At 40.4% G+C, this 144,179-nt stretch overlaps 1 long non-coding RNA gene across 1 annotated transcript; it reads right to left on the bottom strand.

The window, feature by feature from the left end:
* Window positions 1-35,075: 35,075 nt before the first annotated feature.
* On the bottom strand, window positions 35,076-143,663 carry LOC131482974 (uncharacterized). The gene is made up of 3 exons (XR_009247451.1): window positions 143,577-143,663; window positions 35,936-36,040; window positions 35,076-35,094 (listed from the first exon to the last, which is right to left on the bottom strand). It is a non-coding gene; the product is annotated as an uncharacterized LOC131482974 (long non-coding RNA).
* Window positions 143,664-144,179: the final 516 nt, after the last annotated feature.

Below are 144,179 nucleotides of genomic sequence, written 5' to 3'. Positions count from 1 at the left end.
ATTCCTTCATTGTGCCCCATTTGTTAACTAGCCCTCTGTCCTTCAGTCATCCTACTATTTTGTACATTATAGTTAACTGCATTTTCTTGCCTGATTTCCCTTACAATGACATATTTTTTTGTGATGATGGGGAACATTTTTCAATCTCTGTAACCCCCACGAAGCCCCATTCCTTGCACAAGATGCTCAGTAAGTATCCATGACAACCTGTAAATCACTCATTCCAAAAATCGATGCTTCCTGGATCCTTTTCATAGCCATTGTGGCCAAACTAATTTAAGAGAGCAGTTGCATTTCTTAGGCAGCCCTGTCTTCCACATTGTAGGTCATAAATTATCCAAACCAAATCACACAGAAAACCCTACAACAGAGTATTTCATGTGTCACTTTGTCATAAATACGTAAGTATGCTTGCCAAATTTATTTGAGCACTTTAAAGAAATTAAACATCAACTTAATTTTGCGTAGCATAATTAGATTCTACATTCTTACACATTTAAGTCTTGCCGCATTGAACAGTTAAAGCTCATTTACAAAAATGGCTTGGTTGCAGTACTTTGATGTTTCTTGTTTCTGTTGCAGGGACAGATCAGCGTGGGATTGTAGCGCTTGCCAATATCCGATGTTGCTGACTCGTAATCTCCAACACCATTCTCAGTGAGTTCGTCAATGGCTCCATGAAGATAAACATTGTGTCCAGTGTTCCCAGAAGCAGCATCCCAAAAAGCAAAACCCGTATTTTCCCAGTGTCCCTGTTCTCAATCTCCACTATTTGGAAAGACTTCATACATCATCCAGTAAGTGTAGCTTCTATAAACCTCCTAAGCCAAAGTGGGGAAGTGGCACAATCTGTCATAGCTTTAGGCTTTTCTGACACCCTCCCCTTAGGCATTTCATTTGGTTCTTACCTGGAACAGGAACTACAAAGAGTTTCCTTCCTACAGACTTGCAGGGTTTGTCTGTGGGCTGCTGATTAAATAAAAACAAGATGCTGTTCTTTGAATAAATGACAAGAACATGATAATTCCAAAGCCTTCATGAGACATAATTTACTTTCCTGAAAGTAAATAAATGTTGGTTCATTTATTTAGTAATTTTGTATGTAATGCTCCCAGGAGACCAACCCTGAGCAGTTTTGGAAGTTGTGAAATGTGACTTCAATTATCTGTTCCTACTCTATATTACCTTGATTCTTTTAAAACATTTTCTCATTCAGTCTACTGTGTCAGTTAACTAGTGCCACATAATAAACTATCCCAAAAGTTAATGTCTTAAAACAACCATTTATTTCTTGTTATTCTATAAGTTCATGGGGTTTTTTTGCTTATCTAAATTGACGGCACATCTGTTGTGAACCATGTTGCCAAAGAGACTGTTGATTTTGGCTACAATTTTTCTGTGCATCTGCAGTGTCAGGACAATTGGCTGACAGATCTGCTCCCCATGTCTTATGCTTTAGCAGATTACCCTGGCATGTCTTCATGACCAAGACAGAAAAGCAAGAGAAAGAAATACGCAAGGACCGTTATGGTCCCGATTCAGCACGTGTTTCCCAGTGCTTTCCACATTCTGTCTGCCGGAATCACAGTAAGTCAAATTCCAAGAATGGGAACAGAGATCCCTGCCACTGATGGGAAGAAATGTAGTTGCAATGTGAAAAGGGTGGACCCAGGAAAGGGTGAAGCGTGGAGAAATGTTTGAAAGCAATCTTCTCCAGCTTTTCAGGAGTGCCGTTAGTTTAAAATATCCTGTCTTTGTAATGTTCAATGGGGAAATTATCTGAGATACCTATTCAGAGAGGTATGATTTTTGAGACTGTATATGAAAACTAATGCTGAAGAAGTAACTGCAGTTCTTAAGTCCCCTGGGACAGAAACTTTAAAGAACACAGCGCATCAGCAAGTACTTGGAAGAAAAGTGTGATAGGATGATATTCTCATTAAGAATTCTTTACATAATACCACTAGTAATAGCATCATGCAGCAATAATATCCATGTAAATATGTATTAGGCTATGAGTCAAAAGCTTGAATTCTTCAGCTTATTTATTTGAGTTATCATACCCACTTTATAGATGACACTAAAGAGGCTAAGGAGGTTTACGCATTGTATATCTGAGTGCCCAGTTATTGGATGATGGACCCGAGACTTGATCCTTTCTATGCCTACCACAGGGTGAAGCTGTTCACTGTTGCAGGCTCCCACAGGTGGCTTTCTCAACAGATGAAGGATGATATTGATTTTATATCACTCACATGATTCTCCACTGGTGGTTCTCTGCCTTTATTGGACACTGAAATCAGCTGTTTTTGGATACTGATGTCTTGGTTCTAGCTGCAGTGATTCTAATCTTGTCCTGAGCATGCGGATTTTAAGATTTCTCAGGCAAATTACAGTGTGTGGCTGTTGGAGTGCTATGTGAAGGGTTGCCCATGGATCAGCAAGATCAGCATCACCTGGGCTGGTAGGAATGCAGATTCCTAGGATATTCCCCAGACCAGTTAGGTCAGAATAGCTGGAGTAGAGCTTCTCCCCTATGGATTTTGAATGTGGAAGTTAAGAAAACTGACATCCAAATTTGAGGTGCCTGGGTTAGAGTCAAGGTTACAGTTCCAGTTTCTGCTTCCTGATAATGTGCACCCTTGGAGGGATCAAACATATGAGGGACCCAAGTTGAATTCCCAGCTCTTGCCTTCAGCCTGTTTGAGCTCCGGTTGTTGTATGTGCTTGGGAATTTAACTAGTGAATGGAGGAGCTCTTGGTCTCTGTCTCTGTACACTTCAATAGGTAAACGTATTTTTTAAGTCTTTCTAGGTGATTCTGCTGCACACTGAAGTTGGAGAATCACCGATGGTGGTCAGTCTTGTACTCCAAAATTTCCTGACTAGTTTCGTAAAAATTCGTAGGCCCCTTCCTAGACTGATAGACACTATTTGCACCTGGGTATTCAAGGCAACTCTTATGTGCCATGATTTAGAACCATTGTTACAATGAAGGGACTGTAGTGCTTTGTGTAGTCCAAGTGCACTGACTTTGGGATTTAGCAAGCTGAGCTGTTTTTTCCCTTAAATAGAAACTTGATGAACACATTTGTTTCTCCCCCAAGGAAAGATCTGAAGGAAAAGCCAAAGATATTTCTCTCTCTCTCCTCCAACACCCCTCCTCTCTTACAGCAAAGACCGATGCTGCAGGTTTCCAGAACAGCAGACTGATTGCTATCTCATCCATAATTAATAGGATATAATGGCAGAGGGACAGCTGTGCTGTGTGCACTGGGATGAAGCCACCCGCAGCCCTATGGCCTGGATTGCATATCCCAGCAGAAATCTCACTGCAGCTATTAGCCTTTCTATTGGGATAAATCAAATGGCCAAGCATGGCTGGCTTTGAGATTAAACTTGGAAGCTAAAGTCCAGTGTGGACATTGGCTCTTCCATGCCAAAGAAGAAATCAAATTTTAATTCTTCACAAAATTGCCTGTTTCAACTTCTGATGGCATGTCTGAGAAATCCTGGCCTATTACTAATTGTTCCCTTAGCTATTGGTCCTAGAATAGAAGAAATTATGTTCAGAAAATATTTCTGTTACAGGTGATCTGGGAACTTAAATAAAAAGTCTTCTTCAGTAATATTTAGTAGGAGCCATCCCTGAAGGTGGAATTTATATTTTGGAAACATTTATTTTAAATAATCACTTTTTAAAAAATGTTTTCAATTCCTACATTTTGCAATTGGTCCATGATTAACTCACAATTGTTTCCTGAGCACTGACTGGGTAGAAAGCATGATACTGATAGCTGTGGGTGATATGAAGTAAATAATACATGCAAGAATGCGCCACTCAAGGTGTGGGCCACAGAACAACCTTGGCACTGCTTGAGATATCTGCTTAGAAAAACCAATCTTAGGTGTTAGCCCAAACCTACTGAGTCATTCTGATACCATCTTCAGGTGATGGGCTTTAATGAGTGCAAAATACTGGAATGGAAGATGTGATCTTATCTTCTAAGAGCAATTGAAAAGCACTAGATACATATAAGAAAGCTTACATCATGCTAACAACTAGGAATACCAAAATTTTGTCCCTATTTTCTAGGATCTTGCTGTTTTCAGACATGAAAGAATGTGACAAGCTGAAAAATTATCTCAAGTCTGGTTACTAAGACCTAGAGTCAGATGTAGACATTTGAATATATGTCATCAAAAGTTGAAGAAAGCAGAATGGGGCAGGGGTAGGAGCCAAATGAGGTTAAGCTCCCAGCTGGAGTGCACCTCCGGTCTGATCCAGCAGGGAGCCTGAAACTATGATGTGTGTCTAGAGGTGAGACTGCCCTCAGTCAAGAAAATCAGTCTTTAGTATTCTACATACAAGAGTCTTCCCATGACCACCCTGAGATGGGAATCCAAGATATAAACTCCTGGTCAAACTGGGTTACATTTAGCTGAGCTCTGTTCTCTGAGCAGGAGAAGAGTTAGTACTAAATGTTAACATCGTCTAAAGGATGCATTAGCCAAGAAAGGAATTCTGAATGCTGTACCAGCAGCATTGTGATCTGAATGCTTTGGTGTTGTGAACGTAGCTGCCTCTCCTTTGATAATAACTGTATTTGATTTTCTCTGGGGGGTACTCTCACCTCCTCTGCCATTAGCAAAACTGGTTCATGTGGGACACTAAAACCCACCCATCATCAGTGATCATAACACTCATGTTAATCTAGGCAAAGCATCACATCTCTCCACACAACTTACCTGAAAATGGACCATAAGAGGACCAACAGACTGGCTTAGGTTTCAGGAAAGAGCACTCTTCCAGGCTAGGTTGCACTCCGCAAGACAGTCACTTGTCAAGACAGCAAGAGTGAATGAGAAACTCAGGCCTGTGTGTATGAAGCATGAAGGCTGAGGGGTATGTGAGCAATAAGCTAACAAACTACAATGCTGACATACGACATTCTGAGCCTAGTTTTCTGTATATTGCAGTTAAAAAATGCTTTAAGATTTAGACATGAGTATAGTCCTTCCTGTTTCTCATAGCCATTTGATCTTAACAAGATCAATTTCTGGTCTCCTTTCTCTGCCTTATGAATCTTATTTTCTTTCACTTATTCCACTACAGAAACAAATGTTTTTGGCTGTTCTCATGTTCTGTGTTTAGACTGCTCCCTCATTCCTCAAATCAAATTGAAAATGTTTTCACACCAGTTAGTTAAAATCAGACACCCTTTTTCTCCCATAAACAGTATAAATAACAAAGTTAACTTTATACGGAAAGATTGTATCTTTTAATCCTTAATTTCTAAATGTATTGATTTTTACAAACTAACACTTGTAACAACATTTTCACCATAAATTTCTATTAAGCTAAATCTTAATTTCAAGGAGTGATGGGAATATTCTCACAAGTAAGCTTAAAATGCACAAACATAGACAGGGCTAATGACTACAAGTATTTGTTACTTCAGCAGAGCATAGACAGGATTTATTTCCAAAGTCAAAAAGCCTGAAGTATTCAGAAAAACCTCAGAGTTCAAAATAGAAAATAAAATCTCAATATGCAAAGAGAATTTTAAGAACTAATTTAGGTTACACAGTCTGAAGTTAATGTGGCTTAGGGGGTTACTTATGTCAAGTCTAAGAATTGGTAGACTGGGCTGCAGCTACGGAGCTAGGGCAAAACTGATCAGGCAGCTGCATCCACTGATACGCACATTGGCTGGTGCAGGTAACAGACCAGACCTGACCCTGCCTTGGTGGTACACACAAGAGTCAAGTCTGAGGTCACCCCAAATGAGGTTTCTTGGGTAGCTCCCCAACCGAACCCCTGGACTCAACACTGACAACAGATAAAAATCATAGGAGGTAGTCCAGCCTTGAAGTGCATGTACTGGGACTGAGTCTCATCGTTTGCTGATGCCTGTGCCGTGGACACTATACCCAGATGCACACAGGGGACATGACAGCCAGCTCATCCAGGCCAACAGGGGATGTCAACTGCTTTGTCAGGTTGGGCACTTCTTCTGGCCAAGCTTTACGGCATGGTCCTGGGTCTAGGGATGCAATAAGGTGGATTTTGTCAGCAAATAGACCCTTGGAAAGAATTTCTTAATCTTGGAGAGATGAACTGACAGGTTCTCACAGGTATCAAAACCACTCAAGTAACCCCCATCCCCAGGTGCTAAGGCAGTGTGACAGCAAGGAGCTCCCCTGTAGGCACAGGAGGAAGAAAAGACTGAAACATTTGTCTCCTCAATAAGGACCATACCTGACCCTGCCCACCCTAGACAAGGGCCCACATGGGCAAACATCTTCTCAGTCATGTAAACAATATTAAAAAAAAAAGTTGAAGACAATAGGTATAAAACTGACAACTGTTGATCAACTGAACCTTAATTTTTTAAAAGATTTATTTTTTATTTCAAAATCAGATATACAGAGAGGAGGAGAGACAGAGAGGAAGATCTTCCATCCGATAATTCACTTCCCAAGTGACCACAATGGTCAGAGCTGAGCCAATCTGAAGCCAGGAATTTCCTCCAGTTCTCCGACATGGGTGCAGGGTCCCAAGGCATTGGGCCATCCTTGACAGCTTTCCGAGACCACAAGCAGGGAGCTGAATGGGAAGTGGAACTGCCGGGATTAGAGCTAACACCCATTTGGAATCCCGGCACGTTCAAGGCGAGGACTTTAGCCACTAGGCCACCACGCTGGGCCCCTGAATCTTAATTTGTTATACTATATTCAAGTTTATGTTACTAGTAATAGCTACTGTCAACTGAGTTCCCCAAGTAGACTTTTCAAATACTTTCTCAATCATCAAAACTACACCTAAGCCTTCATTAAGGAATGAAAATTCTCATTTTACATTTTTTAACTGTCCCAACAGTACTTGGGGAATGTAGTTCAGGATTAGGTCCCAACTCTGAGTGCCTCTGACTTTAGAATCTGAACTCATGACTGTGAAAAGGCTGTTTGCCTACACTCACTTACCTTTCCAAGTTGGCTACTGAGAATATCAACATTCACACACACACACACACACACACACACACACACACACACACACGTGTGACACCAGTTCTGTATTATCCTGGTCTGCCAGAGGTAATGCATTGGCTCTGTTAGGACTGGCTGTGTGCAGGGAGAGGGGTGGGTAGAGGAACATTCTGAACTCATGCTTTTGAAAGGCAAGATTTCCTTGACAGAGCTAATCCACAGTAGGTTTCTAGCTGATGGGAATGCAGTCAAATGTGGCATTTGGTGTTTCAAACCCTAATGTCCCAATTCTTCTGTCTCAAAGATCAGCTGTACAGCGTTACTATTGAAGCTATCGTGTTCCCTACATGTGATGTTGCACACTTTTCTTGCATATTTGCCTTTCTATATTTGCATCTCCACATTTGCATTTCCACATCTAACATTTATACTTGGCAAGAAGATTAGATAACTCTTCATTACACCTAGAACATTCCCTGTACCTCAAAACTGGACCTGCTGTACTGTGGTCTTGTTGGAATGAATGTGAATCTTCCAAATAGGAGAAGGAACAAAGGCAGTCCTTCATACACAAGTCTGTATGTTGAAAATGTGCAATGTGGGGCCCGGCGCTAAGGCCTAGCAGATAAAGTCCTTGCTTTGAACGCGCACTTATGGGTGCTGGTTCTAATCCTGGCAGCCCCCGCCTCCCATCCAGCTCCCTGCCTGTGGCCTGGGAAGGCAGTCGAGGACGGCCCAAAGCCTTGGGACCCTGCACCTGCATGAGAGACCCGGAAGAAGTTTCTGGCTCCTGGCTTCCAATAGGCACAACACCGGTCATTGCAGTCACTTGGGGAGTGAATCATTGGGTGGAAGATCTTCCTCTCTATCTCTCCTCCTCTCTATATCTGACTTTGCTATAAAAAAAATAAATCTTTAAAAAATATGCAATGTGGAAAGCCATGGGTACACTGTCATGGATCAATCTTTTTAGCCAGTGACTTACCAGATTTCTTTTGGAAGCTAAGTTCTTCACAGACCGTTTACTTCTAGAATGTTTATGTCATTGTTACTTTCATATTTCTTAATCTTCCAAAATATTCTTCCCCTAACAGTAAAAATCCGTAGAGATTGCAGACCTTTTCTCCAAACACCCAACATATTACCATATGGATATGAATTATTCATTAGGGTAACAGCAAAAGGATACTTGATAGTGGCCAATTTTGGATTTAATGATCTTTATTTCTCCCTAAATGTGTATTCAGATTAGACAGTGAGGACTCCTACCATGTTTATAGATGACAAGGTCAAAAAAACAATTATCCTGAAACACTGAGCACTGCATATTTTCTTAGTGAATTTCCTAGAAATTATGTCTTTGGGGCTTCCTTGAGCATTCCTTTTGAATAACAGAGCCGTTACTTTCCACTCAGGCAAGCCCTTCCCCTCCCATTTAGTTGGCACTGCCTCTAATTCAGACAAGTCCAACACAGCCTTAACACTGATACCTGGTTAGGAGTAAAGTGTATGGGCCAAGGCAAGCTATAGAGAGCCCTCATCAGAACTTGAGAAGGAACTATGAGAAAATCAGGCCTTTCCCTGTGTTCATGAAGCATAAGATAGAGGTCACTTTTGCATTATATTTTTTGAAAGATTTTATTATTATTATTGGAAAGCCAGATATACAGAGAGGAGGAGAGACAGAGAGGAAGATCTTCCATCTGATGATTCACTCCCCAAGTGAGCCGCAACGGGCCGGCATGCGCACCAATCCGATGCCAAGAACCTGGAACCTCTTCCGGGTCTCCCACACGGGTGCAGAGTCCCAAAGCTTTGGGCCATCCTCGACTGCTTTCCCAGGCCACAAGCAGGGAGCTGGATGGGAAGTGGAGCTGCCAGGATGAGAACCGGCGCCCATATGGGATCCCCGGGCTTTCAAGGCGAGGACTTTAGCCGCTAGGCCACGCCACTGGGCCCTTGCATTATATTTTATGTATTTATGAAATAAATATATAGAAACTGAGTAAAAGAGAGATTAACAGATTCTCTCTTGTGTCATAGTTTTCACAGTAGCTGAACTTGGGGCATTTTGGACTTCACACATCTTTTTTTCTTTTCACTAGAAGTAATTTTTTTTGTAACGCATTGAGCATCTCTAATCAAAAAATCAAAGGTGGTTCAAAGGCCACAAGTTTTTGAACACTAGTGAAAGTGATACCATCAAAGGAAAACTTCACCACCAATATTGCATAAGATTCACTTCAACAAATGTTGTTGGGATAATTGGATCTTTGCATGCAGAATTAGGCAACAAGACACCTCCATTAATTAAAACCTCAGACCTGAAACCACCAAATTCTTAGAGGAAAAATACAGGCAAAACACAGCAATGCACTGGTTTAGGCAAGAACATCTTGGGTAAAACCCCATAAACATAGGCAATAGAAGCAAAAGTAGACAAATTGGATCTTACCAAGCTAAGAGGTTTCCGCAAGGCAAAGGAAACAAAACGAAGCAACCGTCAGAATGGGAGAAAATATTTGCAAACTATGCATGTGATGAAGGCTAAACGTCTAGACTAGGAGATGAAGAGTCTCAGCAAACAATCCCATTAGGAAACGAGATGAGGAAATAAACATGTATCTTTTCAAAGGATGAAACTGAAATGTTTAATAGACATAAATAGCTGTCAGACCCACAAGCCATCGGGAAATGCAAACAAACCTAGGTTGGGATGGTTATGTACAAATCAAAAGACTATTAATGCTTTTGAGAATGTGGAAATTAGACATCCTAATGCTTTGTTAGTGTGAGTGCAAGCTAGTTCAACCATTGTGGAAGAGAATATGGCGATTCTTTGGAAATATGACAATAGATCAACTAATAGATATGATTCAGCCATCCCACTCATGGAAATTCACCCAAAGGAAAGGAAATCGGCACATTAAAAGAGCTATCTGTACCCTCATGTTTACAGCAGCTTGGTTGACAATATCCAATATTTGGAATCAATCCAGATTTCTATCAACTCATGATTGGATAAAGAATATTTTAGTATTACATACTCAGTGGAATACTACTCAATCATAAAAAAGAATGCAATTCCTCTGCAATAAAGTGGATGCAGTTGGAGAACGTGTTGCTTAGGGAAATAAGCTAGTCTCTCTCCACAAGGCAAATAAGTTTTCTCTAATTTTTGGTAATGTGTAGCTTAACAAAAATATATGAGCAAAACTCTTTAGATTTGTTCTTCATAATTCTTATCTATATTCCTAAGGAACAGTGGTTTTTGTATTACAACTTGCTGAATTCTGAATTGAGCAGTCATTAACTTCTGACTTTGAAGTAAATTAAAAGCATGTCATTAAAAACATTAAAGATAGGATGGACGGTGGAAATGATGGAGGGAGAAAGTAAGGTAGAAGGTATTATGATGTTTTTAAACTTGTGTATGTGAATATATAAAATCTCATTTTAGAAGCTCTGCTTTTTAAGTTTTTCTTTTCCATTATATTGTTTCTTAGGATGAGGGAGTCCCCCTTCCACCCTCTCCATTCTCTCTCCATCCCCACTGTTTTCTCCTATATTATAACAAAGTATAATCGTTCAACGACAGTCACAAGTCCATTGCTCTTCTGTTTAAGTACATCAGGATATTGTAGGTATGCACAATGATAGAAAGCCCAGCATCCTATTGTGGATATATATTTATAAGTTTCATTGAGAGTCCACCTTTTAATTCAGAAAGAGATGTATTCTGCAATGCATCTTCACAGTACATTAGCCCCCACGACACAGTTCCTTTAGATAAATATTTGTCTTTACATGTTGACTTACATGCTTTTTGATCTTGTATTTTGCATGAAGGTTGCCTTAGTGAGAAATATGATATTTGTCCTTTGGGGATCGGCTTATTTCACTGGGCATAATGGTGTCTAGTTGGGATACCATTTTGTTAGAATTCCATTCTTTTTAATGACGGTAGTAATCCAGAATAAATGCATTATAGTTTATTTACTTTCTTTTCTATGGACATCTGTGTTGTTTCCATCTCTTAGCTATTGCAGATTGTGCTGCTGCAAATACAGGATTCCAGATCACTTTCTCATATGCAGATTTCATTTCCTTTGGATATGTTCCCAAAAGTGGGATAGCTGGGTCGTACAGTAGATCAATTTTTAGTTCTCCTAGTACTCTACTCTCCAAACTGATTCCATAATGGTTGTACTAGACTATACTCCAACAGTGAAGTAGGGCATCTTTGTCCCTACGAGCTATGTATGTGGGTCATTTATTTGAAGAAACTTAATTTTATGTTTAGAATTATAATCACTCATAAAAATGTATCATGCATTTAAAAAAACTCCAAAACTCAAATTATTATAAATTCAAGCTATTTGTAGCCCTAATTTTGAACATCCAAAATCATAAGGAACACAGTATGTCTAACTGCATCTAGCCATGTCCATTACCTTGCTGGAGATTTTTCAGGAGTTGACATTTCAATGACTATTTTTTGTTAGCGGCTTCTTCAAGGGGTCAGTTCTTCTGGGTCTCTCTTGTACAAAACAAGGCAAGGTAAATTCACGGGATTGCTGGCATAGTCCCCATGTAGAGAGGCTCCTGTTTCCTGCAGGACTCACATTGAAGCCAGCCAAGATGACTTGCACTACTGGTTATGACAACTCTTGAGGGTCAGAAGCACAACAGAAGTTGAGGAGAAGGAACCTGATACTTATCTGATGCATCCGGAGTTCAGCTTCCTGGGTTCTAGGCCACTGTCTGAGCACAGGATTCTTTTTCATAGGAATGTCCTAATTTGCAAGAATATTTTCTGTATGTTTGTACCTAAATAAAAAGTTCATAGACAAATCCCAATAAATCATTTATTTTAGTAGTTCTCAAACTATAGTGTGAAGAAAAATCTTGAGGAAGGCTGTAAAACCCTCTCTGAATCATTAGATCTGAAGTGAGCCTGAGAACTGGAAATCCAGCAATTTCCAGTGGATGCTAACTCTAGGGTTCTGGTAACTTGAAGAACAATGCGTAGTGTAAGAAGACAGCCTAGAGAGGATGCCAAATGCTGAGGGGGTACAGTGTGCATTTGATAATGATTCCTTAGTAGAAGTCTTGTGTGATGAATCCATAAAAATCCATTTTCTCTGATATATTTGCTCATTTAGTCTCCATTTGGATTGAAAAAGATGCAATTGTGTGCCTCTGAATTCAGTAATCTTCTTTTTTAGCTGAGCCAAGTTTGCTAAGTAGCAGCCATCAGGGATATGAAGCCATTCTGTTGTGTGCTAGTTTAAATAGAGTTTTCAGTGGCCTGAAAAGTCATCAGTCAGGGCACAGGAGTTTCTCTAAACACTAGGCCAGACAGGATGGATTAGGAAATCTCCAAACTGGATAATTAGTCAAGAAAAATAAATACTCTTTGGCAAACACCATTATAACCACATTGGACCTTCCAGCTAATCAATTTACTGGGCCATCTGTCTAAGAAAGTGAACAGGAGCCAGTGCCCAATCTGCAAACCTGCAGGATGGCAATAGGGGACTCTTGTCAACCTGCGGTAAGCAGAAGGAGCAAATCTTCACACTGTCTTTCCTGCCCAGAACGTGTAGGTAGCCTCAGCTTGCAGAGAACATCTCACTGTCAGGCCAGAAGCACTGTCAGATCATCGTGCTGTTTACATCTGAGATGTATTGGATGGGTTAACCTAAGGATGTTCTTGATTGACTTGAAGGGCATCAGAACACAAACCATGGCGGTGACAGCAGAAATTAGATGCCTCCTACTCAAGAGTTCCTCTACATAAAAATTGCCTTGTCAGCTATATGTAGTGCACTGGGCTAGAGGCTTCTAAATGAATAGCAAAAGCTTATTTGTTTGCTCAGCATCTGTTACAGTGATTGACATATGGTTGATATCCCATTAGGGTCTCATGAGTGGATGAGAATATAATAAATTACAGGCATCAAATAATACCTTCATCAGCACAAATTTTAAGTATCATGACAATTAAGGGGACAGGACATTTCATTCAGATTTCTCAGGGGAGGCTACTGCAACCGTGAACTCTACGTAAGTTTAACACAAGGGAGAAGACATGCGTCATGGAGGGTCCAGGATTAACACTCAGAGGAAGGGAGTGTATACTCACAGTGCCAGGACAATGAAGAGACTTGTGACCTGCAGTGAAGCCTTCTGTTAAGATAATAGTGAGGGGCATGTTATGTCATTTAATGTGGATATTTTCCTGAAACCCAATAGTGATACCAAAGGACAATAATTATTTGGTTTTACTGTGTAGGAGAGACTCTAAGCAGAGAATAGTAAGCATTTTCTCTGCATCATGCCATGAGACATAGTAGGACCAGGTTTAGAAATGTTGTCATCTGAGCCCCGCATCTACTCTGCTAACCAGTTGTGATGTGCTACCATCCTGAAGTTCAAGCAAAGGCCACCCAGAAATGAACCAAGTCATTTATCTGGAATTCCCCCCCACGCATACCACACTTAATTTTCATGCTACTGAACTGTGCATTAGGAGGTGAGGTTGAAGGTCAGGTGGAGGCCTCCTGGTGTTAGAATCTGAAGGATGGTGGCTGGTGGATTAAGCCATCCAGTAGAGGAGGGAAATGTTGGTATGTAGGAGAAGAAATTGGCTACATGATTCAGAATCAGGGTTTGCACCGTAAACCCAGAGATTAGGTCTGTTACCAAGACCTTCTTGGGAAAACCATGAAATGGTGGTGCTGTGGGTCAGTGGAACCATCGCTGATTCGGGGAAGTGAACTTTAGTTCTGGGAACATCTTGTCAGTGGTGAGGATTACAGTCATCTCAGTGGACATTGCTTCGTGTGTTCTGATTCTGCTGCTAGCAAAAGAACAGGATTGTTCGGAACTTCCTGTCACTGGACCAGCTAGGCTTTATTTCAGTCATATCTGCCTTGTCCCAGGTTTATGTGTGTTACTTCCAGTGTGTTGCTTCAACCAAACAGGTCTTTGATTCAATACAAGCCAAAGCAAGTAGCCTAAAATTTCTCCATCAAAAGATGTGTAAGTATGATTGCTTGTCTTTTACCCCAGCTTTTTTAAGAGGATCTACCTACCAATTTGTGCTGCCAGATGAGTTTGTGCCACCAGTTTGCTGCCACTATCCATCTTTCTTAATATTCTATTTCCCTGTTATATGAAAGGCAGAAGCAGAAAATGAAAGATCTTCCATCTCTTGGTTCACTTCCCAATATGCCAGCAGCTGCCAGGATTGATGCAGGTTGAATTCAGGTATTCAGAACTCGATCCAGATCTGCTTGGGGCAGGGGACAGGGGTGGTAGGGACCCAAGTACAAGGCATGCATTAGCAGGGAGCTGAATCAGAAGTGGAAATACAGGGTCCAACAAGGAACTACGAGATAGGATACAGACATTCCAGTTGAACCTCTAACTTCTTCACCACATATTCCTCTTCCAACGAGTGTCATTCATATATACATACATATATATATATATAAATTATTCGAAAGTCAGACATGAATGGCATACAACAATTAGAGTAGGAGAAGAGGCAGCTGAGGTCAACCCACTTGTAAAACCTTAGCCTTGGAATAATTATTCATTTCGATGCTGAAATATTTAAGCATATTCTGTAATGGGGAATGATACCTTCAGCACAGAATGATGATATTCACTTACTCAACGTCAAATATTATTTCAAAACCCTAGATATTGTTGCAGATTGTAGGAATATGGTGAAAAGGCAGGGAAAATGGCTTTCAAGATGTTCATGATCTTAGGAAACTTTTTCTGCCAAGGGCCATTTAGACATTTGTAGCATCAAATGTAGGCTGTGCAAAATTATCAACTTAAAAATTAGCCTGCTGAGGGCCAGTGCTATGGCATAGTGCATGAAATCACCTCCTGCCGTGTTGGCATCCTAAATGGATACCGGTTTGAATTCCGGCTGTCTGACTTCCAGTCCAGCTCCCTGATAATGTGCCTGGGTAAGCAGCATAGGTTGACCCAAGTCATTGGCGCCTGAACCCACATGCAAGACCCAGAAGAAACTGCTGGATTTAGCCTTGCCCAGCCATTGATGTTGCTGCCATTTGGAGAGTGAACCACTGGATGGAAGATCACGTCCTCTGTCTTCTCTGTTACTCTTATTTACAATTAAATAAGGAAAATCTTTAAAAATACCCTACTTCTGAAGTATGGAATTGTAAGTCCCACTTGTGAGTGCTTTGGCAGAATCAGAACAGATTATTTCATGGGCTTTAGTGATGGTGGGCCAGTTTTCCTTAGCCCTGAAGGAAAGAACAAGACTCGCATTTCTGAATAACAAAAGTACAGAGGAGTTAGAGCAAAATGTAACATCTAGCATTCACAGATGAAGGTTGTAGATTGATAAATAGGACAGTCTTGACAGCAAGTCCAAGCTCAGAACAGTAAAGCAATAGTTGGGAATTGACCAAAGAATTAACTATGAGGTGTGGGCCAAGGCAAGCCTTGGAAATCAAGAGTTTCCTGTGGGAGGATCGTGGGTAACAGGACTCAAGGACACATTAGCCTGTATTTAGCAAAGGGGAAGCTTGTCAGAAAGAGAAGACCTTCTGAAATCCATCGAGTCTTAACCAGGAAGACTAGAAGCCATCTTATCTAGAATGTACATTATAAAGGAGATCTGATATGGTGAGGGTAGGTAAGTCACAGAAAGGGGAAAGGATCAGTATGGAGCAGGGAGTGTACCTAACTAGGTTGCACTTAAGAACAGTTGTAGATTCACAGAAAAATTGGAGAACCAGCATAAACATGCCCATATGCACTATAGTAATATTGTCCCTGTAGCTACCCTTTCTTTAGCATAGTACTTTCTCATGGTTCTTGCATGGATAATGATACATTATCATAAGCAAAAGCCCATTTTTTTTCTAATTTTCTTTTCCAGTGTTCCATCCAGGATGTCACAAAGCTTTAGTTCCTGTACCATCCAGATTACCATATACCTTTAGTTGCTACAGTTCCTTGAACTCATTTTATCGGTTATTCCAAGTTACTAAGAACTTTGGTGGTTTTGTGGAATATGGAATAAGAATTTTCAGATTATTCTTTATTTGGAATTAATTTTTCTCACTATAGGTCAGGTTTGTGGTTGTGAGATGCCAGACCACAAAGGTCAGTGTCTATTTCATCACACGTCAGTGTGATCTATGACTGTAAATGTTGACAGAGGCCATATCTGGCTGAAGAAGTGGTTTCCAGGTATTTTCTCTGTAAGTTATCTTTTCCCACCACCGTTTCCATGTGGTACCCAGCAGAGAAAAGTCACTATGGACACACCCTGCCCAGCAGGGGAAATTGAAGTTCCAACCCAGAAGGGTAGAGAATGTCCATATTTAATATCACACACTAGAGATTCGCCTATTTCCTCTTGCTAATGTACCAACAGGAATCCATGCAGCATATTTAGTTGATATTTTTGGATTGTAATCCATTATTGACTTTGTTTTGATTATTTGAACGTTTCTGGGATTGATCACTGAGAACTCTTTGACTTTGTCCCTTAGATCAACCTCCATCATAGGACATAGTTACCAATCCTTTCCCCTTTCTGTAACTGACAATAAAATGTTTCCCTTATAACGTATATTTCTGGCCAGAGTCCTCTTCTGGGATTTACTATTGCTACAGGAGCAATGCACTAACATTGATGAATGATATCAGAAGGCGAGATCTAGGAAGTAGGCGTGCTTGTGGTTAATGTGGTGCGTCACTTCTAGGCAATTAGATGCATGTTTGTAAGATTTATATATATGGTCAGATGCATTGAGACTAAGAAAGCTAAGTTCTGATATCTTGTACTCTAATCCGTGATCCTGAAATTTTACCCCTCTTTCCTTATTTACAAATAACTCCCCTCCAAACAGACATCTGATTGTTACCACTTCTTATGTGTTTAATTGTCCAGTGCTAGTGTGAGTGTGTGTGTACACACAATCCTGGTCAGTGAGGAGACTGCATACATTTGTAACAAAGTTTTTTTGGACTATGTTCCCTGAGCTCATCCAAACTCCTACTTCTTCAAAATTTGCACACATTAATATTTATTCTTAGTGCTGTAAAATTCTCTGAGTTTAATTTATGTATAGTGTCATGCATCCATCATTATGTTATCAGATAGGAAAATTCCACTCCCTGGAATAGTCCCTATGCATCACTTATTCGGCTTTTGCTCACTCTCTTGAAATCCCTGACAACCCCTGATGTTTTGATTATCACCGCAGTGTTGCCTTTTCCCCCAAATCGTACAGTATGGTGTGTTTTCACTCTTTACTGTCACTTTACTCTACGCATTTAAGATTCATCAATGTCTTTTCATGGCTTGATAGCACATTCCTCCATCACTGAATAGTATTCCCTGGTTGAGATCCCACAGTTAATGATCCTTTCGCCTACTGAGACACTGGTATCCCTAGATGTTGGTGATTTAAACTCCTAAAGCTGCTATAAACATTCACGTGAAGGTTTTTATATGAACATAACTTTTTAAATCATTTGGGCAAACACCTAGGAACATGATGACTGATCACGTGGCGAGATTATGCTTAATTATATAGGCGCCTGCTTCTAAAATATCTGGATCATTCTTATTCTTACCAGCAAGGAGTTAGAATTTCTGCTTTTCTTTATCCTGACTGGCATAGTAGCAAATCAGATTTCTGTATAATTGTCATTTTAAAGTAAGGTGCATTGGATATCTATTGGTGCATCATATGTTTTAAGCTGAAATTCCCCAACTATAAAGGATGCTAAAATGTCTTCATCTGCTTACTTCCCATTCACATATCTCTTTGGTGAGGTATCTTCTAAAACATTTTTATTAATACAGAGATTTCAGTTTTTCTTTCCCTCCCTCACTCATTCCCCCGTTCCTCCCTTTTGTTTTCCTGTAATTTTTACAATAACATAATTTTAATTGATAATCATGGACTTAGAGCAGCACTGCCCACAATGTTCAGCAAGTAAAATGTAGGAAGACCAGTCTTGCACAGTAACATACACAGACTGTAAACAATGCATGAGGTCAGTTTCAATCTGACATTTTGTGTGTCTATTTTATATGTATTTAACCTCATTATTCTCTTAGACTTGATTTTGGAAGGTTCAGTGTTCATTTTAGATATGAATATTTCAGTGTTGTGGTTTTCTTTTTGAAAGTATTCCTTCAAATACATGGCTTGTCGTTCGTCTTGCCTGTTCTGGAGAACGGATGTTTTAATTTTAATAAGTCAAATGTACTGCTATTTCTTCAAGGCAGTGGTATTTCATCTAGAAATGCATCACAAAGCTCAGTAGTTCTGTAAGTTTTCTTATGTTTTATTCTAAATGAGCCATAGTGTTATGTTAGATTTAGGGCTTTCACGTGTAAGAAATTTTGGCAGGTCTCTTCTTGTTCTTATGGATTCTCTAATAATCCAGAATATTTTGAAAGATTTTTTTTTGTATTTTATTGCCTTTAGTTCTTTGTCCAAGATCCCAATCTCTCCTTTACTCCTATTCCCTGCACCCCTCTCATTTATATATATGTAAACTTATATATAAAGTTATATATAAATCTATCTTTATAGCCATATATAATATATATTTATTTTACATATTCATATAGTTACATATAAATATATATTTGTATAAACTGATATTTGTTTCCGAATTCTATTCTGTTCTATCATTCTTTGTATGTTAACTTCCCTAAGAAGTAAGTCTTGACATGCAGTAATATAAGTCCTCTTTCTTAAGTTTTGTCTTTCCATATACATTCAATAGTTCTCAAATATTTTAAAAAGAGATCTATGAAAAACAGATGTCTTAATCTTGAGTCTTTTATTCTATGAACATGGGATATCTTCATTTACTTAGATGGTCTCTGTTATGTATGAGTTTAGTTTTACCTACATAGAACATTTACATCTTGCTAGGTTTTCTTATAAGTGAATAGTTTTCTGGTATTATTAGTCTTATTAGGATTTAAATTTCAGAACCAAGTGTTCACTACTGGTTTATGGTAACTCAAAGTAACCTTTTTCTTTTCTGTGAGCTTTAGTTCATATTCATTTCCAAGGAGGTAGGTAGGTAGGTAGGGGTGTGTGTGTGTATTAATTTGGGGGGATTTCATATGCAAGCTGTTGCCATGTTCAGTTTTTTTTTTTTCATTCCAGTTTGGGCAACCTGCACTTTGTCTTACTGTATTATCTAAGACTTCCAGCAGAATAGCCAATAGGAGTTACAAGACAGACATCTGTAGCTTTCTTTCAGTCTAAGAAAATTTGCTTTTGTCTCCATTAGGTATGAATTTAGCTGAAGACTGGGTGTAGACAGTTTGTAGATCAGGGTGAGGAAGTTCTACCCTATCTGTTGCTTAACAGTGTTATTATGAGTGGGTGACGAACTTGGCTGTGATTATTTTTCCTTTAGTCTGCCAATTGGTTTATTTTATTTTTAAATACCAAATCAGCTTAAATATCATTTGATGGTATCTAGTTTTTTTAGACAGATGGATTCAACTTACTAATATTTCACTAATCTATGTTCATAGGACAGTTTTTAACTTCACATCCCTTTATCCAGCTTCTAGGGCCACACTGGATGCTGTGTTTTCTGCTTCTGTGAGAGAATGGATGGCTTTCATCTTACATGCTACAATTCAGTAGTGAAACTATCGACCTATGATTTATTTTTAGGATATTTGATTGAATTAATATTAATTAATAGAGGCCTATTCAGAGTCTGTTTCTGAGTTTTTGTAGAGTGTTTTTGAAAGTCATTTTCTTCTACCTAGCCTGCCTAATTATCTATTAATAGAATCAAAACATATGAACCTTGTATTTCTGATATTGCTAATTTGTACCACATTTATTAGTCTTTGTTATAGTTCTGTGTTTTCTGTCTTCTTGTCCAATTTTATTTGTGTCTACCCTAATTATTGCTTTTAGGAAAATTAGGGTTAATTTGACCTCCTTTCTCTAGTTTCCCAAATTTTAGCCTCTTGCTTCCCAGTAAAAGTAGCTCTGACAAAAATTCCCCACTTATGTCACTGCATCCTCCTTCCAAATATATATTTTTTAGTTCATTTTTATATCACTTGATCTTCTTTGCATGTTAGTTGGAAATTAAAGCACTTCTAACTATTTAGGACTTTGCCAGCCACATTTCCATATTTTCTTAATGAATGTGTTTGTGGACAGCAAATATAATCCTGAACATGGTTCCTACTTGTTAAAATTTATAAAGTATGTTTTATGATCCAGAGTGTAGTTGGCCCTAATACTCATTTTTCTCAAGCTCCTGTGAAATATTTGTTTTACCTTTATTATTGGAACTTGATAATGTTGGTAAGGTGTGCTTTATTTGGTATTTGAAGCTTACTGTTTGTCTTCTTTCCTGCTCGATCAGTTATCAAGAGGTTAGGCTGAAGCATCAAACAATAGTGTTTATTTCTTCTTCAGTTGTTATATGTATTTTAAAAAGCAGTTTCAAAAACAGGCTAAGATTTACTAGGACATTTTTGGACATCTAACAATCTCAATATTCTCTACATTATGATTAACACGATATACATTATCCATCTCTTCATGTTTTTTAAAGATTTATTTATATTTTGTTGAGAGGAGGAGAGACAGAGAGGAAGATTTTCCGTCTGCTGATTCACTCCCCAGTGGCCACAATAATCAGAGCTGAGCCGATCCGAAGCCAAGAGTTTTTTCCAGGTCTCCCATGCAGGTGCAGCGACCCAAGGCTTTGGACCATCTTCGACTTCTTTTCCAGGCCACAAGCAGGGAGCTGGATGGGAAGCTGTGGCTCCGGGACACAGACCGGTGCCCATATGGGATCCTGGCGTGAGCAAGGAAATGGCTTTAGCTGCTATGCTACTGCATTGGGCCCCATCCCTTCATTTTTAAGTTTCTATTTTTTCTAGATTCAATCAAGCCCTAAGAATATGTTCCCTTCCCTATTTCCTTTATTTTTGAGATAACATTTTAAATTTACAACATTTCACATTTAAACATTTCATTTTTTGGCATAAACTATCCATTTAAATGGGGCGGAAAGCACATTCAGATACATGCATGTTCATCATTAGCAATTTTTCATCTTAAATGGAAACTGTATGTCCCTTATCTGTCACTCTGCAATCTCATTACTCCCACTCCTCAGCAACCACTTACCTGGTTTTGCTTTTAGTGTCAGATTTTGTTGGATTGGCCAAACAGGATACACCTTCATGCAGTCAGAATGTTGGCTTGCTCTAGCTAGACTCTAGTTAGCTGGCTTTGACATTTAATGCTTTCCAAAGCCACAGGTGCCAGATTTTCTAGACCTCCTGTGTCATTACTATTGGTTTTGACGTTTTGAATTTGGAGTATCATAAGTACTACTCTGTCTTGTAATCATTCCGGCTTTACAGCACTGGTAATATAAAATACCACCCAGGGAAGTGTGTGTGTGTGTCTGTAGGTGGATTTTATGGGAGAGTCATTCTAAAATATTCCAATTCCATCGGGGGCTCTTAGGGTGCATGTGGTGCTGCATGCCAACCTTCGAATGGTTGCTCCATTTGCTTGGCTGCACCCCCATCCCATCTCCCTCCACTGCTTAAGTACGCTGGAGTCTGCTTTGTTCCTGCAATGCGGGCAGTGTTCAGTCTTCTTCCCTCTTAGACAAGGTAGAAGCACTAAAGGAGGCCTGGGTGGAATACATGCCCTTTCTAATCGGGGTAAGACTCAGAAAAAGTCCGAGTTCTGGAGAGGAAGGAATGCTTAGAATGAATTTCACCATGACGGATCATCCTCTATCTTGCCGGGGACACTTGGGATCTTTCTAAGATCTGAGAAGCAGTTCATGACTCCCTGCCAAGATACAAATTATAAAAATGTGAGATAGTGTAAAAGTGTGCGACTCCTCGAAGTTCTTGTTTTCACATTACTATTGCTAGGTGGATTTCTTCTAATTTAAGGAACCAAGTGGCCTCCTTTCCAAGTAAGCCGGTCTTGGATGTGGATTTTTCTGCCTTTTCAGATTTCAAGTTGTTCTTTTGCCCTGAAATGTCACCCTCTTATAAGTCCCAGATGCTACTTTCATTTGTCCTCGACTGTGTTGGTGTTTGTAAATATTAGAAGAAAATCCACCATCTTGGACCTGTGAAGCCTAAAATTGCAAGTCTTTATTTTTAAATTTAATTGTGGAAAACATAATAAAGCTTACTATGTTAGTCATTGTTAAATATACAATCCAGTCACATTAAGTTTTCTCATATTACTATGCAAACATCTTCCACATTTTACCTCTTCAATGTCAATTCCCTAGTCCCCTGTCTCCACTGCCCTTGGTAACACTTACTTCCTGTCTCATATAAACAGAATCATGCTTTATTTGCCTCCTGTGGCTAACTTGTTTCACTTAGAATTTAACAATATCCCTAAGGTTCATTCATTGCTGCAGGAATCAGCATTTCATTCTTGAGACTGAATTTTTTCCTTGTGTGCAAGGCCACACTTGTGGGTCCAGTGACAGACATTTAAGTTTCTTCCACCTGTGAGTATAATTTATATGCTGCTGTGAATCTGAATATACAAATAGTTCTTCACGAGCTTGCTTTCAATTCTCCTGAACTTAAGGTAAAATTAACTTGATCAGCAATTCTACTTCCCATTTTAAGTCTTTGGGGAACTCTTCCAGATGTTCATAGGTAATAGACTATTTTAAGTTACCAGGGCTTGTATTTCTTTACCTCCTTACCAACTCTCATGGCTTAGTGCTTTGACAGTACCCCCTCCTCCTCCTTAATCGGTATGGGGTGGATTCATGTGTACGAACTAACGGTTAGATATACCAGGCTTCTTCCTGTGTGTTAAATGTCCATTTGCAGGAGGTGTATCTTCAAGTTCCCTGCTAATTTCAAAAGATAGTGCATAGTCTTGTAGCATTTTATTACACTTTGAGTTAAAAATGAGTATGATCAGAAAGTGCCATGTATCCTATTAGTTCTTCCTACATCTAGTGTCAACATGATCTGTTTCCTACAATTAGTGAGTCAACGCTGATGCATTGTTATTAATCTGATCCCATAGTTTGCGATAAGGTTCATTCTTTGTGTTTTACACTTTGAGTTTTGACAAATGTGTAAAACACATCCAGCATTACAGAACCAGGCAGGGTAGTTCCACTGAACTAAGGGACTTGAAGAGACTCTAATTTCTTTCTTCCTCAAACCCTTAACGAGTGGTGATCTTTTTTTTTTCTAAAGATACAAATACCTTTTTTTTTTTACTCCAAAGGCAGAGTTTTTACAGAAAGAGATCTCCTATCCACAGGTCCACTCCCCAAGTGTCCACTTCAGTCAGACTGGGCTGATCTGAAGCCAGTAAGCAGGTCCTTCCTCTGGGTCTCCCACGTGGGTATAGGGCCCAATCACTTGGGCCACCTGCTGCTTTGCCAGGCACATTAGCAGCCACTAGATCTGACATCGAGTAGTGAGGACTGCAGTGGGTGCCTACATGGAATAGAGGCATTACAAATTGTGGCTTTCCCTAAAGCAGCACAAGCCCAGTGGTGATTTTTACTTTCTGCTACGTTTGCCTCTTCCTGAATGTCACAGAGTTGCTAACATAACAATGTAGCTTTTTCAGATTAGCTCTTTCCCTTAACAATCTGTACTAAGATTTTCTCATCTTGCCTTTCAATGGCTTATTTCTATTGATAAGAATCCAATGTATTAATAACCTCAATGTGTTCATTCCTGCAAATAGTTAAGGACAGCTTGGTGGCTGCAAAATTCACAATAACTGATATAAACATTAATAGGTAAGTTCTTTGTATGAGTGAATCTTTTCTACTCATTTGAGCAAACAGCCAGAAGTAGAATAGATTCCAAGAACCTGCCACACTGCCTTTGCTAGTGCTTAGACTGTTTCTCATTCCCATCAGCAGTGCGTGAGAGTTCCTGATGTTGCACATCCTTGTAAGCATTTGGTTTCAGTATTTTGGATTTTAATCAAATGAGGAGATGTTCAGTGGTATCTCATTGTTTTAATTTAAAATTCCATAGTGGCATATGGTGCTGTCTTCTCACATAGATATCTGGCATTTTTAGGTCAGATTAGTGTTCATAATTCTCCCATTTTTAATTGGGTTGTTTTTATCTACGTTTTACATATCAGTGCTCAAATATGTGCATTGCAAAGACTTTATCCCAGTTAATGGGTTCTTTCATTTGCAAGCATTGTTTTTCAGTGATCACAAGTGTTTCAGTTTGATGAAGTTCAACTTGTCATTTTTTTCTTTTGTATATCATTTTCATTATGATACAACAAGATACTGTATTCGTCACTGTCAGATCAACCTCTCCTAGATTTATTTTCTCAACTTACAGGTTTGTATTTTATACTTAACCATATCACCCCTAATGACACATCTCTAAATTACTGTTCATTTATCTTCATTTTCATGTAAAAGTCATGGAAAGGGCCAACAGTGCCAGGCTAATTCCCTTCCTGCTGCAACAGCATCCCAAGTGGATGCCGTCTCAAGTCTCCATTGCTTCTCCTTGGATCCAGCCCCCTGATAATGTGCCTGGGAATGCCAGCCCCTGCCTTCAGGCCCTTGCTTACTGCCCATCCTGAGGTGAGTTCACTGTTGTCATTGAGTTCAACCTTCTGAAGTTAGTCCACCAAGCAGCATCCCACAAGGCTTACCTTCTTCTCTTCCTGCGTTAGGATTGCACAGCTCCTCTGTGTAGATCTGTAAAGATGCTGGCCTTGAAAGTTTTCTCCTTTCACTCACAAAGGCAGATTTTACACATGCATGCATGTGTTCTCCTAGCTTCTGTCGTGGGGGAGATAAATAAATAGATTGCCTCCAAAATGAATCATCTTCTCTCTGTGGAGTAGGGCCAATAAAAAGAGAAGTTTAATCCGTACTAGAGCATTTCCCCTGCTGTATATATTTTTATTTGCTAGTAATCCTCACATAATCCATGCTACATATTAAAAGGGCTCATCTCTTTGATTTTCTCTGTCTCGTGAGCATCTACTCCTAGCTGAAGGTGTCATTGGTCTTATTGGCTTTTTCATTCAAAGCCAAACCCCTCGTCAAAACTCATACACAAGAAGTAGGCAGGTGCTGAAATGCACACAGATGGATTATGCCCCTTGCTATAGTAACTGCCTTCAGACAGCACTGTCTGTTGGTACGTTCCTTTAGGGCACAAAATTCACAAGCAGCGGCCGGTATTGTGTTCAGCTTGGGAAGAAAGCACAGTGGTTGTCTCTCTGTATGAGTGACATTTAATATGGTCAATGACTCAGTCATCAGACTTGAAAAACGACACTATTTTCTCTTTTAATTTTGATAATACCACTGACATCTGGATTCTGTTAAGCTTAGTTTTATAGCACACAGACATGTAGTTCTTCCTCTAGAAGAGAACTATGGTTTCCAAATCAGTGCTCAGTTTTCAGTACGTAACTCTAAATTACATGCTGTAGAAAACACTTTTCTCTTGTCATAGAATAGAAACTTGCCAGTGCTTCTCATTTTTTCTTAGAAAATAGGATTGCAAGGTGATACAGTTTGTTTCCTCGTAACTTCTCCATGGCGGTCTAGGCATGGACTAGGTATGTGTCCCCAGTTTGAAGTGCTGATAATTGTCTAGCTTTCCAGCCATCACTGGAGCATAGGACAAACAGCAGGAAAAGGGGAGTACTTACAGTTCATACTTGGCCAAGAACGATTGGGCTTCCTGGAGAATCCTCCCCCTTCTCTCGAGCCTCTTACGTCTCCACAGTGTGGCCATTTCATTTCTCATCGTGTCAGAGTGACACAGAGAAGCAATAGAATTCAGAGTAATCTGTTTGTTCACTTATTCATTTGCGTTGTAGGAGGCTGGAATAGATTAAATGTTAAAGTCAGCGGCTACAAATGAAGCCTTTGGAAAATGTAGTTTAATTTCTCTGGGTTCAGGTTCTTTCCTTCCCAATTCTCAGCATTAATGACAAGGTTCTTTCATACCTAAGCAGTCAGCAGAAAGTCAGTTAGAATGGGTTAATATACAAGGATTGCACTCCAGCCCCTTTTCTTGCCATGCCTCTCAACACATTCTCCCTCTCTCACAGGGTATAGTGAGCTTCAAATTTTTGTGTTCATCAGAGGCCCCTGGAAGACATACGATGATACGCACTATTACTTGGGCTAAGACCCAAACCTTTTCTTCTTCTGCACTGGGCTCAAGAATCTGAGATTTTTTTTTTCACAACTGGTACCCACACTTAATGTCCAAAGGATTATGCTCTATAAACCAAAGCTCTAATTTGTCTGTTTTGCCCCATCAGTGGCTCCTTTCCTGAAGGCTTTCTTTAGCTAACAACCAGTTTCCCCCAGTGCAGCCCCTGAGTCGCTGTCAGATTTTTACCCACAGATATACTAGGCGCTTCGGTTAGAGACTAAATTGACCAAAGTTCCTTCTCTGGGAATTTACCTGCTTTTTTGTCTTGGAGTCTCCTTCTGGAACTGCATGAGCCATTACACACAGGCCAGAGTACAGAGGAACTGAGTTCAGGAGGGGTGGGTTGTGGGAAGTAAGCCTGGGACCAGTCCTGAAAGGTGCTCTGTAGGCTTCTCAGAACCTACTCTCCCACACCTGCTTCCAGGTCACCCTTCGACAAACTGCCTGCCCCCTCCTCTTTGTCCTGTGTAACAGAGAAATCTAAATAGAAATACCTTCACTGGATCTTAGTAGCTGTGTTCTACTGTCATGTTTCTCATTCTCACCATCAGCAGCTGGCTTGGTGACCATAATGTGCCACTTACCTATTATTTCCTCTCTGATTCTGGAAGCAGGAGGGCTTCCCATTGACGCGCTGTCCAAAACCTCACGTCTACTTCCTCAGTCCAGGGTCCATGTGCTTCCGCAGGTCCCCTCTTGCTGCGCTCTGCAGTATGTCGCAATGTGAACTCCTTCAATTATGCCTCCTCCTTGGATGTGGACAGAACGGTCAGCCTACTTGTCATCCCTGAAAGCTCTTACAAGAAAGAAGCCCTATGTTAAGGTTAGGGGAGACTTGCATCACTAAGCTACCACAAGTTCTGAGATGGCCTCTGTGTTTTTTACCTGAAAGAAAACTGAACCTTTATGTCACTGAAGAGAGGACACTCTCGTTTGGGCTCATCTATACCTAAATTCATGTCCATAATCCCATGCTTCAGCCCCATATTCATAACTGCCTTGTGTAAATTTCTACCATAGGCATAATCATTTCAAATTTAATAAAATGTAGGCTAATGCTCAGTCACTATCCAAAGTAGCTTTAATCTCAACTCTTACTTCTGTCAATGGAGTCAGCATTTTATTTGGCATTAAAGTTTTGAGCCGTTTTCTTGCCAATTTGCCTAGAATCCCTCCACATTGATTTAAAAGATAATCTGTTCAAATTGTTTTTACTTCTGTAATATTTGAGGCACAGAAAGAAGTCCCATCTGCTGGTTCATTCCCTATTGCCTGAAACAGCATTAGTCGGGCCAACATCAGGAGCTCATCCAGGGGGCAGGGACCCTGATGCTTGGGCTGCCACCTGCTGCTTCCTGGAGTGTACAGCAACTCGAGGCTGGATCAAAGCCAAGATGTGAGCCTTGACCCAGGTACTCAATATGATTGTCCCATGTGATGATTTTTTAAAAAAATCTGGTCGGGCCCGGCGGCGTGGCCTAGCGGCTAAAGTCCTCGCCTTGAAAGCCCCGGGATCCCATATGGGCGCCGGTTCTAATCCCAGCAGCTCCACTTCCCATCCAGCTCCCTGCTTGTGGCCTGGGAAAGCAGTTGAGGACGGCCCAATGCATTGGGACACTGCACCCGCATGGGAGACCTGGAAGAGGTTCCAGGTTCCCGGCTTCGGATCGGCACGCATCGGCCCGTTGCGGTTCACTTGGGGAGTGAATCATTGGGTGGAAGATCTTCCTCTCTGTCTCTCCTCCTCTGTATATATCTGGCTGTAATAAAATGAATAAATCTTTAAAAAAAAAAATCTGGTCACCCTGTCTTAATATCCACTCACTCACTCCTCAACTGGCCAAAATGGCCATGTCTGTGCCAGGCTGATCACAGGAGCCCTAAGCTGCTTCTGCCATCATCTGTAGCCACTGCTTCCCACATCCACCACACAGATAGCTTTTCATCAGCTATAACAACTTAGATCATTGTGATAGGCACCACTGGTTGTAGAACAGCAACACCCATAAACTTTTACAGCTAAGAACTTTGAGTTAAAGCAGAGGAGACAATACAAAAAATAAACAAATTCATGTATAAAATGTCAGGTTTGCATGAGTATTATAAATGAAAATAAAGCATTATGTTAGCTTAATTGAGCTGTCTTAACCAAATATTAGTCTAGCTGGCTTAATAATTTTCTTACAATTCAGGAAAATAGAAGTTCAAGACCAATGAGCTGTCAAAGTTTGCTTCTCCTAGGACCTTTCTCCTTGGTTTATACCCACTGTCTCTCTCTTCATGTTAGCCTCCCACTGTGTCGTACAAGGACAGCCATCTTATGGTAATGGCCGTACCTACTGACTTACTGAGCTGTAACAGCTTCTTTGAAGGCTCCATGCCCAAACATCGTCACATTTTGAGGTAACAGAGATGAAGACTTGAACAGATGAATCTGGAATGGGGAGCGGAGACAGTTCAACCTCTCCCACAAGAAATGTTAAAGGGAGAGAGCTCAAGGGAAAGTACTGTGTGTGTGTGTGGCTGTTGGAGGTGGCATCATTGCTTCAAAGCTGCAGGTGCCCAACTACAAGGGTGCACAACTGGAAAGGCTGCCAGGGTTGTTGAAAACCTGCAGGGTTTGAAAGCACTTTTGCCGCCTCTGCCCAGCGAGTTCCTCTTGGGGTGCAAGCAAACTGCCTCACTGATGATTGAGGAAACGGAGCATCAGTTGTTGAAAAAGCAGAAAGTAACCCACAGAAAGTATATGATATGAGGAACACACTGGGCTGGGCTGAAAAGTACCAAAATATTTACTGTGGCTAATCTGGGGGAGTCTCTGAGGATGATTTGGAGAAGGAATTGATAGGTGGGGCAAAGCTGGCTTCCCTTCTCAATGTGGATGAGTCTGTCCCTGATACTGAGTGAGTCTCAGCCATAGCTCGTGGTTGTAATGGAGCAAATAGGAGAATCTCTGTGCAAGTCAGTAGGAACTCACTTTGCCTGTCTTGAGCTTGGGAATGTCTGTGATCCCACATCAGCTTTTCCTGGATGTCTAGCTTGCTCATATTCAGACTGGCTCTCCAGCCACTTGACTACAGATTTTGGTCAAACTGTAGACCTAAGCGAGCCAATTCCTTTTATAACTTATTTTTCTATAAGTGTAGTTAGATATCTACTCCCAACTGCTACTGTCCTCACTCTGCCCCAATTCATCTTTAGATAACTAATACTGTATTTTATTTGGTTTTCCCTGACTTTAATCTTCACATGGCTCCCTAAGATGCAATTTCACATGCACACACACACTGAAAACTCAATACTAGATATTCAAGACCAACTGCATTATGACTATCTCTCAACTACACTAAGATACCACAAAGCTTCCTCATCAATTTCTTTGACTGTCACGTGTTCTGGGGCGATGCTAGGCTCATAGGAACATCAGTCCATCTGCCCAGACACCTTTCCTCCCTTTGATCCTTTCAGCCCTCATGCTACCACTTCTACTCCACCTTTTGCTCAAGGAAGACATTGGGAGCTGACCCTAACCCATTCTGCCAATTTCAAGCCCAGAAACATTACATGAGTAGATCAAGTGTCAGAGAAGTCCAATAGCATTGTCAAACTTGATAAGGATCTATTCTGACTTTATGACATACTTCAGTTCTATCTTTTCCATAAAGCTATTTCTGATTACCTTTCCTTTAGTTATGATGCAAATACGGGGGGGAAAACCTCTTTGTATGTCTGATACAAAAAGGATTTGATTTTTCAATCATCTTTGTCATACTCAAGTGAGATGAAGCCAAAGACCAATGTTCCTATTAATTAAACTTGTTTCAGCTTACGCCACGCAGGACATCCAGGAGCAAATCAAATCAAAGAACTTTAGTGTCTAGGAGATTAAAATCCTTTTTTAGTAACAGGTATATTGAAGATATGTGCATATGTGTAACAAATAATGGCATAAATCCTACCTTTTAAGGCGTTACATAAGATGAACTGAATGCTCCAATGAGCGAAAATAGGCTACCTACACATAAAAGTAACAAAATAAATTCAATGCTTGCATGCTGAAAACCAGAAAATATTACCAAAAAGAAAACCTACCTAAATTAGAAAATATGTATTTATCATCGCTTGGAGAATGGGATTATACCATGTTGATCAATTTTAGAAATACTATAATCACAATCCTATCCTGATTCTATTTTTTACAGAGATATAAATAATGGACCTTTATAGTTACATTTAACTTCTGAAAAATCATATGCAAGAGTCCAGTAAAAATGTATGAGAGGCCAGCATTATTACAAAATTGATTAAGTTATTGCCATCAACTCTGGCATCCCATCTGAATGCCTTTCCAAGCCCTAGCTGCTTCATTTCCCCTCCAGCTGCCTCTTTATCTGGGAAAGCAGTAGGCAATAGAATTGCTTGGACCCCTACCACATGTGGGAGGTCTGGGTAAAGTTCTAGGTCCTTGGGTACAGCCTGGCTCAGTCTTAGCCCTTTAGGCAGTAAACCAGCAGGTGGGAGATCATGCTCTCAGAAACTCTACTGTTACAATAAGTTAATAGTTTAAAAGAATTGAAAATGAGAACAGAATTAGGCAAGTCACACTCTTGATTTTCAAAATGTGTGAATGAACCAGCCTTTTCCTGAATTAACTGTGCTACCAGTCTTATAAGATACTCACTTCCCATATCAGATGGCCTGGATTTGATGTACAGTGTAAGCTTCTGTCCTGGTGAAGCAGGTCAGGGTGGCGGCATCCCCACGGAGGAGATTTAGGCTGAGTTGTCATCTCTTTGCTTTAGCCCAGCACAGCACTAACAGTTGTATTTAGGGAGCAAACCAGGGCATAAGGTTTCCCACTCTGTATATATCTGTTAATGAGCTAAGTAAAAAAAAAAAGTTAACAACTTACTATAATGCTACATTAATAATCATAACTCACTGGATTGGAATTAAAAGTCCAGAAATAAATCCATACGTTAATGATAAATTGGTATTTGAAAAAGCCTAAGACAATTTAGTGGGAGAAAGAGCAGTGTTTATAACAAACGGTGCTGAAATGTCTATATGCTAAACATTAGCAAAAAAACAACAGAACTCAGAGAATATTTCTTAAAAGTCATTATTTTGTATTTATTACATGTAGTAGCAAGATCACAACCAACCAGAGAAGTAAAATAATTTCTTGCTGTCAAAATATATACCATATACTTAGATTGTCATTCTACCACTGATGGTGTCCCTGTATGGACTAGGAGAAAACATGTGAATGTCAGATTCGTTAGTTTATACCTAAAATGCTTGAGTAACTTCAGTATTCAGTATCAGAAAGTTAAATTCTTACTCCCTTTCTGACTGACATTTAAGTAGGTAGACTTGGCTTCAAAAAAAAAAAAAAGGCAAAAGTCACCAAAAGTTCATGGAAGATAAGATTTATGAAAAATATCTATTTCATTTTTAACCCACAAATGATTGCTTTCTTTTTCATGAGTTTTGATGTCTACCACATAAAAATGGCCAGTAAGTGCAGGAGAAATATGCCAAATATTTTCAGTCATTCTTACTTAAGGATCAGACATTACAGAGAATGGGATTAGGGAGAGGTGGCAGAGGAAAACACTCCCTTTATCTGATTCCTTTCCGAAGTGTCAAAATGCATGGGACTGGGCTGGGGCCAGAAGCAGAAAGTGGGAATTTAGGCCAGATCTACCTGATGGGTGAAAGGAATCCAATTGTTGCAGTATCACTACCCCTCAAGATTTGCATCAGTAGGAAGCTGGAGTCAGGAGCCTCCCTGAGAAAGTGAGCCATGTGCTCTGATTTAAAATGTGAACATTTTCACTCTAAATGTAAACCACAAGAAGCTACATCACACCCAGTAGGACGTCTACGCTAAAAAAACAAGACACACCGCAACTGTTGGGAATAAATAACTGCATCTGTTGGGAATAACAAAGAAAATAAAACCTTCCTGTTTTCCTGACAAGAGAGCAAAATAGCCCAGTCTCTTAGGAAAAGAATTGCTGAATTATAAGGTAATTCCAGATTTCTATGTACTCCAGTGAATTTAAAGTGTATGTCCACATACACACAAAAATCTCTTACAAAGAAGTCCCAGCAGTATTGTTAATTGTGACCAGAAACCAGAAACAACCTAAATGTCAATTTAAAAAAGAATAAAGTACTGACACATATTATAACATGGATAAACAATGAAAAAAAATTGCTAACTGAAAGAAATCAGTCCCACACACACACAAAAAATCACATTTTGTGTGGTCCCATTTCTAATTAACTTCTAGAGTAAGCAAATTCATCTTCACAGTAAATAGATCTTTGGTATTCACAGGCTAAGGGAAAAGATGAGTAATTGCTAGACTTACGCAGCAAACTTTAGGGTGGTAAAATGTTCTAGAAATTGTAGAAGGAATTCTTTCAGTTTTACGAATCAGTGAAACTACTCAACACTCTACTACAGGACAGTGTATTCGTTCAATCTCAGTGAAAAGATACAGAATCTCCTAATTCCTTACTCTGGTAAAGAAAAAAAAAAGACGACACCTAAAACTAGAGCAATCCAAGATAGTTTGGCAAAGTTGTAGGACACAACATCAACACACAAATAGCAGTAGCTTTTGTATACACAAACAATGCCATGATTGAGAAAGGACTTTAAGATTGGTCCCATAAGAGTTACAAAAATTAAATTCCTTGTACTAAATTTTACAAAGGATGTGAAAGATTTCTACAATGACAATCTTAAAACATTAAAGAAATAGGAGACACACAAAAATAGAAACCTCTTCCATGTTTATGGATTAAGAATTAATGTCATCGAATGCTGCCAAAAGCAATTTACAGAGTCAATCCCATCTCAAGCAAAATACCAATGACAATTCTACTCAAGAAAAAAGGATGTTAAAATTCACATGGAAACACAAGAGACCCAGAATAGCTAAGGCAGTCTTAAACAACACCAATAAAGCCAGAGGCATCCCGTTACCAGACTTCAAGACCTGCTACATGGCAGTTATAATCGAAACAGCCTGGTATTGGCAGAAAAATATAGGCACCACTGCTGTTAAGAAACAACTGCTTTCTGTAAATATGGGATACTTCTTTCAGAGTATAGTGCAGTCAAGTGCTATAGGATACATCACTTTCATGTTCAATTCCAAGCAGGCACAACTTCCCTGGATGGAAGCAATTCCAAAGAGCACCACCATTATGACATTATCCCACTCAAATGGAAATAACATCCATGATTCTTCTGCTAGGGGATGTTGAATGACTGAAATGAACCCTTCAGAGGGAATAATGATAGAAAACATTCTGAACTGATCAGAATCACTGAAGCTACCTTTTTAGACAAGTTATCACTGTAAAGACACATTAGCAAAAAGAATTATGGCAGGACTTTGAAAATTGGCTGACCTTATTTTTAAAAAAAAAAAGCATGTAGAACCAAATTACCTAAAGCATCCCATAGAATTGTCTTCTAAAGTTAAATAACTTTTCTGAAAAAGTAGTGAGGTTCCAATGCTCAAATAGCTAACCACTTACATGTTAACTATGACCAAATCATCAGTAGTCACCTAACCCTGGCAACATAGGTTTATACTCTGGGAGGGAAGTGAAAAAAAGTTAGAAAACTCTAAGTTCGCTTTTACTGCATAACATATCATCCCACACCCCAGGGTCTTAAAACAGTGGTGATTAAGTTAACTCATGATTCTGAGAGTCAGATATTGGCTTAAATGGATAAGCTGCTCAGGTATTTAGATGACCTATTTTGGCTGTGATATTTCACTTCTCTTCCACTTTATGGATGGGAGTTAGAAGGAAATAATTCACCGCAATGACCTGAGTCTGCTGTTCTATGAGCCACAAAGTTTCAAGAGAAAGGCAAAATCATGCAAGATTTCTTGGATGGCCAGACTTAGAACCAACTGCAAATACTTCTGCTGCATTCGTCAAAGTCAGAATCATCTAGGTTTGATTCATGTGATGTGAAAATAGTTTCCACCTCTCAGTGGGAAAATCTGTAGTCACATGGGTACAAGAAGAACAGTAACCGAGCCTATTGTCGTAAACACTCTACCACAAAGACATTTTCTAACAATGTTACCAGAGCAGGTAAAATCAAGCATCATCCAGCACCAGCACCCCTGTTAATTGACAGCTAATTACACAGATCTCTGTGACTTTGAAGAGACTTTCCATTTTCTCAATGATGTTTTTGCTTTAACCCTAGCTAATCTCTCCCATGTTCATTTTTTTTTCAGTTACTGGTTGACTTAATTGCCTCCCCCAATTTTTCTGAGCTAGTTGATATCCATAGCAATTCTTTCTGATCTTTTACCTAGATAAGATGACCCTGGGGATTTCCAAAAAAAAAAGCTTGTCTTCACAAGACACTGTCTTCACAACTGTTATACAATTGTGTTGCAAAAAAAAAAAAAAGACAAAATCTGTATAAATAGTACTGCAAGTGAGAAATGAGCTAAGAAATTGAGGGTGCTGTATGTATACATACCAGAATGCCAGAAACAATGCCATCAAGACCTCCCAGTGCATTGTCCCTTGTGTAGAGTGGAAGAGCCGGATGGTCACGTGGGCAAATCCTCAGATTGGTTTTGTAGATGGAAACAGAACACAAGCCATGTGTGTAACTCTACATTATTCAGCAGTCATATTTTAAAAGTACAAAGAACTTCATGAAACTAACCTTAAGTAATGTGTTACCTTGATAGATGCCAAATATTAGATCTTCATGGTAAATACGACTCTCCTGTTGCCTTTGAGCTTTTTTTTTTCATGCTCCGTGTCAGGTAAGGGCTAGAATCAGCAGACATGAGCAATAAATGTGGGTTCCACAAAGGACTAAATTGCAATTAACCATTGAGGACTTAAATAGGATTTGATAATTCAGTTTGTAGTAGCTATTTCAATATTGTTTCAAAGAAGTCTCAATTTTCTCTACATTTTACCTTTACAGTTTTGAGATTTAATGTGAGCCCAACTAATTTGTTAATCCTTGCATTTCCTAAGCAATGCATACTGCCACTGGATTCCGTTCGGCAGATTGTACGTTTTCTACAGAGATTAGTGTTGGAACAACCTGTAAGGACAGCCCCTGATTTCCTCAGGGTCCTTCATCGGGACATATATTTCCCAGTAAACAAATTTCATGTCATTTACACTTAGAACTCCCACTTGGGTCTGACTTCTATGACAGCTATTTTTCGCCTGCTATAAAAGCACTTAGGTCTCTTAACTCCACTTGATGGGCATTCCTTCAAATATTCATAATGTTTTCTGTGCATGTCCAAGTTTCCTTTCTGCATCCATAAATATATCAGTAAAAGAAGAATTATGTATCAAGCCCAGACAGGCTCAAACTTTAGCTTGAGATGCTCTTTGAAGTTAACAAGCTCTGTAACGCACATCACTAGTTTAAAAAATGCCATTTCTAGACAAGGGCTGCAATGACAGTGAGGGGAAAATAAGAGCACAAGAAAGAATTTCTACAAGCTGCTAAACTCCAAAAGCTATCACCACAGCCCTAGCCAACACAAGTAGCATATTTTAATTGGCATGAATCTATTACAGACAAGACTAACAAGAAACCTGTTGGCTTTTATGTCCCCAATAATCTAGCCAATAAATGAAAACTTACTGAGCTTTTGAGGTATGTTGACAAGTGGCTGGGCTGAGTGATTGACATCAAGTGTTTCAAGTTGCACATGTTCCTTTTAGCAACTGTTGCCACAGCTTTCACTACCTGGAAAATATGAGCAATAGAGAATGCACAGGTTGATGACAGACGCTTACTTGGGACTCCTGTCTCCAGTTGAATTTCATGGAGTCTGAGTAAGCTGTGAAGCTACAGAATGTCTATTTCACAAGGATGGAGTTCCTGGTAGCTCTTGCAGTTACATTTGTTTCTATACTGGCCCACTCTATTTTCCCCACTGGAACATAAGTTTTCCAAAGGCAGGGACCTCATCTCTTGAGTCCTTGAAGCCAAGAGCATCATCAAGCACCTGCTGAGTGCTTAACACCTATCTGCTGAGTGAATAATAAAAACGGGTAGTGGTATATAGAGGATTGCAGGCTCTACTATGGGATTTTTCTTCAAGGAAATGTCTTGACTGAAAAGGGGGGTGGGTGGGGAGGGAAGAGCCAAGATATAAGCCCTTAAATAATCCTTGTAAAAAGAATAGCCTAGGCATAGCACTTTCCCAGTTGAGCCATAATTTATGCTGACTCCAGTGCAGGAAGCTCAGAAGTCCCATTTAGGCTTCCCTTGTCTAAAATCTCGGCTGCCTAACAAAACCCAGCTTGTGTAACTAATTACTACCATGGCAGCTTTTCTTCCTTCTTTGCGCTTTCTTGTGCGATATTCGACTGCTAATAAAACTGTCAATTTTCTTTGACTTCAACAAAAGGTCGCACATGACAACAACCTCTTTTGCCTACTAACAGCAAGAGCCTTTATTAATATTTTAAATGTACACAGTGGTATTTTCAAAAGGTCAGGTTTTTTAGAAGATATAAAATGTCAGTCCTAATTCTCCCCCCCTCCTCTTTCTCTATCCGCCATCACCACTGCTTGCCTGTTTGTTCTCTGATATTGTGCTGATCATACATTGTGTTTAAGTAGGTAAACACTGGCTGCAGACATCTAAGTGGGCATAGCACAGAGGTCACTTGTCTATCCTGGCCAGTTACTTCCAGCACTACAAGCATATAGACGGTGATGGGACAATTTCTTAATGACAACATAAGTCATTCCTGTTACTGTATTAGTAATTATTAATATACTAATATATATCATCTACTATATATAAAATTTATAATACTAATAAAATTTATATTATATAGTGCTAGCTACATGATTTATTATATAGTAGTAACGATCCTGATCTTTTTTCCAGTACCAGTGATTACTTATTGCCATAGATAATATTTTGTTAACTGACCTTTTTTATTCCAAGATAGTTATAACCTCACGTGCAGTTGTAAGGAAAAATAGACATATTTACCATACTATTTATCAAGGTTAGCTACTTTAATTCATTTTATCTTCTGGTAATAACCTGGAACACTATTATCAATATCTCCATTAAATGTATTGTGATGTTGGCTATAACTGCATTTCATGTACATACAATTAGAGGAGAGCTCACATCATCATTATATTGATTCATTTAATAAATGTGGCATTTCTTGCCATTATGTACAGCATTGTGTTACATCTTGTAACATCTAAATTAGCAAAAAGGAAGCAGGGCAGTTAATAAACAAACTAGGATGATATCTTTATCCACCATGAATTCCCAAGATGTGTGCTGTACCAGCCTGCAAGTTCAAAAGTAGATTCTCTCCACCCGGAGGAATAATGCTATGTCGTAAAGGGCACAGGTTTTGCTTTATATACCTTTTGAGAAGAAAGAAATTAGGACAAGTAGACAAAATATTGATGTGAATGGAGTCCCCACAACACATACAGAACAGTCAAGCAAAAACACTATTTCCTTCTTTTATGGATAATTTTTAAAATCACACTTTGCAGAAGAATACACACAATGCCTGACAGCCACGGGAAAATTGTTTATCATTCTGCACCATTGGGAATTTCCAGTTCATGGCATGAAATTTTGGCTTACCACAGAGAATTTAGAAAGAAAAGTCTGGGGCTCCAATCCAACTAAACAGGACACTGAAGCTGTACAGAGGACCTGAGGGGGGAATGGCTTTTAGGAAATACATTTTTAGATAAAGGGAGGAAATAAATGTCCTAATGAATGTGGAAATAGCTAGCTTGTCTCATCTCAAAGTGCTAGCTAGCTAATACTATTTAGTCTATTCACAGTATTTACTTTCCTGGTCTTTCCATAATTCCATTTTGTCTCTCTGCAGTAGCAATAGTGGTTCATATGACACTTTGGGGTTAACTTTGCTTACATTTCCACTGCCTCCTCGAAATATATTTCATTTACAATTAGGCAGGCTAATCACAGATATAATAGTCAATACTCTGACATGTAGTAAACAAAAATTAAATTGGGCAGCAGCAGATCTGGAACCAATCCTAATTACTACTGATTGATATTTTGTGTCTTTAAAGTCCACTGTCAGTCCATTTTATGTTGCTGTGTCAAAGTTTCCTAGACTGGATTATTTATAAAGAAACGATGCTTGTGTTTTTTTTTTCCTAGAGATTCAGGACCTCGGTGCGTTTACCTGCCCACTCTAGTGAAGACCCCAGAGCCACATCGCTACCTGGAAAGTGGCACCTTGGGAGAGTACATGAGGGAGCGATTATGAGGTGAGAGGACAAGCAAGCAGGAAAGGCTTCTGCCTTTGTTTGGTTTTACAACTTGCTCTCTGAAGAACTAATCTCTTCTCAGGTCTGAGAGAAAGCACTCATCCATGAGGGCAGGATCTCCTTGGTTACTACCTGCCACCAAGGCTCACTTCAGAGAGCATCCTCCATGGTGGACCACACTTCCACCAGCTACATCTTGGGACGTACAGCCTATCCAAACTACGGCATTTACTCCCTTCTAAAATGGTTCACTCTTTGATGGGTGTCATGTATTTGTTCCCTATTGTTAGAATTCTTGTTTTAAGACCATTATAAAATAAGTAGATATAACAAGACTATTGTAAGTACCATGCTGAAGACAGATATCTATCATTAAGGAATTATAATGGAAATTAAAACTTCAGTCACCTAATAGGAAATAGATTTCTTACCTAATCAAGCTTATCCCAAATCATGTTTGAATTCCTGTGCTCTCTATTTGCCATCTAAAATGTCTCAGTTGTAAATTTCAATAAAACCTTTGCAAAGCAATTTGGTAGGAAAATGTTTTAGCTCACTGCCTTTTGCAGTGATAAGCAGAGAACATTGAATCCCTCCTGCTCCTCTCATCATGTAAGGATGTTCAATACCCCAACGTGTGCTTCTGAATAGTTCCTCTTGCAGAACAGAGTCGGCTGCAGCTGATGATCAATTCAACTCCTGGGCACACTGAAATGTATTTTTAGGAACTGTATTTAAGTAAGATTGATGCAAAAAGAGAAGTGGAAAACACAAGTCTTTAACTTCTTGTTTTTAATCATCTGTCAAGAACAATTTATATGTGCCTTCTAAGCACTTTGCAAAGACTGACATTGGTGTCTCCTCTACCTATGTTTATCCATAGATGATGTGAGCCAATCATTAGTGATCAATACAGTAGAAGAAATAGCAGATTCTAAGTAGCAGCATCTCCTAAATGTGCTGCTTCCAGCCCCAGCTGATCCATTCTCTCCTCATCCAGCTCCCTTCCTGGAGACCCAGGATAGGCTCCTAGATTAAGACCAGCCCATCTCTGGCTGTTGCAGCTATCTGCAGAGTGAACCACCTGACAGAAGTCCTCCCTCCCTCTCTCCTTTCCTGTAAATGTGCACTTCCAATAAGTTTTCAAAACATGGAAAGATGATGTAAATTCGGGAACAAAATATAGAAAGCCCTTAAAAAGTTAAAAGGCAAAGTCTGTACAGCCTAAAGTAGATGGTTATAGAAAGTAAACATCAACATCCAAGGGATGACTGAGACTCTACCTCACTCTATGCCATGATCTGGAAAAAAAAATTGTAGAGATATCTAAGATTTTCACCTTTTGTCATCTCTGGGAGTCAGTAATAATATTAACATTACTGTAATAATAGTAATAATATTCCCAGAAATATGGGAATGACTAAGTCACTGCTGCATTTTCTATGGAATAATATGCTTGAAGAGGCTACAAAATGGGAGATGCCATACGGTGTCAGAAAATGACTTCAGATGATAAAAATCAGACTGATAGTTTTGTAAAGGAAGAGTGACATTTTCTTGACCTAATACCTCTGCAGTTATTTCCTGATGTATCCCCATCAGGGGTGAAATTCCTGTAGAGACACAGAAAAGGAACTCTTTGCCCTGTAATAAGCACAATTGATGGTCCCTGCTACCTGGTTTGTATCAAAGAAATCTGTCACCTCTTCCAACTTGAAGCCTGTTTGAAAAGATCTGTCATCTCCCTTTCTACTTCTTTCTAGTGTTTGTATTTGAAAGTACACAATGTAATTTTGATTATACAATGTTTATATTCATAAAAACACTCAGAGGCACACTAAATAGAAGGGATAGGAAGTGGATGCTTTCATTGCCTTTTCTCTTATTTCCAAATGTCTTCTAAGTTTGTTCATTTGCTTTGCTAACTAGTCAGAGTATGAAATTGAGAAGGACAGTGTCAGCTTTCCTCCTCCTTTAAAACTTATCAAAAACAGAAATAAATGCATCTGGTGCATTTGGGCATCAGAGGGAAGACACATGAGACAACCTTCTCATTTTCATGGCACAGCCGAGCCTAGGATGAGTAGGGAATAGACCAACAGTATAGATCAAGATCACGGACTTGATGCCAAGTCTGCTGAACACCAATCCTGCAGTGGGTTTGGTTATGACATCTCCATTTTGTTACACTGCATTTCCTAAACTGAATTAAAGAGTGCAGTTCCTCCAACTGTAGATTGTTTTCAAAGAGAAAAAACAAAGGGATTTAGGAATGTGGTCCTTCATTTCTGTGTCTATCTTGGGTCAAACTCTGCTGATGTCTAAAGATACCTATATCTTTTCAAGCTGTTATCTGAAAACTCATAAACAGAAATGAAGAAGAGCTAAGAGTTTGCTAATGTAAGGGTAATGCTAAAGATGTTGATGAGGTGACACCAATGTTTCTAACTTTTCTGTTACAGTGATGTCCATTTTTATATTGAATATCAATACATAAAACAATATGCCCACCCTCCATTTGTTCTGACTTAGTAAACACAGGTTTTCAAACCTCAACTTTTATCCCACAGAGACAGATAAACACAGGTGTGAAGCAACCTGGACTAGAAAGTGTCATCATGCATGTTGATGGCCCTAGTGCCTTGGATAGAATAGCCCTGGGGGATGGCTTCCAGACTGTGTCCGCAGCATTGAATGCCAGTGGCTCACACACATAACATGTTCCATGAAACACTCTTATCCCCCTGGTTCATTCACCCAAGTTCCCCAGCAGCTCTTTATGGGATCACTTCACAAATAAGCTGCTGACACTTAGAACCATTTGCTTCTGGAAAACACATGCTGTGTCAAACTTCTCACAGAAACGCTGACCTAGAACCAGGTTTGTTATCATACACCCCTGCTCAAGATAATCCTAAAGCTAAAATGAGATGCTGGACTCTATGCTTGGTATATGCTTGCAATGAAAGAACCTCAACTGAACTTGAACTGTGGTTATGCAACAAGGTGGAGGAATCCAATATGGGGGGAGGGTTTAGGGAGGGGTGGGGGGAATCCCAGTACCTATAAAACTGTCACATTATGCAATATAATTAATTTTAAAAAATTAAAAAATTTAAAATGCCTCGTCAACTCTTGAACATCAATAGGGCCTTGTGTTGATTCAGAATCTACTGGAACTTGACGTAAAGGAGACTGACTTGAGAAAGAGTTAAGCTATTCCATCCTAGTAGCACATCCATGGTTCTTCCATCACCCCAACAGGTATGTCTTCCTCCTCACTGCTTAGGAAACTGCTGATTTGCCAGTTTGGAAAATAAACTTAGATTGTCAAAGCAGTCATAAGAAACTCAACAGGATACACAGCTATAAATTATGTTGTGCTAAAAAGTAACACACTGCTTTCCTCTTCTCTCCCAGGGTTTGTCACTTTCCAGTGACCTGTGGTTTATTTTTCTGAAGATTCACATTAAACCTCTCAGTTTAGAAGAGATGAGAACCCATCAACCACTAAGCATCACTATAATAAGGTCAAGAACATTACCAAATTTGTCTACATAAAGAAGACAAATTAACTCTTGGAAATCCCAAAATATAGCACTCTTGCTGCCTCCCCTCAGTCTTTGTAACAGGATGCTGAACAATCTAATTAGCAGCTAGCAGCCTGTGGGGGCATCTGTAGCATTTTTAACCTCAGTTTTGAGGCAGCAGAATGCTAATGGGCCAGTTATGTGTGCTCAGATCAATGGTCCCTCACCATTCTGTCACTGGGCACTTTTAATTTCAACAACTAGCTGGGTCATTCTGGTGGGTGTCAACTGAAATTCACATCATGAGTGGCCATAGCTAGGTGCATACCAAGGAGACGGGGGTCCTAGAATGTGCTGTCCACTTTGCTTCTGGTTGCTGCACTAGAGCGGGAACTGCATGTGCCAGTAATTGGTGCGTGCTGAATAACCCACGCCAATCTCTCAACCTCAAGGGAGGCATAACCTAAGCTGCAAGTTAGCTTCAATCTGATGAGGCAGATCTGGACCTTCTAATAGTGTGTTCCTGCTTCATTTTTGCTCTTCCTTTTTCTTTCTCTCTTTTCTACATCCTCCCCACTTCAGTTCTTCCAGAAAGACTACACATCGATTTGATTCTCAAACATCTGAAGTAACAAACTTCCAGAGGCACAGTCCTCTTTAAGCTCTGAATCTCACAGCTTCCATCTGCTCCTTCACTTCCCGTCTTTGGAGATGCCACTGGCCCCTGTCCCATACTGATCTTGTTTGCAGTTAATGTTTATCCTCTGACCTGAAGCCTGTGTTCTGATTCCAGACAGTGTGTCTTCACATCTCAGGGTTCATTTTTGAAAAATCAAAACCTGTTTCTTTAGCCTTTTCTGCTCTGCATTGTTACAGCCAAATTCCATGCAAACGTGGAACTGACAGAAGACATTGCCCTATGCAAATGGCACTCCTACAATGCCCTTAACACACATGTGACCACTCTCCATAGTGGTGATGCCGCCACTAACAATGGCAATAGTTGTCAAATACCAATAAAAATACTAAATGTAGGTATTCAACAAGATTGTGTTTTGCAGTATCTAACTTTCCCAGAAAGACTTTAAGGTAGGTAGCATTAATCAAAATACATGTTGGGGAAAACTAAGGTACAGTCAAGCAACTTTGTACATTGCACCAAATTGCACTGTGGCCAGTCTGGCCAAAGACTGTTTCCAAACCTATCGTGCATGTATGTCCTTAGGATAGAGTGTGACAAAGCTGCTGGCATTTTGGGGACAAAGGTAAAGCCCAGGTTCCTTTACCTAAAGTCAAAATCCACATGGGTCCAGTGCCACTGGCAAGAGAGCTTTGTTCAAGCTATAGCAGGCACTGCTCAACTGGGTCCCCACTTCATAACCTGTACCTACTCAATGACAGTATTCCCTCATGTGGTGCTAACAGCCAATCACCCCATTTTATAATATTCTCAAAATAGACCTCATAAAGCATTTCAAGCAATACACTTGCTAAAATCAGTATTTAAGAATGATTTATGTAGGGAACAATGCAGAGTTTACATTCCCTGTACGTGTTTCACACTCACTTGCCAGCTAACACCCACCTCTTCTTCCTGAAAAATTATTCAACTTCTCTTCCTTTTTTATGTAAAAGCAGAGGTCAGACCAAAGTTTATTCCCTTGAAATGACATTATATGAAAGCCCTGTTCTCTTAGACGGCTGGCATTTACTCACAAGCAACTTTTTTGCATCTACCACTAGAAAGATTACCATTTTGTTCCCCCCAGATAAAGCATGCAAAGTCCAGAAGACTTACCAGTATTGGAAAGACAGAACAGGCATTTATAACATCATCCCAAACCCCAGAACATAGAAATGATGGAGGAGCATGGCTTAGCAGATAAGACTCAAGATCAAGACCCCACCATATCCAGTATTATGCTGTTGGATTTGGGTTCCAATTTTGCTCATTTTCAGATTCCTGCTAATGTAGACCCTGAGAGGCAACCATGTTGGCTCATATATCTTGGTTTCTGCCACTCATGTAGGAGACCCTGGCTGAGCTGGTATCTCCTGACATCAGGCTGGCCTAGCCTAACCATTACAGGGCATTTGGGAAGTGAACCAATGGAGGAGAGCTTCTTCCATTTATCTCTGTTTTTCTCTATCTGTCACTGAAAGAAAGGGAGAAAAGGCAGAAAAATGGACAGATTTTAAAAGAAATGCAAAATATGCCAGTCCCCCAAAACAAATATAGTATGTTTTCTATGGTACGTGACAGTAAAAAGAGAATACCAAAGTTGTTCAAGAATGAAATGGATACCTTATGATTTAATCACTGCTTTTAGCCCTTGGTTATACTCCTATGGAGCACTTGTCTTTAACTTCTATTTGTTGAGTATGATGGTTAATGATGCATGAAGCCTGTGATTATAAACACATTGAAATTGTTTTCACAAGAGGGTATACCTAAGAAGCCGTTGAACTTGACTGGACAATAAGATGCTGGACTCTATGTTTGGTATATGCTTGCAATGGGGGAATCTCAACTGAACTTGAACTGTGGTTATGCAACAAGGTGGAGGAATGCACCATGGTGGGAGGGTTTGGGGAGGGGTGGGGAGAACCCAAGTACCTATGTAACTGTGTCACATAATACAATGTAATTAATGAATTTAAAAAAAAAAGAAAAAAATATTGTTTTCACAAAACTTGGAGGGAAGTATAATTATATCCTAAGAATTATATCTGTAACACATGAATTATGGTCTCTTTACATTAATAAAAATGTTTGAAAAGGAAAAAATGTGGCGACCTGGACTTGTGCATGCTGGGAAAGTTCAACTCTAACATGTACACATACATATGAAATGCATCACATTATACTGGTACTATTCACAGGATAGTTGTAGAGCATGCTTTTATTCCAACACTCTCACTACTACAAGTGCTGTAAAGGTCTGATCATGAATTGAGGTCTAAGGCTACACTTTGTCATCTGTGCTCAGACCATCTCTGTACATCTAAATTAATTTGGAGGAAAGATCTAGCTCTAAATCCAGGATCCACTGTGAATCTGAAGCCCTCCCTAAATGGTCCTTCCTCTCCCCCAACTCATCCTTCACTATAACATGCTCTAGTCCAAACAACTCCTAATGTCTATCAACTAATATGTGGGCAACCAGAGAGCAATGCCATGTGTTGAGAGAAGATACAACTGGTTAAAGCAGCACTACATATAAAGAAGTTGTCGATTTCAGTGTTGTCTCCAAGTGATGAGACAACCTTTCCATTCTTTTACTCAACTGTGTACAAAAATCAGTCCCAAGGACCCAGAAGTTAATGTACTACCTTGCTATGTGTGATGAATAGTCACAAAAAATTACAATTAAGAAAATTTTCAGTGTGTTATCTACATGGTGTACTATTGCATGGTTGATGAAGACACACCAAATATTTAGTTCCTTGGCAAGAAAGTTTCTCAAGAAAATAGCAATGTCTAGATTAAGGTACTCTAATACAATTCCACTTAAAGGGATATGAAAACTCACCTCAATTTGAGATCCACACTTCTCCACTAGAAACAATCAATGGTATAAATGCCTTGTAAATGTGTCAAAAAGAGGCCATGCCATCCGGTTTTTTTTACCTACAGTTTGGAATGGTTATTTTTTTAGATTAATAGGTATCTTTTAAATATGAAATTATGGGCTGTAATGGGTTCAGAAGATGCTGGATAATGGGTTCCTCTACCCCATAGTACTTTTCATGTCGATAAGCATGGCCCTGTTTCACTTCCCCTCAAAAATGACCCGAGTGACTTACTTGACCAAAGGAATGCTGTGGAAGTAGCGAGTTCTGAGTCCAGGTCTCTTGAATGTTCCTCCTCTAAATGCAACCTCCACCCTGTGAGAGACTCAAGCCCGTACTGGAGCTCTTTGCAGGTTTTGCAGCTAGCAACGTTGACAGAGCTCCCAGTTAGCTACCAGCTGCAGAAACCAAGTGCCTTGGCTGCACAGCCTACTGAAGCCCTCAGACCACTGCACCTTGACATGCCATTTACTCCAACTGCAGGAAATATCTAAAGTAGAAACCACCAACCCTGTCAACCCACAGAACCGTAAGATGTATCACCACTCGGGTACATAACAAAACTTTTTTATTGTTTTCTTTGAAAGAGCAACAGACTGAGTCAGCTAGAGAGCAAGCATGAGAGGGCAAGAGGGAGAGAGACCTTTCATTTGGTGGTTTCTTCCTAAAATGACCAAAAAGCTGGGACAAGCGCCTGGTTGAAACTGGGAGCCAAGTACTACATCTAGATCTTCCATATGGATATAGGGATCCAAGTACTTGAAGAATTAAGAGCTGCCTCACCAGATGTATTATCAAGAAGCAGGATCAGAAACCAAACAGCCAACTACCACTCTGCTATGGCATGCTTTCAACTGGAGCAATTGCAACCAGAAAATGCCCATTCATACAGTGTTGTTTGAAGACACTAAGTATAAATTAGGTGTTAATTAAACAGTGGCAGAAAGGAAAGCGAAGGAGAAAGTGAAAAAGTGTCCAGAATGTCTATTCAATTATACATAAACGTGTAAGATCCAACTTATAGCAATAAAGTCCTTCTCAAGAGGGAACATCAATAAAAGGACTTATATTTTGAGAAAAGTTCTACCAAGTTGTGACTTTTATATACTGACCCAGTTAATATGAGATGGAGTTGCAGCTTGCAAACCTTAAGTTTTTTTTTTTAATTACTAGATACTCTTGAAACATTCCTTTTAAACTAAAAAGCAACCAAGTTCAATCCACTCATTAAATATGAGCATGGAAGATGGTGATTCTATAGAAGTAGAAATTCTCCAAATGGTATAGAATTTAAGGTTATTTTTCAGTTGAATAAAGCTGATCTTTGTTTTATCCCATGAAATACTGTCTTTTGTTATGAACTTTAAACTGACATCTAAGCCCTTAGGAGCTCCTGGACACTAATCCTTTCATTGTCACACTATTCTTTGGAATAATGAAATACTGAATTATTTAGAGGAGTCATCTCAAAAATGAAAAATGAACTTAGCTCATTCCTTTCTATAATTTATAATAACTGATATATGGTAGTAATCCTCAAAATGTTCACAAAAATGTGTCTTATGAAAAACTATAGAGTCCAAAATATTTTTGTAGCAAAATAAATCTATCTTTGAACTCCACATCCATGATCTTTTTGAATTCCCCTCATATCCTGATTTACTTAAATTGTATTACTACTTGGTTAGATTAATAATACAAAAATATTTCCTGCGAAAATCACAAAGTAAATATTCAAAGATTTGAAAGCCATATCCTAGGGATTGAACTGCATGCAATACACACTCTCTATTTTCCATTTTCATTTTCTGGTTTTGTTTTCAACATATAGAAACACAGAAAACAATTGTAGCTTTGTGATATACCATGAAACTGAGTGTTAAGGGTTCATGGGCTACAGTTTGCCAACCTCTGTTTTAGAACAAATAGTTTATGCATGATATATACCAACATGAAAAAGTATTGTTATCCATCAACAAAAGAAATAGTGGTCAATATTTTTTAAATGTTGGATTATATGAAGTGAATTTATTTCAGAAATTCTCAGTACATTTAATATATGACTATATGTTGTAGGTAACCAGGAGACTAAGGCTTTAATGTTTTTCCAATTTTAACTTTCTCTTCTTGAACGGGCAGGGCGATAAAGCAACTGTGAAACAAAGACAGCACCCATCTGCAGCTTCATTTCTCAAGTGTTGGCAGCTACCAGAACTGGCCAGGCCAGAGGCATAGGGCAGGAATTCAGTGCCATGCCTTCCCACTGGAGTGGGAGGAACCCGAATTACTCAAGCCACTGCTGCTACCTCCCAGGGTCTGCATTAGCAGCAAGCTGGTAGCAGAAGTGAAAGTCAGGTGTCAAACTTAATACACTCCACAACGACACAAGGGCACACTGATTGCTGGCTTTACAAAAGGGCACATATCCCTATATTTATATAGAGATATAATTTAGAAATGTCATTCTCAGTATGTTAAGGAGATAGTACTATCCAAAACTCACTGTTGAGTAAAATCTGAGTCCTTGCTTAAGAAGTGTATATGAACAAACAGAACAGTTGAAATAGTGTGGCACTGGCAAGAATTGCTACAACACTGAGTTTAATTCCTGAATCCATCTAAATTAAATGCCTCTTGTACACTGCTGTGAAGTCTCTTTTTTCACAGGAAAGTCTTCGGAGTAGTGTCTGCCAATTTCCTACAGAAGGTGGGCTGATGTTTAGGTCGGACCAAAATAGCAGCTTCCATACTCAGGAACTAACTGCCAACCTAGAAAACTACCTCTCTGACCAGAAAGTTGCTAAAAACTAAGTCATCATTTTCTTGCTTTTTTTTTAAGTGCCTAAAAACTTTAAAATAGAAACTAGTAGGAAAGTTGTTTCCCCCCTGTTGTGATTGAAGTCTTGATAAAAGCAGAATTAAAGTAATTGTCTAAGAGGAGAGATTTGGTGACCTCAGCTTCACTGTCCATGGAATTTCCTAAACTGTTGGCTCAAGGTTACTGATATTGTATTGAGACAACTGCACTTTTCTTTCTCTGCCTCTAATCTTGTCGTCACCTCAATTATAGAAGAGTATAAGCAGGAAGAACATAGGTTCATGTACAAATCATTTATGTATCCATGATGTGCTGTTAGGACACACATTCAACTTCACTGAACTTATGAGCTGCCTATGCAATTGAAGTACTACAAATTACATGATAGAACAAAGGTAAGGTTTTATATCATGTGCATAATATGAGATTAAAACAGTTTTCTCTTGGGTGTGCATTTGGTTTGACAGTGCAGACAGCACCTGGTGCACCTTCTCTCTATAGTTAAGTCTTGTCTCCTTCCCATTCCAGCCCCCTGGCTAACACACACTCTACGACTGCAGGGGAGTGTCACCTCTATGGTAGAGGCGGATGGAGTCATGGGCTCGCACTAGACCCAAATGTTGCCAGCATTTGGAAGTGACCCAGCCGAAAGAGGATCTCCACATCTGACTCTTCCTTTCAAATGAAATGAAAGTAGGTATTTCAAAATTATTTTATATTCTTTGTATTCTTTCTTCCCATCGTGTAACTTAGCTAACTATCAGTTTTAGGACTGCACAAATAAATTTTGAGTAACACCAGCAATAACATCAATAGTCAAAGTCCAAGGTTTAAGAGAAGAAACTTCAAAAAGTTTATGGGAAATGAAACTGAAAGATGTATATTTGAGTAGAAAAACAAATTGAACATCCACACATAGATTTTTTTATATAATGTGAATTTCCCATAGATTTTGAACTATGCTGTTTATAAAGACATGCCAATATTTTGTGAAGGTGAAGCAATTAAGGGTTGTTAAGTGAGAGACTGAAAACTCTTGGTACGATACTGCTTTCTTTCAAGAGACATTCTCAAGGATGAGATCATCTTTTTGTGAGCTAAGCAGCATCATGATGGCTTTCTAGAGTTCGCAAACTTTTCCCATCCCCTGCCATTCACATCTTCCTCTCAAGTTCTAACCAATAGAAGGCAACAGCACAGTAACAGTCACGATACTTCCCTAGGCATGTTTCAGCGTCTTTTAATTTTCGTTTATCTTCAACTCTTAAAAAGCTCACCATGGAAACAAAGTGTCCAAATAACTATTAACAACGCTTTCAAAAACACAAATTCCATATTGATAACTGATTCTCAGTGTCCATAAAACTAGATCAGAACCAATTCCAAAAGAATAGTTCAAGAAAACCCAATTGCCCCAGGGGAGGAAAAATCTTCCAGAGACTTGCCCTCCAAATCTATCAAACTCAAATGGTTTCCCTGTAGATTTCAAATACATTTTAAAAGAACAGATAACAGTAAAAATGTAGGGGAAAAGTTTTGTCTCTTCAACTAATGTTATTGGAACAACTGACAGCACTACAGAAGTGCAAGATTTCCACCTGTCACACAAAAATCAGCTCAAAATGGATCAAGGGACCAAATCTGCACCCAGAAACCATCCAACTCTTAGAGGAAAACACAGGACACTCTGCATGACACAGACATTGGTAAAGACGTCTTAGAAAAATCAACAAAAGCACAGGCAGTCAAAACCAAAACAAACAAATGGGACTACGTCCAAGTAAGAAGCTTCAGTGCAGCAAAGGAAACAATCAACAATGCAAAGAAACTACTAACAAAATGGGACCAAATCTTCAGACATTACACAATAGATATGGGACTAATAGCCAGGATTTGCAAAGAGTATCAGAAATTCAACAACAACAAAACAAACAATGCTCTGAAGAAATGGGTGGAAGGAAATGAGTACATTTTTTTTCAAAAGAACAAATTAAAATGACTAATAGACATGGAAAATGCTCAAGCTCCCTAGCTATCAGGAAAATACTAATGAAAACCACACTGAGTTTCCACATAATTCCAGCGAAATTGGCCTACATTTGGAAATGACTGGTGTGTTTGTGAGGAGAAAGGCACCCTACTGCACTGCTCTTGGTGGGAGTATAGGTTAATGCAGGCACTATGGAGTGCTAAGAAAACTGAAAATTGATCCATTATATTACCCAGCTATTGCATTCCTGGGAGTACATACAAAAGAAGTGAAGTTCACATGAGCAAGTGACCTGCAACGTTGTATTTATAGCAGCACAATCCACAATAGCGAAGATTTGGAAAGAACACCATTGCCCATCAAAAGAGGGATGGATAAAGAAATTGAGGTGCGTCTACTCTGTGGAATACTATTCAACTGTTAAAAAGGATGAAATTCTACCATTTGCAACAAAATGGTCCCAACTGGAGAAATTAGCCAATCCCCAAAATATAAATATCATACAAGACAACCTTCATGCAAAAGACAAGCTAAATAGATATGCAGGTAAACATGTTCATACATCTCATCAATGAACTGTACAACAGAGACTAGCATACTGAGATGTGAAGATATACTGGAATATTCATCCCTACTCCCAAACAGAAAGAGAACTCCCAATAAAACTGGACAACAGAATATCTAGATTTTCAACCATTGCCTATACTTACAATGCCATGATACACTTAAATCAGAATGTTGGATTGTAACAGTTGCTGAAGGACTATATAATTGTAATAATATGGCAGAAAACTGGGTAGGAAAGAGTAGGGAGGGAGGAAGGTAAGGTAGAGGGGGAAATTGTTATAAAATCATATATCAAAAATAATATCAAATGATTATAAAATAGATACACATAAAGCTTATCATTTAGTCAAAATAAAAGAAAAACATAGGCTTTCTCTTGTGAAGATACTACTAATATTGTTAAGAAAACCTCAGAAATTTAAACCACAAGTCCAATCTGACAGGCAGAGCGATATAAAAATCCCAACAAAATATTAACAAAGTATGTAGCATACAAAACAGTAACATAGGAACACAGATGAGAATCAATAGGAAAATTCAGGAATTTGAGTTGCACAATCTATGGAAAAATTACTTTGCAACACACGCATACACACACATGATGTGATATTAACCACTCTGTTAATATACTTGACCATAAAATGCCAAACATGCATCACTGTCTGCTAAAAGGCATCACATGGATTCCTACACATACGCTTCTGCAAATCTACGATCAGTGCGAGATGCCCAGTTACCATTCTGCTGCATCAGTCAACAGCCGGTAACAATTGTTTTGAATATTTGGTGCTCCCTACCATTCCATATGAACTTGAGCACAAAGATTTTAGGATTTTAAAATTTAATTTTTCCCAGTAAAATATAGAAGAGAGTAAGGGAGAAACACAGAGATCCTCCGTCCACTGGCTTGCTCCTCAAATGGCTGCCAGAGCTGGGAAGGTCCAGAGCCAGGCACTTTGTCCAGGTGTAAGATTCAGGGGCTTAGGGACTGTGGGGGCATCCTCCACTGCTCTCCCAGGCACCAGCAGGGGATGGATCACCCATGGAGCAGCCGGGACACCAACTGGCACTTCCATGGGATGCCAGACCCAAAGGTGGAAGATCGGACCGTTATGTCACCGTGCTGGCCTCATTGCTGATTTTTGTATACTTAGCTTGTTCTTGGTAACTTTAATAAATTTATTAGCTCTTGTAGCATTCTTAGGGATTTTTTTTTTAATTTGTGCATTTGGGTTCTGGCTTCTGGCATGTGTTAATAGAGATAACTTCATTTTTCTAAAGGTTTCACATATATATTGACTGTGTACTCACACACACATATATATACATAAATACATATACATGTTATAGACTTAAATTGCTGAGCTATTAAAGCATTGATATGCAAGGATCAAAATCTGCTTGACTTAGAAAACACCAAAAAGTAGGAATAAAATAATGCTCTGAAATACAAATGACCACAATTGAAATTCAGCACTAGACCAGAGAAATGCTGAAAGCATTCCCCTTAGTGTCAGGAATAAAGCAAGGGTGCTGCTATCGCTTCAGCAACATGAACTAATGCAGTTAAGTAAGCTAAAGAAAATATTATAATGCAGTTTAAAAAGCTAAATATTATAATGCAGTTAAGTAAGATAAAAAAGTATTGTAATGAGAAACTAAGAAATAAAATAATGTAGGTTTATGGAAAGTTGAAAATGTAAAGAATCCAAACCAAAACAATGAAATGCTCTCCAATCATAAAAATAAAATCCTGTCATTTGCAACAAGATAAATATAACTGGAAATTATAACGCTTAGTGAAATAAGCCTGTCTTAAACATGTAAAAACACCTTATGTTTTCCCTGATTTGTGGTCACCTAATACACAGTAAAGCACATGTAATTTAGGAATGAGAGGGGCATCATGAGATATGATTATTATTTATGGCTTCTGTCTATATTCTGAAGGAAGAGTTTTTCTTCTTAAAATCTTTAGCCAATGGAGTTTTAAGCTGTGATCCTGAATGGAAATGAAAATAACCCATTGGATTGTTTTTCTTTCAGAAAAAGAAGTAAGTGGGAGGAGAAACAAACAGGAGGAGGGTAGGGTGGGAAGCTGTCACCACTCCTGAATCTACACTGTGGAATCTGTGAAATAGGTTTACTTTTTATATTAAAAAAAAACTAAAAAAATCAAAATATAGTTGGGCAAAAAATCATAGACTTGGATATTCAAAATATTAAGAGTTAAAATGGTAAGCTTAACAAAACTTGCACAAATCTATGGAAAGATTACTTTGCAAGACTTGCATACAAGATACAAAAATTCTCACTTTTGGTGTCAAAGATATTAAGCACTCTTAGGTTAGCTATAAATTGAAGGAAAAAAACAAACAATAAATGGACCAACAGCATTCTATTTGGAACAAGATATATTCACCTGAAAATTGCTAAGGAAAGAGTAAGCAATCAACAGTAACATGAGGGCCTAATGTTGTAGGAGCATAGGTCATGGCTTGAACATCAGCGTATCATAAGACAGTGAGAGCCCAAGTCCTTGCCATAATTCTTATTCTGATCAATCTCCCTGCTAACGTGCCTGGAAAATCAAATCATGGCAGTCCAAGTACCTGGGCCCCTGCTGCGCGGGTAGAGGACCTGAACGGATGGCTTTAGCCTGGCCCAGATGTGGTTGTTGTAGTCACCAGGAAAATGGCACCTCTCTCCTACCACCCTGCTGTGCGTACGTACGTACGTGTACGTGTACGTGTACGTGTGTGTGTGTGTGTGTGTGTGTGTGTGTGTTTAGGAGAAAGAAACTGGCTCTGCCTTTCAATCAATTACATGTTTTTTTTTTTAATTATTTATTATTTAACTTCAGTAATTACATTGTATTATGTGACACAGTTACATAGATACTTGGGTTCTCCCCACCCCTCCCCAAACCCTCCCACCATGGTGGATTCCTCCACCTTATTGCATAACCACAGCTCAAGTTCAGTTGAGATTTCCCCATTGCAAGCGTATACCAAACATAGAGTCCAGCATCTTATTGTCCCGTCAAGTTCAACTGTTTCTTAGGTATACCCTCTCTGGTCTGATGACAGAGCCAGCAGAGTATCATCCCAGTCAATTGAAAGCTCCAACATACCATCAGCAAAAATTTACATCATTATGGAATTAATTGACATAGTAATGAGTAACCAATATGTTAAAAGTAAATGCGGGTTCCCAGCCACCTTCTGTGACCTTTTTTTTAAATAATTTTGAACATTAATGAGGAATAAACAGGAGGGAAGTTTAGACCAAGGACATGGTTAAAATTATTACATAGGCACAGTAATTTTAACAGTATGATACCTGAATACTGAGTACAGGTCAAAAACAATGCAAATACACTTGGCAATTAACTATGCTGTGAAGGTGACATTTCACTTGAGGGGTTATTGAAGAGATATGGGAAAAAAATCTAAGTACCTGTTTTCCCCTAGAAAACTATGAATCAGAAACTTTAAAGATAAGCTAATTTTGTCGGAAAGCAACTAGAATTGTCCTTTTTTTCAAAACACACATGTTCCATAGATACCCAAAAGGCTGAAACAAGTAAGCACTCCAGTTAAACATTCCAATAAAAAGAATGTACATTCTTTTCCCCTATCTTTTGTGCTCAACTCTGGAACTCTACCAGTTATAGATGATAATTGTCACTTATTTATAGGAAGGCTGCACAAACATTTGAGGCTTCCTTGATTTTAAAGCGTATTCTTTCTAATTATTCTTACTAATTAGATGTACTACACAGAATCTTCAGGATCCCTAAGTGCCTGTGTTCTACACAGCTCTTTTTCTTTATTTCTGCCTCCTCTGATAAGCATCTCTGGAATACCCACCCTGGAGAACTGTGCATAGAAAGCTCTGGAGCCCAGATCATTAAAAGCACCATGGAATTTGTCTTTGATATCCTCACAGTCTAACGATGGGGATCCACATGGAGAAAGATCATAAGGGAAGAGCCAAGAACTCATCGTACACATGATATGATCTGCTTAGGAGAGTAAGCACAAAAGCTGAGGCAGAAAAGCCGACTTACTATATAGGCATAGAATATCTTGAAGCATCTGGAGCCAAGGTTAGGTAACTAGAAAGTGAACTCTGGTTTTCCAGACACACACAATCACCAGGGCATGAAGTGCCAGCAGAGGGAGAGCACCCTGTCTGTACCACTTACAGCAAACAATTCAGGGAAACTGTGTGGCCTAGTTTTTCTTGCAAGGCAAATCATGCAGACAGCAAACATTCCTTATTCTCCCAACTAATATATTCTCCATCATCGTTGTAGCCATCATATTGCTGAACTCTGACAGGTGGGCTTAATCTACTCGCCCAGAGTTGGATCGATTTTAAACTCTGGAACTAATGCCATGCCATCATGGAAAGTAGAGAGCCCATCTCATGAAATAATCCTTTGTTGTCCTCTGCCACCTGGCATTTTGGCATTTAATATTTGATGAGTCATCTGCTAGTGCAATCTGCAAGTTCAGTATTACACTCATTGGGTGACCCTAGAGTTCATAAGTATTTGGTAAGTACACAAGAATAGGAAAATCCATAAACTAGGATAAAGTTGCAGTTTCTTGATTTTCTACCTGCATCACAAACTAACACTTCATTTGAACATGTGGATCTCATATCACTCGTCACATAGAACCATCTTCCAATTGCACATTAGTACATGCATCTTAGAATCCACCACTCATCACTAAGTACTCTTGTTTTTGCATGCTCTGATTGTAATCTCCACTTCACAAATGTGTAACTCCATTTAAGTAGGGTGCACTACTTAAGTACCTATGCCTTATGAGTGAGTGTGTATATGTGTATGGATTGTGAATTGTACCTCATGTGGATTCTCATATCCCGCCCTCAGAAAAGGGATTATTTGCACATAGTGGACTTTTCGAAAACAAAATTATATTCCCAGTAAAAAAGGGATAATCATATTAAATTAAATGTACACTACCCCTTGGGTTTAGGATTAGCCATGCAGGAAAGAATTTCAAATGCCCTCAACACCTGTAATGCAGAGAGACGCATTCAGAAAATATTAGAATCAATTTCAGAACTATTAAACTGAAATAAGCTGAGACATGCCTTTTGTCAGGCTAGAAAATGTCATCTTAAAAACCACAATTGTGAGCTGCATTTCCCTAGCAAGTTATCTGGGGCATTCAGAAGCAGCCACCCATGTCCTCATCGAGTACAGGTGAAATCAGCTCACCACTGTGAGGTGCTCAGCCAGGTACCCTGGACATCACCTTGAGCAAGGCTGGGAAGCAGCTGACTGGTGGCAGGCCAGCCAAGTGATCACTTGAGAAGTGATTGGGGAAGGCTGATAACTGTCTCTCTGGAGCTCTGCTGAACTCAGCTAATGCAATTTTGCTTGGAATTTAAATCAAATTTCAGTCTGTCCATTAAGAGATATAGAAGCTAATGCATCTTAAACCTGTCTTCTCTCCCTCCGCCCTTCCCTCTCTCCTCACCCTCCTAGCCAAGCAGTCTGGAAGGTGATGGGAAAAGTGTCAGCATTTATTGCTCCAGGTGCTGAATTCATACAAAATGTCCTTTCCTTTGTCTGACAGGATGCCTTCACGTTTGGAAAGAACTCTCCCTGAAACTGCACAATTAGCCCATCTGTTCAGTTTTCATTTTCTTCCCTGAAAGGACCCTGGTCTGCTTATTCTGCTTATTCTGTTTTGAGAACTCGCGTCCAAAGGTTACACTCATGGCATAACCATGATCCATGGCATAACCAAAATCCCTATTCATGTATTTTGCCTAATAGAATGCTATTGAAACTGCAGAGAAAACAAAATACTGAAGTATAAATATAAAAATTATCGAAGATGGCCTTTTTGTGTGATTAATGTTCTTTTAACATAGCTGCCACGTTCTAGTATTATAGGGTTCTAATTTCTATAACCAGCTAGTAACTTCCAAGAAGTGTCTTAATTAAGGTAATGGCATTGTTTTCCATACCAATTATAACACGAAATGTTTGTAGAGAGTGCTAGTGTAAAACAAGCTGTCGAGAAGTAAACTAAAAAGCTTAAAAGCTTTACAAATACTGACATATAAATGTAAATTCCTTACAGTAGAATCCAGCTGAAGAGTCTCTATTCATTAAAATACTATGAAAATGTAAGATTGTTACCCACAGTGAGTCATAGCTGTGTTCTTAGTGCTTAAAATTATATCAACTGATTTTGATCTTATTTTAAAATATTTCTTTACGTACTCTATATAGGTTAATTTAGTAATAAAGTATTAATTCAGAAAGAAATGCTGGGAAAATTCCAGCTGCCTGACTCATATACTTTTATTAACACACAGTAGGAATCTGTTGAGCTTAATTAAATTTGGCTTATACCAGCCTCCAAACTTCAGCAATAAGTATGGCCTAAAGCAGCTGCCACAGATAGCACAAAGTTGAGTCCTAGCTACACATGGCAGGTGAACCTCAGCCTTCACAGGAAAGTTGCTGAAACATGAGTGTACGAGGTAAACGCTGACTGTGGCCCATGACACTATACATGTCACTTTCCTTCCTGCATAAGTAGTACAGCGGGACATTCTGAACTGGTTCTGATCTGGAGCACAGCTTGGTGCTAGAACCTTTTTATATTCAAGTAACCTCTGTTGAATCTGACCTCAGTTTTTCTGAATGCCTCTAAGATCAAGCAGATCTTGTCCTAGGCATTGCATGTGGATTGTTCATTTTTCATACCAACCTTAAGAGGTATTATTTTGCCATTTTATTGATGAAGGAGTTGGGAAACAAAAGATTCAAATAACCTATGAAAGTTCTCATTAACAGCAAGTAGCCAGAATAACAGTCAAACTATTTCTCTGGGCCCCATCTTTCTCTGACTCACTCCAGTATGCTGCTCAACATTTTTTAGTATTATATTTAGTATTATTATTTAGTATTATAGCTACATTTGAAAGTCAGGTTTAGAGAGAAGGAGAGACAGAGAAAGAACTTCCATATGCTGATTCACTCCCGAAATGGCCACAACAGCCAGGCCTGAGCCAATCCAAACTCAGGAGCCTCTTCCAAGACTCCCATTGGGATGCAGGGTCCCAAGGACATAGGCTAACTTTGCTGCTTTCCCAGACCATAAGCAGGAAGTTGGATAGGAAATGGAGGATCCAGGACACAAAGCAGCACCCATATCCAGGACACAAAGCAGCACAAAGCAGGACACTGGCACCACAGGGTAGAGAACTTTCCTGTTGAGATACCCACAGTGCTGCTCCCTTTCCCCCATTCTAATAGCAAGTCTTGCTAAGGAATGACCTTCACCCATAATAACGTCAAGTCTTTAGAAAGATGTTAGGAATGCCTCAGTCAATGAAATTAATGAATCTGAGACTGATATGTATGTATGCACACACACACACACACACACACACACATATATATATACACATATATTTTAATGGAGAACTGAGTTTCTACTTATTAAAAATAATCTCTCAAAGCAAGCTAAATAATACTCAGCCATTATCATTTTTATGTAAAGGAGAGGTAATCTGATATCAAGATTGAAAAACAAATTTTATCAGAATACATTAGGCTTTATGAAAACGTCACATTTTCCTTTTCTTGCTGCCATGGGTTAAAAAAAATTATGCCAGTTTAGCACTAACAATTCTCAAAAACTTATGATCAGTGTTATACAAAAAGTCCGATTTCTTGGTTTCCTTCAAAAAAATTTACTTTGTAGAGAGAGCAAGTGAGCTCCCTTCTGTAGATCCATTCCTTCATTGGCTGCAATGGCCAGGGTTGAGTCAGAATCAAAGTCAAAGCCGGCAGCTAGAAACGGACACTAGGTGGCAGGGCCCCAAGTACAGGACCATCACTTGTTGCATTCCAAGGTCAGCACTGGCAGGAAACAGGAGACAGGAGCCAAAACCAGGGAATTGAATTCAGGTGCACCAGTGCGGGAAGTGGGCATCCTAGCCAACATCTTAACCACCTTCTCCTTCCCCTTAATATTATTCTTCTTATCCTTCTTCCTATGTGTCCTTTAGCAGCTGTTATCTGAGATATGGTCAAATAAAGGACAGCAGAAAGAAACAAGATCAGATCTGAGAAAACCCACACTGGACCTCTTTGGATATGCATAAAAGTAACTTCACTGACACTTCGAATGGTGCCTTCAAGACCACGTGCCTATAGGACACAGGATCCATGATTTTGGAAAGGTCACACACTATCTCATTGTCTGAATTTCTAACTACATAACATAAATATACCATAGTTTTATTGGAGTAACGTAATTCCACAAAGGTCCCAAAGGTCAGAGGGAACAAATATATACCTGGGGGAAGTTGGGAAAATTTTTTTTTTCTTTTCCCATGACCATTATCGTTTAGGCTGGGTTTTCAAGTTCTAATTCATAATCCATCCCATATGCCTTAAAAGACTAACACCTACTCATGCATTTCTTGTCTTTTTACCATGGTAGTGATCACTGAGCCACTCCTTGAATACTCTCCTAAAATTCGTTTACAAATCATCAGTAAGAAGTCAGTTGCATTGATAATGAGAGGGAAAAGAAGGGCAGGAAGGGAAGGACGACAGCATAGGAGCAGGACGTGGCCGCGCTTCCTACTGGTGCCCCACCTGCTGAAGTGAGAGGCAAGGGCACTGGACCAGTCCCCCACACCGGTGCCTTTAACCCAAAAGAGTATTTGACACCTAACTATGATTGGTTGTGGTTTTCATTTGCAAACTGTTTTTGTCCAAAATTCACACAAAGTCACTATGACTGGCACAATTGTAGACTTCATATCCATACATGATATAGGAACTACGTATTTCAATGCATAGTATATACACAAATATAAAAAGTCAAATAAAACTTCAGCATGTTTTCCTGTGTATTACATATGAATTTTTCTTAAAAAAATAACATCTGTCTGCTAAGAAATCCTCCCCTGGCAATGCTGCCTGAGGCAGAATGATGTTATTTTAAACTCTTCTCTCATTAGAAGAAAAAGGAGCCTGCTCCTTCAGAGTCTGCCTGTATTTGTACCAAGTCTTAACTGGCATTTTCATCGTGGCATTTATGAATCGTAATACAGTTCCACCGCAGTTTCTGACACACTCATTAATTTGTTCCCAGCGGCGGTTCATTACCAACATCACAAGCGGTCTCCCTGGGCACAAAGGGTCCACCGGAAATTAAGCAGACAGGGCTACAAAGCCCCTCCAAGCAAAGCCAAGCAGCTTCAGCTCCTGCAGCAGACCAGGGGTGGCACGAGGCAGCACAGATCAAAGGCATCAGTGCCTTCTAGGTGGATCCTAGTCTCCCACACTTTCCCCGGACCCAGCAGTGATGCCCTGAAAGGGGGCTTGGGGTCGAAGGAAGGGGTCTGCCTGGCTCAGGGATGTGCTCCCTCTGATCAGCCTTCTCTGAATGCGGAGGAGCAAAAACCACAGTTCCTACTGGAGAGAAGTGTCCTGCCCTTCTCCCATGGTTCCGTTTCTGTGTGCACTGACCTTTCACAGACGGTAGGAAGTTGTGAGCTCTGACTCAGAGCACTTTACCAACATCTCCTTGGTGAGGCAGGTAAGCCAGCAGACACTGCAAGAAGCGTCCCCCACTCCCATTTTTATAAGACTGTGTCCAGCAACATGAAAAAAAACATGCCAAAAAAAAAAAAAAAAAAAAAAACAGGCTGTGAGTTGTTTTCAGGAGATGCAGGTGCCTGCATCCTGGCAGGTCAGCACTTTGCTGAAGCAACCACTGATCCAGGTCCCCACCCCACCCCTGCGACCCAAGACACGGGACCTCTGGGCATCTCCACAAATACTCCTGGGGTTGCTCACACTGCTAGCTGTTTTTTTCCACTTTGACAGAGAAATGTCATTAGGAAGTGTGGCAGGCAAGTGCATGGAGACTGCCTTGGTTGACTGGCGGTGGTGATGGGCAGGGGTGTTCACCCACAACATGGCAAGGCCCAGGAAGCCAAAGGTTTAGCTCTGATCCAAGTTCTACCACACTCGAGACATTATGTCAGCTCTATTAGCCCTGAGCTGTTTAATCCACACAGTGAAAAGAGATTTAGGACAAGAAAGCCACCTAGGGTCCTTCTGAAATTAAACTGATTTAAATGATAACAATTTTGTACCTTTTTCAAAGGAAATACAGCTATGAGTTTTGGAACTAGCCTAGAGAACTAGATGGGCAAACATTGCTTAGCAGGCCTTCTCCAGCACCTACCCCAAGTCCAGTAAGCAAAATTTGCAAACCACATTAGTAAGGGCTCTGGATAAACAGAGGATAGAAACGTGTGTGGAGGGCTTTCTTTCAGTGGCTCAAGCCGAAGCAGGCCTGTCATCCTTAATTCCTTTCTGTGCACAGGAGCCTTCCACATGTTCCTTTAGTCCTCTCTTTACGATGTCCCAAATCTGACCCTTTGTACTGCCTCCAAAGCTTCCAAGTTCAAGCTACCATAATATCCTCCTGAACCTATGAAAGAACCCCTTAAGTAGTTTCCTCCTTTTACCATGGCTTCTCCCTATGCATATTAACCACGGAGGCCAAAATTAGTGTTTTCTTATGAGATACTAAGATGCTATCACCTCCTACCCAACACTTCACATGACATCAAGCACATTACAAACCAAAGTCCTCCCAGTTGCCAAGAGGACCTTGGTGGTGTGAGGCCCCAGGGATCTCTCCCAGCTGTAGTGTCTTTCCTTCTAATGTGCCCCCTGTTCAGGTTACACTGGCTCCCCCACTCTTCCTGGAATAAACATACCACATATGCTCCTGCCATAGAAGGTTTTCATTCTAGAATCTTTCTTCCTGAATGTATCCTTCTAGAATTCCCCAGCAGTTCACATCTTCTCTTTGTCACAGTCTAGCTGAGGTATCTATGCACATAGCTCTTCCTTAACCATGGGTTGGCACGCGCGCTCTCTCTGAATAAATATTCACACACATACATGTTTACTTATGTTTCCATCATCTGTTTTCCACTCCTGCAACTAAATGATGTATGATACATATCAGGTATTTCATAATGGTGGAAATGACAGCACAAATATTTTAGTTCAAGTGCTGTAAGAACGCTTTTCAAAAGGTGCGATGATGAAGCTCTAAGAAAAATCCTGAGGCTTCATTTGCAGGAGGTGGTCCTGGGCTAGCAAGTCCCAGCACAGGGCTACCTTAACCATGGTGTCACGAGGACCACCTCGGGTTGTCTGCAAAGGGGAAATGCTCCCTTGCAAAGAGGAGGAGCCACCCCTTAAAATTTATCATAGAGCAAAGAGTCTAAGTGAATAATTTATATGCTGCCTGTGTAACCCATGCTAGTGCTGGTGTGCTTTCAATATCCCATCCCTCTTGCTTCCTCAGCTATGTCTCAGACAGCAATTTCATGCCACACAAAATGTGAATGTTAACAGGTGAATTTCCATCCAGGATACAGTTCCCTTACTACTGATGCAGAAATATATAAACAAAATTATAGTAAAATTTCTTGTTTTACTCTGAGAAAATCAAGGAAGCCAAGAGTTGGTTTTAAAAAATATATTTGAATAAGCATCCCTAACTCTTTTTCTTTATATTTCATTCAATAGTATGCATGTACCGTATTCAGACCTTACTTTGGAAATGCATTTTCTAGCAATTAAGATTCTCCTACATACCATTACTTTCTTCTGCTTATTTCTATGGATAAGATTTTCCAAAGCAGAATGACTTGCAAAGAAAGTATCAGCAGTTAAAAATTTGCAACAATATTGTTCTAGGTAATTTTTTTCACTTGCATTGATGACTTACACACCCATCAGAAATATGTGACAGGGCCCGGCACAGTGGCCTAGCAGCTGTAGTCCTCACCTTGAAAGCACCTGGATCCCATATGGGCACCAGTTCTAATCCCGGCAGCCCCGCTTCCCATCCAGCTCCCTGCTTGTGGCCTGGGAAAGCAGTCAAGGACAGCCCAAAGCCTTGGGACTCTGCACCCGCATTGGAGACCTGGAAGAGGTTCCTGGCTCCTGGGTTCAGATTGGCACAGCACTGGCCATTGTGGCTCACTTGGGGAGTGAATCATAGGATGGAAGATCTTCCTCTGTCTCTCCTCTCTGTATATCTGACTTTGCGATAAAAAATAAATCTTAAAGAAAAAAGAAATGTGTGACAATAATCACTCCCCGTATCCATCTCCTCTAACAAAAAACCACTCACTAGATTGCAAATCTAGTAACTCAAAAATGCTAATTCAGTCTCCTTACTGAAAAACTAGTCTAGATTGCATTATAAACCTGATTAAAAAATGGTAATTCATTTTGTGATTTGCATTTTCCTACATTTAGTTAGACACATTTCTCTAACGATGTTGGCCATTCTCTGTTTTCTACTCTGAATTGCCTGTTGAAGTTTTTTTGTCTTTGCTTTTTAAATTTATCACTTGAAGGCGTTCTACCATCAATAAGATCAGCAACATTGCTCTTTCTGGTCATTTCTGTAATAGTTGTGTTAACTCTCTATGGAACCAACATTTTTACTTTATTAATGGTCATGCAATGTTTTTGATATTCATATAATCAAATACGTGACTTCATGAAACCTGAGATTTCTGCCTTAAGAATGTACCCAAGGCTATAAAAATATTCCTCCTGTTATTTATTCTAAGACTTAATCATTTTGTTATATTTAGCTTTTAATTCAGTATGACAGCCAATAAACTAACCTGAATTAAAATGCAATGTGGGTCATATGATAAATGTTCATATAAATCTGGATGTAATTTCTATTTTCCCTTGTTCCATGACAGAACCTGAACGCTCAGTAGCACTACACTTTGTCAGACTCCGCAGTACCAAGTTCTGTGACTTAGTCTTACACTACTTCAAAGTTAGAACCTGACCAGTTATGGGAACTGGTATGCACCAGCCAATTCTCCAAGCACTTTATGCAAACGACTTATTTTGCTCTTCATGTTAGCCCTGTAAGCAAATATCCTTTTATTCCCATTTTCTGTGTACAAAATTTGAACCTTAAGAGAATTTGTTACCCAAGATGGCAATTGCTGGGGCTATAATTTCTAGATTTCAATGTGGCCCAAGAACCTTTTTCTCTCAACATCTATAATCTATTGTTGATAAATCTTAGGTTTTGTTGACAGTTGAAGATAAAAAAAACAAAACATTGAAAGTATATAGGGAACATCTGTTTGAACAAAGTTTTAAAAAAAGGGGGGTTTCCTATTAAGAAGTCTTATCAGATTAGACAATAACAGTTTCAAACAAGTTTGCTTCTTGAACATCCGGAGTAATTTCCAAACAGGGCAATTTCAGTAGCTGCTTAAGAATCTTCTTCTCACCAGGAAATGACTGAAGACAAGGGGATAACCTCTCATTAATTCCTTATTAACTATTTTCATCAGGATTACATCACTGTCTTCCTCTGAGCACAGACAATTGCCGCCAGGCTTTGGTGCTTAAATTCATTAAGCTGATAAGGCCTGGGCAGCTAAAGAGGTCATTCTTCTTTGCCACCGCTGGAGCAGCAGTCAGGAAAGACACAGTTCCCTCCTTTTGAGGATGTGAAGAGTGGCACCCTAAGAAAGGCCAGCACCACGGGCTTCTTGCAGTGAATTCTCCAATGTCTGAGCTCTTGGAGGGGAGCAGGGAAGTCTTTTAGAAATGTGGGGTGGACAACTGCCAAGGAGGCCACAGGGAATGGGATGCCCTCGGAGGCCGAGTACTCTGAGGTCACCCACCCCCAACCGGAGCTACTGCAGGGGATGGAAGAAGTCCAAACACTACCATGCAGAAACCAACGTCATCAGAAAGACAACCAGAAGCCCTGAGTGGTCCGCAGAAACAGAAGAACAATAAATGTCCTTCGGGACCAGGGAGGAGAGCTTTCTCTGGTCCGAGCCTGGCTCCACCTCTGGACCCCCGCCCTCCCTTGCAATGACCATCGGGATCGCTTCGAAAACCCCTCACAGCAAACAAACAATCATACAAACTAAAAAAAACCTAAAATAAATAGACAAACAACAGAAAGTAGAGCTTGAAATCTGACAGGAAAGAGCTGGCGTGGATTGGCTCATGCCTCGCTGGGTGGGACACAAAGATTAGTTACTCCTCACCATGGTGTTGAGGATTTTCCTGCACACCCCCCCCCCAAAAAAAAAAAGTTCTGCACCTTAAATGTCGACAAATGTCTTGTTAGAGTTACAAGCCAGTCTAGATTATCCTAAAATCTGCCAAGATCAGCAAAATTATACTTCAACACAACAAATGGCTAAATACTAAAATGAAATAGACACGAGACAGCTGAATGGTACCTTATAGCCATTTTAAGGCATATAGCAGCAGGTCCTGTATATAAACTAAAATTGAAATGTCAATGAGCTAATCATAAGTTGTGGTTAGGAGTTGCTTTTTTTTTTTTTTTAACATACTGGTTACTCAAAACCATGTCAATTCCATAATATTGCAAATTGCTGTTGATGTTATATTGGGACTCTTAATTGACTGTGATGATATTCGACCAGCTCTAACTTCGGACCAGAAATGGTCTCCCCAAGAAATTGTTCAACCCATCTGGACAATAAGTAGCTGGACTCTATGCTTGGTATATGTTTGCAAGGAAAGAATCTTGATTGAATTTGAACTGTAATACTGCATCAAGGTGGGGGAATCCACCAGGGGGGAGGGGAGCGGGAGGGTTGGGGGGATTCCCAGAGCCTATGAAACTGTCACATAATGCAAAATAATTAATAAAAAAAAAAGAAATGTGGGGTGGGGCAGACAGAACCCAGCAGCCCATCAGCCAGCTCCAATCATAGCATAAAGCCCCATTCCATGAGTCCTGGTGCAGCATCTGGACTGGGGCTTGCAGGGAACTTTCCACAGGTTTTAGTCTGTGTAACATGGGCAGAACAGGGCTGCTCAACTCCAGGTCGTCACAATGGACTCGGGTCCAGCACAGGACTGGTTCAAAGATTGTTTGCACATGACCCAGTCAGAGCCAATGAAATATGGAAGACCTTCTCAGAGATCATTCTGTGTCCCACATTCGTCACACAGGACATCATGTGTCTGTATCCTGGCAGCCGCTGGGCTCTCACTCTGCCATCTAGGAGACATAGGACCTTGGATCTTATTTAACTTTTGATATATTTCAATCCCATTTCTTGTAAAGCAAAAATAATCTAAGTGCATCTCCTACAGGAAAGATGTAAAGATTGAGTTTGTAAAGGCAAATTACATGTATATTAAGTATACACCACTCCTCATAGGATTTGAAGCTCAAAATGCACAAATTCAGAAATTGCCGCATCTACTGTCTGACTACGAATTGAACATGAAGGACAGAGAAGTGAGAGGAGAGAAAATGAGAACTGATAACATCAAGCTGTGTCTGAAGCAAGTCATTTTCTGTACACGTTCATTCACATGCATGTGCATACACACAGAGTGAGAGAGAAAGGGATGTTACTCGACTTAGAAAAGCGAACACATCTCAATAAGCCCGTGGCATGTTGAAAATGTCCTAAGTAGAGAATACAATGAATAACCAACCTACAGAACATTCTAACTGTGCAGCACACACCAGCTGCTCCCACACACAGTAATGAGCTATGCTTACTGCCACTCTCAGGCACGGCAAAGGCCATATCACATATTCCCTGCCAAGACAAATATCAACACTTGATATTCAATATAAACTTTTAACTGAAGGTGTATCATTTTTGTATCACCTTAAAGTCAAGAAAACAGAAGACAACTGCCTCTGTGTACACATGCTTGTGGTAATCATTACCATTCTGCTCTACCTTTCAAAACTATAAATGGTTTTATGCCAAGCCCCTGAATCATTTTAAACATTCCACTTTCTACTCCTTTGCCTATAAGATAGTTTCACCACAAAGTGTACATGAACACATATGCCACTCTTCTCTGATTACTAAGTATTTCAAATATTTTAAGATACATTTGTTACATTATTTTTGGTCCAGTGGTGAGTTGGAAATACTTAACCTCCGTAACACCTGAAAAATAAAGCCCAGTTTTGTAGTATTTACTGACTTCCATGACATGAACATGCCAATCCTGACAAATTTCAAGATGCTAACATTTGGGAACTCAGGGAGTAAAAGACATGTAGTAATACAACACTGGGTAGAATTTCAACCTTGCCAAGAGACGAGACACAAATAACCTCTACAACATGTACAAAAACGAATACTAATGGCAGCATTGTGGCACAGCTTGCTGAAGATGCTGCTTGAGACACTGTATTCCATACTGGAGTGTCATTTCAAAGTCCTAGCTGCTCAACTTCTGATCTAAATCCCTGCTAATGCGCCTGGGGAAACATCAGAAACTGTACCAATAACTGGGTTTCTGTCAATCATGTGACCTCTATGGTTCTGGGCTCCTGGCTTTGGCTTGGCCCAAATTGTTATCATTTGATGAACGAATCGGTGGATGGAAGATCTCTCTACTTCTCACTCTACTTTTTAAATTTAGAAGGTTGCGGAATATGTAATAAAACAATTCAAAACATAATTAGGACTTTGGTATCACCTTTGTTTTGCACATAATGTACTTAATTACAAGTTTAATCTAATCATTAGTGTTTGTGTTTTAAAACCAATTCTTAATATTCTTGGGAATTTAAGAATTGGCTCTTTTTGCAACTCGATACAGCCAGATATATAGTACACCAACATCCGTTCTCTAATGACACTTCTGGAAGACAATACTGAGACAAAACAATAATATAAAACACAATGAGATGCATGCTGGCCATCAGCATGATGAAAGAAATGTCAGATTCTGGCATAACAAAGTATCAAGAAAATGAAAGTTTCTTTTAAATGAGCAACTCTATTCACTGGAGTGGCTATCCCTTATATAAATGAAACAATAACAAACAGATGAAAATGTTAATTAAAGCAGCACAGGTATACTGAAGGTAGGAGGGATGGCCTCTGCCAAGGTCTGGAGGCATGAGGCAGTGTCCTCCATGAGCAAGAACGAAGGCCAGTGGGAAAACAACAAAGTGCATGGGGATAATGTACTAGGAAGCTTTATTGAACAGGCCATCAAGGTTCTCTTCAAGCAGAGCTTTGCAAACCCTGGTGAGAATGTAAACTTTCTGGTTTCTTTTAAAAATCTATTTATTTGAAATGTAAAAAACAGAGTGAGCCTCAGCTGGTTCACCCCTCCAAATGACCATAATGGTCAGGATTGGCACAAGAACCCCATTCTAGCATCCTCGGTGGGAGATGTAAGCACTTGAGTCATTCTTCACTGATCTCCCCACAGTCGTAGCAAGAAGAGGGATCAGACGTGAGAGTTGAAATGGACCCCAGATGGAAATGCCAGTGCTACAGTTTTTTTTCTTTTTCACCACAAATGCCATTATTTATTTTGATGTGTTTCAAAAATCAAAATGTTTTCAAACACAACTAAGAGATAAAATACAGCATAAAATGAGATTTACACCTATTTCCCACATAAAGCAAAGAATTCTCAGAAATTGTTTCGCCAAAAGAGACTTGTCGATCCTGTGCTGCCCTGCTGGCAGCACCCTGGGCCAGGTCCCCAGGTCGAGCCAGGGACCAGGGCTGGCCCTGCGCATGGCCGCCTGGAGCCACAAGGAACCTGAGGGGGAATGGGAGACAGCTCTGCTGAGGTTCAAACTGCACAACCTTGAGGGGACTGTGGGAGGAGGCCCCTGGCCAGCAGCCATCACTCCCAAGGGCAAGTGAACCGGTCATGAGGGAAGGGGCACAGAGCAAGGAGCCGAGAGCTGGGGGCATGCCTGGCTGCTGACTAGAGGGCAGACCCCCAGAGTCCACAGCCTGAGCAGGAGGCCCCCCGGGCGCTGACTGCGATGCAGACAAGTGAGACGAGCAGTGAGACCCCAGGGAACCATGGGATAAGGCAATGTTAGGAAACTTTAAATCTAGGGTCAAGATCAAATCAGTAAGGCATCACAAACCGGAGCAGGCGACTGGCTGTGCTGAGTGGCAGCCTCTAGGCTGGAGGAAGGGCAGTCGGGGCCAAGCTGGGCACAGGTGAGGTACCTGGGTCGGCACAAGGGTCATAGGGCTGCTTTTGCACTGTGTCATGCACCTGCCAATGGAGGCAGTCAGGCTGGCTCCACTACTTGTCCAGGACCAGTGCAAGGGCCTGGCCATGCCCAGCAGCCTGGGGACCTCCTAATACTGCATCATCCTTTGGCTTTGGGGTTCCTGTGATGTTTATAGGGCCAGGGAGCCACTGGTGTGGCTTCAAGCAGGGAGTTTGGCAGCCTGGGCTGATAGCCTAAACTACTAAATGATCTGGGATGGCTGAGCCTAAGAATGTAAACTTAAAAATATGAGGGATCAGACGTGGAGGCTGAGAGTTGAAGTGGACCCCAAATGGAAATGCCAGTGCTACAGGTAGCAGGTTAATGCCCTGCTCCACTGTTCCTAAGGGTTTGCCCTTTCAATCCTATTAGGCCAAGAACTCACCAGGGACATTTTATTTAGGGAGTGGCATCATTTTGTTTATATTTCAAACTTTTATTCCCATCAGCCTTATGACTAGATACTAATTGTATTGTGTGATGGGGTAAAGGATTTCAGCTGGAAGACCAAAGAGAGGTTGAGTTCAGACAAGAGGATGTTAGTAGCCTGGACTGTTTGGTCTACACTGTTGGGGTAAAGTCCTAGGGACATGGATATATATTTAAAGGCACAGATGCATTAAGGTCTACTCGGGAGGCTATAGTAAGAGAAAAAAAAAGTAAGATCTTTGGCTGTGAATGTACATAATTTACCAAGGTAATAAAGATAAAGGAAGAACAATTTGGGAATAGAGATATGACAAATCAAATCTTGAGTAGCAAATGATTTATGTCTGTCCATTAAACACACTCTTAACAGAGTCAAGAGACAGACAATCTCTGGGAGATCATATTTTGGGATCAATGTACACATGCCATTTATGGTGATGAGAGCAGATAGATCAGTAGAGAGCAAACAGACGCAAAGAATAACATAGATGCTATGGTGCACTAATTCTTAGAGATCAGAGAAAGCAGTGTCTTCTCCAAAGAGATTTTATGAGCGATCAAAGACAAGGGAGGAAAAGAAGCAAAGACTGAGATCTCTGGACCCAGGGGCTGCAAACATGCCAAGAAGGAATCCTCAGCTCTGTCAGATCTGATGAAATGCTGATAGAGACGATGGACAACTGCCTGTCAGACACAATGACAGTGGATGGTAGTATCAAAAGCAGCGTCTGGGGTTCAGTAAGCATGCAGAGCGGATGAGGATGGGCTGAGCAGGGAGCAGAAAGACAAGGACAGGACAGCACTGAACTTCAAATGCCCTTAGGGTGCAACAACTTCAAGGAGATGCAGAAAGAAACTGCTCAAGAGCAAGATATTTCTGTCAAATGGCCTTTGTTTCGGTGGTCTGCACAATACTTAAAGACACAAAACAAATGATGCTAGGAATAGCTCAGCAGAGAAAGACAAACTGGTATTTGGAGGACAGGGATATTTTTATAAAAACAAAATCCCTGAGTAGATAAGAGAACACAGGAGTCAGTACTGATGAGGAAGACCTATCGTAAGTTAGCAAAGGATCAGTTCATGTGTTGAGACAAGCAAGAAGATGGAGCACATGTGTGTTAAGGCCACGAGCGGAAGGCTCCGCTTGTGGATATAGAAGGTGCTCTAATGTCACTGGGAAAATACAAGCAACAAGAGAGAAGCTGAAATAGGAGGCAGAATCTCAGGATGGCCAATGGGCTGCAACAGAGAGCCCTGTGTTTCAACATCAGTCTTTCTCAGTTTGACCAGTGGCCATTTTTAGAAAGTTCTTTGTATGTTGCACTTTTTTTTCAAGAGCAGTGAGTTTCTGCCTCTCTCCTTATCAACATTGCCAGACTGACTGGCATCCTGAATGTTCTCCAAAATATTTTATCACAGTTCTTTTTCTGCACAATTCAAGAGCCTGGAATTGCAACTGTTTCCATGACCATTGGATAAAAATAGCAGGATCATCAACCTTTGAGTCTGACAATGTTATGAAAAATGAAGTGCACACAGATCCTTGTCCTATCACAGTCTGTGTCTACTGGGACAAGAGAGGTCAAAGAGAACACAAATATTATCATATACTGCCCACGAAGAATAAAAACTCGTGTTTGTGATTTCGTGAATTCTTCAATCAGAATAGCTGAATATTTAAAAAGGCTAATGATGGCTGAAATAAAGGTAACCATGGGTAACATACAAACAGGTGTGGCCATGGGCCAGTCCAACTTTATTTATAAACATAGGGTAAAGGATAGATGTAGCACAATGAGCTATAGTTTGCTCACTCTTGCTCTGGCTCTTGCTCTGGTAGAATCTTCCTTTAGAAATAGGATCTGGGTTATAGATATGTTAACTTTTCTAGTAGCCTCAATGAAAAGAACAAAGAAACAAATTAGTCTTAATTATATTTGACCCAACAATTCCCAAATAGTATTACTTTAAAATTATTGTGATGTTGGATCTTGACAATTTTTAACTGACATGTTAAGGGGACATGGGTATTTTGCTGTTTTACAAGTGATTCCTTTTTTCATCATATTTTACGCAGGGCATTTCAATCACAGATGCTGATCCTCACTGGGAAACCACTGCCGATTTCATTCAATATATGCCTACCCCAGGAACTCTGGAAACATGATCTCCTGCCCATATTGTTCCCAAATCCAACATTGGTGGCAATTAAGGCCTGTCTCTTGATCATAATACAAAGTCATTAGACACGTGATGCTGTTGTGGACAGTTCCTTGTGCCCCTCTCTTTGATCTTGGTTTCCTGTCCTTTTCTGGGTCTCACTAGGATGTAGTTCATACATAGCAGCCTGAATCCTGCTTTCAGGGTGCATGAAAGCAAATGCTCAACTTCTTCCTTCTGTGCTTCATAAGAACACAGCCTCAGTGACCACGTTTCTATTGAAATGCTGTCAAGGGGGCTCAGCCCAAGGTCAATGTAACAAGCCTTTGCGCTGGGAACCAGGGCTGACTTTATTACATTTGGAGGATTTACGTTAGATTCCAACCACACAAGATTGAGCTGATAATCGCAGGTGTTTGGCAAAGGCATTAGCATTTCTGTCTGCGCAGATTTCAATGCCCTATTAACTATTCTGAAAAATCATCTGCCCCGGGGGGAAAGTACCAAGCTGGGTTAGGGATTCCTCACTGCCCACCACAGGCAGTATCATGGAAATCTATTCATCAGAATGGCAGATTTCTTTGACTCCTAATGAATATGAATGCGCAAACATGAACATTTCAAAAATGCAACCCGAGGAGCACACAGAGGGAAAGCCTGCTTTGATGCGGATGCCTCGGGAAGGCCCCATGGAGTAACGTACTCAGAACACAGGCAATGGTCTTCTGCATTTCTGAAGAACATCACCTCTGGCCTTTTCATACAGGACACATCCCGACAGTACCTGCAGTCCAGCCTGCTCTGCCTTTAAGGGCAAAATGCCACAAAAAGGAAATCACAATGTTTATAAAAGCCCAGAAGAGGGCATGGAGCAAGGTGAAAAGGAGAGCTGAGAGTAAATTTTTAAACTCGCCACTTTAGCTCTTTTTAAACTAAAACGTAGAGCTCTTTTTTTGAGCATCAGAGATAAAAACTAATCATGCTTGCTGTGTTGACTCCTAATGTGCTTTTTGATTGTAAAATGATGAGACTAATGTTTCATTCCAGATACTGACTCAACACGAGGCAAGTACAGCACCATAGTCATTTTATAGGCCATAAATATTCTACTCCTTTAAAAAAAAAAGATAGTTACCATTCCCCCTCAAAAACACCACGTAATCTTCCATCGCAATGAGAAAGATGGGCATAATTCTTCTAGGGGTAAACCTGGTTGTTGTGTTGCCAGGCTGAGCCCAACATAATGGGATGTGTTCTCTAATGACATTTTTGTGCCACAGAGGGGGTGACACCTGGAGAGCTGCAAGGTGATGGCCAAAATGCAATGATCTTGGGGTCTGAGAAGAAAAGAGGAATATAATGTGAGCCCAAGTCTCAGCTTGTGACCAGGGAACATTCACATATAATCTACTTGATGCCAAAAGGAAAATAACAGCTAACTTAGAGCTTGATAAGAACAATCTACAAAGATTTACCAAGGAGTAGTCACATGATCAAAAGATGTTTTATCTTACTGGACTTAAGAGAAATAGAAGAATGAAAAGTAAAAATTTCTGCCTATTAGGCTGGAAACAGGAAAAGACACCCAGAGCTTAGAAAGGTAACATCCCAACTACAACCTAATATGTAATGGGAATGTAAATTCAATGGACAATCAGTAACTTCTACAAAAATCCACATCTATTCATATTCTTTGATTTTAAAATATTTGATTTCAGGGAAACACATTCTAACAAAACTTATTTTCATATATACTTAAAGATTAATACAGTTGAGAAGTAATGTACAGCATTTTAATAATGGGAAAATACAATCTGTATTAGTGTTCTGTTGTTGCCATACATACTCCCATAAACATGGAAACTTAAAGACCACACATTCATTATCTTGTAGCCCTGCAGACGAAAAGGCTGGTATGGTCTCTTAAGATCAATATCAATGTGGCAACATGTTGTCCTCGTCTAAGGAGGTTCTACAAAGTGCCATGTGTTTACCACTCTTTTCAGTTATTGCTGAATACAATCTCCTTATTTCTCCATTGGCTATATGCTCAACTCCCAGATTCTAGAGACAATTCCTTGTATTTCTTGACTTCTAGTCTCCTACCTCCATTTTCAAAGTGAGCCATGGGCAAGTGGGGTCCTCTGACCCATATTTAACTCTCCTCTTCCCTTTGCTAGGATTCAGGTTATTGTTTTGAGTCCAACTGGATAGTCCCAGGTAACTTCTCATTGTCAAAGTCCTAAAGTCCATTACCATTAGTCACTGCTATAAAGTAGCATTTATTCCAAGTAAAGTGGCATATCCACTGGTTCTGAGAAATACACAGTGGACATCTTGGGGGGGCGCCCTTATTTATCACACCATCCATCTATTCTGTGAAAAACCCTACAGTCATTTAAATACAAATTTAAGTTACTCAAGTTATATTGTCTTTATATTAAAGAGCAAAATTTATAAACTAGCATACTAGCTTTTGCTAATATTAGCATATTATGACCTCATTAATTTAGTATTAAAATATTATAAATTTAAAACTATGTGTATACATGTACACAAAAAATCCCATACCCAGTAAAAATAAAACACACACCAAAATCTAGGCTGAGAATACATCTAACAAGGGGAGACTGGGCTGGTCAAACAATCTGTGGAGCTTTTATAGCTTCTCCATATGCATATCTTAAATTTATTAGAAAAATACTTATGTACTCATACATTATTCATGCTCTTTCCAAACACACAAAAACACTATTATAAACAATGGAAATAAAGCTGAAGTGAAGTGACACTCTTGAACTGTGCAGTATGAAGCTGGAAGTCCTACTTCTGTTTTTTCCTCACGTCCTGACATTCTTCTAAGAATGGTGAACATAGAATTTATCATTTTATTGAGACCCAGCTATGAGTGGACTGGAACACCATCAATAATTCTGCCAGCATAATAGGTGTAGACTTGGCGAGTCGTGAGTCATGAGTCCTGGCCACCTCCTCCCAAAAGAGCAATTTCTCATTGCCCTCAGCAGCGTATCAGCCCCTTGAGAGCAGGAATTAACTCTGATTCCGTCCAACTCTAACCACAGGCTAGAAAATTGGGTTCTACTGTTCATCTTTCCCATTTTAAAATTGGAATATTACCTTTGTGTTACTGATTTTTTTTCAATTCTTCCCAATTTATAACTAACATTTTAATCTTGTGTTATTATTTTACCATTGGTGTGAAGTTTATGTAATTTGAAAACAAGCTTTTATTTCCCTAAGGGAGGGCCTATGGGTCCCAATGCTATACACTTTGATCATACACCAAATCCCAGTAGTCTCGCATTTTCTCCTCAAATACTTAGTTGCTATAAGTCAGCCTCAAAGGACATTTTGATGTCTTTGATGACACATCTTTGTTATTCTATTTCCTGTTTTACATCTGAAGCTTCTGTTTTAAGACTCCAAATGAGGGGGACAGTGTGTTGGCTTAACTGACTAATCCTCCACCCACAAGCCCCAGCATCCTGGATGAGCAATGGTTCATGTCCCAGCAGCTCCATTTCAGATCCCTGCTTCCTGTGCATGACTGGGGAAAGCAGTGGAGCATGGCCCAAAGCTTTGGGACCAAGCCACCAATGCGAGAGAGCTGGAAGAAGCTCCTGGTTCTCGGCTTTGGGTCAGCTTAGCTCTTGCCATTGAGGCCAGTTAGGGAGTGACCCAGCAGGCACATCTTTCTCTGTCTTTAGTCCTTTGGGTAAATTTGTCATTCCAATAAAAATAAATATCTTAGAAAAAGACTCCAGTTAAAAACATGTAAAAAATAAACTGATCTATTTTTATTTCACTGCTGATAAAATTAATGACAGAAGAGGCAAACTTACAAATTTACATGAAGATAAACAGAACCATGAGGAGCTGTGCACATAGACATGGTAGCCACATGTGACTATTTAAACATGAACTAAAGTAAAATTTAAAATTCACAATCTGCTTCAATTAATTAGCTACATCTCAAGTATTCAACAGTCTTAAGTGACTATTATCTACCAGATTAGCACAGATCCTGAAATTTTCCATGGTGGGTATTTCCATTGAAGTGTAAGTTAGAAATTTAGGAGATACTTCAGATATCTCAGACTGAGATCAGGGCAAGGTTTTCAATCCAAAATGCATATGGTTGACACCAAGAATCACTGGAGGACAAGACTACTATGCAGGGAACATGGCCAGCTTGGGACGGGAAGTCAGTTTTGTGCCTGCCTCCAAGCAAAGTAGCATCTGACCAGTCCCTTCATTCACAACTGAAGCATTGTCCCCAAATGTCCCTCTCTCCCTATATTCTCAGCCATGGCAGTGTGGCCTATCTACTCCTTTCAGAAGAAGTCTATTCTGCTCTCTTCTTGACTCTGGCCTGATACTGACACTTGGTTTACTCAGATTCTGGAAAAATGTTGGCCCCAGGAGCTTTTGTGCGTCTTCCTTCCTTTCCATGGGATAGAGACTTGGGAATCTGGTTGGATGTGGCCTCAGCCATGTGAGTGGAGCTGTTCAAGGCCAGCCTGTCCTTTGGCCCACCTTCTGACTACACATGTGTGAAAGAACCAAGAATCTACTTCTGAATGGGATGTAAATAATCTTCCATGGACACTAAAAGCATAAAAATATGGAATATTTTAAGCTACAAAGTTTGGACTAGTTTCTTAAGCATCAAAGGGTGACTAATATGCAGAGAACTACATAAAATGTTTATAAGGCTTTTATTGTTTTGTGCATTCTCTGTACCCCATCCACACTCTCCCCTCCCCAAGTTATTCTATGGGCTTCAGCCAAAATGAAGTAACACCAAGCAGATTCTATTGATTTCCTGCAAACAGGGATCTGCAGGCGTTAGTCTTGCCACATGACTGCATGAACACCTGAGCACATAGAAACGTCCATGCAACATAAAGATGGGGTACAGAGAGGAGAGCAGAGAGCACTCATTGTGCAAGAGCCAGAGTTACCTGCCTATCAGAGTACTTCTGCCTGTAGCTTGTCCGTCTCCCACTCCAACCTCCTCACTGCAGGTCCTCCACAATTTTATTTGTGAAATGCATTATTCTGATTGCTTATATTGATTGTATACCTCTCCTTTTCAGATATGGACAAGACTACTTTAAGCCTTAACAATTGCCTGGATTTATATGGTCAAATGGATTAATCCTGTAGAGAAATCTTTTTCGGCTTTAAAAACAAAATAAAAATCCCCTACTGTTCACTTAATGGAATCAAATGGCCTCGACCCAAAAGTTCTCTCAGGGTCTATTGTTTGTGCACCTAACATTGTAGAAGTTCCACTGACACAGCCAGAAACATTGAGACGTGCTAGGACTGCTTTCTGTGGATGAGGTGAGCCATTCAAAGGGACAAAAATTTGTATCATTTACTGGTGAATTCGAGCAAACTACTTAGTCTTTAGTTTTTACTTAGCCTAAATATTAGAGGATAAAAAAAAAGCAGAAATCATATGGCCAGTATCACAGGGTTATTGTAATAATTAAATGAAATTTACGTGGAAACAGCTTGATACATTCTCATTTTCCCTGTGTTACATGTCATTTTCCCTGTGCTGTGTCTTGATTCATTTCCTACATGTCATTCATGGTCTTAGATGACGCCCTTTTTAAAATCTTTATTCACAATGTCAGCTAGTAATAAACTTGTTTATTCCCTCTTCCCCTTCTTATTTATTCAAGCAAATTTTCTGAGTCACAGCTAAGGCCCAAGGATACAATCATTAACAGAGCTGTCCCTCCCACATGAAGAGAGGCACAATAAACAATATGGTACATGATTAATTAAACTTACCATGATGCATGCATGAAAAGTATTTAGCAGCCTTTAGGCAGAGTCTAAGAGAATGCAACAGGCAAAAAAAAACCCAGAATGCTCCTCCCAGGTTACCCCAAAAATGCCTTTGACACCAGAGCAAAAGCAGGAGCAGGTGTCAGCTGCTGGGAGCTGGAAGCTTCAGCTTCCCACCTGACAATATGATTTCCAGAGATGCTGTGGGAACCTCCAACTCTACATTGCCCTATTAAGTTTTCCAACAGGTTCATTAATTTTTTTCCAAGTTAGATTTTATAGTCACTTTTTGTACTTATTTACTTGGGGACAAAGTCCATTTGAAGCTTGAGTGTAAGGCAATTGTTGGTGCTCAAGAAGTTGTTGTTTTGTTGAAAATAGAAGAAATTTAAGTTCTTGATACTGATTGATCTTCATTCATAAGATGTCCCACTATGGTTAGAAGCTAATTATTTTTATATGATGAATTATGACTCACACAGATCACAAGCATACACCCAGATGAATGTTCATGAAGGGAACAAATCCATATATCCATGGACTAGCTAGATGCTATGAAGAACAAGGCTGATATTTGCCAGCTGCCCTTGCATCCCCCTCTAGCTACCACCTCCTCAAGGTAATCATCACCTTAGCCTGCAGCAACGTATCTTTGCTTGCCTTTTTTAATGCAGTGTAGGCTGTTTACATATGGTCTGTACCAAATTCTCTCAATTTCCTCACTTGACATTTTCCAAATGATATTTGCATATTTAAATGTTTGCATATTTAAGGTATTTGCATATTTAAAAGTTACAATGCGTTATTGCAACACATCAAGCACTTCTTAAACCAATTAAACCAAGCAAATAACCTTTCCACTTCCTCATCTTTTGTGTTTGAAATCTCTGTTCCTCTGTGCTAGTTACTTATACAGAATATTAAATTCATGATGAGTTCTGGTCAACTTACTATACCTGAGTATCGATTATCCAAGTTCCTCCCCTTCCCTTCCAAGTCTGTAGTAATTACCATTATAAACCTGGGTTAGGTGTATATGTGTTTACGTATGTGCACATGCACATATATAGAATTATATATATGTATATCTTATATATGAAAGAACTTGCAATATTTGTCTTTCTGTACTGACTCATGAAAATTAGCACAGCCATTATGGAGAATAATATGGAGGTGCGCTCTACCATAGAGCCCAGCTATCCCACTTGTGGGTTATATCAGAAGGATAGGAAATATGAAAGTTATGAAAGTGATAGCTGTTAATGTCCATATTGATACTAATCAAGATATGGAATTAATCCAGCTGTCCATTGACAGATAAAGAATATATAGTATGCTTAGACAATGCAGTAATACTCCACCATGAAAATAATGAAATGCTGACATGTGCATCAAAATAGATGCAGCAGCCATGCTAAATGGAACATCTTATGGTACAGCTTCAGCTACGTTGTTTAATGCAGCTGGTTTTCACTCAGGTCATTCAATAACATACACGCGACCCATGTATTCTTGAAGGTCACTGCGTATGCTGCTCCGAACATTCCCATATGCAACTTTTTTTTTACACAGTCATGGCCACTGTACATATACCTAACTATAATAACTGGCTTTTTCCCAGAAGTATACCTTCTGTAATGCAAACCAAAGACCATTGTAGAAGTCAAAATCTCTCTTGATTCAGGAACACTCTAGGTTGCCCAGGCTGTCCTCCGGTCACTCAGAGCTGGAAGGATGCCACCAAGCCCCAAGCTCCGTGGGCTTCTCCAGCCAGCGACACAGGGTCCATGTCCTTCCCCACATCCCTGTTACCTCTGGCTAAATGCAGCAGAGGCTCACGGCAGTGTGTGTTTCCATGATCTATCAGTTCACAGCTAATGACGCAGGTCACGTGGCCTCCCCCAATTCCTGGTCACCTCTGCTGCAAATACAGCCTCAAGGTTCACAGTAAAACATGTTTCCTGTAACGTACCAGGTAACTAATCACTGTCCTTTAGTGGGAGCTGTGAAGACAAGCTCTTTCTCCACCATCTCCCTGATGTTCTCTACTACAAATGGAGTTCTAGAACCTAAGATGATAAAATTGCAAATGGGCTCGGAAATCAGAGGCAAACACACATCTGATGCTTCCTCCAACTACGGAGCTTTCTCCCTGCACTTCGGCATCTTCTTCCATGAAAACTGCTTTGATTCCAAGTCTCTCCCCTGAGGCTAGAGTCAATCCAAGTCCCAGCATGGTTCTTCCTTAGCAGGCTCTGAATAAACAGATCACTGGCTCAGAACGATACTTATGGCCATTATCAGCAATTTCTTCATTTAGGTGTCCATGTCATCAGGGTTAAAAACCCACCATTTGGCAGCCAATTGTGGCCGAAGCCCACACTTGGGAGCCGCTCTGGAGTCTCTGGCTTGAACCCTGGTATTCTGCATTCCATCAGCTTCCTAAAGCTCAAGCAGCAGGTGATGGCTCAAGTACTTGAGTCAGGGCACTCACATGTGAGACCCAAAAGTTGCTCCAGGCTCCTGACTTTGACTCCCCAGTCCCAACTCATGTGGGCACTTGGAAAATGAACCAGTACATGAAATATCTGTCTTTCTGTGTGTTTCTGCCTTTCAAGCATATTAAAAAAAATTTAAAGAAAATACTCTTCCATCAAGAAAGATAATATTCTGTTAAGAACAGAATAGGTTAGGACTTCTGGATCTTTACCTCTTGAATTTTTTTTTTCATTTTTTTCAATGCACTGCCTTTCCAGGTACACTATGATAAGAAGTGACACAACTAGCATTTAGAGCTTCAATCTGATGTGATGCCATTGCTGCAAGTAGCAGCTTACCCTGCTGCACTACAACACCAGCTTTGCCCTTGAATTTTGTAGAAATGTAATTGAAATGTCGTTTTTTAGATTATGCATTTCTTTGGAAAGGCAGAATTACAAACACAGAGAGAGAAATCTTTCATCTGCTGGTTCACTCACCAAATGACCACAGTAGCTAGGACTGGGCCAAGAAAAACAAGTCAGGAAGTCTATCCAGGTCTCCCATATGGGTGGCAGGGTACCAGATCCCTTCGTTTTCCCAGGCAAATTAGCAGGGAGCCAGATGGGAAGCGGAGCAGCCAAGACACAATCCAGTGTCCATGTCGATGTCAGTATTACAGGAAGCAACTTGACCTTGCTGTGTCACAATACCAGTTCCAAACTTATGTTTTAGTGGTGTTGAAACAATAGAAATCCAGGATGGATTCATTCATTTGGGTTTATTCTCCACACTTGGGAACCAGATTTGTAACAACTGATTGAAATGATACCACATATTCCCCACCACGCTACCCCAGAGAGCAGTGTGCTCCCCCGTAACATTCTGAGCATGTAACAGCAGACCTGGCAGTGATAAACATTCCTTAGGTAGGCGTCCAGCTTTCAACTAAACATATAATTAAAACCAAGGAGGAAGAGAAACCAAAGTTGCTCATAAACCTAACGGATGAGTTGTTTGAATGATCTTCAAGATGTTTAGCTGACATTCAGCCTCAGGTCTCACAAAAAACAGGCTATAACTCCATGCACAGGTCTTGCAATAGAGAAAGAGCAATACAGCACTCTAAAAGCCGATTCTTAAAATACTATTGTATCAAGTATACTTTTTGAGCAACAAGCTTGCTAATTAGACAAGCTTATGCAATCTTCATAGGAATGGAACACAAGGTTCCACTAACTTCACTCTGTATCCAATAGAACTAGCTTATGTCTGCCCAAAATAATCGTGAACTAAACACAAAGGACCCTTGACATAGCTAAAAGCCGTAATTCCATGTGATTTAATCAAGCTCATTTCACATTTATGGCTAAGGGCTGGGAAGACTGGCTGTGCTCTCCAAGAAGGTTCTGAAGACCTTTTGATTTTTGCCTGTGGAAAACAAAAGCAAAATACAAAAGCTGCCTGGGATACCATCACCAGTAAAGTGAAAATTTTTATTAGTTCAACTCTCTAGTTTCAACATTCCTTTTCACCATCAAGATGTTTTGTAAATGAGGACCTACAGAAATGTTTTCCAGTAGAATGTTCCAATTTTTAAAGATTTTTAAAAAGAAGTATTTATGAGGGCGCAGTGTGGTAGCCTACTGGATAATTCTTTACCTTGTGCTCCCAGGATCCTATATGAGGGCTGATTTGTGTCCCAGCTGCCCCACTTCCCATCCAGCTCCCTGCTTGTGACCTGGGAAAGCAGTCGAGGACGGCCTAAAGCCTTAGGATACTTCACAGCACAGGAAACTTGGAAGAAGCTCCTGGCTTGGGCCCGGCGCCGTGGCCTAACAGCTAAAGTCCTAGCCTTGAACGCCCCGGGATCCCATATGGGTGCCGGTTCTAATCCCGGCAGCTCCACTTCCCATCCAGCTCCCTGCTTGTGACCTGGGAAAGCAGTCGAGCACGGCCCAAAGCTTTGGGAACCTGCACCCGCGTGGGAGACCCAGAAGAGGTTCTTGGTTCCCGGCATCGGTCACTTGGGGAGTGAATCATCGGACGGAAGATCTTCCTCTCTGTCTCTCCTCTCTGTATATCTGGCTTTGTAATAAAAAAAAAAAAAATTAAAAAAAAAAGTAGCAGCAGCAGCAGCTCCTGGCTCCCGACTTTGGATTGGCTCAGCTCTGGCCACTGCAGCCACTGGGGGAGTGAATCAGTAGACAGAGGATCTTTTTGTCCCTCTGTCAACCTAACTTTCCAATAAAAATAAAATACATTTTTAAAATATATATTGAAATGACAGAGACAGAGCTCTCATGCCTTGATTCACTTCCCTAAAGGCCTACAATGGCCAGGAATGAGTCAGGCCAAAGCTTAGATCCAGAAAGTAAATCCAGGTCTTCCCCATCACTGGCAGGGATCCAACTACTTGCCCTGTCACCTGCCCCCTCGCAGCCTAGGTTCTGCCATGCTACTGAAACCAGGAGCAGGAACTAAGAATCAAATTCAGGCACTTGAGCACATCTTAAAGGATGTTTTAACAAATCCACAACGAGCCACCGTTTCCAGTGCTGTGTCGCTTCTCACCTTCTAGATGGTGTAGATTATGATGCTGTAGTTGTTGAATCCATTAGAGCTTTTGGGGGGGGGGGGGGAGGCGGCCGTGAAAACACTGCCTGTGAGAGAACATGAGGACTTCAAGCCTCATGCTGCCTTTGGCTCCTTATTAGTTTGCCATGAATCAACCACTACCTAGCTCCTCTTTTCTTAAGCCTGTTCAGCACATGATTTGTCCACACTTACTTATTAAGGATATCACATTATTAGCATCTTGTTCATCGACAGTCTGTCTCCAGAAGTGACAGAAAAACAATATAATTCGTTGTCCTGCCTAATATCCAAAGACAGGAAAAGCAAGTAACACACAGAGCTTTTTGAAATTCACACATGAGGCAGGATAAAATCTCTGCAGAATTTATAAAGTCGATGTGATGCCTTGATCATGATGTGTTACAATGCCCATCCCCACTCCCATCCATGGTGATGCCTGCAATATTTACTGAGCTGAGCTAACACACAGCTCACAATTTTAAACTGACAAATCTAAGAGCATAAATTCTGGATGCTTTTTGCAGAACAGCAAGGCTGAGGACAGACCGTACATTCAGAGTATTACAGCCTGTCCTAATTCATGCCATTTCCACACACTTTTTTTTCCCTTTTGAGGCTTGTGGGGCATATTTCAAACAAATCTCAGTGCTTTGTGTTTATGCCATGTAATAAAGAATACCCGAGCCCGTCTGTAGGAGAATATCTGTTTCCCAAATCATCTCAGTTATGCAGAGAAAATGGATTCTATTTTGAGTTCAGATATAAAAGTAGCCTCACAAGCAAGCATTTAAATCTGCTCATTTGGGGGTTTTCTTGGGGACATCACTCTGTTTATTATGAAAGATGGCTCTATCCACAGGTGCACATGATGTGATAAAGCATGAAAGGACAGAACTAGAGCGGCTCCCAAATATTCCCCTCCCTCACCAATGGCTTTGCCTCCCCCACACCTATGGGAGTCTCTGGCATTTAATTAGGTGGACGAGGGAAGCCCTAATAGGATGTCAACGTCCCTGGGAATTATGACCTGTTTTTCATGGAAATGGCTGAAATTAGCTGGAAATTAGCCATCCTTTAAAGAAGTCAGGAAGGAGCAGAACACAGGCAAGCAGCCTGGAAAGACACATTCAGTGGACATACAGAGAGTGTGCAAGGAAGAACAGCTATGTGGCCTTCCTGCTCATGGCACCTGCAGGAGCAACCCTAACACACTTCTCTTCCAAGTGCAATGTATCTCAGGCTCCTTGTCAACACTTTCAGCTCCCACAACTGACCAGCAGGATGGACATGTAGTTGAAAATACACCTCCAGCCAAAAGGAGACATCAGCAAAATGACCAAAGGGCTAACAAGAACAAGCTTGGAGTAAAACAAAAGAATAAACAAGATTTGGGACTGGGTTTACAAGCTAGCCTTGCTTCTTACTGACTGGGCTGTGCCAAGAGCAGCAGTGATCCTGACAGGATGGAAAGTGGGCATTATTGCCTGGTACTCTGCTGGTTCTTTAGTGCACCAGAAACCTTGAGTTCTAGGTTCCTACTGGTAGAGTTTGGATCTTGACAGAACAAAAATCTGGATATTCAGCCAATCTTAGTCCCTCCTTTGCAAAGCAAGGTTCGTAATTATGACAATCTGACTGGCTGACAGCAGGAATAAAGGAGACACAGGATCTGTCGTCAAAACTTAGGTTGCTCTTGACATGTGATTGGCACTCTGTAAAATACAACTATGCAGCAATCCTCCTCCTTAAATTATACATGCAAACGCTTCCTGAACCTTTCTCTTTCCTGTATTCTCTCATGATACCTTCAGGGCAGAGATTCTTTCCTTGCCACTACAAGTGGGTGTAAGAACTCTGAGCCTACTGTATATCTTGTCTCCTAGTTTTTTCTGTCCTAGAGATAAGTCAAGTGTGACTGCTGATGGGAGAGCTGAGAGGCTTCTAAGGGTCCTCGTCTAAGAAAAATGCTGTGGGGCCGGGCTCCATGGCCTAGTGGCTAAAGTCCTAGCCTTGAACGCCCCGGGATCCCATATGGGCGCCGGTTGTAATCCCGGCAGCTTCACTTCCCATCCAGCTCCCTGCTTGTGGCCTGGGAAAGCAGTCGAGGACAGCCCAAAGCTTTGGGATCCTGCACCCGCGTGTGGGAGACCTGGAGGAGGTTCCCGGCTTCTAGCTCCTGATCGGCACAGCATCGGCCATCGCGCTCACTTGGGGAGTGAATCATCAGACAGAAGATCTTCCTCTCTGTCTCTCCTCCTCTCTGTATATCTGACAAGTGCTGGAAGATTGGGTGCATTCAAAGCAGGAAGCAGTAGTACAATCTTTCACTGGGAAGATCCAGACCCATGGGTAGAGAGAACGAGGTTAGGTTTTAGTGCTCAAGAAAAGGATGAGAAACTTGGATTCATTCCACGGGAAGTGGTAGCACAGAGAGATGTGCCCCCAGGCTTTTCTTCACTTTTGTGAACCAATAAAATAGAACAGGAAGAACCTGAATGTGACAATGGAGTACAACCATGGATACAATCATTAAAACCACCACCAGAAGCATAATACAAGATACATATATAATTTAAAGTCTATCTACCTGAATCTACTAACATTTCACTCAACTTATTCCAATCACCATTTTAACTTGTCATCAATTGTATCACCCTCTGAAACTCACCATATATGTTAACCTAAGGGCACATCTCAGTTTGAGCAGGCCACATCTTCAGAGCTCACGGCCATACATCACCAGTGGTGCCTGTGTCACAGTGTAGGTCATTATTTTTTTTAAAACCACCCAGAAATGATGAAATTGTCACCTCCATTTTACACATAGGGAAGTGTATAATTTGATTTGGAATTAATACAGAAAACCAGTTCTGGCTCCCTCTAGCTTCTGAGTGATTTTCCAACCTGCAGTAATTACTAGCTTTCTCTGTGAGAGCACTGAGGAAGGTAGGCCTTCCTCCGACAGTCAGTGAGGTCAGTGAAACTAGCAAAGCGTTATTGTAATGTACAAATAGCCCTGCATTAGCACTATACAAATTTTATCTTCTGCTCAGAGTAGTGCTTACTTTTTAAAAGTAACCTACGAAGCACTGATATGATTCAAAATGCTTAGATGGGGAACAAGACAGTAGTAGTCTGCTTTCTCAAGCCAAGCAGGAATGTCCCAGGCTGTATATAGGGAGGATATTTAATTAGGCAGGACTCCAAAGGAGCAAAGGTTGAAAGTGGCTTCTCAGCATCCAACAAGGGAGTAAATACTCCTTAACATGAGTTCCAGATGTAGAATGGCTACATTTTAATAGGGCAAAATTAAAAACTGGACCAGCCCTTGAGATGCTTCTGTACATTTAGCATTGCTCTCTTGTTAATTTGTATTCTACTTGGAACCAGGTGCAGGTTCAAGAAAAAAAACAAAGTCCCATGATCACATAACTTGCAAGCTTTTGAGGATTAGGAATCCTTTCAAAAAAATATTAACTCAAAGAGTGATATCAATTATTTCTAATGCATATATTCAGCAGGGACTCCAAGCTAGAATAATGGTATAACCCCTACTATTCAATCAGAAAAAGGCAGGAGGAGGGGACGGCACAGTGGTGCAGCAAGGCAATCCAACACCCAGTGAGGTCAACACCCCAAATCCGTGTTGGTAGGTGTGCTGGCTGCCCTGCTTCCAATTCAGCTCTTTGTTTATAGCTTAGACAAGCATCTTAGGATGGAACAAGCCATTGGAATCCTGAATCCACATGTGAGGCCCACAAAAAGGGTCTGGCTACCAGCTTTGGGTCATCTTATCTCTAGCCATTGTAGCCATTGGGACGACAAACCTCTCCCTCTTCTTCCCTCTAAGATTTGTCTCACAATAAAAAGAAACAAATCTTTAAAAAAAGAAAAGACAGAGGGGGCTGACACTGTGGAATAGCTAATAAAACCATTGCCTGCAATGCCGGTATCCCATGTAGGTGTTGGTTCAGGTCCAAGCTGCTCCACTTGTGATCTAGCTCCCTGCTAATGCACCTGTGAAAGCAATGGAGACTGGCCCAAGTCTTCAGGCTCCTACAGCCACATAAGAGACCTGGATGGATAAAGCTCCTAGTTCCCAGCTTTGGACTGGCCCAGCTCCAGCTGTTGCAGCTATTCGGGGAGTGAACCAGAAGATGGAGTCTCGGTCTCAATCTCCTATTCCTTCTCCCTCTACTGTTCCCAATCTAATTCTGCCACTCTAACAAGTAAATAAATCTTTAAAATAAAAAGAAAAACAGAACCCAGTGCTATGGCAAATGGGTAAAGGGCTTCAACACTTTATGTTTTAGAATACACAGATAGCAAGGAGGGGGCAAGTGTCTGACCTAGCAGTGTAGCGCTTAGATTCCAATCTTACTCCAGCTTCCTGGCATGTTGATGGCTCAGGTAACCGAGTTCTTGCCGCCCACGTGGTAGGCCTAGACTAAGTCTCGATTGAGCTCTTCACTCCTAGCTTTAGCCTGGCCAAACTCAGCAATTGTGGGCATTTGCAGAATGGGCCACTGGATGGAAATGTTCATAGCCATTCATTCATTCCTCTGTCTCCCTCTTGCCCTAATAAATAAAACCTAAAACTAAAATAGCCATCAAACAATTTGATGGGCCGTGATCAACAGAAATCATGCCTAAAAACTTTCAGAGAGGCTTTCTGGATAATTACTAAAACCTGGAAATTACCCAAGCATCTATCAATGACAGAATAGATTACAAATAATTGTGGTGAATTCACAGAATGGAATGGAGAAGCAGTGAGAGTGGATGAGCTGTTCCATGCACGACACACTCACATTAGCCAGAAAAGCCAGAAACATTTTATAATAATATTTACATAAAGTTATAAATCAAGTGAAACTTTTCTATGATATTGGAAGTCAGGTTCCTGATTAGAGGGAATGGGTAGGTGACTAGGGAACACTTGTAGTTGCTAGAAGCAAGCATCTGGTGGGAATGTTGAGAAATGTACCACATTACACATTCCTAAGTGTCTTCTAGGCTTATTAAGATTTAGTGAAAGACTTGAGAAAACGAGGGAAAAAAATTCTCGAAGACTTGTCTTGGCTAGTAGATTTAGGAAATTTGAGTGATAACATTTCTGACCCTGCCACCTAATGAATGACTCCAACTAATCTCATGCCTCTGTCGACAAGCACCATGGTTTAGGAAAAACCGGTCCTGGTGTGGGCCCAGCATAGTAACATATTGGTTGAAGTCCTCATCTTGAAATTGCCAGGATCCCATATGGGCGCCGGTTCTAATCCCGGCAGCACCACTTCCCATCCAGCTCCCTGCTTGTGGCCTGGGTACACAGTCAAGGATGGCCCAAAAGCCTTGGGACCCTGCAACCCTGTGGGAGACCCAGTTCTGGGTCCTGGCTTCAGATTGGCTCAGTTCCAGCTGTTGTGGCTACTTGGGGAGTGAACCATCAGATGGAAGATCTTCCTCTCTCTCCTCCTCTCTGTATATCTGACTTTCCAATAAAAATAAATAAATCTTTAAAAAAAAAAAACCTGTCTTGGTGGTACAAGTTCAATTCATTGAACATTTTATGGCAAAAAGTATAAGGAGGACACCTAAGCCTCAAACCGCTGGTGAGTTAGTATCAGGGTGTTAACTGAATGTAATCTTCCCTTCCTTTTTCACAAACAAGAGCTCTCCCTAAAAAGTCCAAACAAAAGTATATCCCAGACATTTTTGTACATGTACACACATACACAATAATTAGCTTCATCATCTCAGGCTCTGTATCAATCCATAGGTAGCATTATATAATTGATATTGATATATTATCATTAATATATCTTAATGTCAGATGGCATTAGTAAAAGTGGCTGACTTCAGCTTTGGGTTTCCTGTAACCATAGCAATATTCTCACAATGTGTAAGCACAAATTGTGTCGTTGACAATAGCTAGAGGGTCTTCTGTTTCAGAAAGGTCTTTGGAGTGCTGAAACAACCCTCTGGAGTTAGCTCTGGTAGCTTGCATCAGTGACAAGGCCTGGATAAACGTCCTTCATAAAAGTAGGTCTAGGAGTAGGTTCTCAGCTGTACCATCACTACCATGATGGAATAAAATACAAAATAACTTGGCTCTCCTTTCCCCAGTTCCTGTCTCTATGGCCCCAGCATCTAGATCATTTCTCCCTCCATACTATCACTGAATAATGAAGAACAAGTTAATTTTCAGTCCTCATTTTCTTCTGAAACTTTAAAAAGATAATGAAACAACATTAGTATGTACTGAACCCTTCACATCAACATAGAACTGCTGGAATGTTTAGCACATCCCTGGTCATCCACAATGAGGCCAGCTTAGGCCTATCACAATCTCCCACCAGATGTGGGTGGGTGGTTGTGTGGATGGCATTGACTGGCAGATTTCCTGGGTCACTAAGACAATGTGGGCTTGTAGGCTTCATTAAGAATGACTCAGCAGGCTTTCTTCTTTCAATAAGGAGCTGGAAATGTGAGATCTGGAATCCAAGGTTGCAAAGTCTATCCCCTGGCATGGGTAAAAATGCAGGATGGGTCTCAATGTAACTATTGCTTTACACACAGCACAGCCTATGTACCAGCAGCACCGAAACAGTTTCTGCCGCCCATGCAGAACCAACAAGGTGATCCTGTATGCTGAGCTGCAGGCCTCCTGGGATCAGTCATCACAGCCAGTGATGAACCATTACCCTCATCTACCACCCTGAAAAGCGTAGCCCTAATTTTGGCAGAGCAGGTGAAACTCCCAACAGCAACGCCAGAAGCCCGTCTGAGCACAGTGTTGAGGCTGCTTCACTTCCAGCCCATCTGCCTCTGTGAAAGCAATGAAGGACAACCTGAGTGCTTGGGCCCCCGACATCTGCATTGGAGGGTCCAGAGGAGGTTTAGTCTCCTGTTTCTGGCCTGGCAAAGCCCTGGCTATTGCATACATTTGGAGAATAAATCAAAGAATAAAATATTGTTTTTTAGTTTAAGATTTATTTTTATTTGAGAAAGTAGAGTCACAGGCAAAGAAGGAGAGAAACATCTATCCGCTGGTTCACTCCACACATGGCTGCAATGGCTGGGGCTGAGCCAATCCAACAAGGAACTTCCTCAGGATCTCATACCTGGGTGCATGGGCCCAAATGCATCAGCCATTCGCCACTGCTTATGCAGGTGCAGCAGCAGGTCTTGAACCTAATTCATAGGGGAAGCTCATACCAAGAGCAGAAACAGCTGGCTATGCCCTGGTGCCAGTCCCTTTTCCCTTTCTTTCTTCCTTTCTTTTATTTACTCATCATTTTTCTTTCCTCTTCCTTTCTTTTCTCTTGTTCTTGCTTTCTCTCCTTTTCTCTTTCATCTTATCTGCCTTTCATACAAATGACATGAAATGGAGGAAGGAAGGGGAAGAAAGAGGGAGGGGATTCAAGTTCCAGCTGTTTTCCCAATTTCAGGTTCCTGCTTGTGTTCACTGTTGGAGGCAATAGTGCTGGCTCAAGCAGCTGCTAGCTTGTTACCAACTACAGTTTCTGAATTCAGTCCCCACCTCCTGCCTTTGGTCTGGACCAGTCTCAAGCACTGCCTGCATTTGAAGAGTGAACTAACTAATCAATCTATCTGCCCATCAATCTCTCTGTCCCTCAAGTAAGCAGTTTGTAAAACTAAAAAACTTATATTGCCTCATTCCAAAACAAATATTGATCTACTTCCTTTTCTACAAATCAATACACATTATCTAGAATTTTACACAAAACTGCAAATATTGTTAGTACATTGCAAGATGTGAACTATATTTTGTTCATCCAACCATAGTTTATTTGCTTTTATTGCTCAAATTTCATTGTAAATACCACTGACTCTTTTTTCTCCTCTCTCACAGTCCATCACAGAAGCAACTACTTTGAAAGAAAAGGTTCTGAGAATTATGAAAATGAATCATCTGAGAATACCATGAAAAGTCACTACACCCATCAACAGTTTACATAGCAAGATACGTTTAAAAACTGGCCACTGTTTCCAGCCAGAAAAAATTCTGCAACCTATGAAGAGTGAAATTTGTCAGGAAAATTAGGAAAAAATTAGGCTTCTCTCTACAAAGGCATAAAACCAAGGTTGGAGAGGGACAAATGGGAGAACATTCAGATCGCTGTATGGATCTTGGGATACTGGGGGCTGATATCCAAAGTCCATCTAGGAATCCCATTATTACTATCATCCCACTAATGTGAAATGACAACTACCAAGTACACAACCTGTTAGTGACAGTCTGAGGTTAAAAAGAACAATATGAAGTACTAGCTTGGAGAAGAAACCAGAGAAATCTCTGAATTGAATGAGAAATCCCAGAACTGTCTTAGGGGAAAAAAGTTTTGTGATTAAATGCACCATGAGCTAGCTGTGATTAACAGCTTTCTAATTAGAAATTAAATTCAGTTCCATGAAAGATGAAGTCACATCTGCACATTTAGCCCGTGTAAGTCACATTTACTGCATCAATGGGTTATGTACCTGAGGGGTTATACGAGAGTCTCAACACTGGCCACTGCTAATAAAGCTCACGAAATACCACAGAAAATGGTAACAATGACTATGATTTTGAAATCTGTATGTGCATCATGTTTGCTTTCTAACAGCCTCGACCTATGCTTGACCTTCCTGTCTACGCACAGAGCCCAGGAGCATCCTTTTAAACCCCGAGATCATGTCCTTCCTCACTCAAAATCCTCCAGTAAAGCACAGGTCCTTGCAAAAACACCTCGCCCTGTCTGACTGGGCCACTCTGCCTCCTTCCGCCCAGCTTTCTTGCTTTCACTAGAACCCACCTGTTACAGGCCGTAAGTACCAGTGCCTCTGCTGGGGATTCCTAGAACAGTTACCCCCACCACTGGCCCCCACACCCCCTACAGACATTTCCTCAAAGGCCCTCTTCTCAAAAAAGGAATTGCAGCCATGGCATAGCCCTTCAGCCCCTAATACATTTAAAGTTTACTGCCAACACTCCAACATAGGCAGATGTCCAGGGAGTTCCTGTATTTGTGCTTGTTTTCAGTCACCGAGTAGATTGGTGAAGATTGGCTGAATCACCAGCAACCATGAGATGGAAGAGGATTGTGAAACACCCTATCAGCAAGATGAACTGCTCCATCCACCGCCTTCTCTACCTCTAGGAAGACTCTGTAGATAGGTGAACTGCCATCATTCAGGGGAGTTTATGAATCCCCTTTGGGAGGGTCCAGAGCAAATACTACCCATAACACTCTTGTATCCCACACCTACCCCCAACATCCAGAGGAAGCAGTTTCCAGAGGGAATGATGCATTGCATCTTCTAACTCCCAGGGAGGGTCCTGTGCATAGTTCACTGTTGAACTGACTCTCCTTTTTCAATGTTTTCAAGATGTGTCAAACTCCTTTCTCCCCAAGCGGCTCCAGTCTTTCCTTAGATACATCGCTGTGTTTAATGGGGTCTCAGCAACATCATGGCAGCTCTGAATACGAACTACAGTGCTGCACATCTCTACTTCATTATACTTACCAGAGTTTAATTCTATAAATAACACGTTAATTTAAACTTGATGAGAGAGTATCAGTGTAACTAACAAGACATCAGCAAATACAGCAAAGCATGCACTAGGACTGATGAAAAAATCATACATGTTCAATTTCATCGACGCCAACCATGTACCAGGGAATGAACACTTCATATGTGGCTAATTATTGAAAATGCCAATCCTATGAAGCAGGTGCTCCTGTCTGCTGTATTTTATCAACAAGGAAACTGAGGCACAGAAAAATTAGCTAAGTTAGCAAAATCACAACAGTGAGAGACATTTTCATGGAATATGATAAACAATGGAAAAAGTAATATTAAAATTATTTAACAATCGGATTAGTGATACAAAGTACCAGAGAAACCAATTTATAGATCAAAACATAAAGGCATTTTATTCTAAAACCAACCTAAATTATACATATGACAATCCTGCTTATTAAGTGATGTCTTAACAAAAGAATCCATCAAAACAATACAATAGTTCCCAATTATTTCTAATTCCAGAAACTGTTATGCAATCTTCTGTGCAATACAGTCATCCCAGCTGAGTCAATCTGACTGAAGGACTAACTCGATGCAATTCTCTAACACTCACATTATTAAATGAAGAGCAGGTTCCCCAACACCATGTGTACTGCAGCAGGAGAGCTAGATGTGCACTTTTACCTGCGTATACAGTACAGACCCAAGGAAGTGGCACCTCAACCAACAGCAAACAAGCCTCTACCAGCGCTCCTTCCTCCTGGTCTCCCAACCAAGCCAACACAAGAGTGCTACACAACAGCGGCATGGTTTCTGTTGGGCCGTATACTGGAATATACACCAACAAAGAACTTTAAAGATTTACATACAACTTCCTAATCACAGATGTTCTGGATATTAATGGAGGCAGATAAAATGGATCTCTGATCCACCTCAAAACATTTAAATACTATTATGTATGTGCTACTTTCATCAATAATCATTTATATATGAAATGTCCAATAAAGCAGAACTTTCATAAAGCTACTTTTACAAAGTTATATTGTTATCTAGAGAAAACCAGATTGGCAAAAAAAAATGGTTAGCCTTATCTTTAATACTAAATTCTTTCCATGGATCCACAATTTTCTCCTCTAATCTAAAATACCTCACTATTTTATCTGCATAATGACTGAACTTGATCACAGTAATAACATGGAAGGTTCTTTGTTGGATTACCCAAAGCAGATGACCGTATCAAGTATAAGAGTAACAGTACCCCATGTTTGTGGCAGTTTGGCTCACAATAAGTAAGCTATGGAATCAACCCAGAGGTCCAGGATCTGATAACTGGATGAATCAATTACAGGTTGTGCACATGTGTGTGCATACACACAGACACACACACACAATGGAATACTATTCTATCATAAAAAATAATGGAATGTTGTCTTTCAAAAAAATGAATGCAACTGGAGGTCATCATATTTAGTGCAATCAGTCCCAAAAAGAGAAATGTTAGCCCAGATTTGTGGTAACTGATATTGCCTTATTCCTAGGCAAATGTTACCCTGCTAAGAGAAATGCAGTCGGTAGCTGGCAGGCATTCTGGGGCTAGGTATGTGTTAACTATACCAGCACACCAGCATATTGCATGTTCTATTCTATGCTTCTTTTGTTAAAGTGGGAGAGACAGGGTTGCTGAGCTAGGAATCATTACCGGGTTCCAAGCAAGGCAGTTACAGGTTGCCCCGGGAAGAGGGTCTGGGTGTGTGCTTGACTGAGAGTGGCTGAGGGCACTTTTCACAGGGGAGGAATGATTTCTGGGCTTTCTATGGACTGGGCCACTGCTCTTGCAGGTCGACGAGGGAGCTGAGATGGAGTCGTTTAGATGGGGGACTCCGGAGGGCATGCCTGGGTCAAGCTAAGGCATCCATCCACATGGGAGACCTGTGCTGGGCTAAAGAGCATTGCCCACTGACCACTAAAACATGCAAAACTGGGCATGAGGAGCATGCCTGGCTGAGTTAGGCCACAGTACCTACTCATGAGTATCAAAATCGGCAGGGGGAGGGGGAGGAGGTCTTGTCAGGCTGGGCCAAGCACCCTCCAGAATGTGAGAGAATTAGATCTGCAGAAAAATTCTATAGGAGACTTGTGGGCTGGCTGCTGGGACTGCAGCACCAACTGGTTTATGTGGAGAGCTGGTGGTGGTGATTGACCAAATCAGGCTGGATCACAGACCTTACTTATCAAGAAACCACCAGACATTTGCAAAATCTAGGCCAGGAGAAAGCCAGGCTGGGCCAGGTGGTAGCACCTGCCAGAATACACAAAAGCCAGGACTGAGGGCAGACCATGCTAAGAAGGGCTGCAGAATCCACCGGCTGGGCTTGGCTAGGCTGTATCATCCATCAGTTTGCCTGGGTGTTGGGGTATGGGGCAGAACTGACAAGGCAGCTGTTCCACCTCAGATTTTATGCCAGTGCAGTGGTCAGCATGCCCAGATGCACACAAGGAACATGACAGCTGGCTCATTTGGGAAAATGGAGAATACTGAGTGCCTCATTGGGAGATGGAAAAGAGAACAGGTTGAACTGTTCTCCTGAGAAAGCTTTGAAACATGTTCCTGGACCTGGGGATGCTCTGAAGATAAACTTGGTCCTCCAATAGACTTTACGAAGATTTTCTCAGCCCTGTTACAACAAAGCTGATGTCATCTCAGAACTATCAAAACTACTGAAGAGCACCCTCAGAAGACTCTTCCCCACATCGAGGTCTCTAAATACATCAAACAACCATCCCCGCCCCCATCCCTGGATGCTGATGTAGCTGGACAGTTAAGTACTGGCCTCCTTCCTTTCCCTCCTTCCCTTCCCTGTGGACACAGAGGGAAAAAACGAAGCATTTGTCCCACTCCCCTTCCCCATACTTCAACCCTCCCCTCACCCTAATTGGAGACCCACATCTGTGTGTATTCCTCTCAAGCCAGTAAACAATGTTAAAAATAAGTTTTAAAAAATGCAATTTGTATAAATGAAATTGACATTTTAAGATTTGATTACATTATAGGCCTCTTCTGTACTCTTGAGGAACCACAGTTTTTCCAGTTACTACTTGCTGCAGTTTGCATTTAGGGGAGGGTTAAGACTGTGAAGAAAATTGAGAGTATCCGATTGTAAAAACTGAAAGGACTAGGAGGAGGAAAAGAGGGATTCAGGAAGGGTAAGGTGGGAACTAACACTGTGGTCTTCAAATTGTACATGTAAAATACATGAAATATATCCCCTGTTTATAAATTAGGAAAACTTAAAAACATTTTAGGGAACACCTTGCATTCAGCAGGCTGCAAGCAAGGTCATGAGCATAAGATGTAAACACAAAAGACATACGTTTTAGCTGGAGATCTGCGTTTTAGCTGTGGTCAATAAAATGCTTTTTCTGTTTGTTTTTTACTTGTAGCCCTCAGGAGCAGGGCGAAATAAGGATGAGACTTCAGGAAAGGGAGCATGAAACTAACACGCAGGGCGCTGCTGGTAGGCTAGACTTTCAACCCTATTTAAAAGATGATGTGAAGTCACTGACAAACCTTAAAGAGCCAGGCCATCCAACGACGTTTACCTTTAAAAAGTAAAGCCAAACATCAACACTAGGCACAAGGACTTGAAGGAAGCAGCCTATGCCATGCCAACCACATGGAGTTTTCCTGTCTGCACAGGATTAACAGAATGAAACAGTTAACGCCAGCACTCAACTGACAAGAGGTAATCCTACATAATTGGGAGATGGACGCGTCTCACCCTTAGAGAGCCAGGTGACAGAAAGTGTAACAGAGAACTGAAACAGCAACAGCCTAACTCTGACCTTTCCCTTTATAGTTAAAATAGAACTTAGAGCAAAAAGGGAGACTCACATGTTGACTTCTCTTTGGCTGGGTTAGTTACAAGAGTATGACTAATTGCTTCGTGGTGAGCCACAAGAACCCTCCCAGCAGCTTCTCCCCTTTAGCCTTCACCTACCTCCCGGGATAGGTGAGATCTGTGTTCCCGTGTTCTTACTGGTACTATTTTCTGCGATCTCACTGGTGATCAAAGTTACTATGATCTTTATTAGCAGATGTTTACTTAGCATGTTTAAGGCTCTTTGGGCCTAATTTCCAATTCCATAACTTAACCAGCTACTGTATTTTTCCCTTTTTTAGACTACTGAGTACTCTGATACAGCATCTTATAAGACCTGGAGCTCATAACCCCTGAATTACAGCATACCAGGCTTCAGTAAGCAGTATTCCCTTTACCACACAGCTGGCAGAGGATACATTGTGCTTGCTTCATAATAAGAATCCCGCTTACTGTCCAGTGGCACCTGCAGCTCTGAGGGACAGTAAGTTCTATCAATTTACCTAAACGTGGATGTTCATCTCACATGTTCCCCTTTCATAAGGAAGTCTATCCACTGCCATGCCATCCAGCTCTGACAAGTACATCGAGTAAAGGCCAATGAACAAACAGACTTGTGTAATTTACAGAGTTCTCCCTTTTTCATTTTATGAGGTTTAAAAGAGATGAAAGCAATGTAAACATGAAGGGTGCCAAGTAACCAGGAGGGCCGCTTGTTTACTTACCAGAGTTTCTAATAAAAATGAATTTGAACGTAATCTCTGCAACAACCTGACCCAGCACTGCAGGCACAGCAGCACCAGGAGGTGTCTGTAACTGCAGACAGCTGGATGATGGCTGGGGCAAAGGACAGATGCTCCGGGAACAAGATGGATTGCATCATTTTGGGGACCCAGAACAAAATAGCAGCTGGAAGTCCTTCTTCAGAACTGATTAAGAATTACAAGAGGACTTTTTAAAGATTTATTTTAGTTTTATTGGAAAGTCAGATATACAGAGAGGAGGAGAGACAGAGAGGAAAATCTTCCATTCAATGATTCACTCTACCAAGTAGCCACAATGGCTGGAGCTGAACCAATCCAAAGCCAGGAGCCAGGAGCTTCCTCCGGATCTCCTATGCAGGTGCAGGATCCCAATGTCTTGGGCCATTCTCAACTGCTTTCCCAGGCCACAAGCAGGGAGCTGGATGGGAAATGGGGCCACTGGGATATGAATTGGTACCCATATGGGATCCCGTCACGTATAAAGCAGGTACTCCAGCTGCTAGGCTACCATGCCTTAATGGAGTCCTTTTAAATTTGAGCTCTTTCTCTGTCTCTGTATCTCAAATTGTAATAATAATTATAGACAAGCTAGGGCTGGTGCCTGTGGGACAACCTAGCTCTGCCCGCAAGTACAGGTGCAACTATGTCACAGTGCTCTGCAATATGTGAAGGCAAGAGGCTGACACCCCCTCCACTGGGGGGTGGGGGGGTGGGTCAGTCTTTAAACAGGCTGTTCTTCCTCAAAACATGTTATTTTCTTGGTGAACAAAAGCAGAGATCAGATGCATACTAAAAATGAAATTAAATTATGATCTTAAGCAACTTATTTCTCATAAAAAGTACAGAAGAATCAGCCAAGTGACTAAAGCTAAATCTGAGATTGAGAAGAAGGAAAAGGTTGCAAATTGCAGGTTTTCCATTGAGACTAAGGCAGGCGAGAGGCCTGCCTAGAAACAGCTGGTTGCCATGGTAAAGTAGAAAAAAAAAAGAGCTTTTCTTCACATCTCTCTTCTGGTTTGCAAAAACAACAATGAGAATGAAGCCAACAAGGCAACTCCAAGGGAAATCATTGCTCCTGAAGCTCAGGGGAAGCAGCAAGCCTTGCTCCCTGAGAAGCGCTGCATGAGATGTCAGGGCTAGTAGAAGCAGCTGGGAAGAACACCACGCGTGCAGAGCCACCAAAAATTGAAATAAAATTACAACTGCAGCTTACTGAACCTGGACCCAATGAGCAGAGCTGTGCCAGACACCTCCTGCACACGCCTTCACTTAACGTGGACATCCCCACAGCAAGCAGGCGTGTCACCGAAGATCATCATGATTTTGCAGAGGAACAAATTGAGGTTGGGGAGGTCACATAATTTGGCCAGAGGTATCGTTCTAAAGTGGTAGGCTGCAGCTTTGAATCTTGAGAGGATGTAGCCTAAGAAAGGAAACCTGACCACCCGAGATAAGAGGAGCATGCTGCAGAAATTGTGGACTTTGCAGCAACAGTCAACATTAAACGTAAGATTCATCAAGAGATTCAAGTCTAATGGAAACAATCATTTTACATTAGTCCTTATACCTTAAGTAGCTTAGAGTTGATATTTTTTAAAAAATATTTCTATTTTATTAAAAAATGTTAAACATTTACTCACTTTCATTGGAAATGCAGATCTAGAGAGCAGGAAATACAGAAAAATCTTCTATCCACTGGTTCACTCCACAAATGTGATCATTATTTCCTTGGCCGCACTAGAAATGTGCCTGTATTTTTATTTGTTTTCATTTTATTCAAAAGACAGATGGACAAACAGTTGCTCCATCTACTGGTTCATTTCAAGGATACTTGCAACAGCTGCAGCAGGGCAGGCCAAAACCCAGAGCTAGGAACTCAATCTAGGTTCCTGCCTCTACACACCCGGGGAGACTGCCGATGAGAGCTCAGGTGCACTGAAATGGGATCCAGGTATCCTAACTGCTGAGCCACAGGCTTGCCCCTAGAAGGGAGTTTCACTTTTGGTACTTGCTAAAAACTTGTTTTTTATCACAAAATAAATTAATTAGAAGAAAGAAAAGACGGTCTGCTTTGCAACAAAATGGATAGGCAAACACTATCTAATAATGATTCAAACAGATGCTTAAGGCATTTCTTATTTTTCATCCATAAGAGCCAAAGCTCTCCACCTGGGATAAAGGGCACAAAACAGCTAATTTGATCAACGAATGACTGACGTTTAAGAAAATTGGTATCAAGGTGTGAGATGCTAAAATATTACGAATCTCTTATTTCTCCAATCTTAGCACAGAATTCCAATAAACACAATCAGGGTTCCTAAACAGGCATCTGTATGCTAAATAAAGATTAAAACCTCAAAGACAGTTCCTTCCTCACCAAAAACATGTAAGTACACCTACCATTTTTTTTTTAAGATTCACTTCTTATAGAAAAAGGAAATTGATCAACACTAAACATTCACTGAAAATTCTTTATTTCTGAGAAAGAGTTTCAATGCATATTGATTTTGAATTCTGTATGGCAACAGAAGAACTGCTACCTTCCTTTATTTTGGATTTCTAGCCCATCCCAAAATAATGAGACAAAAAAGATAAATATGACTCCTGATCATACAATGCCAACAAGGAGCCTCTGTAGAAATCACAGTGACTGTTCTAACTCCCCTAATGAAGTCCCATAGCACCTGGCCATGGTAGCTGCCAGCCAGTGTTCAATGTGTTCCTTCAGCGGTGGAAAGTACAGCAGACTCTCTACTGTTTCCCTGACCCAAACTAGAATTCTGTACTTCACCCCCATGGGGCTGTGTTTTCAGGCAACTTTCATAGTTGATAAAAGATCTCACAAACTAATCCTTAAAAAAAGTTAACTTTCGACAACAGCACAAAGTGTCGCCTGCTCAGAGATGTTTGCATTTTGTGAAAGTGTTAAAAATCACCCAATCTCAGCTAGACAATGGCCAGTCACTATTTCATAAAAAATATTTCAGGAAATGTTTGAGATAAATTTTAATATCACAGTGACTCTCTAGTGCTGGAAATTCAGGCACCCGTTCAAATCAGCTATGGAAGACAGTCTTCAAATGGATGCCATCCAAATTAGTTCAAATCCACATACAGCTAACTTCAACTCCAGTTCTCCGAATTTGCAGAAAAGTTCATAGGCCCATAGACAAACTAAATATTATAGGGAGCTTAGAAATACACTAATGAATCTAATACCAATAGATATTTCACAAAGTTTTGCAATGGGGAAACGATATTCTCCTCAATAAATCAAAATTCAAAAATTAGGTTCCTATGTTCAAAGGAGAACAATGAAATCAAATACTCATCTTATACCAAAAGCAACCCAATTTGATTAAAATTTGTTGTGTAAGACCTGAAGCTATAAAGCTCCTAGAGGAAAACATGAAAATAAAAGTTCCTTGATTAGGCAATGAATTTTTGGATATGACACTAAAGCACAGGCAACAAAGGCAAAACAAAGAAACAAGTGGGATCCTATCAAACTAGAAATCTTCATGGCAAAGGAAGCAATTAACAAAATGAAAAGACAAGCTCTAAGTTGGGAGAAAACTTTGCAAAAATAATTAATTCCCAAAATATATGAAGAACTCTAACTCGGGGAACGGTGCGACAGGCTAGTGGCTGAATTCTCACCTTGCATGTACCAGGATCCCATATGGGTGCCGGTTCATATCCTGGCAGTCCCACCTCCCATCCAATTCTCTGCTATGGCCTGAGAAAGCAGTTGAGGACAGCCCAAGTCCCTGGGACTCTACACCCATGTGGGATACCTAGAAGAAGCTCCTGGCTTCAGATTGGCTCAACTCTGGCTGTTGCAACCACCTGGGGAATGAACCAGTGGGTGGAAGATCTTTCTCTGCTTCTCCTGTTCTCTGTAAATCTGACTTTCCAAATAAAGAAATATTTAAAGCAGGTGGAGAACTATAACTTAGCAAGAAAAAAAAAACAGGGACAAAGGATTTCACAAATGGCCAGGACACATTTACCACGGTACTTGACATCACCAATAACATATCAGAACCATGGAGGGATAACACATCATACCTTTTTGGATAACTTATTAGTAAGAGCTGACGTGACTTGGTGAAGATGTAGAGAAAAGGAAACCCTTGAATACTGTTAGTGAGAATGCAAATTAGTGCTACAGTACAGGGGCCATATTTGTGTATTCCCTAAGGGTGCCAGTTCAAGTCCCATCTGCTCCACTTCTGATCCAGCATCCTGCTAATTTGCCTTGGGAAGTAGTGGGATATGGCTTGAATACTTGAGTCCTTACAATCCATGGGAGAGACTTGGATAAAGCTTGTCCCCCTGCTTTGGTCTTGCCCAGCACTGGCCACTGGAATGAAGCAGTGAAGCAGTGAATGGGAGATCTGTCTCCAATTCTGCCTTTCAAATCAATCAATCAATCTTCTTTAAAATCATGGAAAATAGTAAAGAATTTCCTCAAAAGAATAGAACTATCACCTGCTCTACAAATGCTATTTCTGGGCATATATCCCAAGAAAATGCAAAGAGATAGCTGGGCCCTACATTCACTGCACCAAGATACAGAAATAGCCTGAATGCCCGTCAATTAAACAATGGATGCAAAGCACGCAGAACTCAATGCAGACAATATGGACAGAGCTGAAGAATGTTATGCCAAGTGAAATAAGCATAATACCACTTATTTGTGGAAACTCATAATGCCGCAGTCACAAAAACAGAGTTGGACAACAGCTGCTAGGGACTAACAATCAGAAAAAAAAAGGAGGAAATGCTGGTGAAAGTGTACAAACTTCTATTTATAAAAGTTCTGAGCATCCAACTTACGGCATCATGACTTTCATGAATTGAACTGGATGTAGACCCCCAAAACTAATACATGTTTTTATTCCTAACATCTTTGTTAGCAGTTAAGGGATTAATGTGAATACTGGATGGATTAATGATAGGTACTGCTTCTCATTTATGGCATTTGAGAAGTAATGCCGGTGGGAGGTATTTCAATTACTGTGACTTGTTCTCAGAAGGTAGTTCTGACATGAGTTTGTCAAAGCCAAAACTGATTCCAAGCATATCCCTACTTTCTGGGTCACTGAGTGGTCCTACCCCGGACCTGCCCAAACACTGCCAGCCCCCATCAGATGCCAGTCTAAATTTGGTCCTGAACTGTGATCCTCCCAAATTGTAAGTAAAATAAAGCATACGTTCTAAGGGGCTCTTGTCAGGTATTTTGGGTACAGTAACAAAACGCTTATGCCATGACTAAGGTTAGCAACAGGGCCCAGCGTGATAGCCTAGCAGCTAAAGTCCTTGCCCTGCAGGCACCAGGACCCCAGATGGACGCCAGTTCATATTCCAGCACCCCTGCTTCCCTTCCAGCTCCCTGCTTGTGGCCTGGCAAAGCAGTCGAGGACAGTCCAAAGCCTTGGGATCGTGCACCTGTGTGGAAGACCCAAAAGAGGCTCCAGGCTCCTGGCTTCAGATCAGCTCAGCTCCAGCTGTTGTGGCTGCTCAGGGAGTGAATCAATGGACCAAGCTTTTCCTCTCTATATAGTACTTTCCAATAAAAATGAATCTTAAGAAAAGGTAATACTAAAGTGTTTACTTGAAATTTGCTAAGATAAACAATATGTATTCAGTCTCTTAACTGCTGCCCTGGCACTCCCACAGTGGCAATTTTGGGCACACGACAAGACATTTATGGTTTAACCTGTGGAAATCTTTTTACGATGTGTTTTGTCAGATCATGTTTCACACCTTGTTTTATCCATCAGATGTCAATGAAACTGGAAAAGAAATCTCCATGCTATACCTGGCTGGACTTCAACAAAATTTAACTGAAGTTTTTTTGGTTTTGTTTTGTTTCTTATTTGTTTTTTCTACACTGATTCATGGAGAACTGGCGAAATGGATTGCTTTTCTTACATAAAAACTTTTCATATATTTGAGAATTATAGTCCTAGAAGGACAGAGACATTGATGTATTATCCAAATGAAATATTTACCCACAAGATACACATCTATGAAGTGTATGCAGCAATCCAAATATATAAAGCTAATATTGTTTTAAATTAACTTGTACCACATATTTAATCGCTTATGCCTTTCCAGTAATTAGTTGGTAGTAATTATGCCTTCCCCCCAAAAAAATCTTTCCAATCTTCATTATACATTGTATTTCAAGAAACTGTTGCACATAATTAGCTTTCTTTTTCCAGCTCTACTTTATTTTTAACAGCTTTTAAAGTTGACGGAAATGCAGCAAAAATCTTACTTTGAATTCCAAGGAGTTGCTCGAGAGCTCTGGAGTCTCAGCTGCTTGACTTTGGCTCGTAAATTTCACCTCCCTGAACTTCACTTTTTTCTTGTCAAGATGGGAAATTTAATTATTTAACCCAATGTAGCAGTTACTCTGGGCAAGGCACTGGTCAGATTGCTTTGCAGATGTGTATTTATTTAATCTTACAGAATCTGTGGAAGACATCACTATTGTCAGAACTGTTTTCAGGTAACAAAATGGCAAAGTAGCACCTCCCATGTCTTACTGTTGGCAGGCAACGGCCAGGGTATGAACCCAGTAAGTGCCGGCTCCTAATCAGGGTATACCTGGTCATCTTTCCCAAGTTTGCCTCTTGGCCAATGCAATTACAAAGGTCTACATGCTTAGGCAAGGATAAAATCACAGGAGAAAGGTGCTTTGCCTGAAACACAGAGGCCTTCAAGAATTCATCAGGAGGATTTTTTGGCACGGGCTTAGGCATGTCTGGCTTCCCTCAGAAGCAGTCCTTGAAAGAAGAATGCAATTCATTCAATAGCAGATCACAATAAACCCCAGTAAAGTAGAGGAATAAAGTAGTACAGTGGGCAGAGAATGGAAATCAACCCCACATAGCTTACTGAGCAGGTTGTCACTCAGGCAACCAGAACTGTATCACAGAGCAGACCTTAGGAGCATGGACAGACATGGGTCAGACCAGCTGCATGCAGGGACCACGGCAGCCTCAAACGTTCAACCCCACCCCGCCCTCCGGTGCTTCTCAACATTTGACGATACTTGTAGGTACTCCTGGAGGTGTTCCTTCTATAGCACTTTGACCCCACCTCTGGTTCTGCGAGCAAAGGAAAGTTCCATGCTGGCAAAACAGGTACTGAGACTTAAGGGGCAGCACCTAATGAGGCACATAGAGAGGACTCTGACAGCATGCATGTACAAGAGCAGTGCTGCAGCATCAGGTAACACATCTACCTAGCAGTCATTACATTTCATTCCCAGTACAAAATAGCACAGGTCCTCCCCAGGAAGGTACTCTTTCTCCCCAGATCTTACACTCTTTCCAATGATGACATTGCTTGTACCCCCAAGTCGGTAGAGGAGTAATGAAGAGGTTCTAGGATTCACTCAATCATTCAAATCTGTTGAGCAGCTCTATGCAGCAAGTATGCATTTATGTATGAAGGATCCATTAGTAGAAACAAGATTAAAAAAAAAAGTAACCACGTGGAGCCTACATTCACGTGGATGAACGCAGGCAAGGAAAAAAAGACATAACTCATATTAATTATAGGTTACAAAGCGAGTGCTATGAGAAATCAAGGCATAATAAAGAGACTGAAAGTATCTTGGGGTCAATGTAATTTTTAATATAGCAGTATTCTAGAACTGTGATGGCATGGACTTATATACCACTCAGAATGTTCACATCCTATATCAGATTACCGATTCATGTCTTAACTACTTTCCAATTTTTACTTCCAATTTAGCTTCCTGCTAATGCACTTGGGAGGCAGTGGATGATGGCCCATATACTTGACTTTTCTATCACTCAAGTTGAAAGCAGATAAGGAGTTCCCAGTTCCTGGCTTCAAGAGGAATGAAGCATCAGATAGAAGCTATCTCTTTCTTAGTATGTGTCAATATTTAGATAAATATAATGGTTAAGGATGGGCTCATAGATGGAGGTGATATTTACAAAGAGATTTAAAGAAAATGAAAGTCAACCACGCAAGTGTCTGGAGAGGGACAGAAAAGCACTCAAGTCAGGTATCAGATGGGGGCTGGAGATGGTTAAAGAGGGATGTGGCTACACGACTTCACAGGACCAGCACCATGAAGCTGGGTGAGGCCCAGTGGCTCAAAGAGAAATCAAAAGAGAAATAGAATTAGGCAGTACGCGACATATATGGAAGCAAATCACCCCGTCTGCTGTGTTGAGAACAGAATGTAGGGATAGAAGAGAAAGTAGATCAGTCTGTTCCAAGCCTTGTGGTCATCCAAGCGTGAGATGAGAACGACAATACCAGGTGACAGATGAGATGGGAATCAGCCTTGTTCTGATCACAGGCAAGGTTCCCCGAAACCTAGATATGACATACAAGACAGCCACCGAGTGTCATAGAACTAGAAACCTTTGGGCTGGCCCCAAACCTTCACGGTACAGTGCAGTAATCTTCTTCCAGAAATTCAGAAATACAGAGTCATTTGCCCAGGAACGCACACTTGACCTGGGAATAGATGCCAGGGTTTCTAGATTCACTGACTTTTGACACTAAATGATAGCCTTGTATTTGATGAAAGTGAGAACTTCAGGCCAGTCTCCCTGGAACTGAGTCAAGACTTAGCCAAGTGAAGATCAAGACCAAGACCAAGACATGAGGAAGGGCCCAAAAGGCATGGGCATCTTATTAGACTCCACCCCTTCCTCTTCTCCATTGCGAGCAGTTACAGTTTTCTTGGTAACAGTACCAGCTCACAGACCTGCTCCCACCAAGGTGTGAAAAACAAGCCCTCCTGTGAATGTACTCAACAGTAATAACTCTTACTAAAACCTTGTAACTTTCTGATGATGGTAACACCGCATGTACTTCTGGAAAAGTCCCAGCTGCGATGCATAGCATATTCTGTTCCCTTCTGTCACTTTCACAATTCTTCACAAATGTTCCTGCTACTCCTTTCCAGAGGTGTGTACACTTTATATTTTTTGTGTTTTTCCCCTTGGCAGCTAGTTTCAAATACTTCTTGGATAATCTCAAAACCCTGAAGGGGAGGAAAAAAAAAAAAAACAAAGCCCAGGCTTCCAACAGTCTCTTTCATCTCAGTCTGGACTCCTCACCAGCAACACTTCTATTTGTGTTGTATGGAAGCTATCTTGCAACAACACCCAAAGATTGAGAAAATGGCTTTCCAGTCACACAGGGATAAATTAAAGCACACAGTCGGGACTGAAGCCAAGATCATTTGCAAGAAAGTCCTTCATCTTTCCCCCATTCCTACCACTGCCATGTTTCCCTTCTCGTTTCTTAGGAGATGCATTCAGTCAGTAGGAATGCAAACTAATCAAAGAGCATATTTGTATATAGAATGCAATAGGTACAGGTGTGCCCAACAATCTGACTAGTTGAATTCTTCTCCATCTAGTAACAACCAGTTGGCATTCCCCAAACATGTATCCACCAGCTAGCTGGAGAAGCCTCTAGAAGCCTGCTGGGAGACAGAAAGAAGCCTGCCTTGACTCAAGGCCATCTTTGTTCATTCCAGAAAAGCTGCTCATTCAGAGATAACAATTACTTTAATATTGGGTTCATCCATGCAAGTATTTGAATATCACACTTTATTCCAAAGACTGACTTCAAGCTTCCCACACATACTCCCAACACTGATAACATAAATATCATCTTGAATCTAACAGATTTTTCTAATTATTCTTCCCTGTTGTTGCCTTGAGCTCTGATACCCTTGTCATCACATTCTTTTCCGGAAGCTAGGAAGTAGCCCAGCGGTGTCTTAAGTGATGAGATGCTAATATCTAGCTCTTCTAAAAACTGAAGTTGTATTTGTTTTTGCAAAACACAAATAGAAAATTTCCTTTTCATCTGCCATCTTCACTTACTTGACACCCTGGACAGGGTTCCAGGAAGACTCTGTGGGTCACGTTAACCACTGCTGTTGAGGGGTAAACTTGGGGACCAAGCAATGCCACCTCCATTTCACTAACCCTTGATTAGAATAAAGAAATCCAAGGACATTCAGTTCTGTGTGAGAAAACAGGAGAAATATCAAGCCTCAACAAAGACAGTAATTCCCACAAGAGGAGTTTATGCATAAGTGGGAGCAGATTTTGTATTTCTAAGTGACATGTTTACAGGAAGATGAGATGCTCATGCCTACTTAACTACTTTTGGGTGGTTATTAATAATCCCCTAACATAATAAACTCACACAGCATATGTTTCTGTTAGAATGAAAGCAAGCTGGTGCTTCTTCATGCAGAGTATTACACAAAGTGTATCTGGAGCCATCTGGCATTGTGGGTAAGCAGCTGCCCTTGGACATGGAGGAGTAAGGGTGCTACTTCATATTATAGAGCCACTACTCAGGAACCTGTCACTGAGGGCCCAGGCAAGAGAGTGAGACTTTGCAACAGCAAACAGACCCAGGGGAGAGCAGGTGAGCTCATTTTGGTCAGTTCCAACAAACAGGCTGAGTTGCACAACACACTTTCATTTTTTTAAGATTTATTTATTTTTATTGGAAAAGCAGATTTACAGAAGAGAAACAGAAGAGTGAACCTGTTGGTTCACTCCCCAAGTGGCCACATCGGCCAGAGCTGAGCCGATCTGAAGCCAGGAGCCTGGAGCTTCTTCTGGGTCTGCATGTAGATGTAGGGTCCCAAGACTTTGGGGGCATCCTCTACACTTTGAGGCCACAAGCAGGGAACTCATGGGAAGTGGAGCAGCCAGGACACGAATTGACAGCCCTATGGGATCCTGGTACTTAAGAGGGGAAGATTAACTAATTGAGCCATTGTGCCAGGCCTTGAATTTCAGTAAGACAAATCTGTGCCTCAAGAAGGAAAAAGAAGGCAGTTTTGCCTTTTCAACGGCCTATCCAGCCGCCCACACCCTGGCTGGACACCTTGCCTGTGCCTCCCCTTCTGTGATCATGCTGTAGCTGGGCTTTGCTTTCCTTCAGAGAATCAGACTAGATATAAAGATGTTCACTTTGAAAACTAACAGTGGGGCCCGGCGGCGTGGCCTAGCAGCTAAAGTCCTCGCCTTGCCGGTTCTAATCCCAGCAGCTCCACTTCCCATCTAGCTCCCTGCTTGTGGCCTAGGGAAGCAGTCGAGGACGATCCAAAGCTCTGGGACACTGCACCCGCATGGGAGACCTGGAAGAGGTTCCAGGTTCCCAGCTTCGAATCTGCGCAGCACCAGCCGTTGTGGCTCACTTGGGGAGTGAATCATCAGACGGAAGATATTCCTCTCTGTCTCTCCTCCTCTCTGTATATCTGACTTTGTAGTAAAACTAAATAAATCTTAAAAAAAAAAAAAGAAAAAGAAAACGAACAGTGGCATGTACACTCATTCACTTTAAGCAAACAGTGGAACACTAGAAAATAATAGGCATAAATTTGCTGATAATGACCCTTAGCCATGAGCAACCCTATGTCCCTGCTCTACAAAATTTGGTCTGTTTAAGCAGCTTCATTGTATCCTGGCAGCCCATTAGCGATGCAGCATCTCAGGTCCACAATACATCTGCTGGGCAAGAATGTGCATTTTTTATTGGAAAGGCTTTATTTATTTATTTATTTGAAAGAAGGATGTGCATTTTAACAAGACTCCTGAAGATTCACATGTTAGTCAATGAAAAGCATAGCAAAGAGAAAATAGATTTTATATATTATCTATACCATGTATTAGTTATTTATATGCTATGCAATATATAGTGTATATTAATTATATATGCTTTTATATTTATATACACACACAGCCATAGAATGAGATTCCCATAGATGTAACAATCTCACATTCATTGAGAAGCATTTCTTCTCTCAATTTCTTCCTCTAAATGAGTACCACATAAACAAAAATCCAAATTGTACCCATCAGTAGGTCCAGGCTCACATCCTGGTAGTTTTACTATAGCATCAAAAGTACAAACCCATTCCTATCCTTAAGCACAGTAATTTAAGTGCACATTGTAGTGAATATGGTTGGGCCATGGATATAGCCATGCATCTAATTGGTCAAGTCAGGTCATGTGTATTCTCCTTAGCCAGTGGGGTAGAGTGACACCCCCTGACGTTGGAGATATTCAAATGTGATTTTTTTTTTCTGAAGGAAGAACCAAGTGCTTTCACTTGAAAGAGAAGGACTGACTTCCAGACAAACAGCAGCAAATGCTAGGACATTTTCGGTAGGCAGATTGCTTGGGACTATGGGCTATTCCCTGATAAAGGTTCCAGTCCTCACTGCTGTCCATGAAGGAGATACAGTAGCCCCATTAATGACTGTCCAGTGCTAGGTGGAAGCCCAAGCCATGTGTTGTGGGTTCCAGAAACAGAAGTAACTTCTTTCTTAGACACATGGAAAGGCTTTGTGGGCTTCAAGAATGGCTGGACTTCCATTTCACGAAACAGACAGACATCAACAGTTAACATATGGAGGCACAGACTAAATCTTAAACCAGGGGAGATTGCAGCCAGACATTACTTATGGGTGTGAACCTGTTAAATGGAGATGCTATCCAGCAAAACTAAATCAAGAACCTAGCACTGGCATAAATTCTTGGAGGATAAGAAGAGTGTACAGGACATGAAAGCTATGATTTTAAGTACCTTTCAGATGAGGAAAATAAGATTCTATAGCCTAAATATTTAGATTCAAACTAACCCTCATTGGTCTTCAGAGATCTGAAGCAATAGCAGAGGAGTTATTAGTTAAGGACTGATTTCCATTGGGAGATAAAGGACAGTTGAGTAAAAATCAATACACAATGCATCTGTCTTGGAAAATTAAATATTTCAATAAATCTTACTATACAATTCTGCTCGACACCACTGAACCGCCTGCTGGCATGGATTATATTTAAATAACTACTTATCAACAATAGGAAGAAAAACAAATTTAAAATGCCATGAAGTTAAATAATGTGCTACTAGATATGATATGGCTTTTAGATAAATACATATGGTTTTTTCATTTAAGAGGATGTACAGTAACTGTATAATGGAGACTGTCATATCCGATGTGAGAATATAATGCAGTATGCATCTCTACTTCCAGACAAAGATGGACTCCCAATGAAACTGTTCACTATATCTTGACAATAGGATGCTGGACTCTGTCTTTGTCCATGCCCACAATCATGGACATATGATTGTGCATGAAGAACTATACTATAGTAATTATATAGGGGAATGGGCCAGGTGCGGTGGCCTAGCAGTTAAAGTCCTTGCCTTCAACAAGCCGGGATCCCATATGGGCACCAGTTCTAATCCTGGCAGCCCCACTTCCCATCCAGCTCCCTGCTTGTGGCCTGGGAAAGCAGTCAAGGACAGGCCAAGGCCTTGGGACTCTGCACCCGCATGGGAGACCTGGAGCAAGTTCCTGGCTCCCGGTTTCAGATCAGCTCAGCACTAGCCATTACAGTCACTTGGGGAGTGAATCATTGGATGGAAGATTTTCTTCTTTGTCTCTCTGCTCTGTGTATCTGCCTTTCCAATAAAAATCAATCTTTAAAAAAAATGATATAGGAGAATTCAATGAGAGGAGAGGGAACTGGGGAGGGGATAAGGGAAATCCCACGATCTATGAAACTGTATCATAAAATGATAAAAAGAAATAAAATTTTAAAAATAAATAAATAACTACCTAGTTCTCTTCCTCGTGGAACATACTACAGTAATGTTATTTTGGTCCTAATAAAAATGATGCATACATACATATATGCAACGCAGGGAGAAGATGATGGAAGAAATGAGCAGAAAGGAGGGGAGACAGGGAAGGGAGGAGGAAAAAACCAATCAGATGGGTAGGCATGGAAGAACAAGAAAGGCTGGATAGTGCCAAAGGTGAGCAGGAAAGTTATTTTTAAAGTCTAATGGGGCCCACTGCATTTTCTGTGAATTGATTGCCCGTCAGAGTGGACTTTAAACAGCCCTCAAACTTGTGAAGGCAGGTGTCACTCTGAGCTGCAGCCTCCTCTGTGTGAGCTTCACGCTCGCGCACAGTTCTGATGGCGGTCTGCAGGGCAGCTGGAGCCTTTTTTGAAGGGCACCCTGGGAGAGAGTTTCCTACGCTGGGTGGGTGTGGGCTGTGAACCTGGAGGGGCTGCTTGGCCTCCTCTGAAAGGGGTCTGTTGATTCTTTGAGACTCCTTGATCGCTCTGCTGGCTGGCCTTTGTCCCCCCAGGGAGCTGTCATCCTTGTCCCCAGGACAAGGCCCTCACCCCTGAATGAACAGTGCTCCAAGCAGCACTAGCACCCTGAAATATGTTTTCAGGCAGCTGGAAATAAACACTGTGAAACAATGGAATCCAAGAATTCGAGGCCAATCTATTTCAGAAAGTACTTTCAGACAGGCCCCTCTGTAATCTCCCCAGAGTGGCATCTCTTTCTTTTAATAACATCCACATTATTCCCAGTTCATTCAGAAATCAGTATCAATACTGCCCCCAGTCACCAGCACATGTGTGCATGTGTACTTGGGTCAAAATTTGTTTCATACTTGAAGATTTGCCCTTGACCTTAAGTATCAATTTAGCAGAAAAGCCAGAGTGTTCAGACAGAACATGAGCAATAAAGGAAAAACACACCTGATAAGAAAAACCATTGAAGACTAGTCATGTATGCATGTGTGTGTCTGTATTTATGTGGATCATATGTGTGTGTGGTCATGTTTGAGGTGCATGTGAGAACAGGGGGTCTTGGTGTTGATATAAATGTGGTATGCATGCGACCATGCTCCATTTACGTAAGTACAAATGCTTACTTAAGCATGTAAGTATATATGTGTGTGTGTCCATGTAGTGTATGTGTGCATTGAAGTTGAAGTGCATGTACTCATCGCTTCTCAGCTTTTGCCTACGATCAAGAGAAGAGCATGTATTCATGAATAGTAAGTATGATTTGTGTCTGTATGTATGGAGTACTAGAAGGTGCGTGTGTACATAGATTGCATAGCATGCATATGTGTGACATGTGGATTTTTGTACCTTCATATATGGATGCATGGATATAATGTTTGGAAGACTCTAGGGAGTATGTGTGTGAAAACTGTATGTGGCGCCTGGAGCAGTAGCCTAGTGGCTAAATCCTCACCTTGCAAGCACCAAGATCCCAGATGGGCACGGTATGTATCCTGACTACTCCACTTTTCATCTAGCTCCCTGCTTGTGGCCCTGGGAAAGCAGTAGAAGATACCCAAAAGCCTGGGGATCTGCACGTGTATGGTAGACCCATCTTTGTTCTGTCTCTCCTTCCCTCTTTAAGTCTGCCTTTGCAATAAAAATATTTTTAGAAAACTGTATATGCACTTGTTCACACTGAGTTTCTTGATCATGTTCTGATTCAAGCAAAAAACATCGTAACATTATAGAATATAAAAGGGACACTGCTCCATTCTATATTTTTAAAAAAAATCTGGAGTAGCCTGAATATTTGTTTTCAAACACAAAGCAATTATTCTAGTTCATAGCCAAAGGGAGCCATCTTGGACTTTTGGGAAAATGTCCAAAATACTATTCCCTAAAAGCTATTTAAAATTGAAGTGGACATGCCATTTTTAGAGGTCCCAAAGGGATGACAGAAGATTGTTGATGGTGTATTATTTTCAGGGGAGAAGAACTATTAAAATGTTTGACTGTAGCAACAATAAAATACTAATGGACCAGAGGAACAGATGGCAATTGAAAAGCATGTGCAATGTCAGACCCGGAAATACAGTGATGTGTTAAACTACAAGGCTTCTTCTTCCAAGAGAGGAGCTGCAGCTCACTGATAACAACAGGATTAGGACTGTAACACAGCAACGCCATTGTCCACCTGAATCCTGCAAGACCTAATTAATGATACAGCTTTGGTTACTAGTTTAGAACCAAGCTTTGCTGTCCAAAGACTGAACTTTTTACATTATCAGAGGAACAGTATTTCCCTAATTGACTATTGCAGATAGTGACAAAGACTACCATCAAGGGCCAGAAGGTAAATAAATACCTCCTGGTAAATTCAGTTTGCTCTTTTGACCATGTAGAACGACGTTACCGCAGCTTTTAAAATCCTGGCGCCACCCAAGCTTCCTTAGTGAACAGAAATGTGTTATGTGGAGCTGTAGCTTGAGTGTTAGTACAGTGAGTGGCTCCTCAGGAGGACTTTATAACGATGCCAGCAGGTCTCATGGGCTACATCAGTGATGGGGGAAAAAATATTTTTCTCTAAACAAAATAACTCAGTCTACGTCTCACGAGTTCAGAAACCTCCTGAGTACAAACCAATGGGAAGTAATGTTCTGCCCATGATGGAAGAAAATCATCTCTGTACTGTTGAATTTCCACCCCCACCCCCACGACTTATCAGAGAACTGGAAACTAAAGTGAACCCTGGGAGCTCAGTGAAAACTAAAGCAAAGGGCACCTGCCTGTTTCCTCTCCCACCTTACCCATCACGTACCACTACTTGTGCTTTCCTGATGACAGAGAAAAAAAAAAAAAGCCCTTCCACAGCTGGTGACAGAATGAACCAGGAACCCAGAGTCAGACCAGGAAACAGCTTCCTGGCATCCTTTCCGATTGCAGCAGTGCAAACTCCATGGGCCAGCATGTTGCCTTCCCAGAACGTACCCCACAGAAACAAGATCCACGGGAATTTTAGTAGGATGGCCCATTTTGTAATTCGTAGCAAAGAAACACAAAGGTATGTGCATACCTACCACTAGTGTGGAAGGACTACATGATGCACCCTGAACGGAGTCAACTATTTGAAAGACTCTGCATAAGGTAAACCCTATGATGGCACCAGAAGACTTCCAATATGAAAAAATGAAGCAAAATAATGTGGCTAGAACATGGCATTTTTGAAATGAATATCTGCACACCTGCATAAAACAATATTAGGGTTTTTTAAATCAATAGAATTATGAATATACAGAGAATAATCTGGAGTTAGTTCCACGGGATTATAAAAGCCACTACTTTCTGAGATGATGTGGAAGAATTGGTGTGGAGGTGATAGTCACGACAGATTATCTCACTACGTAAGTCATCCTGGAATAGCTCTCCTGCTAAAACCGAAACTTAGAGCCCTGTAAGGCTCTGAGACTTTATACTTCATCTGGTGTGAGGCAGGTAGATTCATTACATCCATTTCATACACCAAGAAACTGAGGCAAAACAAAGCAACCTTGCCAATACCCTCAGATTTTCTGGGGAAATTATAGTCCTCAAGGAGACACAATTAGAGGCAAAGTGAGAAGATTGATGTTTGAAGGTCATTCCTAAAGACCCGGTGTCTTCTGACATTGGAAGGGGAAAAGTTTTTGGATGTATGCCAGAGAAAAACTCCTTACACTGAACTCATGCACCCTGTATGTCACAGCAAGTTTAATTCCCAATATTTAACCCAGAGAGATACGCGTTCTTGAGCACCATGAAGAGCGCCCCGAGGTGGCCTATAAAGTAACAGTGATAGCAACACTGGTAGTAATAGCAAAAAATCTGAATGAACTTCCAGACTCCCATGGCTCTAGTAATTAAGTGAACAGAAGACAAGCAGTCCTCCAGCCTGTCAGGTCTAAACTCCCGGGCTCCATTTGATTTCTCCTTTTATTCCCAAACCACTGTGACAGACTCATTCAGTGATCTCAACAGTTCTATCAACCATGTTTCTCCATGCTAAAAGAATCAATAAAGACAGGAAAATAGAGGTGAAATAGATGAACGGGGACTTATTAGGAGAATTGGCTCACATGATTATAGAAAAGATGAGCAGTGCCCTAACGGTGTGCTCTCACGGTGGAGACCCTGAGACCTTGGTGTGGCTCTATTCAAACGCAACATCTTCAGAACCAGGGTAACCATTGTCAGAATGCTCAAGACGTTAACAGCCCAGGAATCCAGGAAGCCAGAGGTTGGAAGGTACTAGAAGTTGAAGGTAAAAGCGGCTGGAAATCCTACTTCTAAGGTCAAGAGAAAGACTCTACACCTCTTTGTCTGCTTTCTTTGTTGTTGGGTTTTTTTTTTTTTGCCAGAGTTCTCAGCCAGTGGGATATGCCCGCCATATTGAGGACAGACCCTCACTACTCATTCTGATTCACATCCCAACAGGCTCTGGAAACATACTGACAAATCCACAGAGAACACTTATGGGATCACTGGATAGTCTCTAGCCAAGTTGACATCTAAAATTAACCAACACACAAAGTACAGTACAAGATGGGAAAAATGCCGTTCTCCGGTCTTTCACCTTGAGCTTGTCTGTGTGAATTCATTACCATGCGAACCTTCTGTTCAACACGCTTTAGCTGTGACGTCAGTCAGGTCTTAAAACCTGCTAGCACAATTTATCCTCCTGCACTTGTGTCACCGCTGTGAAAGTAACATGTTCTCAGGAACCACTTGTTTTTCATGCAGAGCTCTGAAGAAATTTTTTATGTATATGTTGGAATCCTAGCATTTGCAACAGAATGGGTGGAACTGGAGGTCAGTATGGCGAGTGAAACAAGCCAGAATCAAAAAGACTAACAGTACATGCTGTTTGTGGAATATATACAGAATAAAATGTATGTGGATGTCGTATCATTTGGTATAGTTATATTTTTTCACTGTCATGAGAATGTCAATAAACTTGTATTTTTTACATAAAAACCATTATCATGAATCCTTCCTATTGTGACATTAGTATTGCTATTTTCAAAAAAACAGTGTATATGCACACTTTGTCTCCAATGGAAGTAAGGTGGCAAAGTGATAATAACATCTAAAACTGAAATTAAGCTTTTAAAACAAAGTAAGACAAGCAGGGAGCTGGATGGGAAGCAGAGCCGCCAGGATTAGTACTAGTGCTCACATGGGATCCCAATGTGTGCAGGGCAAGGGCTTTAGCCATTAGCCTACCACATGAGGCCCTTCTCTGGCCATTGCAGTCATTTGGGGAATGAATCAGCGGATGGATGATCTTCCTCTGTATATCTTTCCAATAAAAATTTTAAAAATAAAAAAAAGATAAGTGGAAGAGACAAAACTGACCTTCAGATTAGAGCCAAGTCCCATTAAGCCCACCCAAAATCAGCCAAACCCTAAGCAGAGAAAGATGGCACAGCTAGAAGCCACTAAAGTGTATGTTTGTTCTCTTTGCTTGTGTAACTGACAGTCATTCAGCAAATATGATTTCTCTAAATATTTCTGAAAGCTGCCCCTTCCCTACATGAGAAAAGACATCTTAGGATGTCATACGGACACCCCAAGGAGTCTGAGCTCTCCCTGTTTGTAGCATCCTCTGAACTCCAGTCACTGTCCAGTGCTGACACATGACTCGTCCTTCTGCTGCCTGTTTCTGTTACGCTCCTACCACCAAGTCTTCAGTTATTTCGTAATGTGAGATAGGAACTCCAAATTGCTTTAGTGCCAGAGTCTGGTGACGTGCGCTTGCCACCTTTCTGATATGTTCCCCTTCTTCCCACCATTTTTGTGTCCTCTCCACGAGGCTAAACTGAAAACTGTAAATTCCACTCAACCTCACGTTCCTTCTTGAGTTTTCCTCTTCCTGAGACATCCTGTCTTTGGCAGGCATCTGACCCTTTCTTCCAACTATATATGCAGAAACAACAATCCTCTGTATGTCTCCTGAGATCATCATATTGTTTTCTAAGTGCTCAGAAGGTCACTGTGTCTCCTGAACTGGAAATACCCTAGTTGCTTATCTTCAGAAATCATTACAGACACATAGAACAGGCTACACTAGACTTGGCTATATTACTGAAAACAAAGGAGCCACTAAATGCCTGAATCTACTCTATGCCACAAGTCTCTCATCGCACATGTAAGCCTTTGACATTCTCTTAAAAAACATAGGTTAATTCCCTTTCCTGTCATGGTATGTGTCAGCAGGGGTTCCACATAATGGGGTCACTGACATCCAATTTAGAGGAAGCTTCATCCTGGCCCTTGTTTTCAATGAAAAAAACACAGGAGCTGGGATTTGAATAAGGCAACTACTCCCAAATCTATGCTTTAACCATTATTGTGTATGCCTAGTCAATCAAACATGGTCAAAATCAGGTATAGAAAAGGGGTTGTCACCTAATGAACAATGCATAAAGCATTTTTCATTTTTCACTTAAATATTATGGTGTTTCTGAGAGAAATACAAATATATTCACTATTTTGTTATCAAAGTCCATTGAAGTTAGCCATTTTTCCAAAGGTCACATAGCTGAAAATACTCATGAAGCAGGAATCAAGACCAAGTGATATCATTTAGGATATTTTTAACAATTACCCAAAAAAACTTCTCAAAAGTTAAATAAGATAAGGGAATGTCAACAATAACTAATGAAGGAAGGCACCTGCAAACTTCCTATTCCGTTAACGTTATTTTGACAGTTTGCAAAACAAATGAAAATTCTGTTTGAATTATTTCAGTACTAAGAACTAAGTAACAAGAACATGCACTTGACCCTAAACATTCAGATTCTGTATTTGCTAATTCACCTGTTTACTAGGATATAATGGCAAGGCCCAAATCCATTCTCATGGAACTTAACCAGTCTTCATAGACATAAAAATAATACACAATGTGGGTATCTGACAGGTATCTTTCAAACTGAGGCCAAATAAATTCTCTGCTTTCTTATTTCATTTCAATACTATAAGCAAGTATCCTTTTCATGCACTTGGTGCCATGCTTCTGTTTTTCTCTTTTTACTGGCAATTCTCTTAGTTTAAAATGGCCCCAAACATGGTGCTAAATTACTAAGAGTTCCTAAATGCAAGAAGACTCAATGTGTCTTGGAGGCAATGCAGTGGTGGGCAAGATATTGTTCAAGCATCATTTAATGCTGCTACTCATAGTAGCTGCAGCGTTCAATGTTAATGAGTCAATGAGAGCGTACATCTAGAAAAAAAGTGGAGGAAAGTCTTCATGCCGCACGTGGGGCTGCTCCAGAAAGTACCAAAGTGATATCTACAGCACGTACTGAAGCTACGGAAAAAGCAGTTCAATGTTTATATTCATAAGACCAATACCAATTAAATAAACAGTGGACAGCATTATTGTGAGGAATTTTATGGCCATGATACGTAGAGCTAGGAAAATGTCAGAACCCACTCAACTGCTCCTGGCTGACTTGCACGTTTCAGAAAGTGTTAGGGCTTGAAAAATTATAAAATTGTGATTTCTGCAGCTCAAGAAACTGAACAAGAATTTCTTAAATATTTGCTATGTGTTATACAGAAAAATGGCTTTGAGGATGAGCAGGTTTCAAATGATGAGAGAGGAGCCTTTCTTACAAGAATGTCAAATAAAGCTGCCCCTCATAAACAGGGATTTGGGGGTCACAATGTGCAGACTAAGTGCTCTAAGGAACCTAGCCCCACGTCAGGAACCCCAGCCCCACGTCTCCTCCAGGAACAGCGGTTCCATATTCATCAAGTCAATGTCCATGGTGACTTACAGTTCATAACTACTACGCAAGATGGAAGAAATCTGCATGTGCATATGGCATCAAATAAATTCATATTAGAATGGAAATAGAGGTAGTCACTGCATTGCAAAAACAAAAAACAAAATTATGAAATCCTTATTTAAAACCACTGTTTACAATGGTGACAAAAATACACAATTATGTAAGAGTTAAATTCGTTGCACCAAATGGAATCTTTGGACTCCATTTTCCAAGATTTTTTTCTTTTACTTTCTGTATGTTCGTGTGTATATATGTATGTGTGTAAAATCATCACCAATTAAAATGTTTTTTTCAGGTAGGAATTCAATATTACAAGTTAAAATTTCCCACTGCACCATGTGTTATCTTTAGACTTTTTTTTCTTTTTAAATTTTAATTGCTTTTTCATTTCAAATGTATTTGTTAACTCAGCTAGCATGGGAATTTTGGCCAAGTCATAAATTACTTTAGCCATTTTTTGAGATTTTAGAATGGTTAACTTTATACCTTAGCTTTTTTTAATAAAAACAGAAAATAATTTGGAATCGACTACATCCCTACAAAAATTTGGATGGGATAGTCAAGTCTCCAAGGGTAGCTGAACATTTATTATTTCCTATAGGAGAAATTGGATTTTTTTCATCCACTGCAAAAAAATAATCTCACTGAGCTCTCTCAAAGAAATGATTAGCAATCTTTTTTATAGCATTGCAGTATGTGTGATACTAATATAAAAACAGGTATGTCCCTTTTTACAGAAATCCTATTTTCTAATAATTTAAGAATTCTTTTTAAAAATTACATGGAATATAAATTGAAAATTGAAAAGCATTAAGAAGAATGATAATTTCTATTTCACTTCCATACACATTTCCCATCGTGAAGCAACTCGCAGTTTAAAGGGCTGTGCAGAAATCTAATTGTTCTACTTGACTGCAAATCATAGAACACACAAGGAGAAGACAAATCTATTTTGGCAAATGTATTATTAAAACCTTTTAAATATGCTTGCACAGAGGAGATGAAAACTTTATATACCTGCATGGGAAGGAAAGGAGGAGAGAAAGCCTTTTACTCTACACACCCTGGATGCCCTGGCTGGTAATTAGAACACGGCTGCCAGGTCAATGTCACTATCTTGACATGCTTGGTAACAGGATGCTACAGAGGGAGGATAGATGAAAGTTTGAGAACAAAGCCATCATATGCATAAATGAAAAGCAAGTACTCTTGGCCCATATGTTGAGGCTTTGAGAACCGATGTTTTAAAATACAAGATTCCAAAGCAAACCTGGGAGGAAACGTGAACTCTACTCACACAGCAGCCCCTGCCAGTGCTTGCTTTCCAACCGTCTAAAAACTCTCAGCTCATCAAGGCCCACTTTGGATGCAGGTGCATGAGGTTAGAAGTCCTACAGAGCCACAGAGTTCCACAAATTAATGGCCTGCCTCTTTGGCTCAAGTGGCTGATCTCTGCCTCCTAGCACTCCCCAGGGGGGGGGGCCAGCTCTAAATACCCACACACTTGACATCACATACTTTATTTGGCACCTTCCCCTCCCCACTCCCAAACTAATGCATCCTGGGGTTACCTACCAAATAAATTGTTTATAACCACTTCCTTATCTCAGGTCTACTTCTGGCAAAATCAAAACCAAGCAAACCAATTTTCCAGGTTCAATTCTCTAAGAGCATAGGAAAAATTTTTGTTTCATTTCTGGTTTCATCTCATTGGATACACAGAAATTAAAAACTCAAACAGGGATCAAGAAAGTTATCAATGAGGCAAGCAACTTAGGAATGCAGTGAGCTCCCAGTTAAAGGACTTTGCTGCAGTTATGAGCTTCTGTCTGTCATTTCATAACGTGACCCTGAGTTTGCCAGATCCTCTCTTGGGAATTATTAAAATACTAAGAATTAATGCTAGTATTTTACAGAGACAAAACGTACAGAATTTTAGAAAAAAAAAATTACTAGGTTAAATCTACTAAAGCCCAGTATGAGCACTTCAAGAAAAGTCTACTGTTGGAGCACCCAAATATAGGTAATGAAATAATAAAATACAGGTTTAAAAAAATCAGATAGAAAGGACTCACTGGCTCACCACCATCGGGATGAACAAGGGTGTTGTGCACAACCATGATGGACGCTGTACAGCAAAGAAGGACAAGCCAACCTTTACCAGCCACCAGAATATGCACGCACCACCCAGAGATGCTTTCAACTTCAAGTCAAATGTTACAAGCCGGAAGTCCTAGCAGGGGCTACACGAGCAGGCAAAACAAAGCCATGACGTTTGGGGTCATATTAGATTTTTGTTTCTAAATGAGCTCCTTTGCTCACCTGCTGCCCTGCTAGGGTTTTCCTGGTAGTAACATATGCTTTAAAGTTAAATCACTTGCTTTTTCTGGGAAGTGTGGTAACATGAATTAGTCAGCATCATGAGTTCAATATTAACACAGGGCCCATTACTGCAGTTCCCAGCTCTGGCAAGTACAGAAAACTCGGTGCATGGAAGACAGCCTACTCCCCAGCCACAGTGCTTGCCTCAGAATGCCGCTCCTATTTAATTAACAAAAAACAGTCTTACCCCTGCCCTTCTGGATTCCCCAGAAGATGTGGTAGATCAACTGTTATAAAGTTTTGGTCCTTCCTAGAAATCAGTGTAAAATGGGAAACTCAATTTCCCTAAGATGATTCCCATTTTCCCAATATGTTTTGGACAGACTGCCACTAGTTCAAAGCTCAGCTCTATCTTAAACTATTAGCTGGATTCAGGCTGTCATATATATATGAACAGCCTTTACCACCTCATAGGTTGCAATGAGTGTTAAAGATTATTTTAGTTTTGGTGCTTCCTGCATGCTGCAAGTGCTCAATTAAAGACACTTTTCTTGCTCTAAAAACAAGTACCCTGAATTTTTGTAAACAATCCTTTCTCACGTCCCCAACTCATGAATGCATGCATGTATACTGCATACACACACACACACACACACACAAACACTTTTCAAACAGCAGTGGAAACAGGAATACAGCCCATCATTGGCAGACACAGAAAATAAGAACGCTGTTTTATCAGGGATGGAAGACTCCACAATTCCCCAGCTATGTACCCTACAGTTATCCTAAACCCTGCGCATAGTTAGACTGGACTACAAAAGCTGCCTTCACTCCTGCAAAACCTAGCATTTCCTCTTTCCTTTCTCCTCCTCGATTTTTATTCATTCTTGATGTCACTTGCAAGCTTCTCTTTCCTTTGCTAGCCTATGGGTCTTAAATTCAACTAAACTGCTGAGATTTTTCTTCAGCATCTTGGTTGTTTAACTTTATGCTATGGGGAAACAGGCGCACAGCAAAGAGCAAGCTAAGTGTAAGGAACATTATGTCAATTGGAAAATACATTTGAGTTATCCTATGGATGGCACCTTGTTTCCCTTAAGAATGTGGAATGTAAGAAAGAATGTGGAATTTTGCTCGAAGTCTTTTTCAACATCTTATTGAAGCATAATAAGCAGAAAAAGTACACACATCATAAATACACGGCTTGATGATTTTTCACTAACAGAACACAACTAGATAACAAGTCTCCATTCAAGAAGGGAATGAAAAAATTTCCATGTGTCCAACACAACCGATCCCTAAAGGAAAACTGTTAAGACTCCTAACGGATTTTCTGTTTAATTCACTGTATATTAAATCATCACAATGAATGCTGTTCTGATTTCACTCACTGAATATTTTGTTTGCAATAAAGATACTGATGTCATAGTTCATAGGTTGTAATAATTGTGTATTTCTATGAGTATGCCACAATTATCCCTCTATTGTTAAGGAGCATTTGTCTCCAAAAGGAAATACTTAATGAAAATTTATACCATCAAAATTCTTGTACATGCCTTGTGTTGTACACGTATGTTGTACTAAGTATAAACTTTGGAGAAGAACTGCTGGTTCATACGGTTTCTATCTATTCCACTTTACTAGATTGCTAACAATTGGATTGCTTATACTCCCACCATCATAGCATAAGAATTCTAATTGCTTCAAAGCCCTCACCAACACAATATTGGTATTAATTGTGGTGTTTAAATTTTCTTTCGCCTTATTTACTTTCGTCATTGTGTTAGACATGTATGTCTGTCTAATGTTTTTAACATGCATTTTCTATGCCATTAATAAAGTTGAGTGTTTCAGGGAGTATTTATTGATTATTTGGGTATCTTTGTGGGCAATCACCTCCAGGCCCTTGTCTGCTACCTGGTGGGCATGGCTCAGAGCTTACCTGCCTATGACCTAAGGCACAGCTTCCAGGTCTACATGGGGAGTGTGACCACCAAGATGGTTAGAAGGTCAAGGGGAATACACGTGGAACATGACCTCTGACATGACCAGAAGGTCAAGGGAAATAGATGTGTTATATAGCCAATTACAGTGTATTTGATGGGTGGGGGCCGGCCAGAAGACGCCCTCCTGTCCTCTCCTTCCTTAAACTTTAAAACCCTGGAATTCGCATTGAATAAATGGACATTCCTCACCAGCTTGTCTCTGGTGGTTCTTCAGTTGAAGAACACCTTCGCCTCACCCTTGGTGACCTCAGGGCCTGCTGGCAGGTTTAAACCCCGAGATACCCTTTTTTTTTTTTTTTTTTTACACAAAGTTCCTGGTCAAGATTTCATATATTTTAAATTGATTTTGTTTTAATCTTTTCTTGATTTACTCAAAGATTTAAAATTTTACAGCATGCAAACTTTGGATGGCTGCTGTCATGTTGTGCAATTATTCCGCTACTTGTCTGATTTTATGGTAATTAAAGGTGTCTGCAGTTATTAATGACATCTGAAATGGACTCTAAGCAATTTAACTTTAGAAGCAATAGATGGAGATTCGAGAATGTATTTTGTTTTTATCACTAAATAGGTCTGTGACTACACTCTCCTTCAGTCATGATCTTCCCAACTGCAAAGGGAAAAAACTGAATTTGAGATAGCCCTACTCCAGGAATCTATAAAACGTTATGTAGGTCACTTGGAGAAACAGGATAAACAAGACAAACAGGACAAAAGGGATTCTATAAAACTTCACTCCCTCAAATGTGATAAGTCCTGCTCCTAAATTTAAAAGAAACAAACTTTCCATTGACCTCTTTCTCAGATCTCGAAAAACACAAGACCAGTGTATCTACAAAGGAGGCAGGGACCACAAAGGAGCACCGGTTCTATCTCTGTGAGCCTGGGGCCAGATACACAGGGCGGGGATGAATTTGTTTTCCTTTACTTCTTCCACCTCAGGACTTTGTTCTCCAAAGAGAAAACTAAAAAGGGATGCAGGAATGGCAGTTGGTCTTTGTAAAGTCACATCCCTGCTAAGCTAATGTTTTTACTCCATTTCTCAATAATTCATCTCATTTTTCAGGACCCTGTTTCACCATGTGGACCATCACTACAGACAATCCAGCGAGCACTGTATCTGCTTTCCTCTCTACTCCATCTGTTCATCTGTGCTTTTACAAAACCATACCCTTCCCTCCTTTCCCAGATACCAGCATGTCTCATCTTCTCTTCCTGTTTGTCTTTAGTTATCATTGTATAAGGACTCCCTAAAAGAAAACCCTAGTTATCAGCCATGTCCTTTATCCTTGTTATTTTCTTAGCATTTATCCAGGAGACATGTTACAAACTTTTGTCTATTTCATGTTTGCCTTCTCACTCAAAATGCAATATCCAAGATATCCAGGATACGTGCAGTTGACTTATGTGCTCCAGCATTTTAACCAAGCCAGAAACATTCCAAGTGCTTAAAAAATACTGTATGAATAGAAAGTAAATGTGCCCCTCTTGCAAAAAAAAAATGCAAGTCAAACAACTGAATCACAGATGACTATATATTATTGCATTCTTAACATTTTTCCTGAATTGTTTTTCAGCTTAAGATAGACGAAATTTTGTATTGACCAGCTCTGTGTAATCCTCCCCCACCCTCGCCTGGAAACTTTATTCCAAACAGCCTTTGGATCACAACTGACCAGAAAATAACAATTACAAGAGCAACAATATTGGGATTTCTTGAGTGTGTGGATGCCTGCAATGCACCCATGTCTTTTCATGGCTCACCAGTATTCCATACCCAAGACTATATTCCATTTAGCCTCCTTTCTATACACTTTCAACTCCATGACCTGACTGCTGCAACTATCCCAAAATCTGCATTTTCTTTCTTCCCTTTCTTCTTAGTATCAGCTTCCTAAGGCTGAACCCATAACGGACCCAACTTTACTGGAACATTTTAGAAAGTAATCCCTAAAAAGTCTTCCCAGCTTCAGTAAAATGAAAGCCATTGCATAAAATACGCAATAACTCGAAGATGAGTAAATAGATTAGACAACTCAAAATTAAGATCTTACATGCAACAAGAATGAACATAAGAGAATGAACAGAGGTTGAGCACAAAGGGAAAAGAGATAGGATACATGTATAACCAAGATAGAGTTTGTAACGAGATGAAATTGTTAAAAATCCTATGGGTAGACACGTGGTACTATGGACGAAGCTCCCACTTGGGATTCCCACATCTTGTTTCAGAGTCTGTTAGATATTCTACTTCCCAGTTAATTCATCCATGGAGGCAGCACAACCTGACTCCAGTATTGGGACCCCACCACCTATGTGTGAATGCTGAATGGATTTCCAAGCACCCAGCTTTCACATGGCCCAGCCCTGGCTTTGGTTTGTTTCACCAGAATGAATGAGGAGATGACAGATCTCAATCACCATGTCTCTCTCACTCAAAACAGCAATTTTAAATTTTATAAATCAATGAGGAAAATTGAACTTCCTAAAAATGAAAAATAGCTTTGAATAAACATCAAAAGAAAGAAAAAAAACAAACAGATGTAGCTTCATTGATAATGAAGTAAATGCATGTTAACTCCTCAGTGAGATACCACTGTGCTATACTATTTAGGAATTCTAGAGAAGTATAGAATAATTTTAATTTCCTGCACTTGCAGCCAGAAGCTTAAACCCATGGGTTCTTTCTGCTGATTTGTTTATTTGAGAGAGAGATAGGTAAGGATAGAAAAAGAGCAGATTCAGAGTGAGCTCCCATCCCCTTGGTCATTCTTCATCGTCTACCATGCTCAGGTCTAGGCCAATGCCAGGTCTGTAAGCCAGGAATTCAGTCCAGAAGAAAAGGATACACACAGTTTATGAATTGATGGTGGTTCCTCACAACATCCTAGTGCAAAGCAAATTCTTACACTCTATAATGATTTTAAGACCTATTCTATACCTATATATTTTACATTTCACAACATAAGAGGGCCATGCGCTATGCCTATGATAGTAACTGCTTACTAAATAGCAATTATAAAATTACATGATAATGGTCCTGTTATTTTTATGACACTCTGCTTTAGAAACGCTTTGTTTGGGGACCAGTATTAGAGCATAACGGGTTAGGCTACTGCCTGCAAGCCCAACAGAATCCCAGATGATCCACTTCCAACCCAGATGAAGCTGCAGGCTTTGGCCTGGCCTAGCCCAGTCCATTGCAGCTATTTGGGGAGTGAACCAGAAGATAATAGCTCTCTCTCACTCTTCCACTCCTTCCTGCTGTAAATTTCAAATAAAACAATTTGTTTTAAAGAGTTGCTTTAACCCCAAGTATTGTTTCAATTCTTGTCTCAAAGATGAGAAAAACCATCCTCATTGTGTTCACAGCATGAATAACTAAGTCTTGTCACTGGGTTCAAACTTCATGCCTATTGTCTAGGTTTCTTCCTACTATATTGTTGAATCAAAGTACAAGCAGCCAAAAACCTAATTAACTGGGTGACTTGACACTAAGTCTTCAGCCATGTGTGCACCTTGGTATTCCCAAAGGTCAAAGGCAAATAAAGGCATCCTATAAGATGCAGAAACCAAGACAACAAAATCACATACACAACCAAATGCACAAAATGTAATTACAAGTTCCATTTTTCCAAGCTCTTGCCTATACTTGGAGCTTGAATGGGTTAGCCTGTCAGTACTAAACTAGCATTGAAATTGGTCTCTCATTGTTCTTGTCACTGTTACCATCTATTCACCTACCAAAAGTAAACTTGGAATAATGAAATTCATCCATCTTGGATATTGAAACCAATTGTACCCAAGCTACCCAAAGCTAACCCAGCACAAACGATTTCTTCTCTTCACTAAAAATTAATATAAAACATTCCTCCATTATTTCACTCTGAAGAGTTACACTTCACCAACAAGTGAATGAAGCCTATTCTCAGCCTACTCTTAGCAAAGACAATCTCTATGGCTATCTCATATGTCTTCTGATAGAGGGGCACCCATTGGGAGGATTACGTCTGTTATCAAGGAAAGCAACCGGCTTTCCATTTACATTGGACTTTTATAATCTGATGAGGGGAGAAAAGGTACATCTATCTAGTCTTTGTAAAGGGAAAAGGAAATTCTACAAATCTGTCCATTATACCTGCCGAGAATCTAAAGTGAGGTCAAGACAAAAGCAGATTACTTTTGATAGTGTTAATAGCAGTTTATTGCAAGCCTGCCAGCCCGATCTCCCTCTGCAGATTGGCTGAATGGCTCTGGGTGCTGGGCTATTCTTAGAGTAATGAGAAGGAGCCTTATCACACACCACAGGAAATTCAAAGATCCATGAAGCTTCAAAAGTCGTATGATATACTTCAGCAGAAATTAAAGTCAGGTTTTCATCACAAATACCTATTCAATGTGAGGGTTATAGAAGGAATCCTAAAAAGCATGGCATGTAGCTCCCCATATGGCATATTAACAGTATTCCAAAAGATTATGAAACTACAGTTGTTTCCGTATCTGTCACTTACCAAGGCTGTATCAGCATAACTGAGTTGGTTAAAGTGCAGGCGCCAGACACTGGCTCTGACTTAAATATTGGAGTCTATAGTAGAAAAACACTGGGGGCTAAAAGAATTAGTGCATGTTATGATTTCTGAAGTGGTAGAAGCCAAGAAAATGACAAACAAAAAAGCCAGAGGCACAGCAACAGCATGTTTCCTGCCAAGCCCTAGTCAGGACATTATTATGTGTGACTACTTTTGGCATGCGTATTTTATTCTGTGTTCTTGGGTTACCCAAGATGCAAATTCCTAGGAGAGACCATCTGATTGGCTCAGTTCAGATCACACACAGTGTCTCTTTCCAAAAAAGAAAAGAGAATGAAAAATTATGTAGGAGACAAGGAGATGAACTGATTCTAATAAGGTTCAATGGTGAGCACCAAACAATTGAAATTACTCTGTTACCAAAAGTGCACATTATCTTTTTCAAAAAAAACCTATTTTATGTCTGACTCAAATCCACAGATGAAATTTCATAAAAACTCGTTGTTTTTAGTGTATACACATTCATTGTTCTTATGTACGTCCCTCAGTTTTCAGTCCTACATTCTTCACTAATCAATGTGCTTTACTTTCACTTTTAAATAAACGTCTTAAGGGCAGATTGCATTTTTTCCATTCTTAAGGAGCCCAGCAGATGCCTGGCTTATTTTCTTCACATTTCTGGTACAAGAAATGCTAGGTCTTGTTGGACCTTTGGCAGGTGCTCGTATGATTAGGCTCACAAGAACAAACAGAATGGATATGGATGGGTTGGGGAAGAGAGAGCAGTGGGGTTCAAGGACTGTTTGGGCCACCACCCAGTTTTCATGCACTTGAGGCCCTTACCCTCTGCAAACCTCATGGCAGGCTACTTCTGCCTTCCAGTTGCTAACTGGGAGAGATGTACACCTGACCTGATGTTTAAGACACTGCTTTAGGTACCATCACCTTAGCACCTTCTGTCCCATTGTCATCCTTTTTGTGTTTGCTCCCACTAAACTGTTTTCTCATTCTTAAGGGCAAGTGACACATTCTCATTTCACTTTGACCGTGAGCCAATATTCTGTGCTGAGTACTGAGTGAAGTGTTTCAAAATAAGTAATTACCACATTGAGTTCTTGCAGCTACAATACTAGGTAAGAAGTCGTACCATTTGTGACTGCTCAGCAACTCAGCCCACCTTCTCCCTCTTTTTCACTATTTGCCTTTCTGCAGGTGTGCAGAGTGCACGTTCAAAGAACAAAATCCAGAGTCAAGCATCTCAGTCTCCTATCTAATCAGATTCCTGCTATCTATATGAACTTCGGAGAGTTGTTCCACTTCCCTGTAAGTTCATTTTGTCTTCTATAAACGCAAGCGGTGATGGTTCTTACTTTGCAATGACACTGTAAGAACCAAAGGCAAAAGCACCACAACAATTTCTGAAACACGAGCTTTTGGTACACGTTCAAAGGGGCCATACAATCCTCCTTCTATTTGCTCACTTCTTACCTGGCACGATCCCAATCCACAACTGCTCTCCCACACAACCAGCAGGGTGTTGCATGGAAGCAGGGCTGCCGGGATTAGAATTGTCACCCATGTGGGATCCCGGTATATGCAAGGCAAGGACTTTAGCCACTAGGCTACCATGCCAGGCCCAATATGAGATTTAAAAAAAAATAAGGAAACTCTTCAGATCACCCATGCATTCTTCCCTCACATATTTTTCTTCACTCTCCCTCATCAGGAACTGTCAAGAGACTAGCAAGTTATTTTCTTATCAATTTGATGGCTTAAGCCAGTTTCATTTATTTTATATTGTGAATTTGACTGCTTAGAATTTTTGTTCTTCATTTTAGCCATTTATATCTCATTTTCTTAATGAGAAAATCTAGGAATTATAGCTTTATTGTCATAGTAAGTAATATTAAAATAAATGGCAAACAATGAATTGGTGAATTAAAACACCTAACAATTGGATTGGAGAAATATAAAGACTCTGGATTCAGTGAACCAGCACCAGTCTAATTTAAATATCTAATTAAAAGTTACTTGGAGGCTAGGCTTACGCAAACTGCATTGCGGTATTCTATGACTGGGAAGAAAGTGTGGTAACAAGAAGAAAAATTGGAATTGCATGAAGAAACGGGAATGAACTGTAATGTTTAATCAGAATACTCAATTTTAATCAAGCACATCTAACTCTACATTTCATTACTGCTGCCTCAGAATATGCTGTCCCTGGTGCTGAAACTGCGGTTCACTGTTGTAACAGCAGAGGAACCAAGCTTCAAGCCAGGCAAGCAAGGGTTTTTGTTGGCTGAAGTACTATTTATCCAAACTTGCCAGAGAGTGATGGAAGAAAAAAAGAGAAGGTTTGTGATTAGACACGCAGAGATTAGAGCTGCTTTGACAGGAGCAAGCCCGCCAGTCGGCAAGCTGATTCATTTGAACACTATTTATAGCAGAGGGCTATTTAGCACATTGTCAAGTACGACATTCTAAGATCGCAGCATGATCATCAGTACAGACAGCTAATGAACAATGACATATTTAGATTGCCTACGTAGTGGTGATAGAATTCTTCCTGCCTAGTTGTACATACCCTATCATCATGTGGAACAAGCACAAAATATCTGAAGTTCGAAAGTCAGCCTTGCTTTCAGAGGCTCATCAAATCTAGTGCTTTCAACTTGAAAGTGTTTCCCTTTGCCTCTGTTCTCACCTGTGGTGAGAGTGAGTGTCTTAGTCCTGCAATATGGACTAGCAACAACTCCACATACTTTACTGCCTCGTTGTGAGAATTAACAGGAGGCTACGAGTTTAGAGAAGTAATGCAGTTAGGACCAGTAGCCTGGAAAGTACCAAACTCTTAATATTACCAATGCTGATAAAAATTTTAATTTTTCCCAGCTAAGGAAGTGTAGAGTTATCATTTGCATAAGGTTCTCGAAAGTAAGCCTAAGTGCTAAGCTAAACCCTGTCCATAGTTTAGTTAAAAAGTGGTTTCTTTCCTGGAGGGAAGGTATCATGGCTCCCTTCCCTAAAAGTGTTTCCAACACTTAATATTAATAACAGTCTCTAATCTCTCAAACAGCTCCTGCATTTTCCTTTGCTTACATTTTAATATCAACGGTTTAGCTCATTCATCCATTTATGCAGCCATTTTAACAAATTTCTTTCTTTACCAAGCTCCTTTCATGACCCAGGCTCTGTGGGAAGCTCTTAGAAAAGCCAGTCAAGGAGCTTTTCAAATCCTCTGCCATGGATGCAAAGAGCAACACTGAAGATAACTTATGTTATGCTTGCACATAAACACATGCGTACACACATTAAACAGGTTTTGTTATTATCCCCAGACAAGGAAACAGGCCTTGGAGAGGGAAGATCTTCCTTGGGCACACTGCCTAGGACTCAATGCCAATGGTCCAAGTCCAATCTCTACTCATACTTCATGGCTGGGCACTACATGTTAAAGGTGATTCCTACCCTCTCTTCCCACTTCCCCTTTCTTGGAAGGGTGTCAAGAACATAACTCAGGGAAAGAGTGTAATTGAAGGACTAGGACTTCCTAGGGAAGGGCACAGTCCCATCTTCCCCACACTTCTTGCAGACATTGTGTCAATAGTACGAACCAAGACAAATCTCTGTGCTCAAAATGAGGTGAGCACAGCAGATGAATTTACTGCTTATCTTTAGTTTTGCTTCCCTTCCTAATGAACAAATGAGTAAATCAATAAAATGCCAGGTGAAATGCACCACTTCTACTCCAATAAAACAGTTTTGTTTTTGTTTCTTTTCCCTAGAAAAATCTAAGCAAGCCAAACAACCAGAGGCTATTTTCACAGTTTAACATCTAACAAAACACAGCAGTGGTAATTAAAACAATCTGGGGCCAGGGAAAGATGGGAGGCAAATCTGTCACCATTGCGGTTATCAACAAAGGTTAAAAAAAAAAAAAAAAGAATCCTGGGGAATGAAGCAGAAACATTGACAATTTGTTAGATCTAACCCGAGTGAATCACAGGCAAATAAAACAGCAGAGACTGTCGCTAGGGGAAATGTCAGCTTTGTGCAAAATGTCCACAGAACAAAAAAACATTAAAAGATGTGCTTGTGGGCTCCCAAGGCCAGGAAAGACCCAGATTTCCTTTGTACAAATGGGAATTGTCTCCAAAATTAGTCTGTGGAAATGACTCGAGAGAAAGACTGTTCTGGTGCATTCAACTAGTGTCTTTAAGGCTTAACTACGTCAGTTCATATCCTGCCTTGACGGTATTTGAAGCTTTGAGTTAACTTAAAATTAAGAATACTATAAGCTTTTCATGTTCAGTTAGTGTTCCTTTACTTGTTCCTCAGAACTTCCATCCCACGGCAGAATCCTTTCTATCCTCAACTAGTGTAATGTTTCTTAGCATCTTCAAGCTTGTGATCAGCACCTCCCAGGGTGAAATCAGCAAGAACCACTCTGCAAGACATTTGAACCCCTGGCTGTTTTTCCTGACCCATTTTGTACCAAGAAAAATCAAAGCTTTCCCAGTCTGAAACATGAAACCTGGTAGAGTTTTCCGGTGCTCTACATTTCACATAAGGGCTGTTTTACAGTAACAGTTTGATGAATTCTCCCAAACAAGGAAACCACTCATTAAATTTAGGGCAGTTTTGCTAACCTCGTTTTTCTTTTCTTCTTTGCTGGTTAAGGGATGTCCAATTAGACAATATGACAATTGCAGTAGGAGGAGCAACAATACTTTTATGCCACTGTAAGGGCTTAAGGAAAACACTGTCATTATTTTAATCCTTAAAACAACTCTACTGTGAAGGCAATGGTTTCTCCAACCCCGAAAGCAAGGAAACACTTTTAAATAGTGAAGGCATTAAATACTGAAAAACTGAAACTTCATTACTATTTAATACTGCTTAAACATTTTACTAGATGTTTGATCTGTTAAGTTGCCATGTAGCAGAAGGTAGCTTTGTTGCACATTGAGCAGAGGTTTTCAAATATTTAGAAATTCACTGGGTTTTCTCTGGTTTGCCAGAAAAAAATGGAGAGTGGTAGATGACTACTTTCTGTAACACCTTTGTTTAACTTATCCTTGAAACACTACAATTATAGTATCAAAAATACTAGATGTAGAAACAACAAAAATTAAGAAAAGAGATGAAAAGGAAAATAAATATTGTATCTTTTGGGGAATGAAGAGAAAGAATATTTATGATTTTTAAGCACACATCCCATCTTAAAAAAAAAAAAGAAAAACTCAAGGTCTTATCTTTTCCAAGGAATCCTATCTACTTCTGAGATGGATTTACAACTTTACGAAATACAGTAAGTAGAATAAGATGGACTCCCTGAATGACACTGCTCCGGTGATTTAGAAATGGTCTCCTTACAGCTGGCACTGTGGCATAGTAGCCTTGCAGAGGCATCGTACAGGATTACTGCTTCATATCCCAGCTGCTCCACTTCTGATCCAGCTCCTCGCCTACAGTCTGGAAAAGCAGTGGAGGATGGCTTGAGTCCCTCGGCCTGCACACACAGCAGAGCTGGAAGAAGCTCCTGGCTCCTGGCTTCGGATCGGCTTAGCTCCAGCCACTGACGCCATTTGGAGAGCGAACAAGCAGGTACTAGGTTATCTGTCTCACACTCACTCTCCTCTCCATAATACTGTCTTTCAAATAAAAATAATTCCTAAAAAAATAGAAATAATCTGCCATTTACATTGACACTACCTGGAGTCCAGCCATCCATCACAGCATTAAGAAGAGGGACAAATCCACAGAACATCAGGACACTCTGAATATGCATTTTAGAGTTCTTGTCTAGAAGTCACTGAAGATATACCAAAAGAACTCTAAGTAATTAAGAATAGTAGCAATAACAACAGTTGCATTAGTAGTAGTAGTCATATTGAATGAAGGGCTACTATGTGCTGTCATCATGCTGCATGCTAATTTATTTAATCCCCACAACTCAACATCACTCATTTGCAGAAGACGGAAGTAAGGCTCAGAGGGTAGTCACTTGTCACAGCTATATAATTAGCAAGGATTAGAGCTGGTTTTAAGCAAAATCTGTCTGAGCATGGAGCTAAAGTTTACTCCTTTAAAAAGCAAATGGAGATATTAGGCACAGTGTTTAAGATTCCACAATCCAATAACAGAGTGCTTGGGTGCAAGTTCCAGCTCTCATTTCAACTCCAGCTTTGTGCTATCCTGCATCTTTGCAATGAGTGCTTGCTGCTGGCATCCACATGGGAGACCCAAATTTAACGTCAGCTTACACGCATAAGGCTGCCTGGCTCCAGCTATTGCGGACATTTGGGGAGTGAGCTGGTAGATTAAAGGCCACCCTCCACCATAAAACAAACATGCATCAATAAATGCACTGCTTTCCAAAGTAAAATGAGATCCGTTATTGCCACAAAGATGGATTAGACACACTGTTTCTTATTTCTAGATACAACTAAAACCCTGGAAGTTATGCAGAATACAAACTAACAAGGATTTTGCAGAGAGAAGAGAATACAAATAAACTATGGAACTCAAGGCCCCACAGAACAATGTTTCATAGCATATCCCCTGGATTTTCTTTTTGCCTTGTATATTCTGCACGTGGAGCAGAAAATGTGACATGTAATGAATGCTGAACAGAAACCGAGAGAGTAAAGATAGAAAGCTAAACTGCATCCATCTAATGAACCAAAAGACTAGAATAGAATAGGAAAACTAAACAGTAACCATACTATCATCTCCAACCAACCCAGAAAAAAACTAACAGCCTACCTATGGCAATAACTACATTAAATGTAAAGGATACAAATGTATCAAAAGATATTGATTAGAAGATGCATTTAAAATATCTCCCAAATATGGTATGGAGAGGGAAAGGATATAACTGACCAGTTAAGACATTCATGTATCCTAAACTGAAGTACCTGGCTTAAGTTCAAGGCTCCAGCTTCCTGCTAATGCATGCCTTGCAAGACAGTGGGAATGACTCCAGTAATTGGGTTCCTGTTAGTCACAAGCTAGGCCTGGATTAAGCTCCTGGCTTTTATCTCAGTCCAGCCCCAGCCATTGGGAGGACTATCGGAGAAAAGCTTTCAGTCTAGCTCACGGTCACTCTAATATTTTAAGTTTCTTAACTGTAAGCTACCCATATTTTTTAAAGCCCTCTGCAAATGAAAGAATACAAGCATGGTGAATGCAAATGGGTGAAAAAAGATGTCAGATGCAAACAGTACATAAAAGAAGAACCAAAGAATTGTTACATTAGTAACAGATAAAATAGGCTTCAGAGAAATGAAAATTGCTAAAAACAGGGTCACTATCAGATGACAGAAATGTGACCCAAGGAAACAGAGCAATACTACACGTCTGCCACAAGCAAGATAAAAAACATTCAAGGTTCAAACTGATAAATGAAAAACAGACACACCCACAATTAAATCAGAAAATATGGAAACAAAACCAATGTCCTCTACTTGGTAAACAAATACACGGTATCTACATAATGATGGCTACTCATTAACAATGGAGATGGGTTATTCATGCACACAACATCAATGAATTTTCAGACTTATACTGAGTGAAAAAAAAGTTAATCCCAAAGGGTTGGTTATATGCTGCGTGAGTCCATTTATGTGACATTCTTCCAATGGCAAGTTACAGACTTTGAAAACAGAATAATCATTATCAAGAGGTAAGGAGGGGATGGGACCATAAGAGACCACAGATATAAGATTATAGAAGGGCAAAATTGAGAACACTTTGGTGATCTAAGTTCTCTGCATCTAGATTATATCAATATCGTGAATGTTATGTTTTATTATAGTTTTGCAAGACATGGCCACTACAGAATTGGATAAAAGTGTTCTGTTACTGTTTTTAAAACGCACATGCATCAACCCTTTTCTCAAACTGAAAATCAACTTTTACAAAATGGTCAGCATGGGTTTAGAGGTAATCCTATCACAATCTGGCACAAGACACTCCTCCATAAGCTTCTCTGGTAAATAAGCAGGTAGTTGTCACCTGTACAGAGATCTTCCAAGAAACCCACACTCCAGTTTCCCCTTACAAGCCCATAAAGTTTTGATTCAGCATTTTATTTTCATCTCTAACTCTAAATATACATATACATGCTAATTCATGTATATGCATGCTAATGCACAGTCATGATTCCTATTTTCCACTGCATGTCTTTTTTTTTTTTAAGATTAATTGAATGGTAAATAAACATGAAAAAATGCTCAAGTTCCCTGGCAATAAGGGAAATCCAAATTAAAACATCAATGAGGTACCACCTAACGCCAGTAAGACTGGCCCACATGAATAAAAGCACCAACGACACTTGTTGGCGAGGTTGCGGGGAAAAGGGAACCCTACTCCACTGCTGGTAGGACTGCAGGTTGGTACAGCCTCTATGGAAATCACTATGGAGAACATTCAAACAACTCAAATTCAACATACCGTATGATCCAGCAATAGCCCTCCTAGGAATATATCCAAAACACCTGTTTTATGAGAAACCAACATGCACCCCTATGTTCATAGCAGCACAATCAGTAATTGCAAAAACATGGAAGCAACCATCAGCAGAGGAATGGATAAGAAAGCTATGGTTCATCTACTCCATGGAATACTACTCAGCTATTAAAAAAAACAAAATGCAGTTTTTTGTGGCCAAATGGGCCAAACTGGAAACCATAATGCTAAGGGAAATGAGCCAATCCCAAAAGGTTAGATACCACATGTTTGCCTTAATTTAAGATGATATGTTATGCAAAACATGTTATTTTATGTATGTTATGTTAGACGTTGTGTATAAGCTAAAATTGAAATGCCAATGAGGTGACCACAGAATGTGGTTAAGAAATCGCATTTGTTTTCAACATATTGGTTACTCAATACTGTATCAATTAATTCCACAACGAAGTTAATTATTGCGGAGGGTATGTTGGAGCTTTTAATTGATCGGGATGATACTCTGCTGGTTCTGCCCTCGGACCAGACAGGGTCTCCCCAAGAAGCTGAGGAACTTGACTGGACTATAAGATGTTGGACTCTATGTTTAGTTTGCTTTCAAAGAGGGAATCTCAACTGAACTTGAACTGCGGTTATGCAACAAGGTGGAGTAATCCACCATGGGGGGAGGGTGTGGGGAGGGGTGGGGAGAATCCCAGTACCTATGAAACTGTATCACATAATACAATGTAATCGATGAATAAAAAAAAACAAATAAACTTATTTGTCACAAAATAAAAAGATTAATCGATTGATGGACCAATGGGAAAGTCAGAGCTATAAAGAGGGAAAGACAGAAAAAGAGATCTCCCATTGGTTGGTTCAATCCTCAGATGGCCTCAACAGCCAGAGCTAACCCAGGTCAAGACTATAAGTCAGGAGCCCCTTCCAGCCTGAAATACTGGTTGCAGGGGCCCCAGCACTTGGACCTTCCTCTGCTGCTTTTTGCAGAGTATCAGTAGGAGTTTGATTGCAATTGGAGCAGCTGGGATTCGAGCATGCACCAATACGGAATGCTGACATCACAGGTGATGGTTTTTAGTTGCTATACCACAATGCCAGACCCACTGAAAATTTTAAATCAGAATGATGACATTGACAAACACTGGGTTACTATAGCAGTACATATGGCACAACAGATGGCTCACATGTCATTGATATTACTACCAAAGCTCATCTGCCTAGCGACCAGTCAGTAAACGTTACCAGTAAACACTGTCATATGAAAAAAATGCTGAAAAAGTTTGAGTTATGAGAACTCAGTGCAGGAATAGCATCACATACAGTTTCACATGAAGGCATATTCTACAGCTTACAGACTCCAGAATCATGACCCTCAATAAATTGCTTTGCTTTATTCTTGCTTTTATTTTATTCATTTTAGTAGGGGTTAAGAATGCTCCAAAAACTTCTGAGAAGCTAATGAAAGTTTGAACTTTGTCTTCGCCTCCAAAAAGCCTTTTTATTATACTTAAATAGACATATTATTCATGAATCAATAGCTGTCAGGAATACCATCTAGATAATATTTACAGTTGTGTTCTTACAAACACCATGTAGTCAACAGAATCATTGTAAAAGCACACTAAGTAGAAGCACTACCAGTTGTACTGGTCATAGAAACTCTCAATGTCGAGACTCTCACCTATGTTTGAAACACAGTCTTTGAAGAGATGTAGAGCTTTCTCTGTGTTCTCTATTTTTGCTGCAATACATGTTGAATCCACACAACTCCCATCAAATCTGTAAGTGAATTTTTATTGGACCATCCTTCATGACATATTCTAACTTTATTACTGCTTCAAACTCCACCTTAGTTCAAGCCAGTCTTCTCTCTCCTAGACCATTACAATAATCCAAACTGATCTTCATTTCCACTTCTGTCTTCTATGAATTATGCAAAAACCAGCACAGTGAGCCCTATGTCCCCACTTGGAGTCCTCTAACCAGTTCCTACCATCTTTATAAGAAAACCCAAAGTCCTCTCAAGGACGAACAGACCTTCCTAAGTCACTACAGATACACTCTGCTCTCATGAACAGTCTTCTTCCTCCTCACTTCCTGGGCTACAAATGCCCTGATCTTATTGTTCTTTGTCAGGACTTTAATCGCTGGCTACTCACCAAAGTACTTCTTCCCAGATTTGATTTCAGGTTCTGAAAATTTAAAACATGAAAACCCTCCACTATATAAATAACAATAGAGGTAGGGTGAAAGTATATGAGCTGGAAAACATGCCATAAATATAATTTAAAAATGAAGAAGTAAAAGAGCAGTAATGTAGCAGGGCAAGTCGTAGCCTGTGTTCCAGCACCCTTAATGGGTGCCAGTTCAGTTCCCAGGTCCTCCACTTCTGATCCAGCTCCCTGCTAATTTGCTTGGGAAAGCAGTGGAGGATGGCTCCAGCACTTGAGCTCCTACACCTATATTGGAAACGTAGAAGCAGCTCCTGGTTTCTGCTTTTGGACTGGTCCAGCTCCAGCAGATTGTAGCCATTTGGGGAGTGAACCACAGGATGGAAGAGCTCGCACTCTCACTTGCTCTTTCCTCTGCCTTTCAAATAAATATTTAGCACAAATCAATGAATATTAAGCTATTAAAATATGAAATACATTTCTTTGTAGCCAAATGGGCGCAACCGGAAACCCAAATGCTAAAGGACGTGAGCCAATCCCAAAAGGTCAGATAGCATATATTTGCCTTAATATAATATAATGTCAATTCCAAAAATTGTACCTTCTGTGAATTGTAACTTATCGCACTTGTCTGTGCTACGTGCAATAAGATCTTGTGATGTAACCTATTAATAATTCATGAGAGTCTGCATATGATCACCTGAGATTGTTAATTGTTATTACTACCGCCCATTGGTAACAATGATCTAGTCCGTACTGCACTCCCATTTGAACCATACAGGTCATATGTTACCATTAATTACTGCAGGAAGATATTGGACACTCTTGCACCACCCTAGCGTCACATTGATACCCATGCTACAAGTTCGGCAACACCACGGAGATGAAGATTCACTATTTCATTTTATTTAATTTTTCTTTCTTTTGTCCCTCTCAACTTGGGTGGGACTGTACCTAAGGGGAGGTATAATGGAAGCGCAGTGGAAATAAATATGTCCATAGGCAAAAACAGAGAGAAGTATATCCCTGTACTTGTAATACAAGGATGGTATCACAGCGAAACGACAGATAAGCCCCTACGTTGTTGGGAGACACCTCAATGGCAGTATGATGGACCTCTGAGGGTACTCTAAAGACACCTATTGAAAGACTGGAGAGGAGAACAATGGGGATTGGGGAAAGTGAAGGGAACCAATGCCTATTAAACTGTGTCATAAAATTTTTAAAAAATCAATGAATAGGAAAACCCTGCATTAAAAAAAATCACCTCCATAAGATTGTCTTCATTTGCCTTGCTGCTACCTTATTAAGTAACATCAGACATCACATGCTTTCTACAATTTATTATTAACCACCTTGCTACTAGAATACAAATACACAGGTAGGGAACACATTTTGGTCATTACTCTATTCCCAGGACCTAGCAAAGTACCTGTTATGCTGTAGTACTTTGTCAATAGATGATGCAAGAAGCTCAAGTATTAGCTGGAGAGTCACAGTCCTCCGAGACGGAGATAAGGTTTTCCTGGACAAGCAGCACGTGACCTCCACCATCACCTCATACCTGCCCTGTACACTAAAGAAGCCTACCCAAGACCTATGATGTGTCACAAGACTATGTTCTCACCTGTTGTTCTGCCTGCTCACATTCTCAGCTATGAATAAACGTACTGTTCTACACATGCAATTCCCCCCAACAAATCTCACACATGGCAAACTGGATGTTTAATAAACTTAAAAAAGATTTCTGGACAAAAAAGGGAAGGGTATACAAAGACATTGAAAAGAACAGTCCTTTGTAAATATTAAACACTCGTTTTCTTAAAAAGTCTCGGGAAATTGTCCCCTCAGAGTTGTTTATGCACACACCATCCTGTAAGTTCTGCTGAGTTCCCACTAAGCTCCCAGGCCAGCTCTAGACAGTGAGTGCTCCTAACGTCCCCCTTCCTAAAGTCAAAACACTTTCCTCTCTTCACCTCACCAGGAGCAGCTGCCTTTCTCCTTACTTGCAATTGATCATCTAGTCTCCTGCTACAGGATCCCTCCTTACAGCCCAAAAGGATTTTTATAGCAATTTCCCAAATAAGATTCCTTTTTAAAATAGAGAAAGTCTACATATTTGCATACCACGATGACTTAAGGAAAAATTACTAGAAAGCATTACTGAACTCACTGTAAGTTTCCATCATTGAATCTTTTGTTAAGCAGTCCATTCCAGAGAGCAACTTCAATCAGGCAAGGGTCTGTTGGTCTTTCTTGTGTTAACAGTTTCATCATACTCAAAAGGGCTAATGATTTATTGTCATTAGAATACACATTTTCTCCAAGGGAAACTGAAAAGTGAGAATGTGAAAGGATAAAAGCAGCCATGCTTGCAGATTCTTGGCATGCTTGTCAACTATTTTCACTTTAGAAATTGCCACTGGGAGAAAAATGTCAGGAATGTTTGTCTAATAAGTTGGAAATGTTAAGTGGAAAAAGTTATATGTAGGCCAATAATTAGTGTGTCATCTAAAAATGACGTCTGCAGTGCTATCATTTGCCTGTGAGACGTATGGTCTTGCTTACCTCAATAAGGCCAACTGCATGGTAATTCAAGACTACCAGAATTCTGAGGAGTTCCTCACAGTGTTGGCGGTCAAAGGGCTGTGTCTACCACCTGTCCTGGCCTTGGATGGCTCCAAGACAATTGTCATCTTGGCTACGGTGCCATGGCAGTTGCATTTGCAGCGGTTAAAGATCTCTAATCATTTATGTTCTTGCTACTCAAAACTAATCGGTAATCATGTACATGTCTTCTAACACCCTTTTTAATGAACCACATAAGTCTCATCAGGATATCCCCAGTATCTGGTATTCTGTGATAGCAGCACATTTCTAGAATCCTGTCTGCCACCTCAAACCATGGTGGGCAATGGGAATTCACACATCCAAAGCTTTATGCCTCTACAAATTTCTCTTAAAAACTCCTTTTCCAGAAGGCTTGCTATATATGTTCAGGGATCATACAGTCTTGTCTGCAATAATCTTCCCTCTGTATATTAATGAATTACACAAAGTTACACAAGAAATCAGTAACAGTGAAGATCAAGAGGGGATACTGTAGTAGGTAGATGGTGGACATCAGAAAAGGAGAAATTTCTCAATTTAATATCTGATATGTGAAAAATAAGTTATACAATCAGGACAGGCATTTGGAGCAGTACTTAAGATGTCATTTGAGATATGAGTCGAAGCAGTAACTATCAGGGAAGAAATAAGTATAAAAATAATTTAAATAAGTATCACACAATTTCCCACTGTGCTCCAAATTTCCAATCATGGACTTGAAAATGACAACTGTAAAGATGGAAACACTCCAGGTGTAACAGCAAAAACATCCCTGAAGTAAAGCAGCATCATAATGATAAAGGATTGTGCACAGGTTTTCTTAAACAACACGTTAGGCTGCAATCTTCATTGAATCTGAAAAAGTTTTTTAAACCGGAGAGGGAAATTAACTGAAGAAATTTCTACTGCTTATGTGCAATAAGAAATTTAAATATCCCACAGATGGATTCCCTACTGGAGAACTGAAAGGTACAATTTACATGTTTCTCCTAACTTTTTATAGCATAGAAGAGACAAACAACGAAAAGGGTAATTAAAATACCATGTGATAAAAAAAACAATTCCAGAAATTTATCTAAATAACAAAGGGAACACAAAAAAACCTCTAGAAAAAAATGGGAAACATTTTCACCCACTTTATGGTAAGAAAAAAGTGTAATAAAAATCGTTTCCAAAGAGGAAACAAGGAATAAATCAGATAACACTAAGAATGAAAAATCTTCATTGAAAGACACAACAAAAAGAATGAAATGAGCCACAGAAATTGTACTCTGATTATATGTACAAAAAAAAATCACTCCTACAAGTAATGAAAGAAAAGTACTCCGACAGACAACTTTTGCAAGACTCACAAACTCATCCACAGGATAGCTTTGCAAAACATTTGTTACGTACAACAAGGAAATGATAGCCACAATGAACCACCACCACATGGTCATCAGAATAGGAAACTGCTGATAGCACTCACTGTTGATAAGGATTGGAAATTAGGATCTATATGCAAGCCTAGAGAGGAAATTGCTTAGAAACTACTTTGGAAAAATTTTAGTAGTATCTGCTGAAGCCAAACATCTACCCACTTTGAATCCCAACATATGCATCCATGAAAAATAGAACTTTCACTGAAAGATGGGAATAAAAGCTTCCACAACACATTATGTGCAAAAAAAATTTTTAAAAAACTAAAAAATACATGTCCATCAATAGTAAAATGGATAAACAGTGGTCTGCTCATTCACAATAATACCAGTAACAAAAATAAAATGTCTGCTATGGACCCAACACAGAAAAATCTAACAGAAAAATCATACATAAAATTCTATATACTGCATGATTCCACATATATGAAGGTCTACAACAGGCGAAATTAAAATAAATAAGATGACCACCTTAGACTTCAAAGAACTACACTGACTGCAAGGAAACAGTGGTTTGAGGAGGCTGCACATGTTCCATCTTGGCCTGACAGGTGGTTATGTAGGCATACAGATTTCAGGATAAGTAAGCAGTGCAGTTTTATCTGAGAATCTTCCTGAATAAATATTATACTTACAGGAGATTTTAAAAGGTAACTCATCATGAGTGCTCCCCAAGAGTTCACCGAGGATCATATATGGAGAAGCCCAACATTGGTTTAGGCGACTGTAAGGATCTGCTTCACTAGGTGGCTACACACAACCCAGAAGATGAATAAGAGCATCCTCCATGTCAGTGAGAGAATGTTCCAGAACAAAAACGTGCGCAATGAGAGATTTAGTACCTTCTAGGAAGGGTAACAAATTTTACACATAAAATCATACTATTCCCGAATCAAAGATAAAACATAACTTTGCATTATGAGGGACAAAAGAGGAATGAGGATAAAGGACAAATAAGAAGATTCAGATTTGAAAAGGTGTCTTAAGCCTTGTTAGGAAATTCAGACTTGGCTCTTGGGAACTAAAAAAGAGCTGTTTTCAGAGAAATGAGAGTAGTTTTGCACTTGCAACCACTGAATCTGCACTGAGCATTGAAAACAGAAGATGGGAGAAAGGCCGAAATTTCAATCAGGGAGACCAAAGTAGAGGCTTTTAAAAATGGACATTTTCCAACAGTTCTTAGCAAATGATCATGTATATGCAAAGGAAAATATCTGACATGACTTCCACCTCATTTTCTCAGGAAAGAACAATGGAGGAGGAAAATCTTGGGTGGCAACACTGCTGCCAATGGACCAGCTACAATGGATACTTCAGATGCCAATACCACAAGAGTCTAAACATCTCGAATGGACTCTTACTTTTCTAAGTCTCTGAGCCTTTCATTTCCCAACAGCCACCTCATTTCAGGGGTTCAGTAGAGACTCACATGGTCATCATTGTACATTCTCACTCCGCATAGAAAACTGTCTCCACCTCTCATACTTGGATACCTACCGAGACTCAGCAAAGTGTCTGAGGCATAACAGGGCAGCATGGAGGTGAAACGCACCCCACTTCGCTCCTTCCTGTAGGGTATCAAAGAAAGCTACTCTTCATGTTTCTTACAACAAGGTTTCCGTAGTGTAGTGGTTATCATGTTCATTCAACATCATGTTTCTTACTCCATGACTTACCCGGAGCTCTGTGAAGACCAGTCAAGAAGCCACATTCACTCATGCGCTGTAGCATTAAGACAAGGACCAGACATCTGCGAAGCAACTGTGAAAGAAAAGCCTTCAATGAGTCATGAGTCACCTCCATGAACTTCCCACAACCCTTGTTTTTTCTCAGTCTAGGCAACAAGTGACCGTCCTGGACCTTGGCTGGTGGGGCTGATTTCCATGGCTCCCAAGGCCTGTTTCACTGATTTTTTTTTACAAGGGCCAGCTGTGTTCACACAGATAGGCAGCATCATCATTTGTCCAACAGCCTTGAAACAAATGCACTGACAGCTTCATCTCTTTGTCATGGACACTCAAATGCAGACCCTGTCAAACAGTGGGGACATGTTGGCATCCCATGCTTAATGTCCCCATTAACCCACAGATACACATTAAGGTGATGAATTCTGTGTCAGCTCCTTTTATTTATCACCTCCGAGATGAGCTGTTAAAGGACCACAATTGTCAAATTTCTCATATATCTGCCATGAGCCAAAGAGTAAACACAAGTCCATAATGAACTGACATTTGAGCATTTTCTTGCTGGAGGTTTGATAGCTGAAAGTTGTCACTCCT

This window comes from Ochotona princeps, chromosome 22, assembly GCF_030435755.1.
Source record: "Ochotona princeps isolate mOchPri1 chromosome 22, mOchPri1.hap1, whole genome shotgun sequence".
Lineage (NCBI taxonomy): Eukaryota > Metazoa > Chordata > Mammalia > Lagomorpha > Ochotonidae > Ochotona > Ochotona princeps.
Note: the sequence above shows the minus strand (reverse complement) of the source record. Positions and strands in the feature narration are given on the sequence as shown.